The 144,179-nt window shown below is 37.5% G+C and overlaps 3 protein-coding genes and 1 pseudogene across 5 annotated transcripts in view; 1 reads left to right on the top strand and 3 right to left on the bottom strand.

Annotated features, from left to right (window-relative positions):
• LARP1B (La ribonucleoprotein 1B) overlaps nt 1-20,851 on the bottom strand; it is a 147,476-nt gene extending 126,625 nt beyond the window's left edge. The window contains 5 exon segments of the mRNA XM_081232330.1: nt 1,221-1,358; nt 3,683-3,857; nt 5,841-5,900; nt 6,289-6,347; nt 20,242-20,851. Of these exon segments, the coding sequence (XP_081088456.1) occupies nt 1,221-1,358; nt 3,683-3,857; nt 5,841-5,900; nt 6,289-6,347; nt 20,242-20,758 (949 nt within the window). The 5' untranslated portion in view covers nt 20,759-20,851.
• Nucleotides 20,852-58,406: 37,555 nt separating this feature from the next.
• On the bottom strand, nt 58,407-100,903 carry ABHD18 (abhydrolase domain containing 18). Its single transcript, XM_081237242.1, has 13 exons — nt 100,811-100,903; nt 84,024-84,132; nt 83,302-83,386; nt 79,636-79,736; nt 77,976-78,054; nt 77,520-77,614; nt 75,732-75,749; nt 71,976-72,114; nt 69,776-69,865; nt 68,994-69,095; nt 64,311-64,689; nt 63,664-63,826; nt 58,407-60,742 (listed from the first exon to the last, which is right to left on the bottom strand). Exons 2-13 carry the CDS (start codon nt 84,113-84,115, stop codon nt 60,691-60,693), a joined length of 1,395 nt encoding a protein of 464 aa, XP_081093368.1. The 5' UTR covers nt 84,116-84,132; nt 100,811-100,903; the 3' UTR covers nt 58,407-60,690.
• LOC308619662 (eukaryotic translation initiation factor 2 subunit 3-like) lies at nt 88,451-89,732 on the bottom strand (annotated as a pseudogene). The gene has a single exon. The product of its transcript is annotated as a eukaryotic translation initiation factor 2 subunit 3-like (transcript).
• A 235-nt stretch (nt 100,904-101,138) lies between the features above and the next one.
• On the top strand, nt 101,139-142,414 carry MFSD8 (major facilitator superfamily domain containing 8). 2 transcript variants are annotated; one of them, XM_081237225.1, is made up of 12 exons: nt 101,139-101,354; nt 111,150-111,241; nt 115,800-115,843; nt 121,153-121,393; nt 122,212-122,325; nt 124,440-124,584; nt 125,300-125,355; nt 127,713-127,821; nt 135,514-135,648; nt 138,782-138,885; nt 138,973-139,217; nt 140,952-142,414. In XM_081237225.1, the coding sequence occupies exons 1-12, from the start codon at nt 101,290-101,292 to the stop codon at nt 141,156-141,158; spliced, it is 1,557 nt and encodes a 518-aa protein (XP_081093351.1). In that variant the 5' UTR covers nt 101,139-101,289; the 3' UTR covers nt 141,159-142,414. The 2 variants fall into 2 exon arrangements, with proteins under 2 accessions (XP_081093351.1, XP_081093352.1); XM_081237226.1 differs by lacking the exons at nt 101,139-101,354; nt 111,150-111,241 and adding an exon at nt 114,464-114,955.
• The last annotated feature ends 1,765 nt before the right edge of the window (nt 142,415-144,179 follow it).

The following is a 144,179-nucleotide window of genomic DNA, read 5'->3' as shown; positions in this document are numbered from 1 at the left end:
GAATGGAGAAAGGAGAATATCCATTCAATAGAAAACTATTATGCAATAAAAAGGTAGAAACTACTGATATATGGAACAATACTGATGAATGTGAAAATCATTATGCTGAGCAAAAGAACACAAGAGGATATAATTTATATTTCACAGTTCAATTTATATGAAATTCTGAAAAGATAAATCAAATCTGATAGAAAGTAGACTCGTGGTTAGGGGACTTGACAGTAATTTCAGTGTACTTTAATATATATACTTATTAACTCAGTAAAGTTGACTTTTTTTAAAGAAGGATCCAGAAACCACCCAGAAGAGGCTCCCACTAGCCAACTCTGGGACAATTTGAGCATCAGATTAAACAATCATGATAACAATTCAACCACTGAAAACGTAAGAAGCCTTTAGTCCACACTGATAATAGGAAGTTGTTCTTTACACTGGAATGCCAGCTAATAAATATAGAAAGAATGAGGCAGTAAGACAAATACCAGTATAGTGAAATTCTGAAGATTACCTATTCAGCATTTGCAACCATCATGGTAATAATCAGGCAAGAATAAAAATCACCAATGGAAACTGAAGCTCATATGAAAAGTCTGATGAAAAAATGGGTATTCCCACAGTCTCAAAGTCTCTCTCCACAAATTACATGTTAATTACCAAGGGAAAAAGGGTATCTTTACAATAAAGAAACCTGGAGTACCTCATCTTAACCAAGTGCTCAAAGTTAATATCACCAATAATAAGATAAACCAATACCACATGTATTTTCAAGTTATACACTACAAAGAAAATCATTTAACTTTTGCAGTATTCCTGCCAAAAATTTATAACCCAAATCCAATCATGAGGAAACATGAGAAAACCCAAAGGTATAAGTATAGCTACCACATTACTGTCCTATAGCCTTCAGAAAAAAATCAACGTCATGAAAGACAAAAGCAGAAGAATTATTCCAGACTAACAGAGACAACTAAAAGCAATGTGTGATCACAGATGAGATCCCGGAAAAGAGGAGAAAAAAACTGTAAAGGGCATTATTGAGAAATTCTGCCTGTGGATAGTCACAGTGTATTACTGATCTTATGATACATACTCTGAAGGTATTTAGGGTTAAAGGGGCACAATGTCTGCAACTTACTCTCAAATAGTTTATACTATACATGGTTACTAAAATAGTAAGATTAAGACTAGATTAGTCATTTTTCTCTTAGAATGTTACTTACTTCGTGTGTCATTTCTCCTATTATGTGATGTTTTATTTGCTTCAGGTTGACATCTTGAGCTATTCCGGGATCCTGGTCTTTCTTGACTGTCTGGTCTTACATCATCTAAGTGGAGTGGTACCCACTTGTGCTTATTAGCTTGAAAAAAACAAAATAAAACCATTAATGACAATGCACAATTTTCATTAAAGCTTTGCAATTGTGAAAGAACTCTAAATTTTTTTTTTTTTTTTTTTTTTTTTTGTGGTACGCGGGCCTCTCACTGTTGTGGCCTCTCCCATTGCGGAGCACAGGCTCCGGACGCACAGGCTCAGTGGCCATGGCTCATGGGCCCAGCCGCTCCGTGGCATGTGGGATCTTCCCAGACCGGGGCACGAACCCATGTCCCCTGCATCAGCAGGCGGACTCTCAACCACTGTGCCACCAGGGAAGCCCAGGACTCTAAATTTTAATTAAATAAATGAAAGACTTAATTTGTCCTTAAAGGTATTAGTTGTAGAGTACCAAAATGATTTTCTTCTGCTCCCTCAGCTCTTTAATAAACTTGTTTGGGCAAATAATAAGTTTCTAAAACTCAAGTGAAAAGCCAGTGATAGAGTATCATTGGAATTCTTTTGCTTTTAAGTGAAATGCACACTCTTCTGCTTAATTCTGACAAATGAGCCATAAAAAATATTAAGTGTACACACTACTTCCATCTAATACTTGATACTTAGGCTTCAGAACAGGGTATACCTGATAACTGTTTGACCAGTGATTCAAAACACTTTTAGTTTCAAATCACTGCCTCAAATATTAATTTATCCAGCATCACTACTAATGAAAGAGCTTTTTAAAAATTAAGTATAAAATCTGTCTAACTGCATTTGATAAACCTTTGTATAGCTACTACACATTTTCCTAACTTAAGAGATACAAGCAATTTAAAGCTTCTTGTTGACTAAATGATAGTGTAATTAATTGTTATATTTAGTATAGTGAAATTCTGAAGGTTACCTCTTCATGAATTCCATAGTTAAGGTTTCAAAATGTTCAGTCTTCTGCCCACTATATATGTCAACTAAAACAAAAAGACTCATGGGCAAAGGAAAAACTATCAAAGTAATTAAGGGAATATTAGTGTACTAATTTCCTACTAATACTGCAAACTACAGACAGATAAGGAAAAGAGAATAATAAAGAATCTAAAAACTCCTTAAAGTCTATACTGTAAATTCTATCAATGAGATTCTTTGGGCATAAATAAGCACTTAAAGATAAACATGTGTGCTCTAAGGAGAGTCAATACATGACCCAATTATATAAAATTACTTTAACTAAAACACCCACATTTTAGTGTTGGCTAATCAGTTTTAATTGAAGCAACTAACAAGGAAGACAAATTTTAGAGCAGGATAGGTCTTGTTACCTGTATGACTTCTAGACAGTCAAAAAGACTACTTATGTATCAAAGGAGCATGAAAAAGGTTAAGTGATTAAGCATTCAAGAAATGGGGAAATTTTTTGTAACAACCACATGGTTGTCCTACTGCCACCACTTCTGAGCAATTACCCTTGGCATACTATATGGAGTGAGCCTCATGATTACCCTGCAGCTAAGGATAACAGTCACCAAAAAACAAAAATTCAAGTAAGTGCTCAGTATACAGTAGGCTGTTAGTTCCATTATTAAAGAAGTTGGCTGGCAACTACTTCATCATGAAATGTCCCCTCCCATGCCCCATCACCTCCAAGAATTAAAATGCTTCAATGGCTTCCCACAGCACTTAAAATGCCAATTCCAAGTTACCAAAGCCCTGAATAACATGGACCTTTCCTACGTCTCCAATAGCAACCCCGGCCCTCTCCCCAGAGTTTACTTTGCCTCAGCTACTGACCTTTGGACAGTTTAAAGAACTTTTCTGCCTAAAAACCCCTGAAGACACTTTTATTGAGACTCAGAACACTGAATGAGAATATGCTTTTACCAGTTAAATCATAATCTGTCCCTAGACACATGAGAAGTTCCTAAAAGAATATGGAAAAGGATGTAAAGACAATATTTTTTTCCTTCAAAGCGTAATGGGGGAATGCAATGAGGAAAAAGAGTTGACCAAGATTGTTCTCAATTTTGTCTCAGAAAAATATTTTCTCAAAATTTCCTGAAAAAAAGGGAGCCGTTCCAATGCAGATTTAAAAAACAATAGTTATCATACAACTTTCCAAGAATATATCTACACCCACCTCTATAGGTGGAATTTAAATCCATTCTTACATAAAATACAAGTCAAACGTAGAGAGGAAAGTCTCATAGTTCAGAAATGCTACAAAAGCAAAATCAGTTACCACTGTAGATGGTATCCTGAAGAAATCCAAACTACTAACTGGTGACTACCAGGAATCAACTGATTAAATACAATTCTTCATTACTACAACTCTCTTCAAAAACTTAAAAATCAAAATGAAGATATAAACAAACTAACCTTTCTTTCGTTGATTACTTGACTGAGTCTCATCCTCACTGACATTTTCACCAGGACCATCTAATTTTGTTTCCCGGCTTTCTTTGCTTTCACTGTTACTTGTCTTTTCAACCTTGTCTTCTCTTTCTTTTCTGTTTTGTGGCTTCTTATTTCCTAGGCTGATGACACTCTGACACTGCAAAAAGGTTTTCTGAATGAAATAATTTTCATGAACATTTTCACCAACATATCCAAAAATCTGTGGTAACACCTTACCTAAATATCGCAAAAAGAATGACAACTTTTATCAAAAATAAAAAACGACTTTACAAAAGACACTGTTAAAAGTCATTTGAAAAACTGGAAGAAAATATTTGCTAAGTATTTGATAAAAGGACTTGTATCTAAAATATATAATGAACTCTATAATGCAGTAACAAGAAAACAATTGAAATGTGGGCTAGAGTTGAACAGACACTTCATCAAAAAGATATACTGATGACAAATGTACATGAAAATGTGCTTGACATCATTAGAAAAATGCAAATTAAAAACTATAGTGTGATACCACTATACACCTACTAGACTGACTAAAATTAAAAGGCTGACCACACTGAGTATTAGTGAGGCTACAGAATAACTAGAATTCTCATACACTGCTGGTGGAATAAAAAGTTTGGTAGTTTTAAAAGTTAAATAAATAGCTACCATAAAATCCAACCATTCTACTCCCAAGAAAAACAAAAGCATTATTCCATGCAAATTTTTGTACACAAATGTTTATATAGCAGCTTTATTTATTTTTTTTATATAAATTTATTTATTTTTGACTGCGTTGTATCTTCGTTGCTTCACGCGGGCTTTCTCTAGTTGTGGCGAGCAGGGGCTACTCTTTGTTGTGGCGCGCAGGTTTCTCATTGCGGTGGCTTCTCTTGCTGTGGAGCATGGGCTCTAGGCGTGCGGGCTTCAGTAGTTGTGGCACGCGGGCTCTAGAGCGCAGGCTCAGTTGTTGTGGCGCACGGGCTTAGTTGCTCCACAGCATGTGGGATCTTCCCGGACCAGGGCTCGAGCCCTTGTCCCCTGCGTTGGCAGGCGGATTCTTTAACCACTGTGCCACCAGGGAAGTCCTGATATAGCAGCTTTATTCTTAATAGCCAAAAACTGGAATCAACACAAATGTCCACCAATAGGTGACTGGACAGCGTTATATCCATACAGTGGAGTACTACCCAGAAAATAAGAAGGAATGAACTACTAATACGTATAACATAAATAAATCTCAAAATAATTAAGCTAAATGAAAGCCAGAAAAAAAAAGAATGCATCCTGTATGACTCCACTTACATAAAATTGTAGAAAATGCATTGTAAATCAACTATATTCCAATTAAAAAAAACTGTAGAAAATGCAAATTAACTAAGTGACAGAAAGCTTATCAGTGGTTGTCTGGGATGATGGGGTGAGGGGGTGGAATGTGACAGGAAGAATTACAAATTAAGTTCATTATCTTGTTTGTGGCAAAGGTTTCATAGGTCAAAGTATATCAAACTGTACACTTTATATATGTGCAGTTTATTATGTCATTTATACAACAACTAAGCTGCTTTATATGTTGTTTAAACTACACACCAATAATTCTGCACAAATTACAAATAGCAAGATGTACAGTGTCAAATGAAACCATGTAACCAAATACCATATATGCTACTTCTCTAAAAAGACTTTTGATAGAATATCCCAGAACATCTTTTAGAACTTCTTTCATAGACAAATTAAAAATCCATTTACTGAACATCTCTTGATATGATATATATGCATATATATGCATGTGTATATATAGAGTTAGGACTTCACACATTGAAAAGACTGTAACTCAAAGAAAACATATATAGAATACATTCTGAAACACAAAATGGGCTTCACTTAGACACATTAAAAAGTAATCTACTGTAGGCATTACGTGAAGCTGACAGCATGGTACCCCATCCTTTCCAAATGTATGGTCCTGAGAATACAACCAGATGAAGGCAATGTGATGAATGAAATCAAGGTATCTGAAAAATGGGTATTTTATTAATGCAATTCTCTAAATTTGAAGTAAAATAAATTCAGCATGTTAAAATGAGAATACCTTCCCTTTATTTTTTTTAAAAAAAAGAAGTCTTAAAACAATACTCACTTCAGTGTTCACTAATTCACTTGGTGTTGGCCAGTTCACCATATCGCTGAAATCACTAGCCTAAGAGGTAAATAAAAGAAGTGTTATGTCTGCAATTTAGAAATTTTAAGTAGAAAAAAATATTTTCTAAAAGTGAAAGCAATTTTTAAAATCACCCTCATTCAATTATATGCAGGCATTTGAAAAAATAATGCAAAACCTTCTCCAAACAACAGAACACAGCAAGAGTAATGTCTTATGATCCAACATGTGTCATGAATAATGACCTTGACTAAACTGATAGAGACAGGATAACAGAGGCGTATGGGGATTTGGATAAAGGCTACAATTTTCTAGTATATTAACTTTAAACTAACTATCAATGATAGACTTAGAAGAGAAAAATACACAATAATCTAAGAGGAGTTCCTTTCAAAATAGTTAAAAACTATTTCTTGTCATGACATACCTTGTTGGATTTCTTTGTCTTGAGTTTTCCTGCTTTTATAATTTGGGGGGAACTGGGCTCTAAAACAAAACAAAAAACATAGAATTGTTTTTACAACCACATCATGCAAAATATTTAACAAAATAACAATTAAACCAATTTCAGTTAAGTCAGTGGAATAATTATTTTCAACAAAATCCAAAGTTCTGAGACTCAAATTCCTAACAAGAAATCAACTACATTTCAAATGTAGATTCAAAGTGGTCTTCAGTGTTCAAATCAAGAAGTAGAAAATATTAAGTTTATTTACACTGAACTGATAGACCAATCCGTTCACTTACAGAATGTAACACGGAAAAATTAGCAATATAACATGTTTTAATACAGTAAAGTTAGTGAATCAACTCCCAATGGAATACATTTTTCTATATATACTATATATACATATAAATACATTCACATGCATCAAGGAGCATGCAGAAAATAAATCAGAAGACTTCAAACTATTTGTTGTCAGAAAACAAAGTTTGGCAACTGTAATACGCTGCATCTAGATCCAAGCCATAAAAAAATAGAAGCGATCTCTGTAAAAGTTTGTACAAGACTATCATGGTATCATCACTTGTCCCTCTTGAATAAGAACACAAAGATTGACAAATATAGTCTTCATTGTAATGAAGCTTTACAGTGTCTTGTATCTTGATTCATTATCTACCATGATGATCATCTAGCTAAACATGACCTAAATATTAAAAAGCAGAATAAACGTGGGATCTGCAGCTACAGAAAACACAGTAATTCGGCAAAACATGAATCCCATAAATCATGGCAATGACCAATTCATAGACTAAAATAAAGCAATCTTTGAGTTAAAACCCAGAAACATTCAAATAAGATTTCATGAAAGGAAGATTGATGAAGGATGAAGACATCACCAGGGATGGGCACACAGGGATCTTGAATATTGTAGTAATTCTATTTCTAAAGCAGAATAGTGAGTACATGGGTATTTGCTTTATACTTCTTTATACTTTAGGGACACATATATAAGTGTATACATATGTGTTAATGTGCATAAGGATAAATACTTCACTAACAAAAATGAGATACAGAAAAAAATATGGACAGATAGGGAAAAAAGGGAAGCAGGAAAAAACCTAATTTAACAAAAACAATATTTGAACATTAGAATTTGACTGAGGTATATTTTGTAAATACCACGTATATTGTATGGAAGTTACACAGTGTAGAACATCTGAAAGACCTTTCCCTCAACAAAGTAGAAAACATGTCCCAAAACATTGCTAAGTCAAGTAAATTAAGTGCCTGGTGGTTACAAAACAGCCTTATACAAACTACCTGATGTACTGAAAAGTATTTAGGGATAGGCCACACAAGCGAGTTTTATTACAAATGAATTAGACATTAATAATCACAAAATTAAGGTCAGAAATTAAAAAAATTATTCTGACCACATAAAAATAAAACTTTTTAACTTCAATATTAAATGTTATTTACAAACCAAAAAATATTTGAGCATGAGTTAATAATCTTTCTATTGCTTTAAAGTCAGGGGACTTCCCTTGCGGTCCAGTGATTAAGAATCTGCCCTCCAATGCAGGGGTCATGGGTTCGATCCCTGGTCAGGGAGCTAAGATTCCACATGCCTCCTGGCTGAAAAACCAAAACATAAAAACTGAAGCAATATTGTAACAAATTCAATAAAGACTTTAAAAATGGCCCACATAAAGAAAAAATCTTTAAAAAAACAAATATTAAACAAATTTAAAAAATAACAAAAGGGAGAGAGATTTTGATTTCAATAAATTCTTTTGAACTCAAAAATTTTGGATTTTTGTTTAAATTTTACTCTCTCAACTTTAACTCCTCCTCAGGAAATACAATGGGGAAAAAGTGCACATTTAACTCTGTGGCCTCTATAATTCTGACATTTTATCGATGGAGTATCATTAAGTACACAATCAATACTGTAATTTATTCTCATTAAAAGGTATTTGACAAATTATGCTGGCCAATGTGGTTGGATACGCTGGGACAGGAAAGTGATTTCTTTTTTTTTTTAATGAATTTATTTATTTATTTATTTGTTTGTTTGTTTAGTTATTCTTGGCTGCATTGGGTCTTTGTTGCTGCACGCGGGCTTCCTCTAGTTGTGGCGAGAGGGCGTTACTCTTTGTTGTGGTGCGTGGGCTTCTCATTGCAGTGGCTTCCCTTGTTGTGGAGCACGGGCTCTAGGCGAGCAGGCTCAGTAACTGTGGCGCACAGGCTTAGTTGCTCCACGGCATGTGGGATCTTCCTGGACCAGAGATTGAACCCGTGTCCCCTGCATTGACAGGCGTATTCTTAACCACTGTGCCACCAGGGAAACCCCTAATTTACTTTTTTAAAAGGAAGACTTTCTTGGAACATTCCTGTTCCCAAGTCCCAATTCCTCCCACAGAAACAGTTTATTTCCTGATTAATGAGTTTAGGAAAAGAAATGACTTGCAAAGCCAACACCTTTCCGCCCTTTTCTTTGGGAGCTAGCTGTCCACAAAAAGCAAGCATTCTGGTCTGCTCCTTCATGCTGTCAACTTCACAGGGCAGACTCCCTAACAGAGGGAGAAAGGGAACATGCAGATGTGCAATGCCAACTGTGAACACATTTGTCTAATTCCAAGTTCCACATAAGGAAGTCCTTTGTGCTGCTCTTAGACCACCTCATCAACCCACTCCTTTTCTGTTGAAAGAATGACACTGAGCTTTTTAAAAAAATAAATAAATCTGAGTAAAAAATAAAGAGATGATTCAAAAATGAAATACCAGTGGCCAAATATGAAATGTTAACTTAATTGTACTAAGAAATGTAAAGTAAAACAGAACAGTTTTCACCTATCATTCTGACAAAACAGAGAATGCCAAGCATTGACCCACCTATATAAATGGACATTTCTCTCATGCTGTTGGAATGAGTATTAAGTAGTAGAACCTTTCAAAGGTAATCTGTCATTTAAAATGTATATAATTTTGGGGGAATTTCCTGGCGGTCCAGTGGTTAGGCCTCCATGTTCCCACTGCCAAGGGCCCAGGTTCATTACCTGGTCAGGAAACTAAAATCCTGCAAGCCGCATGGCCAAAATAATAATAATAATAATAATAATAATAATAATAATAATAATAATAATAATAATAATAATATATATACTTTCTTATAAGATAGATAACCAATAAGGACCTACTGTATAGTACAGGGAACTCTACTCAATCTTCTGTGATAACCTATATGAGAAAATAATCTGAAAAAGAATGCATATATGTGTATATATATAACTGAATCACTCTGCTGTACACCTGAAACTAACACACACTGTAAATAAAATAACCCAATACAATTTTTAAAAATAAATAAAATAAAATAAAATGTATATACTTTTTAATGAAACAATTCCATTTCTGAGATATTATCTGGTAATCAAGACAAGGTACAATGATGTCAGTATGAGATGTTCACTGCAGGGACTTCCCTGGAGGTCCAGTGGTTAAGACTCCATGCTTCCACTGCAGTAGGCACAGGTGCAATCCCTGGTTGGGGAGCTAAGATACTGCAGGCTGAGCGGCACGCCCCCCCACACCAAAAAAAATAAAAAATGTTCACTGTAGGTTTACGGATAACTGTATGTACATAAATGACCTCAGGACTTCCCTGGTAGTGCAGTAGTTAAGAATCCACCTGCCAGTGCAGGGGACACGGGTTCGAGCCCTAGTCCGCGAATATCCCACAGACCGCAGAGCAAATAAGCCCATGCACTGCAACTACTGAGCCTGGGCTCTAGAGCCTGCTAGCCACAACTACTGAAGCCCACAGGCCTAAGAGCCCATGCTCCACAACAAGAGAAGCTACCACAATAAGAAGCCTGCGCACCGAAATGAAGAGTAGCCCCCACTTGCTGCAACTGGATAAAGCCCGTGCACAGCAATGAACACCCAACGCAGCCAAAAATAAAATAAACTTGTTTTAAAATAAGAAAACAAGGGCTTCCCTGGTGGCGCAGTGGTTGAGAGTCTGCCCGCCGATGCAGGGGACATGGGTTCGTGCCCCGGTCTGGGAAGATCCCACATGCCGTGGAGTGGCTGGGCCCGTGAGCCATGGCCGCTGAGCCTGCACATCTGGAGCCTATGCTCCGAAATGGGAGAGGCCACAACAGTGAGAGGCCCGCGTACCGCAAAAAAAATAAAAAAATAAAAAAATAAAATAAAATAAAACAATATTTTCATTTTCCCATGTTCCAGCCAAAATGGAGGAAACTGCCCTCCTAGCATATCATTAGAAAAAACCTAAGACTGAAAAAGAAAGCCAACCTAAAAATTAAAAAATAAAGAAATTTTAATTAAAAAAATTTTTTTCAGGCAGATGAAACCTAAGAAATATAAGCTACCAGTGGCTCCAAGTATATATAAACATACATGAACAAGTGTGTGATCTTCACATATCCATTTTTCAAACATCACTAGTGAGCCACTATACAACTTCTTTGAATATTATTCTAATATCTTAATCTATAAGGAAACAATTCCTAATAGATGAGGAATTCATTTTAAGAGCTTGGATACTGAAAACAAAAACTGCAGTATGATGGGCGATTTTACTCATGACCATAATCTTTAGCAAAGCTTTAATTAAGAAAACTCATTGACAGTTATGAATCACATGTTTTATTACATTTAAGGGAAAAATGTCATAAAATAGCATATTGCTACAGTAAATGAGTGCCTTAAAAAAATGTAAAAAAAAGTGAGATAACCTCATCCACCAGGGGGCAGAGAGCAGAGGCAAGAAGACCTACAATTCTGCAGCCTGTGGAAGGAAAACCATTCACAGAAAGATAGACAAAATGAAAAGGCAGAGGACTTTGTACCAGATGAAGGAACAAGATAAAACCCCAGAAAAACAACTAAATGAAGTGGAGATACGTAACCTTCCAGAAAAAAAGATTCAGAATAATGATAGTAAAGATGATCCAGGACCTCGGAAAAAGAATGGAAGCAAAGACAGAGAAGATGCAAGAAATGTTTAACAAAGACCTAGAAGAATTAAAGAACAAACCAGCAGAGATGAACAATACAATAATTGAAATGAAAAATACACTAGAAGGAATCAATAGCAGAATAACTGAGGCAGAAGAATGGATAAGTGACCTGGAAGACAGAATGGTGGAATTCATTGCCACGAACAGAATAAACAAAAAAGAATGAAAAGAAATGAAGACAGCCTGAGACCTTTGGGACAACATTAAACGCAACAACATTCACATTACAGGGGTCCCAGAAGGAAAAGAGAGAGAGATAGGACCCGAGAAAATATGTGAAGAGATTAGAGTCAAAAACTCCCTAACATGGGAAAGGAAACAGCCACCCAAGTACAGGAAGCGCAGAGAGTCCCAGGCAGGATAAACCCAAGAAGAAACACACCGAGACACATAGTAATCAAACTGACAAAAATTAAAGACAAAGAAAAATTATTGAAAGCAACAAGGAAAAAATGACAAATAACATACAAGGGAACTCCCATTAGGTTAACAGCTGATTTCTCAGCAGAAACTCTACAAGCCAGAAGGGAGTGGCACGATATATTTAAAGTGATGAAAGAGAAGAACCTACAACCAAGATTACTCTACCCAGCAACGATCTCATTTAGGTTTGATGGAGAAATCAAAAGCTTTACAGACAAGTAAAAGCTAAGAGAATTCAGCACCACCACACCAGCTCTACAACAAATGCAAAAGGCACTTCTCTAAGTGGGAAACAGAAGAGAAGAAAAGGACCTACAAAAACAAACCCATAACAATTAAGAAAATGGTAATAGGAAAATACATATCAATAATTACCTTAAACATGAATGGATTAAATGTTCCAACAAAAAGACACGGGCTTGCTGAATGGATACAAAAACAATACCCATATATATTCTGTCTACAAGAGACCCACTTCAGACCTAGGGACACAGACAGACTGAAAGTGAAGAAATGGAAAAAGATATTCCATGCAAATGGAAATCAAAAGAAAGCGGGAGTAGCAATACTTGTATCAGATAAAATAGACTTTAAAATAAAGAATGTTACAAGAGACAAGGAAGGACACTATATAATGATCAAGGGATCAATCCAAGAAAATGTAACAATTATAAATATACATACACCCAACATAGGAGCACCTGAATACAAAAGGCAAATGTTAACAGCCATAAAAGAGGAAATCAACAGTAACACAATAATAACAGGGGACTTTAACACTTCATTTACAGCAATGGACAGGTCACCCAGACAGAAAATTAATAAGGAAACACAAGCTTTAAATGACACAACAGAGCAGATAGATTTAATTGGTATTTATAGGACATTCCATCCAAAAAACAGCTGATTACACTTTCACCTCTAGTGCACATGCAACATTCTCCAGGAGAGGACACATCCTGGGTCACAAATCAAGCCTCAGTAAACTTAAGAAAACTGAAATCATACGGAGCATCTTTTCCGACCACAGCGCTAGGAGATTAGAAATCAATTACAGGGAAAAAAACGTAAAAAACACAAATACATGGGGGCTAAATAGTACGTTACTAAATAAACAAGAGATCACTGAAGAAATCAAAAAGGAAATCAAAAAATACCTAGAGGGCTTCCCTGGTGGCGCAGTGGTTGAGAGTCCGCCTGCCGATGCAGGGGACACAGGTTCGTGCCCCGGTCCGGGAGGATCCCACGTGCCACGGAGCGGCTGGGCCCGTGAGCCATGGCCACTGAGCCTGCGCGTCCGGAGCCTGTGCCCCACGATGGGAGACACCACAGCGGTGAGAGGCCCGCGTACCGCAGGGGGAAAAAAAAAACCTAGAGACAAATGACAACGAAAACACGACGATCCAAAACCTATGGGATGCAGCAAAAGCAGTTCTAAGAGGGAAGTTTACAGCAATACAAGCCTACCTTAAGAAACAAGAAAAGTCTCAAATAAACAATCTAACCTTACACCTAAAGGAACTAGAGAAAGAAGAACAAACAAAACCCAAAGTTAGTAGAAGGAAAGAAATCATAAAGATCAGAGCAGAAATAAATGAAATAGAAACAATATCAAAGATCAATAAAACTAAAAGCTGGTTCTTTGAGAAGATAAACAAAATTGATAAACCTTTAGCCAGACTCATCAAGAAAGAGAGAGGACTCAAATCAATAAAATTAGAAATGAAAAAGGAGAAGTTACAACAGACATTGCAGAAATACAAAGCATCCTAAGAGACTACTACAAGCAACTCTATGCCAATAAAATGGACAACCTGGAAGAAATGGACAAATTCTTAGAAAGGTATAACCTTCCAAGACCAAACCAGGAAGAAATAGAAAATATGAACAGACTAATCACAAGCAATGAAATTGAAACTGTGATTAAAAATCTTCCAATAAACAAAAGTCCAGGACCAGATGGCTTCACAAGTGAATTCTATCAAACATTTAGAGAAGAGCTAACACCCATCTTTCTCAAACTCTTCCAAAAAATTGCAGAGGAAGGAACACTCCCAAACTCATTCTACGTGGCCACCATCACCCTGATACCAAACCAGGCAAAGATACTACAAAAAAAAAAGAAAATTACAAACCAATATCACTGATGAATATAGATGCAAAAATCCTCAACAAAATACTAGCAAACAGAATCCAACAACACATTAAAAGGATCATACACCACGAGCAAGTGGGATTTATCCCAGGGATGCAGGGATTCTACAGTATACGCCAATCAATCAATGTGATACATTATATTAACAACTTGAAGAAGAAAAACCACATGATCATCTCAATAGATGCAGAAAAAGCTTTTGACAAAATTCAACACCCATTTATGAAAAAAACTCTCCAGGAAGTGGGCACAGAGGGAAAATACCTCAACTTAAAAAAGCCCATATACGACAAAACGACAGCAAACATCATTCCCAATGGTGAAAAACTGAAAGCATTTCCTCTAAGATCAGGAACAAGACAAGGATGTCCACTCTTGCCACTCTTACTCAACATACTTTTGGAAGTCCTAGTCATGGCAATCAGAGGAGAAAAAGAAACAAAAGCAATAGAAATTGGAAAAGAAGAAGTAAAACTGTCACTGTTTGCAGATGACATGATACTATACATAGAGAATGCTAAAGATGCCACCAGAAAACTACTAGAGCTAATCAGTGAATTTGGTAAAGTTGCAGGATACAAAATTAATGCACAGAAATCTCTTGCATTCCTATACACTAACAACGAAAGATCAGAAAGATAAATTAAGGAAACAATCCCAGTCACCACTGTAACAAAAAGAATAAAATACCTAGGAATAAACCTACCTAAGGAGGTAAAAGACCTGTACTCAGAAAACTATAAGACACTGATGAAAGAAACCAAAGATGACACAAACAAATGGAGAGATATACTGGGTCCTTGGACTGGAAGAATCAATGTTGTGAAGATGACTATACTACCCAAAGCAATCTACAGATTCAATGCAATCCCTATCAAATTACCAGTGGCATTTTTTACAGAACTAGAACAAAAAACCTTAAAATTTGTATGGAGACACAAAAGACCCCAAATAGCCAAAGCAATCTTGAGGGAAAAAAACAGAGCTGGAGGAATCAGACTCCCTGACTACAGACTGTACTACAAAGCTACAGTAATCAAGACAATATGGTACTGGCACAAAAACAGAAATATAGATCAATGGAACAGGATAGAAAGCCCAGAGGTAAACCCACACACCTATGGTCAACTAATCTATGACAAAGGAGGCAAGCATATACAATGGAGAAAAGACAGTCTCTTCAGTAAGTGGTGCTGGGAAAACTGTACAGCTACATGTAAAAGAATGAAATTAGAACACTTCTTAACACCATAAACAAAAATAAACTCAAAAGGGATTAGAGACCTAAATGTAAGACTGGACACTATAAAACTCTTATAGGAAAACATAAGAAGCACACTCTTTGACATAAATCACAGCAAGATCTTTTTTGACCCACCTCCTAGAGTAATGGAAATAAAAACAAAAATAAAGAAATGGGACATAATGAAACTTAAAAGCTTTTGCAAAGCAAAGGAAACTACAAGCAAGACGAAAAGACAACCCTCAGAATGGGAGAAAATATTTGCAAACGAATCAACAGACAAACAGACAAAGGATTAATCTCCAAAATATATAAACAGCTCATGCAGCTCAATATTAAAAAAACAAACAACCCAATCCAAAAACGGGCAGAAGACCTAAATAGACATTTCTCCACAGAAGACATACCGATAGCCAAGAAGCACATGAAGAGCTGCTCAACATCACTAATTATTAGAGAAATGCAAATCAAAACTACCATGAGGTATCACCTCACTCCAGTTAGAATGGGCATCATCAGAAAATCTACAAACAACAAATGCTGGAGAGGGTATGGAGAAAAGCGAACACTCTTGCACTGTTGGTGGGAATGTAAATTGATACAGCCACAATGGGGAACAGTATGGAGGTTCCTTAAAAAACTAAAAATAGAGCTACCGTATGACCCAGCAATCCCTCAACTTGGCATATACCCAGAGGAAACCGTAATTCAACAACACACATGCACCCCAATGTTAACTGCAGCACTATTTACAATAGCCAGGTCATGGAAGCAACCTAAACACCCACTGACAGACGAATGGATATAGAAGATGTGGTACATATATACAAAGGATTATTACTCAGCCATGAAAAGGAACGAAATTGGGTCATTTGTAGAGACGTGAATGGATCTAGAGACTGTCATACAGAGTGAAATAAGTCAGAAAAACAAATATCGTATATTAACGCATATATGTGGAACCTAGAGGAATGGTACAGACAAACCGGTTTGCAGGGCAGAAATAGAGACACAGATGTAGAGAACAAACGTATGGACACCAGGGGGGAAAGTGGCAGGGGGTGGGGGTGGGGGGGATGAATTGGGAGATCAGGATTGATATATACACACTAACATGTGTAAAACAGATAACTAATAAAAACCTGCTGTATAAAGAATAAATAAAATTTTTTTAAAACATGTAAAAAAACCTACTTACTTCTCGTACTCTGAAAGTGGGAGTATCAATTAGTAGCCATTTTCGAGAGCAACTTGTCAACAAATACACTGTGACCTAACAATTCCACTTTTCTCTCCTAGAGAAAATCAGATATGTATTTTCTCTAGGATAGAAGGCATGCATAAAAATGTTTGTAACAACCAAGATGTTGATCAATACATAAATGTCTAAATTAACTACATCAGTTATATTTATGGACCACTTCTCAGCAATTTTTTAAAGTTTAGATTAAAAAGGATCAACTTCATCGCAAGAAAAAAAATTTTTTATGATTAAGTATGTAGATGGTAGTTAACTAAACTTATGGTGATCATTTCGCAATATGTACATACAAATCTCGAATCATTATGTTGCACACCTGAAACCAATGTTAATTATACCTAAATTTAAAGAATAAAAAACTCACTAGTTGTAAAGAAGAAAAATAAAAGATCTACCAATACTTTAAAAATATTCTAAACACATACACAAAACACTATATTTGCAAGTAATTTCACATAAAGGACTGAAAGGATATTCAGTAAACTGGTAACATGACTATCTTTTTTCTGAAGGGAACATCAAAAGTTCCTATTTTACAAGAACATATTTATGTATCATTTACATAACTTAATTAAAATGTTATTAGAGTACAGTAAGCTTATTTGAGGTTTCTGGGAAGCACACCTGGAGAAAAGAAGGTTGATGGGGTCAAGAAGACTAAGGATGAAAAAGATGAAAAAAAATCATTTTAATTTAATTTTTATTTTTAGTATTTTGGCTGCAACTCGCGGCATGCGGGATGGTTCCCTGACCAGGGATTGAACCTGGGCCTCTGAAGTGAAAGCACCAAATCCTAACCACTAAGCCACCAGGGAACTCCCAAAATCAATATTTTTATACATTGTTTTTGTGTGTAAAAGAATTAAAATTGTATTAGAAAGCTGATTTTTAATATGCAAAATGTAACCATGGGTACAGGTAAGTGATTCATAAATCCCATACTGTGATTTTCATAAAGGTCTCCAAAATAAATAAAACTACTTTAAACAAGGGTTGGGGGACAATTCTTTCCAGTCTCCTGACCGGAATTTAAAACTGCAGTGACACTATTCTAGGCCTCTCCTGTGGGCCAGGCTTTGGTTGAAAAGAGGGCCTTATCTGGATTACCAGAAACAGCAATACACAAGCCAGAATCATCCCAAAAGTGGAGGAAAGTGTGTCACAAGGTCTGAAGAATGCCTCACCTGCAGTCCAGTTACAACTGCAGGTTCTAACAGAAAATTCATGATTACAAGTCATTAAATACTTCCCTACATTTCCTATGTTTCTACCTCTGGTAATAAACTTTCTGGCGAAATTTTATGGATGGAATTCCTGTACCTCATTGAGTGAGTGACAGTAAATCCAGGTTTGGTTAGGACAAACATAGTTTAATTCTGTTATTACAGCATAATTAATATCCTCTTTCCCTCTCATGAATATCCTGGTTTATAGGATAAATCACATAGGCCTCCTACTAATAAGATTACTGTACTAATTTAACACTCCCTTAGTTTGCACCTACTCTGGTCTCTGGACCCTAAAGGTCCTCTGCTCCTATTTCATTATTCTTGAGGTTGCAAATTTGCTTAGGAAAATAGGAAGCCGGCAGACCCAGGTTATAGAAGGCAATCTGGTATTAAGAAATGAAAGAAAATATATTCACTTCATTCATTTACAAGGCCTAGAAATCTTCACAAAAGTCAACTAGCTAGGTAGTAACACTATCTGGACTAGAACCCAAGTTGTGCATTTCTACACAACAGTCTCTTATCAAAGTTACCTAAGTTATTCAATTACTAATAGAAGTTGTGTAGAAGTATAGAGTCAGTACTGCGGAGAGGCTATAAAGTTACTCTAGCACTCCACATATGAAGAACCGTATTCCTGAGGGCACAGAATAGATTCCAAGAACAGAAATGTTGCCTACAGAGAAACATCAGCAAAATTAAATTCCTCATGAACCACACCATACATAAAGCATCACCTGGTTCTTAATCTCCAACAAAGATTAAGGACACCAGTGAAGGCACCTGTAGGTTAATTGTATTAAACTGTTAAATATTTTCACAAGGTCATTTCCAATTAAAATGTCTGAGTCTCATCTTGAAAGTTTTAAAACCTGTCAAATTAACTGTACAACCAACAGGGTTTTTTTTTTTGTAGATCACTGAATATAATGTATAATGTGTGTATGTCTAGAAGTAGGAGGAAAACTCACTAGAGTTTTCTTTCTCTTTGCTAAATTTTTTTTTTTTTTTTTTTTTTTTTTTTTTTTTTTTGCGGTATGCGGGCCTCTCACCGTTGTGGCCCCTCCCGTTGCGGAGCACAGGCTCCGGACGCGCAGGCTCAGCGGCCATGGCTCACAGGCCCAGCTGCTCCGCGGCATGTGGGATCTTCCCGGACCGGGGCACGAACCCGTGTCTCCTGCATCGGCAGGCGGACTCTCAACCACTGTGCCACCAGGGAAGCCCTCCTTGCTAAATTTTATAGAGATTTTCCTTTAAGATTTTTGTTCTCTTCAGTTATTAATACTAGTAAACAAATAGATCTTTGCAGCTAGGAGAGACTGGTGGCAGTATCAAATTTAGAGCAAAATTTTAAGCAGCTTTTCCCGCAAGTGTTAAGATTTATCAAGAATGATTTAAAAACCATTTATCAGACCTCAGCTGTAAAATAACTTTTGTTTAAATAAAGTTATACTGTACCACAGCATTAAAAAAATGATTTGAGTATTACTGTGCAAATCAATTACCACTTATCTCACTCTGTTGGAGTTCCTTGGAAGAAATGTTACTATACCTCTATACCTGCAATATGTGTGTCTATAACAATCACCTTATATTTAACCATTTCCTTTATCTCTTTTGAGCCTCACAACCCTGTAAACATGCTTGAATTTTCCCTGTTCCACTGTTAACCTTTAATTTTTAAGAAGAGTGAAGACGTGTACGTAAACAGCTGTAATTTCTATATGAAAAGTTCAATTAATTTACTACAACTTAATTAGAAAGCAAAACTAGGAGATACTGGTTTCTGTCTTCGGTTTATTTCGTATTTCCACTTAAACTAAAAAAAAAAAAAAAAACCTGCAGTTGCTATAACCAAAATAAAGCACCAAGGGCCATACTGCATAGGTCAGCATTCAAATGCAGTGGCATAATCTTACCTCCCCTAGAGAGGTGAGCTAACTGAATGTCAGAAGACTACTGTTCAACTAATGAGCAATTCACTCTCTCGTCAACTATCCTATTTCATTTCAACCAGTTTCCACCACAGTCGTAAACTCAAAGCTTTTGAGTAGCAACTACAGTATAGCATCTCATTTTAAATATGACTACTTAGCACGGTTTTAAAGACACTGAAATTTTCAGCTTACCAATTATTTCACAATAAAAAATTCATAACTGCCCTTCCACTTAACATATAAACACCCTTGCTCCGACTGGCTTCACCTCTTTTTAAAAAGTCTACAGAAACTTTTCTATAGGACGAACTGCAACACCTACCTAAAGTCAGCTGTCCCATGTCACTAACACGTGGGGTAAGACATAACTGAGGCTGTGCCCGCCGAGCGGCTCAGCTCCGTGACCCCCGCCGTGTCCCACCAGCCAAGGAGAACCCGAGGTCCCACCTCTTCCTGCTGCTCCCTTCCCAGATGTCCATTTATGTAAACAGGCAGAGTGAATGACACCTTGGAACGAAACACCTCAGACTGACAGGGAACGGAGGCCTGCCCCTCCCCCAGCCCCCCGCCAGCCTCTGCCGCCACGCGAGTCGCCCCTGCACACACCCTCCCGGTGCCCACCGCAGAGGAGCCACAGACCTGCCTCCAGGGCTTCCAGTGGGGGCAGCGGCGGCGGCCCCGTCCCGGCGGGGGACAGGTGCTGGGGAGGCTTTTTGGTCCAGGGATTCTCCTTCCGCGGCAGCGGCGGCGGCGGCGGCGGCGGCAGCTTCTCCTCAGAGCCTGCCGCCGCCGCCTCGTCCTCCCGGGCGTCCTCGGCCGGCGGGTCCCGCGGCAGCGGTGGCGGCGGCTCCCAGCCGAAGGGCACCCCCGGCCCGCGCGCCTTGTGCGCCAGGTGCAGCGCCAGGGGCTTCACGGGCACGGCCGCCTGAGGCACGCTGTGTCCCAGCACGGGCGCCGGCAAAGGCTCTCCCCGCGCCCCCGTGCTGGAAGCGAGCGCGTTTCTCTCCTCCCTCGCCGCCTCCTTGCCCTCCCGTTCGGGCGGGGGCAGCTTCCCGGCTTGCCGGCTCGCCGCGGCCGACAGCGACGCCCTCTCAGCTGGTACCGCGGGCCGCTCCTCCCGAGGGTGAGCGGCGGGCACCCGGACGCGAGCAGACATCGTCCCCCTGCCCCAGCCGCCCCAGCCGGGGGCGGCCCGGGGCCAGGGAGCCCGGCTGCCCGTCTCTCCGCCGGGACACTGACTGGCTCCGGCCTGGGGAAGAGAACAGGAGAGCCCGGCCGCCCGCGTCGGCTCAGGCCGCGGAGCTCCCGGCGTCGAACGGCGCGCTAGCCGCCCGCCGGCCCGCAGCGGCGCGAGCACCGAGCCTGCCAACACGCGCCGGTCGCCGCAGCCGGGGGCCGGGAGCCCTCACTTGGCGCGGGCTGCGGCACAAACGCCGCAACGCGAAGCTGTAGCGCCTCTAGCAGAGTCAGGTAGGCTCGCGCTCCCAGAGCCAGTAACTGCTCGTGGAGTCAGAGGCGGAGGCGGGGGCGTGGAGGGGGCGGTCCGAAATGATAGAGCGGGGGCGGGGCCTCCCGGAGGAGCGTGACGTGGCCGCTCACCGGCTCCTGCCCTCGCCGGGTCGCCGCCCGCGGTGGTTGACTGACGATCCCGCCTGGGTGCCGCCCTGCTTGAGGGCTGGCTCCGCCCCAGCGGCCAGCAGAGAGGGAAGGAGAGCGAGCTGGGTGATTCCCCGGCTCGCGAGCCACGGCGGCCCCCTCTGCGGGCGCAGGGGCGAGGCACGCACCGAATCTCTGTGACTCGCGATGGGCTCGCGCCTCGCTCCGCCGGCTGCGAGCGAGGGGCGGGGCGCGCTACGCACGTGGCTCGGGGCGGGCGGTGGGGTCGGTTTTCCCCAGGCCCTGAAGTGCAGTTGACTCCAGGCGAGGTGGGTAATCTTGGCCACCGACGCTGGGCGGCCACCTTGTCCCCTGCGTCTGTCGCCTCGCCCCGTGAAAACGTTTCCCCTGGCGCTTTGGGGCACTGCGGTCATCTGTAATATTGAGCCGCGTCCAAAATAAAAACAGTGTAATCTGTAGGTAAAGTTATGAAACCTTTGCCCCGGCACTAGGATTAGTGCACTTCCCGGCCCCTATTCCCAACCACGATCCGAAGTATTTTTAAAGTCGTATGGAGTAAAACAGATTGTTAATACTTCGCCGGCTTTTTAAACAATTTTATGAGGGGTTTTTTTGTGTGGTTTTTTTTAATAATGTGATTCAGTTATACATATATATATTCTTTTTCAGATTCTTTCCCATTATAGGTTATTACAAGATACTGAATATACTTCCCTGTGCTGTACAGTAGGTCCTTGTTGTTTATTTTATACACATATGTTTTTGAATTTGTAGAGAACACTTGTTTACAAATTAACTATGCTCCAAATACTTTTTCCTGGAATGGATATATGTTAAAAAGGTACAAATATATTTTGATTTTTAAAATGCAATGAGAGCTTTCTACTTGGCACTCAAATGAGTGATATTGGTTTCATATGCGTGTATTTATGAGTTAATAATGTTTCTGTTCCCGTGCAAGGTCGCCGAAAATGGGTTCAGCTAGGTGAAAAAAATTTTCCCTGAGGGACCGTCCCCCCCAACCCCCTGAAAATATCTGTACCTGACGTTTGTATGGACTTGGCAATGGGTCCCTCCTGGCTTCCTTTAAGGGCTGCCAAATGTGTACAGGACTCCCCTCCCATGAGTCTTGCTTCAATCACATTAAACTTGAGATACTATCTTTTTTTGTTTACTCAAAAGTGGTACTAGGCATAAATTCCTTATTTTCCTAGGGCTAATAAACTATTCGCACATTACAACAACTATAAACAATAAAGCCTTTCTTGTTTTCCACTGTGCTTCCACCTCCAAGTGTATTCCCAGAGAGGCACCATCTTTTCTAGCTCTCTTATTGGTGAAGCCTTGTGTTTTTAACTATCAACTAAGTGCTCTTCCTGCTATCATCAGCCTTTTGGAGTCTCGCCAGGTAATGCTTGACTCTTTTACAAAAGCCTGTCAATAAGTTCACACTCCACATGATTCAGAGAACACTTTCTATTTTACCAACTATTTAAATACATGTGGATTAAAGACGTGGATTCAGTTGAGAAAAAGGGTATGTGGAGTGGTTCCCGAAGTTAGATTCATATGGGCTACCTAATTATGGTTGGTGGTTTTGTTTGTTGCTGTTTTGGGTTTTTTTTTTTCAAGTGAAAAGTCATAAAGATGCTTTATTGATGAAACACAGGACTTTCTTGGCAATAGGTTGTGCTTCCAAGGAGAGAAGAACTGGAGGGTAAATGTGTACTCAAAAGATCTGCAAAGAACTCGACAGTAGGTGTTTGGATATCTTCACTGTAGTGTAGTGCCACTAATGTCAGTGAAGGGAGTTGGCTATTTGTTCTCCCTTTTTAAAACACATATTACTAACTCCTGCTTCCACGTAACTGCCTCTTGGAAGCAACTTCACCTATCTTCTGTTTGCTCCTCCGTGTCTGTTCTCCACCCCTTCCCTGCTCTGTGTCAGGGAGGGCTGACCCACCCAGATTACACCTACAATAATCCCTTGTTCTGCTTGGTATCTCGATGGATTCAGGTAGTGGGAAGTATCGGCAGGAGATTCAAGGCCAGAAGATAGTGGGGTCATAGTCCCTATTCCCCAGGATGGGTCACCAAGGGTTGACTGCAGAGCCTTCTCTGTACAGTTAATCTCTAATCCTTCCCTTTGCCTCTTCAGGCCTAAGTGTAATAACCGCTAGTCCTTGGGATACTGCATTATCCTTGTTGGTTTCCCCAACTCTTACCTGCACCTCTGTAAATAATTTAATAATTCTCTTCAAATTATTCAGTTTGAGCTTTCCATCTGGTATCTGATGGGAACCTGACTGACCTAATTTGCCATTGCTGAAGCCTCGTTAGTTTGTCATCTGGCCTCTACCCTGCAAGATTCTTCCTCTGCTTCTTAGTTCAAGGTCATCGAAGAAAGACTTTATTTTTTGTAGCCCGATCACACGAATCATTATCCGTCCTATAGATTATTTGCCCTTGGGTAGGATCCCCGTCTGGCCTGGAGAAACAAGTTATTGGTTCAAAATACTGCCATCAAGGCAACGGGGATGGGAAAGCCAGTTATCAGTAGGAATGCGAGAGAGGTACATCCTTTAACCAGGTTTTGTTTTTTAAAATAAATTTATTTATTTATTTTTTGTCTGTGTTGGGTCTTCGTTGCTGTGCGTGGGCTTTCTCTAGTCGCGCAAGTGGGGACTACTCTTTGTTGCAGTGTACGGGCTTCTCATTGCGGTGGCTTCTCTTTGTTGTGGAGCACAGGCTCTAGGCACAGTGGGCTGCAGTAGTTGTGGTACACGGGCTCAATAGTTGTGGCTCACAGGCTCAATAGTTGTGGCTCGCAGGCTTAGTTGCTCCCCAGCATGTGGGATCTTCCCGGACCAGGGCTTGAACCCGTGTCCCCTGCATTGGCAGGCGCATTCTTAACCACTGCACCACCAGGGAAGTCCTCTTTAACCAGGTTTTCTTCCCTTTTCCCAATCCTAGTGAGTGGACCACCATATAACCTAGGAGTCCATATAACCCTCACCCTCCATAATCCATTCATTTACAAATATCTCAAGCATCTGCCAAGCAGTGTTCTAGACACTCACCAAGACTGATTGTACCTCCTAAGTGTCTGTCACAAAGTCCTGCTTTCTCCACTGCCACCACCCTACTCCAAACTGCCTTTATGCTTGTGTAATACTGTTTCAACCTCTTAACTGGCCAGCCTCTGCCTCCACTGAGACCTATTTGATACAATTATTGTGAGGATTGCATGAGATAATATGTGTAAAATGCTTACCAAGACCTTAGCTCAATAATACTGCCTATTTTTATTGCTTTTAAATCCATAGACTTAACCAGGATATGTGGATTTAATTTTACTGAACTACTGAGGTTAGAAGCCTGATCTTTTTTTTTTTTTAATGAAAACTGGAATCTAGAACAGAGGTATAGGGTTATCTTTTCAAAAAAGAGAAAATGGTTCTCTAGGCCTCAGAAGTTATGAAACACCTAAAGAAATTATACAAACTTGATGATCACATGTTCAAATGAGCCTCTAAAAGGTGAATCTTGTTTTTCCTGTTTAGAGTATGCTAACATGTCTTCAGGTGATTGAACCTGTTTCTCCTCCCCCTCCCCCTGGTGTCTCAGGAAATCAAAGTCCCAAGAGAACATCAAGATCTTTGTTTTTATTACCAGTGCAATTGAGGTTCAGGCTGGTAAAAACCCAATATGCAGATAGCTGTACTGCATACTAGAACGGTTTCAAAGAATGCATTAGATATAATCTATTGCAAAGTCCTACAGTTCAAGGAGAAGATAAAACTAAACCCAGAGATTTTTTTTAACTTCCTATAAACTAACTTTTTTTTTTAATATAAATTTATTTATTTATTTTTTTGGCTGTGTTGGGTCTTCGTTGCTGCCCGCGGGCTTTCTCTAGTTGCGGCGAGTGGGCTTCTTATTGCGGTGCGTGGGCTTCTCATTGCGGTGGCTTCTCTTGTTGCGGAGCACAGGCTGTAGACGCGCCGGCTTCAGTAGTTGTGGTTCACGGGCTCTGGAGCGCAGGCTCAGTAGCTGTGGCGCACGGGCTTAGTTGCTCCGCGGCAAGTGGGATCTTCCCGGACCAGGGCTCGAGCCCGTGTCTCCTGCATTGGCAGGCAGATTCTCAACCATGCGCCACCTGGGAAGCCTTAAAATAACTCTTTAAAAGACTAGATTTTTAAACTAGATACACTGAAACATCATTACCTCCAGTTGCAGAGCCTTGGGCCCTGTTTATCATAATAACTGCTTTAATTATGAGGTAATTCTCAGAGAAGTACTAACTACTTCCAATTATCTCTAACCTTCAAGGTAGGGTCAGTGCTAATGTGTGTTTGAAAGGCTTTGCTCCTTCCCTTCGATTAATACAACTGATGTATTCAATCTTAAAGTGAGAATAAAAGCACCTCTAGAAAATTTTGCTCTTTTTTTACTTATCTGTATCATACAAATAGGTAAAAACACTGTGCTTGTCATGTAAACATAGCTCCAAAACAAACCTAGGCTACCTTTCAACCAGATTTCCATTCCTAAGTAGTAGATCTCTCTACTTTTAGGTAGGTTTTAATACACCAGTTTAACGGAATAGGAGCTCTCTCGAAAGTTTGGGTCTTGCCTAAAAACTCTCAGCCAGTAATAGCTAGGATTGATACTGAACACTGCCTTTCCTGCCACACTATTTAGTCTTTTTTCTTCTACAATAACTTGAAATAACATAAATAATGAAGTAATAGTTAATCTTTTTTAAAAATAACTCTAAAAGCATAAGCTCAAGGAATTTTCTTCCACTTTTCAAAGAACAGGGATTTTCAAACAATAGGATATACAAAGGATTAATAACCTTTCTGAATTCTTCACACTATCCAGTTATATTTAATATTAGTATAGCTTTATGAATACTGGCACAACACAAATGAGATCTTTAAATTCAAGTTCAAATGAACTTCAGTGGTTGACATTAGAAAAAATAAAGTTTCTCTGACAGAGAAATTAGGGAAAAGTTTTTGTCACCTTCTCAAAACTTATTATAGCTAATTTTAATCAATTAATAAGTATTCACTGAGTGCTTACTGTGGTCCCATGACAGAACTAGACACTGGGGATACACTGGTGAACTGGTCAGTTCACAAACTTACGCAGAAAGGCAGAATGCATAGTGCAGTAGCTTTCACATCTCATGACTTGATACATATAATTGAACCAAAAGCGTCACAAACCAGTACATATCCTTACAAATGAGTACATTCTTATGTGATCTATTCCATTTTACTTTTCTAAAAAAGCACTAAATTAATTTCCTGACACAGGTACGTACAGATTGTAACCTACAGTTTAAAAAAAATGACAGTGGCACAGTGGTTAAACTGAAACTAGATTATCTGTGTTCAAATGTCAGCTCTGCCACTTCCTAACAGTAAAACTGAGGGCAAATTATTTAACCTCTCTGTGATTTAGTTTCCTTATCTGTAAAGTGTGAAGAATAATTGTACCTAGTTGTATGGTTGCTGTGAGGATTAAAAGGGTAAGTTTATTTAAAACTCATAGGGTGGGGACTTCCCTGGTGGTCCAGTGGCTAAGACTTCGCACTCCCAATGCAGGGGGCCTGGGTTCTATCCCTGGTCGGGGAACTAGATCCCAACTGGATCCCACATGCCCCAAATAAGAGTTTGCATGCCACAACTAAAGATCCTGCATGCCACAACTAAGACCCAGCACAGCCAAATAAATAATTTTTTTAAAAAATAAAACTCATAGAGTGGTACCTGGCAGATAGTAAGGGTCAATAACTAAAATCTGTCATCATTACCACTACAACTATTATTATTATTACTGTTACTATTATTAGAGGAAACTGACAAAAACCAAACTCAATAATTACAGATTGTTGATAAGTATTATGAAGAAAACAAATCAAGGAGGTAAAATTTAAACTGAGAATTAAAGGATGAGAAGGAACAGGCTATGGGACAAGTATTCTGTTAAAATGAAAGGAGCTTGGTGTAAGAAGTGGGAGTGTATTTACCAAGGCCTGTAAGAGGACTGTAGCTAGGACACAATAAACAAAGCATGGCTAGGGATGAGATTGGAGAGATAGCCTAAGGCAGACCTGCAGGGGCTTCTAGATGTGGCAGGGTTTGAATTTTATTCTCAGAGCAATAGGAAGCACCAAAAAGTTTTAACAATTAATTAACATCCCTGTTGCTGCAGTATGGAAAATGAAGGGAGATGGGCAGTGGCAAAATCCAAACTGTGAAAAAGAAGTGGTTGTGGTAGTCCAGGAATGAGTTGATGGTCTGGATTCAAGTTGTGGCAGCACATATGACAATAGAGTGACTTAAGATTAATTTTGGAAATAGGACTTGCTGATCTAATAGTTGTGAGAAGTAAGATAAAGAAGGAAATCAAGGGCTTCCCTGGTGGTGCAGTGGTTGAGAGTCTGCCTGCCAATGCAGGGGACACAGGTTCGTGCCCCGGTCCAGGAAGATCCCACATGCCGCGGAGCGGCTAGGCCCATGAGCCATGGCCACTGAGCCTGCGTGTCCGGAGCCTGTGTGCCGCAACGGGAGAGGCCACGACAGTGAGAGGCCCGCATACCGCAAAAAAAAAAAGAAGGAAATCAAGTTCTAAATTTCTCCCTAGAATAACTAATAGGGGTTGAGGTAGGAGTGTGGGATTAGGCACTTTGCCTCATTTTCTTAGTATTTTTAGCATGTAATTAAGTAGGAGAAATTATTGAGAATTAACTGTAGGTGGTACACCCTGAGTGTAACATCCGAGAGAATCAAAATGTAAGGAATAAACATACGAAAATCGTGTTCAACCTTATTAGAAATCAGGGAAATACAAATTAAAACCACAATGAGAAAACACTATAACCCACCAGAGTGACTAAAAAAAGGGTCTGACACTAGCAAAATTGTTTTTGGGGATGGGGATAAATGAGAACTCATACATTCGTAATATAAATTAGCACAACCATTTTGGAAGTCTGGCAATATTTACTATAGTTGAACAGGAACATATCTTTGACCCAGGCATTTTAGTCCTACCCAACAGTAATTTGTGCACCAAATGACATGAACCAAATGTTCACAGCAGCATTCTTTATAATAGCCCTTAACTGGAAATAACCTAACTGTTCATCAACAGTAGAATATATTAGTGGCATAGTTATATAATGAAATACCATACAGCTTTGAAAAATGAACAAAATATAGCTATAAGAAACAATGGGATTATCATAGACATAATGTTAAACTGTTAAAAAAAAAGATGGAGGACACAAACCAATCCACTGTGATTTATACAAAATTAAGTTTACATAAAGTTCAAAAAGAGCAAAATCAATCTATTAAAAGTCAGGAGGGATTTCCCTGCTGGCGCAGTGGTTAAGAATCTGCCTGCCAATGCAGGGGACACGGCTTCAAGCCATGGTCCAGGAAGAGCCCACATGCCGCAGAGCAACTAAGCCCGTGCACCACAACTACTGAGCCTGCGCTCTAGAGCCCACAAGCCACAACTACTGAGCCTGTGTGCCACAACTACTGAAGCCCGCACGCCTAGAGCCCGTGTTCCACAGCAAGAGAAGCCACCGCACTGAGAAGCCTGAGCAGTGCAAAGAAGAGTAGCCCCTGTTTGCCGCAACTAGAGAAAACCCTCGTGCAGCAACGAAGACCCAATGCAGCAAAATAAATAAATAAATAAATATAATTTTTTAAAAAAGTCAGGATAGTGGTTACCCTTGTGAAGAAGGATGGAATTAAGAAAAAAAGTTATGTGGAATATGATCGATTATTCATGTTAAATGACTCAAGTGATTGCCTGTGAATGCTCAGAGGATCATAACTGTTTGCTTATATTTGAATAATTGCTCTCTGTATGTACTCAGTTTTCTCATATATAAAATGGGGATAATAATGGTACCTACCTTATAAAGTTCTTGTGAAAATTAGAAGAGTTAAAATATGTAAAATGCTTAATACATTGCCTAGTCCATGATGTTAAAAACCATCAAAATGTTAGCTATTGTTGTTACTGCAGGTATGTGATAATAGAAAAGAGACAGTGCTGGGCTTCCCTGGTGGCACAGTGGTTAAGAGTCCGCCTGCCAATGCAGGGGAAACAGGTTCGAGCCCTGGTCCGGGAAGATCCCACATGCCATGGAGCAACTAAACCCGTGCGCCACAACTACTGAGCCTGAGCTCTAGAGCCCGTGAGCCACAACTACTGAGCCCACGTGCCACAACTACTGAAGCCTGCGTGCCTGGAGCCCGTGCTCTGCAACAAGAGAAGCCACGACACTGAGAAGCCCGCGTATCACAATGAAGAGTGGCCCCCACTCGCCGCAACTAGAGAAAGCCCACACACAGCAACAAAGACCCAAAACAGCCAATAATTAATTAATTAATTAAGAAAGAGACAGTGCTTTAAGAAATTTATTAAATAATTGGATATGATGTATATTAATATGTTGCTAGTATTTTTTGGGGGGGTCATACTGTGTGGCATGAAGGATCTTACTTCCCCCACTAGGGATCTAACCTGTGTCCCCTGCAGTGGAAGCAGGAGTCCTAACCTCTGGACAGCCAGGTAATTCCTGCTAGTATTTTCTTGAAATGAAAGTGTCCTGTCTTCTGAATTTGAACATCTCAAAGTAGTGATGGAGGGCTTCCCTGGTGGCGCAGTGGTTGACAGTCCGCCTGCCGATGCAGGGGACACAGGTTCGTGCCCCGGTCCGGGAAGATCCCACATGCCGCAGAGCGGCTGGGCCCATGAGCCATGGCCACTGAGCCTGTGCATCCGGAGCCTGTGCTCCGCAACGGGAGAGCCCACAATAGTGAGAGACCCGCGTACCACAAAAACAAAAAACGTAGTGATGGACATATCTGTCCATCATAAAGTACACAGGCATGAAGATAGCTACTAACTCTTCTTGCTCCCCATTGCTCTTGATTCTGTGATGGCCAAACGTGGCTTCCCATGAAGATTTGCCTATTAGAGAAGGGATATATAGATCAGTGAAGATCAGAGTCTAATTCATTTAATAGTAACATTATTCACTGAAAAATAATAACTTATATTTGTTTTTTGTTTTTTCTATTCTTTAGCCATGAGGCACAGCATGCAGGACCTTAGTTCCCCACCAAGGATGGAACCCATGCCCCCCTGCAGTGGAAGCATGATGTCTTAGCCACTGGACCGCCAGGGAAGTCCCTATATTTGGTATTTAATACATCAACTTCTCCAAGTGCATCAAAGCAGATCTCTTTTATTATTTCTTTTCATTTTGAAATATAAACAGAAATAGAAAGAATAATATAGGGAACTCTCATTTACCCATCATCCAACTTTAACAATTAACCACATTTTGCCACTTTTGTTTCATTTATATATACCCCTGCATTAGTTTTCTATTGCTGTCATAACAAATTACCAAAAATTTAGTGGCTTTAAACAACAAAAATTTATTATCTTGCGGTTCGTAGATTAGAAGTCCAACTGAGGTCTCACCAGGATAAAATCAAGGTGTTGTCAGAGCTTTGTTCCTTTATGTAGATGCTAGTTTTTTCTAGCTTCTAGAGGCTGGCTACACATTCCTTGGCTCAGGGGTCCCTTTCTCCATCTTCAAAGCCAGCAGTTATTGGTTGAGTCCTTCTCACATCACATCTCTCCAACCTCCTCTGTAATGTAGTCAAATCTCCCTTTGCGCCTCTGTTCTGCCTCCCTCTTCTACTTTTAAGGATTCATAATATTAGATTGGGGCTTCCCTAGTGGCGCAGTAGTTCAGAATCCACCTACCAATGCAGGGGACATGGGTTCGAGCCCTGGTCCAGGAGGATCCCACATGCCGCAGAGCAACTAAGCCCACACACCACAACTACTGAGCCTGAAGTCTAACGCCTGCGAGCCACAACTGCTGAGCCCGCATGCCTAGAGCCCGTGCTCCACAACAAGAGAAGCCACCGCAATGAGAAGCCCACGCACCACAATGTAGAGTAGCCCCTGCTCAAACAAAGACCCAACGCAGCCAAAAATAAATAAATAAATAAATAAATAAAATTTATTTAAAAAAAAAGATTAGATTGGGCCCATCTATATAATCCAGGATAATCTCCCCATCTCAAGATCCTTAATGTAATCACATCTGCAAAAGCCCTTTTGCCAGATAAGGTAACCTGTTCACAGGTTCCAAGGATTAGAACATCTGTACAGGATCATTATTCTGCCTGCTACAACTTACACACACACACACACACACACACACACACACAGTCATTTTCTCCTGCAGTATTTTAAAATAAATCTGAGACAATTTTGCCTATAGACACTTCAGTATGTATCTCTATTTCTTTTCTGCTTTATCTTCAGTCCAGTTTCTGACTCCACACTTAATCATCATTAAAATCATCAATGACCTATATGTTAATAAGCCCACTGACTAATTTTCAGCCTTTATCTTTCATTTATTAGAATTAAATACTCAATGATAGCTAATAATTAACACACATATACTAAACACTATTCTAAGTGCTTTGCATGTGTTAATCCTCAAAACAACCATATAAAATAGGAATGATTATTGCCTCCATTTGCAGACAAGGAAACCAAGTGGATAAATGGCTTGCCCAGGATCATACAGTTAAGAAAATGCCAAGGCAAAGATTTGAGCCCAAGACATCTGGCCCCAATTTTCTCCATAATTCATATGCTTAACAATATACTACACTATATTGCCTTTCTTTTTCCTTAAGCTTGTTCAGAAATATTTTTTAAAAAAATAGCTTGGGGTGATTTATTTTGTTTCTTAAATCCAATTACTCTATCATATGGTAAAACCAAATGGTACAATATTGTTTATAGTGTTCATAATGGGAAAAAATATTCTACCTCACTGAGTCCTAGTCCCCAAAGTCACCATCTTTCAAATTTTGACTTGCCACTATAAAACATGAGGATTTAGCACACTTACATTAGCCCATCCTCCCTTTCCTCCCTATTTTTGATATTTATCATTTATCTGTTTACTTTAAAGAACATATTTGAATGTTTACTTACTACTCCATCAATTTTATTTTTTAAATTTTAAAAAAAATTTTATTATTTTTTAACATTTATTTTATTTTTGGCTGCGTTGGGTCTTAGTTGCTGCACGCCGGCTTTTCTCTAGTTGCGGCAAGCGGGGGCTACTCTTTGTTGCAGTGTGCGGGCTTCTCATTGCGGTGGCTTCTCTTGTTGCAGAGCACAGGCTGTAGACATGTGGTCTTCAGTAGTTGTGGCTCGCGGGCTCTGGAGCAGATTCTTAACCACTGTGCCACCAGGGAAGACCCTGTGTCATCTTTCATTCAATATTGTTTTTAAGATTCCTACAAGTTGTTTAAAGCAGCTGTAAGTCATTCATTTTGTTATAGTTTGTATAGTCCATTATATGACTATACCACAGTTTTTTATTTATTCTATTGTTCATGGACATTTGGGTTGTTTTCAGTTTGGGGCTATTATTATAAATATTGCTATGGTAAAAATTTTCTTTTCTGGTGCACATGTGCCAATTTCTCTAGGGCATAATTTTAAGAATAGAATTTCTGAGTCATAGGGTATGCATAGCTCATCTGTTGTGGATATTGCTAAACCATTTTCCATACTCTGGTACCAATTTATACTCCCACTGGCAGTGCTTGAGAATTTGCCACATCCTGGACAACATTTCTTCCTTTCATTTACATTATCAAGCTTAATTGTTTATATTCTATTGTGTAGCCATAATGCACTTCTTTATGCTTTATTCATAGATTGATCCTAAAATTTAAGAATCCATAAACAGATTTATATTTTCTTATGAGTATGTAGATATTCCTCACTGCAGAACAATGTAGTGTGCCAAGATTGCATTTCCTTCTCTGTGGTGTCAATGTCAGGATCCCCTAGAAACAAGATCAAATGGATTCATAACTTATATTCCATCAGTATAAGATAATCAACAAATTTTTACTACATTTCATTTTTCTAAAATAAATTTATTTATTTATTTAATTCATTTATTTGGCTGCGTTGGGTCTTTGTTGCTATGCGTGGGCTTTCTCTAGTTGCGGCAAGCGAGGACTACTCTTCATTGCGGTGCGCGGGCTTCTCATTGCAGTGGCTTCTCTTGTTGCGGAGCATGGGCTCTAGGCATGCAGGCTCAGTAGTTGTGGAGCACGGGCTTAGTTGCTCCACGGCATGTGGGATCTTCCCAGACCAGGACTCAAACCCATTTCCCCTGCAATGGCAGGCAGATTCTTAACCACTGCGCCACCAGGGAAGCCCTTTACTACATCTTAGTTAAAGTCATATGTATATGGTTATTGATTTTTCTGGTACAGTTTTTGTTTTTCCATGAGTTCCTAATTGTTCCTCTTTTCCATACTTCCACAATACCACGTTCTCATTGTTTTCCTTCTGCCTTTCTAGCTACATCTCAGTCTACCGTTTTAATCTTTCTTTGCCTAAACGTTAATTGTTGGTATAGGTGTCCAAGGCTACGTCCTAGGATAACAGATCTTCAAAATGTGCTCCCTAAAACCCTAGGCCTTGGACACCCTTTCAGGGAGTCTATGAGGTCAAAACTATTTCCATAACAATATTAAGACATTATTTGCCTTTTTCCCTGTGTTGACACTTGCACTGATGGCACAAAAGCAATGGTAGATAAATCTATGCCTACTTAGCATATGAATCGAGGCAGTGGCACCAAACTGTACTAGCAGTCATTGTATTCTTCACTGTCACACATTCACAGTTTTTTTTTTTTTAATTGTAAGCTTCCCCTTAGAATGTCCTTGATGGAGCACTAAAAATTATTAATTTGATTAAAACTTAACCGTGCATGTGTTTTTAATATTCCATGTGATGAAATACGAAGTATATAAAAATCATTTCTGCTGTATATCAAAGTATGGTGATTGTCTTGAGGATGAGTGCTGAGATTGTTTGAGTTTTAAGTGGACTAGCTACATTTCTCATGGAATTCATTTGTACTGGAAAGAACACCTGACAAGAAACTAGGTTTGTTCATATTTAGGTAATTTGGCAGACATTTTCTCAAAAATCAAGTGAGCCTTTCAAGTCAATGGAAACAACTGACGATATTCATTACCAGTGATAAAATTCAGGCTATCAAGAGAAAATTAGAAGTTTGAAAAACTTGTAACTATCACCATGAGTTCAATAGCTTCCCAATGCTTAAAGATTATTTCTGGTGAAATCAGTAGTGATTTTAATGTAATTTTTTTACCATTATAAACACTTTCTTTATTTTTTAATGCTTAATTTTGAAATAATTTCAGACTTACAAAATGTTGCAAGAATAGTACAATGAATTTTCATATCCTCTTCACCCAGATTTCTCAAATGTTAACATTTCACATAGCCACAGTAAAATTATAGAAGACAGAAAATTGACATTGATGCCATACTGTTGTGTAATCTAGAGACCATATTCACATTAATGAATGTAATTTTTTAACTGTTGTGTAATCAAGTGTGTCAACGTTTGGAAGGTCTGCATAACTCAGTGAGCCAATATTTTTCAAATGACTAAAAATATTACAAAATCATACATTGGTAGGATAAAACGTAAGACCATTGGCTTTCTTTTTCTGACTTAAAATGTTGTTATTATTACATCTTCCTTAAATAAGAAAAACATATTTATTACTCCCAAACTTCTTGTTTCCAAGGCAATCATAAGCATTAGTGGAAATATATTACTTAGAAAATCGGGACTTCCCTGGTGTTCCAGTGGTTAAGAATCCACCCTCCAATGCAGGGGACACAGGTTCCATCCCTAGTTGGCGAGCTAATATCACACATGCCGAGGGGCAACTAAGCCCCCGTGCTGCAACTACAGAGCCCACACACTCTGCAGCCCACGCACAACTAGAGAGCCCACGAACTGCAACTACAGATCCTGCACGCTCTGGAGCCCAGTGCCACAACAAAAGATCCCACGTGCCGCTAAGACCCGATGCAGCCAAAAATAAATAAATAAATATTTTTAAAAAAGAGACCCCACCTTCCATTAAAAAAAAGAAAATGATTCAGGGTTATATGGATTATCTCGATCAGGACTTGGCAAACTATAGCGCATCAGTCAAATCCTGTCCACCACTTATTTTATACAGGTGCAAGCTAAGAATATTTTTTACATTTTTTAAATTTAATTTAATTTTTATTTTATATTGGAGTATAGTTGTTTAACAATGTTATGTTAGTTTCAGGTGAGCACCAAAGCTACTCAGTTATATTTTATACATATATATATATATATATATATATATATATATATCTCCATTCTTTTTCAGATTCTTTTCCCATATAGGTTATTACAGAATATTCAGTGGTTTTTACACTTTTTAGCTTTGTTATTTATTTTTGGGTCTTTGATAAACATAAAAATTTCACATATTTAAGGTGTACAAGATGACGGTTTGCTATAGCAAAATGACACTGTAGTCAAGCTAATTAACATATCTTTTCTTCACATAGTTACCATATATTTTTTGTGATGACAGCACCTGCCTAACTTTTGTTTTGTTTTGTTTTTGTTTTTTGCGGTACGCGGTCCTCTCACTGTTGTAGCCTCTCTCGTTGCGGAGCACAGGCTCCGAACGCGCAGGCTCAGCGGCCATGGCTCACGGGCCCAGCCACTCTGCGGCATGTGGGATCTTCCCAGACTGGGGCACGAACCCATGTCCCCTGCATCGACAGGCGGACTCTCAACCACTTCGCCACCAGGGCAGCCCCAAGCCTAACTCTTAAAACACTTTTCTCCATTCACTTTTTCTTTTTTTTAATATTTATTTATTTATTTGGCTGCATCGAGTCTTCTTTGCGGCATGCAGCATCTTTTTTAGTTGCAGTATGAATATGATAATGGCAGAGGTCAATAGCTATTAGCTTAAAATTTGACCTCCATCAACTTGATAATAGCATATTGCACAAAAATTTAGAAGTCTAGAATATATTTGATACAAGCTTTAAAAATGGTGGACCCGGGCTTCCCTGGTGGCGCAGTGGTTGAGAGTCCGCCTGCCGATGCAGGGGACACGGGTTCGTGCCCCGGTCTGGGAAGATCCCACATGCCGCGGAGCGGCTGGGCCCGTGAGCCATGGCCGCTGAGCCTGCGCGTTTGGAGTCTGTGCTCCGCAACGCGAGAGGCCACAACAGTGAGAGGCCCGCGTACTGCAAAAAAAAAAAAAAATGGTGGACCCTAGACATCTTTTCAAATTTCCCCTCCAAGAAAACCAAAACCATAAAGCCAATTGTATAATTGAGCAGCTTTTCAGAATAAAAGTACAATTCCCTCTGGCCTATACATCTTTTCTAACCAGATCTTCCAGCCCAAAGGCCTGAATCTTAATTTTCCTCTTAACTTGGTTATTACATCTTTTAATGGTTAAAAGGAAAAGGAAAAGAGTATTTTGTGATACATGAAAACTATATGAAATTTAAAATCCAGTTCCATAAATAAATTTTACTGGAACACAGCATAATAATTTGTTTATGTATTTTCTGTGGCTGTTTTCGCACTACAATGGCAGAGTTGAGTAGTTGTGACAGAGACCATATGTGGTGTTGTCATCACTTTGTACAGATAAAAGCCAGATAGATAATAAGAGAGAAGAATCTGATAAAATGCTGTAAGTGCCTTGCAAAGGATGATAAATATGTTGAATTAAAAGCATTTGTTTTAAATCGATATTAGTTATTTGGAAGTACCTATCTACATGAAAAGTAATTTTTGAAGTTGAAATATGTAAAATTTCATTACAGATCAGAATTTACAGGTGAATATTTGGAACTGATTTTGATGATAGATCTGGAGTGTTTTCTGACACCAGCCACCAATTCTCCAGTTTTCTTATTCTCCTACACCACCTGGGTGTCCAACAGTTCGATTCAATTCTTCTTCTTTTTTTTTAACATGTATTTATGTACTTATTTGGCTGCACCGGGTCTTAGTTGCTGCATGTGGGATCTAGTTCCCTGACCAGGGATCGAACCCAGGCCCCCTGTATTGGGAGCACCGAGTCTTAACCACTGGACCAACAGGGAAGTCCCTCAATTCAATTCTGACACTACCTACCTCACAAGTTAAAATATCCAATCCCACAAATCTGACCTCATTTATTTTTTTGGTAGGGGGTGTGGCTGTGCTGGTCCCTCGTTGCGGCGTGCAGGCTTCTCCAGTTGTGGTCCATGGACTTAGTTGCCCTGCAGCATGTGGGATCTTAGTTCCCCAACCAGGGATCGAACCCATGTCCCCTGCATTGCAAGGTGGATTCTTAACCACTGGACCACCAGGGAAGTCCCTGCCCTCACTTTAGACAGCAGCAACAAACATGGTACTCAGGCCACCCACACTTTTGCCCAGCCAATTACAAATCAGAGGTTCCCACAACCCCCTCTTTAGGTTTGATAATTTGAACGAATGGCTCATAGAACTCAGGGAAACACTTTATTAACATTTACTAGTTGGTTTTAAAGGATACAAGTCAGGAACAGCCAGATGAAAGAGATGCACAGGGCAAGGTAAGGGGGAGGAGGAACTCAGAGCTTCCAGGCTGTCTCCCAGCATGTCACCGCCCCTTCCCAGCACCTTGATGTGTTCACCAACTCAGAAGCTCTCCGAATCCCACTGCTTATGGATTTTTCTGGAAGTTTCATCACTTAAGCATGATTGATTAAATCATTGGCCATTGGTGATTAATTCAACCTCCAGCCCCTCTCCCCCATTATACTGACTATACAATAAAAGCCAAAACAATGTAGATGCTGCCAAGGTAACCTGCAGGACCACCATGTATACCAGCCACAGGGGGGTCTGTGATGACTCTGCAGAGCTGTTCTTGACCTGTTCACCTATTTCAGAGAGAGAAAGGGAGATGTAGGGTGTATGTATATGTGCATGAGTACATGTAAAAACAACCATTTATGTCAACTAACATGGGATAACAGAGAGAGGCTCTCCTCTGGATGTTTTGACCCTAGGGGTCAGAAAAGGATTCAAGCAGGGGAGCAAGGGGCCAGGCCTAACAGAAAAGGCAGCTGCAGCAAAGCTTCCTCCCTTTTCCTGAGGGATCTCTCAGGGTAACAAGCAAGAGTATGACCAGGCCACCAGTGTGGCCCCAGGTCATCTGTGGAAAGGAAAAATGTGCACCCAAGCAGGGGCCACACTGCCACCTGGAGCCTTGTTTGTCCCTGCTGGCTTTGCCACTGAACCGACTCTGTCACAGGAGCTGGAAATGTGTGAGCTTTCTATCCAGGAACCTGGAGGTCCATCCCAAACCAACAGCACTCCTGCAGCCAGAGCTCAGCCTTCACAGGAAAAGTCTCAGTTGCTGCTTTAGAAGCCTGCCTCTGAGAGGATTTCTTTCCTATCTTCCATTGTAGAACAGTGACAAAACCGAGTTGCATGGGGTATAGATTACAGGGGACATGAACTTCAGTGGCACCGCTTACCCAGAGGAATTGGGACTGTGGCATGGCCGGCAAAGGGGGGTCACTGGCACACAGAGACCTGAGCCTCGGGGGGGCATGACCTGCGCCACCGGGGAACCAGTAGCAGCTTTCTCCCGGGAGGGCTAGATCACCTGGGGGCTGCCTAGGCCGGGGGCCAGCACACTGGTGGCGTTCGTCCCCTGGTCATCAATGTATCCTCTGTCCATGTGCTTCAGGGCCTTCTCGCCTCGAAATGGATTCTCAAACTCTACTATGTTTGGCCTTCAGATAGATCAGGGTGCTTCCCTTCTACAGGCGTGTCAATCGTCTTAATTTTCCCACAGGTGGAGAATATCTCCATGCCATGATCCTTGGTCACAGTCTTGGTGAGCTTTCCCATGCTTGGCGCCCTTTGGGGTGGGGACAGGGGGAACGTCTCCTCCCTTTCTTTCCTCTTCCATCTCTTTTGGGTGGTTTGACTGGGAGGAGGAACACCACCTCTTGTCATATCTGTGTGGAGAAGGACTTGACTGGCAGAGGAGCTGCTGGAGCTGGAGGTGCCTGACGTGCTGGAACTTTCCCAGCGCCCGAGCCCAGGCTGCTTCCGAGGTGGGCTGTAGAGCTGCACGAAGACCAGTGCTGCTGCTACCCTTGGAAACGCGGTGCCTATTCTGAATTTTACCCCTGTCACGGTGCTTCTCACTTTACTCCCTGGTGACTACTTTATCTTTAGAGTGATCCTTGGACGTCTCACTTCTAACTGGAACCTGCAAAAATATCCCTAGCAGATTGCAGTTTACCCCAAAGAACAGGATCTTCGACCAAGGCGACCACCTCCTGCTCTCCTCAGCTGCTGAATCTAAATAATATACAGTCATCCTTGAACAACAGGGGTTTGAACTGCTTGAGTCCAACTACACCCGGATTTTTTTTTTTTTTTAAAGAAGGGGTAGGAGTTTATTAATTTATTTATTTATCTTTGGCTGTGTTGGGTCTTCGTTTCTGTGCGAGGGCTTTCTCCAGTTGCGGCAAGCGGGGGCCACTCTTCATCGCTGTGCGTGGGCCTCTCACTATCGCGACCTCTCTTGTTGCGGAGCACAGGCTCCAGACGCGCAGGCTCAGTAGTTGTGGCTCACGGGCCTAGTTGCTCCGTGGCATGTGGGACCTTCCCAGACCAGGGCTCGAACCCTTGTCCCCTGCATTAGCAGGCAGATTCTCAACCACTGCGCCACCAGGGAAGCCCCACCTGGATTTTTTAAAATAATAAATACTACAGCAGTACAGGACCAAGCAGGGTTGGTTGAATATGGGGACGCAGAACAGGGGATACGGAGGAACCAAGTATACACAGTGCCGGGCTGACTATAAATTACAGGAGGATTTTCTACTGCACAGAGGGTCAGCGTTCTTAACCTAACCCCTGATTTTCAAGGGTCAACTGTACTTTAAAACTATAACCTGGTAGAGTGGAAAGAGCACTGCCCTTGGAATCATTCTGCAAACTTTAATGGACCATCTGGTAGTCCTTGAACTATGCATGAATAAAAAATGAATCAGACCTGCTTCTTTCACAGACCAGGTTTGGAAAGGGTGGGGCACAGATAGTTGACTATTTAAATATAATGAGGGACTTCCCTGGTGGTCCAGTGGTTAAGACTTCGCCTTCCAATGCAGGGGCGGGTGGGTTCAGTCCCTGGTCGGGGAGCTAAGATCCCACATACCTTGGGGCCAGGAAACCAACACATAAAACAGAAGCAATATTGTAATAAATTAAATAAAGACTTAAAAAAATGGTCCACATAAAAAATAAATTAATAAATAAATATAATGAGATAAGGGCTATGATAAAAGTTACAGAAATAAAAGATTAGAGTCCTTAGCCCAGGCTAAGGGGAATCTCTCTGGAAGACTGAGACAGAAGGAGGGGAAGGAGAAGAGTTCTGGCTCTACCATTCAACAGTGAGAATCTTATCAAGTATCTGAACTTCTTTCAGTTTTTTCTTTTATAAAATGGATATAGTAATTCCAGCCATTACTGCCAACCCATTTATTATGATAAAGCAAGATAAGAGGTGAAAACATTTTTTTAATTGTAAAACATTAATAAACATGTTAATATGAGCATCCATTAAAAAAACTTTTTAATGCAAAACAATCTGAAATTTATAGAATAGTTGCAAAGACAGTAGCAAGATTTCCCATATGACCTTCACTGAGCTACCCCTAAAACCTTACATAACTGTGGTAAATTTGTCAAAACTAAGAAATTAACATTGGTGCAACACTATTAACTAAACTACAGACTTTGTTCAGATTACACCACTTTTTCTACTAACATCCTCTTTCTGTTCCAGGATACAGAACAATGGTTTTTAATGAATCAAAGAATGAAAAGTTAATATGGTTTGAGATACCACACTGCAACGTTTAAGAAACTATCACTTGTAGTATTTGGGTGTAGTATCAAAGAAGAATATCCTCAATTATCTGAAAAGGAAAACACTTTTCCTTTTTCCAGCCAGATTTTCTTCATATACTTTAACCTTTCAGAACAGATTAAATGTGGGGAAGCAGATATGGCAGTCCAGCTGTCTTCCATGAAGTTAGATATTTAAAAGTTTTACAAAACTAAAGTAATGCTACACTCACTACTCACTAAAAAAATTGTGGGGGTGTATTGGAAAACAAAGTTATTTTTATTAAAAACGTTATAAATGTTAGCATTCGTGGGTTGAATTGTGTCTGCCAAAAGATACATTCAAGTCTTAACCACCAGTACCAGTGAATGTGATCTTTGGAAATAGGTCTTTGCAGATGTAATCAAGTTAAAATTAGGCCATACTGGATTAGAGTGGGCCCTAATCCAGTGACTGGTGTCCTTATAAGAAGAGAGTAATTTGATCACAGGAATGAGAATGCTATGTGAGAAAGGAGGCAGAGATTGGAATCATGCATCTATAAGCCAAAGCATGACAAAGATTGCCTTCAACCACCAGGAGCTAGGAGAGGGGCATGGAACACATCTTTCACTGGAACACCTTCAGAAGGAGCATGGTCCTGTGGACACCTTGATTTTGGCCTTCTAACATCCAGAACTGCAAGAGAATTTGTTGTTTAAGGCCAGTCTGTGTTACTTTTTCACAGCAACTGTAGAAATCTAATACAACATGTAATGAGTTTATTATTGTTATTTTAAAATTAATCAATATTTAAAAAGATTTCTTGGTCTTCTCTGGTGGCGCAGTGGTTAAGAATCCGCCTGCCAATGCAGGGGACACAGGTTCGAGCCCTGGTCCAGGAAGATCCCACATGCCACAGAGCAACTAAGCCCGTGCACCACAACTACTGAGCCTGCACTCTAGAGCCCGCGAGCCAAAATTACTGAAGCCTGCGCACCTAGAGCCCGTGCTCCACAACGAGAAACCACTGCAATGAGAAGCCCGCACGCCACAATGAAGAGTAGCCCCCACTCGCCGCAACTAGAGAAAAGCCCGAGCACAGAAACGAAGACCCAACGCAGCCAAAAATAAAATAAATAATATAAATAAAATAAATAAATTTATAATATATGTATATTTCTTAGTTTTAATTTGTAATGTAGTAATATTGATAAATGTAATCTACATAAACAAAAGCTCCTTAGGGTCTTCAAGTTTTAAGAGTATAAATGATTCCTGAGGCCAAAAAGTTTGAGAACCGTTGTCCTCTTTCTTCCCTAGGCTCCTCAAAATCCTCACCATACCTATAATATCAGTTACCCTATAAACACCAGTGATTGCAAGTTTTTTTCCTTTTACCCAAACCTCTTCACTGAGCCTCAGATTCATATATGCTACTGTCTGTTTTTAGACATCAAAAATCTGTACATGCCAGACTAGACTCTAGATCCATTCCCTCACACTGGTCTTCTTCCAGGTTTCTCTATTTCTTTGAAAAGGCACCACTCGCATATCCTCTATTCCAAGTCATCACCAATCCATCACCTGAAATCCATCTCTGGAATCCATCCAACTCTCTCTGTATCCACTGCCATCATAATTTTAGCTATCATCATCCCTCACCTGGACCACTCTGATAGCCTGCCAGTTGATTTCTTTGCATAGACTGCTGGCCCCCTACAACTAGTTCTTTTCACTACAGCCAGAGTGAATGAGCTGTTTAAAATGCATTGAATCATATTCAATCTCCCACAACTCCACATCCCACACCATCCCCACCTGCGCCACCTGAAAAAAACCCTTAATGCTTTCCTGTACTTTTGCATAAATACCAAAATCCTTAACTTAACCTTCAGGACAATGCTTGCCCTAGTCATAACATTTATAAAATATTTTCAGGAGCAAATTCCACTAAACAAAATTAACTCTTTGATCAATTTTTTCTATAGAGCAGTTAAGCTAGTCTCATTTTTATGCTAATTTTTAGCTAAAATAATGTGAGGTCAATTCTTGTCCCTCTTAATTTTATATTGTGAATGTTCTTTGAAGACTTTTTTTTTCCTTTCTTTCTCTTTCTTTTTCTTTCTGGCTATGCCAAGTGTTTGCGGGATCTCAGTTTCCCAACCAGGGATTGAACCCAGGCCGTGCCAGTGAAAGCCTGAAATCCTAACCACTAGGCCGCCAGGAAACTCCCTGAAGACCTTTGTTTTGACTGAGTTTCCTAGGTCAAATTTGCAGTTCTAAATTTCATCAAGAAATTTTGATACATTCATAAATTTTTTTCACTTTAGCTGTGTTTCACTTTAGAGTGATTAGTTATTTCTGTATAATCTGATATTTCCTTGGTTAATTTGCACTAAAAATATTATCAAGAAAATATGATTCTTCATCTATATTTGACCTGTATGACTGTACCTATCCTTAGTTTTGTTTTCTGTTGTTTATTTCTATAAGTAATTTATTTACAGATGATTAGCGTTTATTCTTTAACTAATGAGCTGTCCCCTTTATGTAGTTCAGGATTGTTCTATTATCAAACTCCTTTACCACTCTCAAAATTCTTTCAATTCCTTGAGGGTATAAAGAACATTCTCAGAGTCATAACATTTTGCTTTGTAAATATATATTCTTTTCTAAGGTTTTTCTTAATATTACATAATACTATAAAACCATATCTGCAACTTGCTTTTTTTTTTAATCTTAAGTTATAGATTGGTTTGTCATGGCTTTAAGGAAGCTTTTTAAAATGGGTACATCAGTTTATTTCTCTATTTAATGCATTTTCTAATACATCTGAGTTTCACCTGCTATAAGAAGGTAGGTGGCTGAAAATAGGGCAGATCAGCTATATTGCGAAAAAGGGCTCTGCCACTTTTTTATATGAAGAATGTTTATCAGAATTCCAGACTGTGTGCTGAAATAATAAACACTTTAAGATGTGCTGTATCTGCAACAGTTGAAGCATCTTTTCCAATCTGGCACAAGATTTGCACCATAGAAATTCTTAGGTATTTCAGCCTAATTATTCCACTCCTAGAAATTTATCATAAGCCATTAATCTCAAAGAAAATTTTAAAAATGACTGTGTTTGTTTTTTATGTTTGAAATCATACATGCAATGGTAAAATTTTTAAACAACAATGTCATTAATTGAAAAGTTTAAGTTTTCCCTTCTATTCTCACTCCCCAGAAATAGTCATAGTTCCTTGTATATTATATCCTTCCAAATTTTTCTATGCATGTTTATATATCCTTTTTCTTTGCATACTGTATATTATTTCAATAACTCTTGGATATCTTTACATATCAGTGTAAAGATAAAACTACTAATAAAAAACTAAAGATTTCTAGACCCTACTAAGTGGTTTTGAATCTGAGTTCCTCCCTCATTTTTTGTGAGGTGAATTCATATGTATCCAGATTGAAGTACCAAAACACATTCCCAGTAAGAATAATTTGTTTTATTAGTGCCATTGCTCAACTTCATTATTGTTGACCTAATATAACATCTGTGATCAAGGGAGTATGTAGATCATGCTATGGTTCCTTTTTTTTTTTTTTTTTTTGGCTGCCCCTGGTCTTAGTTACAGCACTCAGGATCTTCGTTGCTGAATGAGGACTTCTTAGTTGTGGCATGCATGCGGGATCTAGTTCCCCGACCAGGGATTGAACCTGAGCCCCCTGCATTGGGATCGTGGAGTCTTCCCTACTGGACCACCAGGGAAGTCCCCATGCTATGGTTCTTCTGTAGCAGTTTGATCATTTAGAGATAGACAAATGTCATCCATTTACAATGCTTGGTGTCAGTTTATCTCTTATAAAAATAAAATACAGTGTGTGTGTGAAAAAAAAAAATGGGCTAAAGGTTTGATAAGCTATTTCTCCAAAGAAGGTACGCAAATGATCAATAAGCACATGAAAAGATGCTCAACATCATTACTCATCAGGGAAATGCAAATTAAAGCCACACCCACTAAATTGGCTAAAATCAAAAAGACAGACCAAACCAAGTATTGTCAGAATGTAGGGCAAATGGTGGGAATGTAAAATGGTGCAGCCTCTTTGGAAAGCCGTTTGGCAGTTTCTTAACAAGCACTTTCCATATGACCCAGCCATTCTACACCTAGGTGTTTACTCAAAAGAAATGAAAACTTGTGTCCATGCAAAGACTTTTATACAAATGTTCACAACAGCTTTATTAGTAATAGTCAAAAACTGGAAACAATCCAAATGTCCATCAATAGGTAAATGGATAAACAAACTATGGTATATCTGTACAATGTAATACTATTTAGCAATAAAAAGGAATGAACCACTAAAAAAACCCCAAAAACCAAAAAAAAACAACAACAAAAAAAGAAATTGACAAATGGGTACTGTTCATAAGTCAATCAAAATTGTAAAAATTTTGTCCATTTAAAAAAAATAAAAATACTTCTTTTGGTGACTCACAAAACCATTACAAAATTGTTTTTATAATGTAATTAACATCAATCGATTATTTGCCTTGTAGCACCTGGAGTTTAATGAGAATGAATGATATTCATAGGAGTAAATATATAGGTCTCCAGACATTTTCCATTATCTCCTGTTTCTTGGTGATTTACTTACTGATATAATCTCTACCTCCTCACTTGAAATTTTCAGGTTAAATCTTTTCTCAAAAATCTTAGGAAATCTTGAGGGAAATTTTTCTTACCAATTTTGTTGAATAATAGTGTGAAAACTCATTTTTAAAAATTTCCTTTTGTTTTAAACAATTTAGATATAAAGTTTTAAGATTCCAACCGTTTGTCAGTTAAATCTAAGTAAGAAATGTGGGAAGATCAGATAAAAGTCCTTAGTCATTTTGAGAAATAAATAGGAAGTGAAATCATACTCACTATATTTTAGAGTATCTCTTTAGGTATATATGATTAGATAATGTAGTTAATTTGAGAACTTTGTCCAAGTTAATTTTAAAACCTAGGTGACGGGCTTCCCTGGTGGCACAGTGGTTGAGAGTCTGCCTGCCGATGCAGGGAACACGGGTTCGTGCCCCGGTCTGGGAAGATCCCACATGCCGCAGAGCGGCTGGGCCTGTGAGCCATGGCCGCTGAGCCTGCGCGTCCGGAGCCTGTGCTCCACAACGGGAGAGGCCACAACAGTGAGAGGCCTGCGTACCAGAAAAAAAAAAAAGGCACTGATAAAAACCTAGGTGACAGTATAAGGATTTACGATGACATATGACATTACTGTACTATAACTGGACACTTGGAAAAATATGTACTTCATAGAAGGCTATGTTTTATGTTGACATCTATGTCTTAAGAAGATAAACTGCCTAGAATATTTAATGCCTAATTTTAAAAATATAATTCCAAGACGGATAATTCAACAACAAAATAATCAAAATATTCCTGTTTTCTTGTTTAATAGTGTTCGAACAACATGCAGTTATCAATCAGACAAATTAAAGACAGTCAATTATGGAAACTTTTGGTTTTACAATATGATTTGAAATTCTTTCTTATTCAAGGAATTGGTTTGCTCATTACCCCTTTCTTGAATCAACAACAGTCTCTTCCCTCCTGGATCATTTTCATCAATATATAGACAAACTTTAGTGTTCACTATCAAACAAACAAAATCTAATTTGAAACCATTTCCCCCTCCAGTCACTGCTGGTCTTTCTAGCATACCTTTCCAAAGAGAAGCTTATAGTTGCTATCTTCACATCCTAGCCCCTCCCCCATTCACTCTTTATTTTTTTTTTAACATCTTTATTGGAGTATAATTACTTTACAATGGTGTGTTAGTTTCTGCTTTATAACAAAGTGAATCAGTTATACATATACATATATCTCTTCCCTCTTGCATTTCCCTCCCTCCCCCCATTCACTGTTGTTTTAAAAATTGTGATGAAATTTACCATTTTAACTATTTTTATTTATATATTTTTTGGCCTCACTGTGCGACACCCTCAGCAGTGAAAGCACAGAGTCCTAACCTCTGGACCACCAGGGAAATTCCCCTTTAACTATTTTTAAATGTATTGTTTAGTGGCATTAGTATATTCACAATGTGCCACCATCATCACCATCCATTTCTAGAAATTTTTAATCTTCTCAAACTGAAATTCTATACTCATCAATCAATAGTATCCCATTCCCCCCTCCTCCCAGCCCCTGGTAACCAACATTCTACTTTCTGTCTCTGAATCTGATTGCTATAGGTAGCTATAAGTGGAATAATACATTATTTGTCCTTTTCTGTCTGGCTTATTTCACTTAGCTTAATTTTTTCCAAGGTGCATCCGTGTTGTAGCATATGTCAACATTTCATTCCTTTTTAGGCCTGAAAAATACAACATTTTGTTTATCCATCTGTCAATGGACATTTGGGTTGTTTCCATCTTTTACCTATCGTGAATAATGCTGCTATGAACATTGATGTATAAGTATCAGTTTGAGTGCCTGCTTTCAATTATTTTGAGTAGATATTTAGAAGTGGAATTGTTGCAGGAAAGAGAGTGGGGCTCGAGAGGATGGTCACGTCCCAAGTCACATCCCTGGAACAGCCTCTGAGTATGGGTTCTTGGCTTCCCACTGGAAAGAATTCAAGAGCAAGCCATAGTAAAGAGAAAGAAAGCTTATTCAGGGAGAAACACACTCCACTGGCAGAGTGTGGGCCATCTCAGAAGGTGAGAGAGGCACCGGTGTATGAGGTTGTCAGTTTTTAAAGGAGTGGGTAATTTCATAGGCTAATGAGTGGGAGGAATATTCTGGCTATTTTGGGGAAGGGGTGGGGATTTCCAGGAATTGGGCCACCACCCACTTTTGACCTTTATGGTCGGCCTTGGAACTGTCATGGCACCTGTGGTTGTGTCATTTACCTTGCTGATGTGTTACAAAGAGTGTATACTGAGGCTCAATGTCTAGTGGAAGTCGACTCATCCTCCATCTTGGACCTAGTTGGTTCTAATCAGTTTATGTCGTATCCTTAGGCTATGTCATTCTTTTAAAGTTGTGCCCTGCCCACTTCCTGTCTCAGAATGGCCAGATTGTATGGTAATTCTATGTTTACTTTTTGAGGAACTACCATACTGCTTTTCACAGTGGCTGCACCATTTTACATTTATACCATCAATGCACAAATGTTCCAATTTCTCAATGTCCTTGCCAACAGTTGTTACTTTCCATTTTTGGTTAATAGCCATCCTAAGGCCTGTAAAGTAGAATCTCACTGTGGTTTTGATTTGCATTTCCCTACTGATCTTTTCATGTACTTTTTTGCATATCTTCGGAGAAATGTCTATTCCAATCCTTTGCTCATCTTTTAATTGGGTTGTTTGTCTTTTTGTTGTTGAGTTGTAGAAGTTCTTTAAATATTCTGGATATTAATCCCTTAACAGATGTATGATTTGTAAATATTTTCTCCCATTCTGTGGGTAGCCTTTTCATCCTTGGTACTGTCCTTTGATACCCCAAAGGTTTTTTTTTGTTTTTGTTTTTATTTATTTATTTTTTTGGCGGCTCCGAGCTGCTTGCGGGATCTCAGTTCTCCAAACAGGGATTGAACCAGGTCATGGTAGTGAAGGCATGGAGTCCTCACCACTAGGCCAGCAGGGAACTCCCCCAAAATTTTAAAATGTAACAAAGTTTAACTTTTCTTTTGTTGCCTGTGCTTTTGGTGTCATATCCAAGAAGTCATTGCCAAATCCAATGTCATGAAGATTTTCCTATGTGCTTTTCTCTAAGAAAATTATATTTAGGTTTTTTGTTTTTGTTTTTGTTTTTGTTTGCGGTACGCGGGCCTCTCACTGTTGTGGCCTCTCCCATTGTGTAGCACAGGCTCCGGACACGCAGGCTCAGCGGCCATGGCTCAACGGGCCCAGCGGCTCCGTGGCATGTGGGATCTTCCCGGACCAGGGCATGAACCCGAGTCCCCTGCATCAGCAGGCAGACTCTCAACCACTGCGCCACCAGGGAAGCCCTATATTTAGGTTTTTGATTCATTTTGAGTTAATTGTTTTATATATGGTGTAAAGTAAAGATCCAACTTCATTCTTTTGATTTAGATATACAGTTTTCCCAGTACCATTTGTTGAAAGATAGTCTTGGCACCCTGTCGAAAATCATTTGACTGTCTATTCAAGGGTTTATTTCTGGGCTCTCTATTCTAGTCCCCTGTTCTGTATGTCTGCTTTATTCCAGTATGTCACTGTTTTGATTGCCATAACTTTGCAGTAAAAAGGGTATTTTTATTTAAAAAAATATTTTATTGAAGTATATTTTACATGAATTGAAACACAGAGGTATTTTGTTTTTGGCCCTGCTGCACAGCATTCAGGATCTTAGTTCCTCAACCAGGGATGGAACCTGCGCCCCCTGCAGTGGAAATGCGGAGTCTCAACCACTGGACCACCAGGGAAGTCCTGGCTTTAATTTTTAAATTTTGGTTGGTTTTCTTTTTTTAACTTTATTCTATGAATTTATTTATTTGTTTATATATTTATTTATTTATGGCTGCATTGGGTCTTTGTGCTGCGCGTGGGCTTTCTCCAGTTGCAGTGAGCGGGGGCTCTTTGTTGTGTTACATGGGCTTCTCATTGCGGTGGCTTATCTTTTTGCAGAGCACATGCTCTAGGCATGTGGGCTTCAGTAGTTGTGGTATGCAGGCTCAGTAGTTGTGGCACACGGGCTTAGTTACTCTGCGGCATGTGGGATCTTCCCAGACCAGGGCTCGAACCCATGTCCCTTGCATTGGCAGGTGGATTCTTAACCACTGCGCCACCAGAGAAGTCCTGGCTTTGATTTTTAAATTTTGATTTTATTGAATGTTACAAGACAATGTTGCTTGTAATAGTTCTACTTTATGAAACATACTGGTTTTCCTTTGTGTCCTAATATATGACTTTTGGAAATGTTCCAAAACATTATACTATATTATTAGAGCATAATGCTTTATATATATCCAAAAGATCTATCTTAATGTGTCATTTAGCTTTTTTTATATTTGTGCTATCTAATACAATAGGTACAGTCCTAGCTACATGTGGCTATTTAAATTAATATTTTAAATTTAAATGTAATTAAATAATTTAAAATTCAGTTCTTCAGTTATGATAGCCTCATTTTACATGCTTACAGCCAATGTGGCTAGTAACTATTCTTTTGGATAGAGTGCTTGTAGTACCTTTCCTTCACTGTGGAAAGTTCTATTGAACAGTGCTGTTGTATACTCCTAATTTTTGTTTTCAGGACCTCTTTGGTACTAACAGTGGTTTATAAAAGTCTCCTATTATTAGTGTGTTTCTAGCTACTTCTTGAATTTCCTATAGTTTCTGTTTTATATAGGTGGTTGCTTTGTCAATTGTTGCTTATATATCTTTATCATTTTTTAAAAAAGAATATATTTGGAGGACTATGGCAAAGATTTAACACCTGCTTAATCCCAGTAGTGGGTATATAGGTTATTGTTATACTATTTTCTATATGTTTGAATTATCTCATAATTAAAAGAAGGAAGACATGAAAGCATATCACCATGAGATTTCAGGATACAAAGTTAAAAAGAAGATCTTAAAAGAGAAAAATACAAGTCAAGTCCAAAAAACAAAAAAACCCAAAAACCCCAAAAAACAAAACTGGAACTAAAATGACATTAGAGTTCTTATTTGCAACTTTGAATGCTAAAAGAAATGGAATAATGCTCAAAATTCTGATGGATATGTGTTCAGTCTAAAGGTCAATACTCCACCAAACTATCAATTAAAAGTGAGAAGAGAGGACTTCCCTGGTGGTGCAGTGGTTAAGAATCCACCTACCAATGCAGGGGACATGGGTTCTAGCCCTGGTCTGGGAAGATCCCACATGCCACAGAGCAGCTAAGCCCATGTGCCACAACTACTGAGCTGTGCTCTAGAGCCCGTGAGCCACAACTACTGAGCTCGAGTGCTGCAACTACTGAAGCCTGCGACCCTAAAGCCCATGCTCCACCACAAGAGAAGCCACTGCAATGAGAAGCCCACGCACTGCAATGAAGAGTAACCCCCGCTCAAACAAAGACCCAACACAGCCAAAAAATAGAAATAAAAATAAAAATAAAAATGAGATGAGAATAAAGAAGTTTCAGATATGCAAGCTTCAAAACCTCCCATCACTGCTTTCTCAGAAAGCTGCTGAAGGATGTGCTGCTTCCAAACTAGGAAGAAAAATAAGAAAAAGAAAATCAGAAGAACTAGCAAAAAGTGGATAAGAAGTCCTAATACTAGAGGAAAGAATTCTGGGAGAGAAATGGGAGAGGTAGGTCACCAAAGTTAAAAATGGAACTGATAAATTATTTGAAAATCTGGAAAAATTATAGCAATTGGGGGAGAAAGTGAGGTTTTAAGCACATAGGAAACCAAGAAAGCAATTAAGTGCAAGAAAACAAAGTTATTCAAGAAAGGCATTATAGTAGAGAATTTCCTGGCAGTCCAGTGGTTAAGGACTCGGCACTTTCACTGTGGTGGCCCTGGTTGGGAATCCCGCAAGCCACGCGGTGCCACCAAATATCACAATAAAGTGAGTCACGTGAATTTTTTTGTTTCCTAGTGTATATAAAAGTTATGTTTGCACTATACTGTAGTCTATTAAGTGTGCAATAGCATTATGTCTTTTAAAAGAGTACATAACGTAAAAAATACTTTATTGCTAAAAAATGCTAACCATCATCTGAGCCTTCAGTGAGTCGTAATCTTTCTGCTGTTGGAGGTCTTGCCTTAATATTGACGGTTGTTGACTGATCAGGGTGGTGGATGCTAAAGGCTGGGGTGGGCATGGCCATTTCTTAAAATAAGACAACCATGAAGTTGCCGCATTAACTGACTGCTTCCTTTCACAAACAATTTCTCTGTAGCATGCAATGCTGTTTGATAGCATTTTACCCCAGGAGAACTTCTTTCAAAATTGGAATCAATCCTCTTATTAAACCCTACCACTGCTTTACCAAATAAGTTTGTGTAATATTCTAAATCCTTTATTGTTATTTCAACAGTCTTCATGGCGTCTTCACCAGGAGTAGATTCCATCTCATGAAACCACTTTCTTTGCTTATCCATAAGAAGCAATTCCTGGACTTCCCTGGTGGTTCAGTGGTTATGACTCTGTGCTCCCAATGCAGGGGCCACGGGTTCAATCCCAGGTCGGTGAAGATCCCTGCATGCCTTGTGGTGTGGCCGGAAAAAAAAAAAAAAAAAGTAACTCCTTATCCATTCAGGTTTAATCATGAGATTGAAGCAATTCAGTCACATCTTCAGGCTCCACTTCTAATTCCAGTTCTCTTGCTATTCTACCATATCTGCAGTTCCTTCCTCCACTGAAGTCTTGAACACTTCAAAGACATCCATGAGGGTTGGAATCAACTTCTTCCAAATTCCTGTTAATGTTGATATTTTGACCTCTTCCCATGAATCACAAATTATCTTAATGGCATCTAGAATGGCGAATCCTTTCCAGAAGGTTTTCAATTGACTTTGCCTAGATCCATCAGATAAATCACTATCTATGGCAGCTACAGCCTTACAAAAGCTATTTCTTAAATAATAAGACTGAAAGTTGAAATGACTCCTTGATTCTTGGACTGCAGAATGGATGTTGTATTAGCAGGCATGAAGACAACAATCTCATTGTACATCCTCATCAGATCTCTTGGGTGACCAGGTGCATTGTCGGTAAGAATAGTATTTTGAAGAGAATCTTTTTTTCTGAGCAGTAGGTCTCAACAGTGGGTTTAAAATATTCAGTAAGCCATGTTATAAACAGATGTGCTGTCACCCAGGCTTTGTTTTTCCATCTATAACACACAGGCAGAGTAGATTTAGCATTATTCTTAAGTGCCCTAGGATTTTTTGGAATGGTAAATGAGCATTGGCTTCAACTTAAAGTCACCAGCTGCATTAGCCCCTAACAAGAGAGCCAGCCTTTCCTTTGAAGGTTTGCAGCCAGGCAATGACTTCTTCTCTCTAGCTATAGAAGTCCTAGATGGCATCTTATTCCAATGGAAGAATGTTTCATTTACATTGAAAATCTGCTGTTTAATGAAGCCACCTGCATTAATTATCTTAGCTAGGTCATCTGGATAAATTGCTGCAGCTTCTGCATGAGCACTCACTGCTTCCCCTTGCACTTTTCTGTTTTGAAGATAGCTTCTTTCCTTAAATCTCATGAACCAATTTCTGCTAGTTTCAACCTTTTCTTTTGCAGCTTCCTCACCTCTCTCAGTCTCGTAGAATTGAAGAGTCAGGAGCTTGCTCTGAATTAGGCTTTGGCTTAAGGAAATATTGTAGTTGGTTTGGTCTTCTATCCAGACCACCAAGACTTTCTCCATATCAGCAATAAGACTGTTTCAGTTTCTTATCACTTGTGTGTTCACTGGAGTTGCACTTTTAGTTTCTTTCAAGAACTTTTCCTTTGAATTCACAAGTTGGCTAACCACTGCAAGAGGCTTAGCTCTATTCTCTGGAGGAATTTGTTCCCAGAAGTGTCATGATTACTTTCTGATATAAAAAAACCCTAAAGACCTGGCAGGTATCAGGATGCAGAGCAAATTACCAGACCAGCTGCTTAGAATCTTCATCCATTTTGGAGATACCAAAGAATGAATTAAAGACATGACCCTAAAGTAGAAATAAGAGCAAACCCCAGATAGTCCTGTCAGTACAGTTTGGCAAGTGACAGCAAACCTATCTCCTCTCAAGTAGATTTTATTACTCAAAAGGTCTTCCCAATGCATCTCTCAGATTACCAATTTATTTTCTCCCACTTTACAGCCTAAGACATATAAAATGACATCTAGAAGGAAGACTATGAAATAATAAATGTACAAACATATTTATATTTCCAAGTAGAAAATATATTCATGTTCCGTTTTATCATTGTGTATCAACTAGCCAATTGGTGTTTTGTAGAGGAGTTGCAGGTTGGGGAATTAGTTCAGGACTGAATGCTTAGCAGGTGACGCTGTTGGCATAGGATTACAGTTGAGCTTGAGTAAAAACGCAGATCAGGATCAGTGATTGCCTTTTGCCTGAGTGTAAGGACTTAAAGTCAGTTGTTATCTACAGGGCAAGGGAAGTGGATCAAAGGTCTATGAGTTGGTGACAAGTGTCTCTAAAACATACAATAGCAAAGGCATCTAATTTGGTGACTGAAATGGATGGAAAAATCTTGAAGAGTAACTGCTCTAGAAGTGAAAGCAAAATTTTCTAAAGAAATGCTTTAACTTTTCAAAGAGCCAATATATCTGCATTTTTAAAAGCAATTTCATGTGGTTAAGAAGAGAAGATGTGGAACTTCCCTGGTGGTCCAGTGGTAAAGAATCCGCCTTCTAATGCAGGGGACGTGGGTTCGATCCCTGGTCAGGGAACTAGGATTCTGTATGCTTCAGGGCAGCTAAGCCCACGCGCCTCAACTAGAGAGTCCAGGTACTACAACGAAGACCCGATGCAGCCAAAAATAAATTAAATAAATAAATAATAAATTAAAAAAAAAAGAAGGGCAGATGTAATCTTTATGGTTGAAGAAAATAAAGCAAAAGGGGTAGCATTTCTTCCTTGCTCATAATTGTTTCTGCTTTATGTTTAAGGTTTACAGAAGCTTTGCTGCATGTAAGTACATAAATGCATCCTCAGCTCATTCTGTTCTAATATACATCTACCCTTAACAATATAGAAGCAAAAGGGACACGGGCCCTCTTGGCTACTTTAATATCTCTTGGGTGCTGATAACACCCAGAAATCAGGAATTCTTTTCCAAAATCTATGTTGATTTAATGACTTTACATCCTTTCCTTCAGCAGCTATTCCTCTTCCCTTGAGTCCTTTCAACCACATGGTTCTTTTTTTTTTTTAACATCTTTATTGGAGTATAATTGCTTTACAATGGTGTGTTAGTTTCTGCTTTATAACAAAGTGAATCAGCTATACATAAACATATGTCCCCATATCTCCTCCCTCTTGCGTCTCCCTGCCACCCTCCCTATCCCACCCCTCTAGGTGGACACAAAGCACCGAGCTGATCCCCCTGTGCTATGCAGCTGCTTCCCACTAGCTAGCTATTTTACATTTGGAAGTGTATATATGTCCATGCCAGTCTCTCACTTCGTCCCAACTTACCATTCCGCCTCCCTATGTCCTCAAGTCCATTCTCTACATCTGCGTCTTTATTCCTGTCCTGCCGCTAGGTTCTTCAGAACCATTTTTTTTTAAGATTCCATATATATGTGTTAGCATACAGTATTTGTTTTTCTCTTTCTGATATACTTCACTCTGTATGACAGACTCCAAGTCCATCCACCTCACTACAAATAACTCAATTTCATTTCTTTTTATGGCTGAGTAATATTCCATTGTATATATGTGCCACATCTTTATCCATTCATCTGTTGGTGGACACTTAGGTTGCTTCCATGTCCTGGCTATTGTGAATAGAGCTGCAATGAACATTGTAGTACAAGACTCTTTTTGAATTATGATTTTCTCAGGGTATATGCCCAGTAGTGGGACTGCTGGGTCGTATGGTAGTTCTATTTTTAGTTTTTTAAGGAAACTCCCTACTGTTCTCCATAGTGGCTATATCAATTTCAACAGTGCAAGAGTGTTCCCTTTTCTCCACACCCTCTCCACCATTTATTGTTTGTAGATTTTTTGATGATGGCCATTCTGACTGGTGTGAGGTGATACCTCTTTGTAGTTTTGATTTGCATTTCTCTAATGATTAGTGATGTTGAGCATCCTTTCATGTGTTTGTTGGCAATCTGTATATCTTCTTTGGAGAAATGTCTATTTAGGTCTTCTGCCCATTTTTGGATTGCGTTGTTTGTTTTTTTGATATTGAGCTGCATGAACTGCTTGTATATTTTGGAGATTAATCCTTTGTCTGTTGCTTCATCTGCAAATATTTTCTCCCATTCTGAGGGTTGATTTTTCATCTTGTTTATGTTTTCCTTTGCTGAAGCACATGGTTCTTAAACCTGGCTGCACATTAGAATTGCCCGGGGAGCTTGGGTACCTCAAGGCAACTAAATCTGAATCTTTGGGGTGAGGTCTGAGCATTCTTACCTATGTTTTTAAAACTCCCCCATGTGATTTATTTTTATTTTTTTATTTATTATTTTGGCTGTGCCGGGTCTTAGTCGCAGCATGTGGTATCTTCATTTGCGGCATGTTTTTAGTTGCAGCATGCGGACTTAGTTGTGGCATGCATGTGGGATCTAGTTCCCTGACCAGGGATCCAACCTGGGCCCTCTGCATTGGGAGCTTGGAGTCTTACCCACTGGACCACCAGAGAACTCCCCACCAGGTGATTCTAATGTGCAGCCAAGGCCTGAGATCCAATTCGAGCCATGGCTCTTAGGTTCTTCAAGTGTAACCCCTTGGATAACAGCATCAGTGTCCTAGGAAACTTGTTAGAAATACAAATTCCCCAGCCCTGCCCCAGACTCACTGAATCAGAAACTCTGGGCACTGGGGCCCAGAAAACTTTTTAACAAGGCTCCAGGTGATTCCTATGCAGGCTAAAATTTGAGAGCCACTGACGTTAGAAGTGTGTTTTTCGTTCTTTTTTTTTTTTTTATTAGTTTCTGCTTTATAACAAAGTGAATCAGTTATACATATACACCTGTTCCCATATCCCTTCCCTCTTGCATCTCCCTCCCTCCCACCCTCCCTATCCCACCCCTCCAGGCGGTCACAAAGCACCGAGCTGATCTCCCTGTGCTATGAGGCTGCTTCCCACTAGCTATCTACCTTACGTTTGGTAGTGTGTATATGTCCATGCCACTCTCTCGCTTTGTCATAGCTTACCTTTCCCCCTCCCCATATCCTCAAGTCCATTCTCAAGTAGGTCTGTGTCTTTATTCCTGTTTTACCCCTAGTTTCTTCATGACACTTTTTTTTCTTAAATTCCATATATATGTGTTAGCATGCGGTATTTGTCTTTCTCTTTCTGACTTACTTCACTCTGTATGACAGACTGTAGGTCTATGCACCTCATTACAAATAGCTCAATTTCGCTTCTTTTTATGGCTGAGTAATATTCCATTGTATATATGTGCCACATCTTCTTTACCCATTCATCCATCCATATGACCCAGCAATCCCACTCCTGGGCATATACCCTGAGAAAACCATAATTCAAAAAGAGACATGTACCAAAATGTTCACTGCAGCTCTATTTACAATAGCCTGGAGATGGAAACAACATAAGAAGCGTGTTTTTCAAAACGTAATGTGTATTTGAACCATCTGGAGATCTTATTCAAATGCAGATTCTGACTCAGTAAGTTTGGGATGGCACCTGAGATTCTGAGTTTCTGACAAGCTCCCAGAGGATGCTGCAAATCTACTGACCACACTTAGAGCAGTAAAGTGGTACGTACTTTAGGTAGGTACTTTATCCAGGTACTGTATATAGGAAAACTTTTATCCCAGCTAGTTTATACACAAATTAAACTTTTTACAGTTGTTTATACAGTTTTTCTTAATTAACACAATCTGGTGAATCTGCCTATTAGCTCTTTCAGTCCTGAGGAAAATCCTTGGGTTTTTGGTCCAACATTTTCTAGTTAAAACTGTTTTCAAAGTCCTTCACACAGTCATTGGTTTCTTAGGATTCTGCCTATAACAGTATTCCTAGAATTAGGTTACTCTGCTCCTGCAAAATGGTCCAAATGTACCTCTTTTCCCTTTGTCTAATCTGCCGTAATCTTTCTTTTATTTCCAAACCGAGTTTCTACAGCAGCCTCTGCTCAGGACCCCCATTCCCAGTCCTATATTCTTATCTCTAGATTTTCATTGTTTGCAGTACATTTACTAGTGTAAATGTAATAATGTGTAATATTACATAATAATGTAATAATATCTAATATCTAATAAATGTAATAATATCTAATATCTAGTAGTGAGTTACACAACATTTAGATTAATCCGTCAGAATGCTGGTTTCCCTGACATCACACATATTTTGGGGGGAAATTTGGCTCTTGTTGTAGATACTGAATACTGTTTTGCTAGAGACTCCTTTGCTTATATTTGTCTTATGTTGTTTGGGTCATAATATTACTAAGAAGGAACAAACATTTAGTTCAAGTTTGGCTATATTAATCAAATGTTACACGGGTTTTCTGCGTTTAGAATAATACCTCTTGAACATAACAAGTGATTAATTTTTAAGACTTTTATTGTGAAGTAAAAAATATTTGGAAATGATTTTAAAAATTTCAGTTATAGAGTCAATAATTCAATAATCTTTATAAAAGAAAGCACCACCTTAAAATTTACATTCATAAGAAACAATCTAAAATGCATATGCTAAAATGATTTAATAGTACTTACAACATTATCAAATCATGAAATTCAGAAACGTTTTTTAACCACAGATCTAAGTCGGGGTGTCAGGCTCAGACGTCTTCAGGGCTAAGTGGGAAACACAAAGTAGTGAAGTAGTCTAATACAAGAGCTCGGAGTCTGGTGGATTATGGCAAACTGGGGAATGCATACCCAGTCTAAAGACTTTTCGAATTCAAAAATTTTGGAGATATTATGCACACTGAATAAAACAACTGTGGGACAAGCTGTCCTGTACTGATTGCCAGTTTGCAACTCTGGGCTAAATGAATTTCTAGCAATTTATGTACCCAATCTTCAAAATGGCAGACAGCACTCCTTTAGGTAGTTGTGTGGATATATTCTTAGAACATCTGGATAAGAGAAGAAATTTTAAAAACACCTCTTTCACATTTATTTGGGAGAAATTAGTTATGCCTAAGAGTAATTAAGCTGAAATGAAATTTCATTCTTTTACCAATAGAAAGTTACATACCATAGTACATTATTGCTTAGTAGGAAATATTTATGTGAAAAATAAAGTACTGGTTTCACTAAAGCCATTGCTCAGAAAGCAATCACCTCATTAAATACATAAGAAAATACTTGTAATTCAGTTAACAACAAGGTTTACTTTATCTTTAAAGGGTATTTTGTTGGAGAACTTTAGTAGATTTCATACTTTCAGTGAAAAGTAAAGGTTCTAATCTGAACATGTAAAATTGCTATAGCTCAAATGGCTGTAACCATGTTTGTTTGTTATGTCAAAGTAGTTTTTACAGAATTTACAACACTGTATGCCATCAGTGACTTCACATTAATCATTTAAAAATAGTTTTTAAAAATTAAGGTGATGGAGGCATTAGAGGGACAAATAAAATCTCCTTTAAAAAGCTACAAAGGCATCTTATAATTCAAATATCCTTACTAGACTAGGAATACATATTTTAAAATAACCCACAGGCACCACACCACATATTTCAAAAAAATAAAACTCAAATATATTTTTTCTAAATCCCAAATATTTTCTACTTTTAAAAACATTTTAGTTCTTGGCTTGAGAAGTTTAACATAAAAAGAAAGCACCAGGAATTCCCTGGCGGTCCAGTGGTTAGGTCTCTGCACTCTTGCTGAGGGCCCAGGTTCAATCCCTGGTCGGGGAACTAATATCCCACAGGCCGTGCAGTGCAGCCAAAAAAGTTTAAAAGTAAAATAAAATAAAAAGAAAGCACCAAGTGTAGCCATATAATATTCCATTTTAAAAAGTTACTAGTTATTATACCTTTTCCGTAAAATAAAGTTTATACAGACAGATCAATTTTATATGTGGCCATTAATTTCTGAAATTAAAAAACCAAAGTTGTTAAGTACTTGGCCTAAAGTTAGATGTTTAGCAAATTCAGAGTTTGTATACAAGAAAATGTTAAGAAACAGTTATTAATTAATGCAATAGGTCTTTCATTATTTCAGTGTTCATGAATTGAATCTTTTCAAGTAGGGGAAAAATGTTTGGCATTTTTTTCTAACCTAATATTTGGCAAAGTTTTAAAGTTTAGCCAAGTCTTATGCATCTTATCTGCATTCTCACATTCAATTTAATTATTAAAAGTACTTAAGTAGAAGCAAAAAGGATTTTTTAGTATTAAAAGTTAAAACTGATTTTACACATGATAAGTATCCATGGCAGAAAATTAAAGTTGAAAATAAGATTATAAATTCACTGTGGATCCATAAAAGAAATAAACATGTTTCTCGAATCAAGTCAATAATAGAAATGTCATGTAAGGGCATATATACAATACAGGGTGACATATTACAAACTAAGTTTGATTTAGCATTTCTTTAAAAACCAATAGGGTTTCTATGAATACATTTGTTTTAAATTAATAAATTATTCATAATTAAAAATTTAAAGTTTACATAAATAGTAACAACAGACTAGATATTGATTTTATGGGATTCCCACAAATAGTACAAAACAGTTCAGCATTATTTCATCCAAATATTGGTTTACAATTATTCAAATGTATTTAAAGATTATAGTTGACTGATCTGTAACACTGAATTCCAGACTAAATTGACAGCAGTTAGATATATAGTGCTATCTGCTTGTTCTTCACATCATCAAAGGATCAAACTCCTTCCGTAAGAAACGTGATGGCTGCACTGGTTACATATGTGATCCCATTAGTTAGCGTATTTACGGAGGAAGCGTTCAAATGCATCATAGATGGCGCGCCTAAAATTAAATATGAAAGAAAAACTACAAGTAATTAGCAAAAAAGGGGGACAGACAGTGTTTTTACTATAAGTTATTTCCAAGTAACCTGTGTCTTGCAAGCTGACCTCCTCTCCAAATATCAATAGCTGTGGAAGAGGCAGGTATGTGAGGCTGAGTGTTTGGATCCATGTAACTTCACCAGTACTGGAAAACTTCAAATGTACTTCCAGCCGATGGTTCATAAATGCCATCTTTTCCTATGAAGCACTTTTTTGTGCCTTTAAATTTATATATGTATACATTTATGAATAAAATATGAAATGATAAAATGAAAAGGAACTGGTTTCTTTTTATTCTGTTACTTGTTGAAAATTAACTGGCTATAGAACTTTTTAAATGTAATATTATTCAATCTACTGCATAGATTATGAAATAGCAACTGAACTTAAAAGCCTTAGTTTCCTACATTAACACCACTAGGTATTGTAGTATTTTAATTGGAAAGGAAGAGTCAAACTGATCTGGCCCAGGTTCATAAGATATTATTTTTAAGGCTTATTTTTTTTCCTATTGTCAAATACATTTTCATTGCAGAAAATTCAGAAAAAGGGAAAAAAGTCATAATCCCATCACTCTAAGATATCTACATTTAATCTTTTCCTACAAGCTTTTTTTTTTAATGCTTATGTCTGTATTTTCACCCAGTTTAAATGATAACTGAGATCATATTAATCCTGTGTTATACTTGTTTGACTAAGCATTTCCCCACATCCTTAAAAAGATATTAAGATTGGTCTTCCCTGGTGGTGCAGTGGTTGAGAGTCTGCCTGCCGATGCAGGGGACACGGGTTCGTGCCCCGGCCAGGGAGGATCCCACATGCCGCGGAGCGGCTGGGCCCCTGAGCCATGGCCGCTGAGCCTGCGCGTCCGGAGCCTGTGCTCCGCAACAGGAGAGGCCGCAACAGTTAGAGGCCCGCATACCGGAAAAAAAAAAAAAAGATATTAAGATTAACTTTAAAATTGGCACCTGCTACAGACTGTGATTTCCAATTTGTTGGAAAGACAAAGCTTTGTATAATGTTTGTGTGTATTTGGCTCAAAAATCTATAAAATGAGGTCTAAGGTTACATACAATATGGCCTTGTGTACATGGTATGAGGAGGGTAAGTAAAGATATACGTATGTATTTTAAATTATTTGAATAGTGTCTTATTCATTTGTATTATCAATCAGTTCTAAATAACTTAACCCAAATTATTAGAGCATATAAAGGATTGGCTTGTTTTATTTTTAAATCTGGGGAATGAATAGCCTGAATTTGTAAAATTCTACTACTCCAATGTCATCTAAACTTTTTTTTTTTTTTCCGGTACGTGGACCTCTCACTGTTGTGGCCTCTCCTGTTGCGGAACACAGGCTCCGGACGCGCAGGCTCAGCAGCCATGGCTCACGGGCCCAGCCGCTCCACAGCATGTGGGATCTTCCAGGACCGGGGCACGAACCCACGTCCCCTGCATTGGCAGGCAGACTCTCAACCACTGCGGCACTAGGGAAGCCCTAAACTTCATTAGTTTTGAAGTGACTAGTGGGGAGTAGGAGAGGCTAAATGGCTTAGCAGTTATTCTACCAGAGCATGTTATTTAATCTTTTTAATTTCCTGTGTTTCTGTGTAAAGGTGATATTAAAAATAACATATGAAACAATTGCTCTAGTACCTGGCACATGTTGCTAGCTAACATTTATCTCTTTTTCAAATGAAGCCTTCAGATTAGCACTTATGAGTTTTTACTGCTGACTTCTATTCTTCCTAATGCCTCTCAGCCACACTCCCACGTAGATACATAAAATAGTAAAAGAAATTTGACAACGATTTACTAAAACAAGCATGTGCGTTCCCTGCATTCACATGTGTAACAGAACTTTAGACTCTTGAGCAACCCTAGCAACACTAAGTACTCACAATTTTCGTTTGTTTTTGTCTTAGTTTTGCTGTGCCAGAGGGTCACTTGAGTACTGGATAAGTAGTCTGCTAACTCACCAACTAACAGGGACTCAAATGCTTGATACATGAGTATTTTTTTTAAAGATCATACTATAAAAAGAAAGGGTTACTATATTCCTGAGGACATTACAGACTTGGAGAATTAGACTGTACCTCAAAAAGGTGATATCTATAAACTGAACTACATAAGCAACAACATACAAAGAATTATTTCTTAGGTTAAAAAGAACTAAAACATGTCAAACATACAGCACACGCAGTCTTCTATTATACCACTATCCAGCTGGCAGTTTTGGAACACTGCACAGGGCACTAGTCTAAGCACTTTATGTGAACTAATTTAACCATTAATGATAAATATTCCAATGATACCTGTTACAATCAAATCTGAATAGAAGTAGAAATAAAACAGCATTATCAAAAAACTAGAATAATAGCAAAAAGACTTTATAAATTTTAGCAAATACCAGAGTCATATAAGGTTATTAACAATAAAACCAGTATTTCACTTCTCTTTTAGGGTTCAATATTCACCTGCTACTGAAAAACATTGCTAGATTATTCCACAGATACTCAGGTCATTCTGAGAGAAGAACATTAGAGTGGAGTGAAAAATTCATGATGAGCCAAAGTGAGTTTTGCAAACCCTAATGTTCCTCCTTACACCCTAAAACACCTGGCTATTAATATTTGAAGAGGGTAAAACCACACAACAAAGCATGCCTATCATATGCTATTTCCTATTTCTCTAGAAGGAAAAGAAAATAAGAAGACAAGATAGGAAAGAGTATCACAATGGGAGAATTGAGAGAGGCAGGAAGGAAATAAGAGGGCTAAAATGTATAATAAAAATACCCAATCTTTATATTTGTTGAGCCAAAAAAGTCCCCAAAACAAACAACAAATAAAGGGACACCTGTTAGACCAATCATCTTACCTGAAGAGTCCTTGTTTAAAAAGATAAGCACTAATATGACCCCCTTCTAGATATCGGATTTCACAACCAGGCCAAATTTCTTGTAGACTTCGAACTCCTGTTCGTGGAATATAGGCATCTTCTTTGGCTTGAACCACTATGATGAGGCTTGGGTCAACTGGAACTAGGTACAGGATTTTTTTAAGATGCAACATATATACTTTTAAGAAGCTCTAAGAATTTTATATAAATACTAGTAATCATATTGGAAAATAAAATACACCATACAATGCAGTAAGTAAAACATTTGCTGAACTAAAACTTTTGCTTATTAAGTTAAAAAATCAACTATACTATACCATAACATTATAATATTCATCTCTAATACAAAATTGAGATGAATATTCTAAAGAAGACACAAAACCCAATGTTTTTAAAGAACTAATAAAATGGTCTTAGATTTTCATGGATAAAATTTAAATATGATACATTTACATAACCAACTTATCTTAGAAAACACATTGTGGAGCCAACAATAAATATATTCTTGAAAATATTAAATTATCTTGTAAAGCATCCTTAAAAATATTTCACATATTTTACATATCATCAGCATGATTATCACATATCATCAGCAAATATTCTCAATTTCACATAAAAATTAATACCTGAGAAATTTGCTACATGAGTACATTCATCCATAACTCCTTTCATAAATATTAAAGATTCTTTCTGAAGAGTGTTTCTTCTTCGTTCTTTACTGAGTAGGTGGTGTGACTGAGGATTACAACGCGTATAACTACTTTTGTTGGTTGAAAGTGTTTGATTGAAGCACCCCATCCTAGAGGTATCTTGCAACAAGAGTCCTTCTGATGTGGCACTGATAGATGTTTTACTAGATTTATGGCACTCAGCAGCTTTTTGGGACACAACTTTGTCCGCCATATCTAAATTTAAAGTTCTAGAAACCAGGTTAAGGTTAGTTAGCTTGTCTGCACTGCTAGGGAAGTGTTTCAGGAACTCTTGTCCCATTTTGAAAGAATCTGTCTGATTATATGAAAGAAAAGAAAATGTCATTTAATATAAAATAGGATTTTATTTAACAACCTTGTTAAAACAGAGAAAACACAAATGTCCATCAATGAATAAATGGATAAACAAAATGTAGTATATACATACAATAGATTATTATTCAATCTTAAAAGGGAATGAAATTCTGACACATGCTACAACATGGATGAACTTTGAAGACATTATGCAAAATGAATAAGCCAGACACAAAAGGACAATATTGTATGATTCCAATTTTATGAGGTACCTAGAGTTCTCAAATTCATACAGACAGAAAGTAGAATGGTAGCTGCCAGGGGGTGGGAAGAGGGGTGAATAGAGTTTTGTTTAATGGGTACAGAGTTTCAGTTTAGGAAGATGAAAAAATTCTGGAGATGGATGGTGGTGATGGTTGCACAACAATGTAAATGTACTTAATACTACTGAACTGTACACTTAAAAATGGTTAAAATGGTAAATTTTATATTGTGTATATTTTACCATAATAAAAACAAAAAGAGAAAAGAGATGTCAAAATTTAACTGAGAATGAAGATAAATGATACTTTATTGCTGAATGTTTCTTACTAAATAGTAAAGAGTATCATTTAGCCTGTGACATGTGTTTTGTTTTGTTTTGGCTTGCAGGATCTCAATTCCCTGACCAGGGATTGAACCTGGGTCCCCAGCAGTGGAAGCATGGAGTCCTAACCACTGGACCTCCAGGGAATTCCCACCTGTGTCATGATTTTTATTGCCAAAGTTTTGAAATCCATGATTTGCTTTAACCTCAGAACTTCTAAAATTCTTATGAGTGCATCCTGGCAGTAATACACCAGCCACCCCAAATCCCTTTCTCAGGCTGAACTAAGAAACATTAAAAATTATCAAGGCTGGACGTCCCTGGTGGTGCGGTGGTTAAGAATCCACCTGCCAATGCAGGGGACACGGTTTTGAGCCCTGGTCCGGGAAGACTCCACATGCCACAGAGCAACTAAGCCCGTGCGCTACAACTATTGAGACTGTGCTCTAGAGCCGGAGAGCCACAACTACTGAGCCCGTGTGTTACAACTACTGAAGCCCATGTACCTAGAGCCCAAGCTCCCCAAAAGAGAAGCCACTGCAATGAGAAGCCCGTGCACCACAGCAAAGAGTAGCCTCCACTCGCCACAACTAGAGAAAGCCCGCATGCAGCAACGAAGACCCAATGCAGCCAAAAAAAAAAAAACTTATAAACACGTTCAATTTCACTTATCCTTAAGTAAATTTTTTTTTTGCTGAGGGATGCAGGATCTTAGTTCCGTGACCAGGGATTGAACCCATGCCCCCTGCAGTAGAAGCGTGGAGTCCTAACTACTGGACGGCACCACCAGGGAAGTCCCTACTTAAGTAAATTAAATAAAAACTATACCAAATTTCCCTGTCTGGTTGGCCAAAAAACCATGTAAGTCTGATAACACACTGAATTTGTGAACTTATGGGGAAACAGACACACATGTTCCTGCTGGTAGTGTAAACTCACACAACTATAATTAGACAAAATCTAAGATTACAACTGCTTATACCCTTCTACTCAGCAACAACATTTCTAGGAATTTGCACTTGTGAACTGATGTATGTACAATGTTACTCATTGCAGAACTGTTTGTTAATAGTGAAGGATGAGAAGCAACATAAATGCCCATCAACAGGATACTGGTTAATAAATCATGGTACATCCGTCCATATAATAGGCTGTTATGCAGCAGTGAAAAAGAAAAAGGAAACATTTGTGTATTGTCCATAAGAAAAGGGAAGAGAGAAAAGTTGAGATTTCTTTCGGTTTGAAAAAGTCCTTGAAATACTAAATAATATAGTGGGTTATTTGTTGACAGAGATAGGACCTAGGCAAACTGGGAACAAGGGTAGGAATCGTTTTACTATATTTCTTTTTATGCTTTTTGATGCTTGAACTATATGACCATACAACCTATTTAAAAAATAAAAGAACGGGGCTTCCCTGGTGGCGCAGTGGTTGAGAATCTGCCTGCCAATGCAGGGGATGCAGGTTCGAGCCGTGGTCTGGGAGGATTCCACATGCCGTGGAGCGGCTAGGCCCGTGAGCCACAACTACTGAGCCTGCGCATCTGGAGCCTGTGCTCTGCAACAAGAGAGTCCACGACAGTGAGAGGCCCACGCACCGTGATGAAGAGTGGCCCCCGCTTGCCACAACTAGAGATAGCCCTCGCACAGAAACGAAGACCCAACACAGCAAAAATTAATTAATTAATTAATAAACTCCTACCCCCAACATCTAAAATAAATAAATAAATAAATAAAAGAACGAAAAATGGATTGAAGGCAAGGGAAAACAAACAAACCACAACAACCTGGTTAGCAGAACAAATCACTAAAGCTATCCAGCTCACAGAAATATAAAAAGGAAGGAAAGGAAGTTTAGTAACATCGGGAAATGGAAGATCAAAGCATCCTAGAATTATTCAGAGCAGTACATCAACAAATTTAATTTCTTTTGATTGGGAATACACAGTTTTTAAAATAAAAAAAGGAAGCTGGCTTGATATTTCTTGAATATTCATAACTGTGAAATAGTTCTAACTAAGACAAAAGGACTCTTGTATACAATCACCAAGAGTCTCAGAGAAAAAGGTCTGGAGAAGAATACACTGTCATTTCAGACAGCCAAAATTTATGAACCTCCCTTAAAAAATGCATGTTAGGTTTTCTCATAAGCTCTCAAATATAAGTATCTTTCTGATTATATGTATAGTGGGACACAGGAACTAGCTAACAGGGAGAGTTATTTTGTAATAAAGTTCTTAGGCAAGTAGTAACTGCCCTTTGAGACTCCGCAAAATAGACCTATTTTACAAGAGTGAGCCCCCCTCCCCCTGCCTCCCTTCCCCCCTCCCCCGCCTTCCCCTTCCCCCACCCCTCCCCCACCCCCACCCCCTCCCCCCACCCTGCCGCCTCCCTCTCCCCCTTCCCCGACCAAGCTGCGCAGCACGCTGGATCTTCTTCCCGACCAGGGGTCAAACCCGTGCCCCTGCAGTAGGCGTGCAGAGTCCTAACCGCTGGACTGCCAGAGAAGTCCCCTAAAAGAGTGAGTTTTATTTTGATGTAATTACAAATAAAAAGTCCTCGTTGATAGTAGAAAGATTCCTTTTTTTCCCTGAGGTTTCTTGAGGTTCTCAGTAACCTTTAAACTGAATGTGCAAAATTTTTAAATTCATGAAAAGAAAAAAACATTTCTGAAAAGAATTGGTCACCTTAGGAGAATAATAGAGAACCAACTAATTTCCCTGATAATTGGTAAATTAAGGTATATGAAATGAACTATGAGGTAACCAAATAATTGATAAGGGAAGTGGCTTTTTTTTAAATCAAAGTATTCCAATTAATAAATGAAAAAAGAGGTTAGAATTAGAGTATCAGCATTTTGCAACACTCAATATAATAGACACAGACATTAAGCATCAACGGCTGCTTACACCACAAAAAAGAGCAGCCACACATTATCTGCTTCCTATACTCCTACCAAAGAATGATAAACTGAGTTTAATCAAGCCTCTAGACCTAGTTGCCAATTTGCAGGCAATAGAGAGCACGGAGGAATATGCTAAAGTGTACCATGAGAATGCAAACAAAAATCTAGACTGTGAGAAACTCTACAGATAAATAGCCCAAATTCTTCAATAGGTAAATTATAAGGAAAAGAAAAGTATGAAAGGGAACTTATAGATAAAAGACACTTAAAAGACCCATAAAATAAAAGAACTGAAGTGTCCAGGGATGCATATTTGACAGAAGGAAGTCATCACTGTAAAAATCAGGATAATGATAACTAAATAGTAGGGGGAGAAAGGTCTTCTGATTAGGACACGTGAAAGTGGTTTGTGGGTTGGGTGCTAAGTTCTGAGCTGGGTGGTCAAGTTCTATTCAAATGTGTTAGCTATTTAATAAATGTAATAAGCTATGCACTTGCTTTGCATGATTTTCTATATTTTATTTTAAAATGAAGAATTTTATTAAGTAAAAAATAGTACTGTTTTTTAAAAATCTGCAATTCAGGGAATTCCCTGGCAGTCCAGTGGTTAGGACTCCGCGCTCTCATTGCTGAGGGCTGGGTTCAATCCCTGGCTGGGGAACTAAAATCTCACAAGTCACGTGGAGCGGTCACACACAAAAAAGTTATATATGTTAAAAAAACAAAACAAAACTGCAATTCTTTTTAAAAATCTGAATCATTAAACATGATCAACATTTCCCCCACAATGTTCTGCAGAAGTTAAAAATACTTACTCCACAATATTCAAGCATGTGAATAATTTCTTCTTCATAAACTGTCTGTGTATAATACTGCTTTTCTAGCTCCCTCCAGTTAATCGATTTACTTAGCACGCCCTGCAATAACAAACTAAATTAAGATCAAATCACACGTATAAAGCATGTTGTCCAATAGTTTTTATTATTATTACTGTGCAGAAAAAACTTAACAAAACAGACTTGAGATTTCCTATCTTTAAACAAGCCTGCTTGTGAGGTTGGCCCTTGACTAGAGTCTGGTAACTTGACTAGTAAACAGTTCTTTACCCTGATATAAAACTTCCAAAATGATAAAGTGAGTCACTGTGCCTAAACTGCTTATACAAACAATGTAGTTTCTACTGAACACCTGATTTCCTTCTGGAATTTAGTACATGCTAGGCAGAGGGTGCCTAAGCGACTGATATAAAGCGACTGATATAAACCCTGGACTCCTAGGCTCAAATGAGCTTCACTGATGGACAACACTTTGCACATATTGTCATAACTCATTGCTGAGGGAATTAAACACAACCTGAGAGACTCTACTGGAAGTTTATGCCTGGTTTCCTCTGGACTTTGCCCTGTGTGCCTTTTCCCTTGATTGATTTTGTAGTGTATCCTTTTGCTGCAATAAGTTTTAATTGTGAGTACGGCTATATACTGAGTCCTGTGATTCCTTCCAGTGAATCAGCAAGCCTGGGGGTGATTGTGGAACCCTGCAAGCAATTACCGTTAATTGTATATAATTATCTAAACATTAATTGCAATTAAATTACCGTAGTGAAGACCCCAGATGCTGTGGACCAAGACAGACATGGAATCAGTGGCATGGGCTTAGGCCAGCTGGATACTGCTAAGGAAGCCATCTGTAACATGATAACAGAGAGATTCAGTTTAAAGTTTACATTCACTAAAATGAAAAATATTTAATATTAAGAAGTACTTTGTATAGTAGTTGATGAGATAAGACATGAACACAAAGTCTCTTAAACACTCATGAGAATGTCTAGCAAACTCTCCAAATTCCCCAAACCATAAAACTCAACAATGACATATAACTGCTCCCTAAAAAAGCAATAAAATGTATTAGGAAATTTTAAATACCTTAAGACCCATCACAGAAAGCTACTTTCTACTGATAAATATAGAGCAAACATGCTGGGATGTAGATCCTGGGCAGTAGGCTAAGCACACTCATTATGTAAGTGACCTGCTCAGATAGAGCAAAATCTCAACCATAAAATCTCAGGCTTTCGACTGAAAGATGTCAAGAATTTGGTGAACTACAAAGCAGATTATAACTGATATAAACTGATATAAAATGATGTAATACGTTTAGAGAAGGGAAATGTTATTTTTGGCTAGAGGAATCAGAGAAAGCTTCATGAAATGGTTGAGTCTTTTAGGGGAAATGAAAGATGGGGTGTGGTCTTCCATATAAAGGAGACAGTATAATCAAAGGCAAGATGGTGAGAAACACAGGGTCTGGTAGGGAAACAGGCAATATACTTCAGTTATGCTGGTCAGTAGGGCACATGTGGCCAATGGGGTAGGGGAGATAGGTAGGGCTAGAAAGACTGATCAGGATCAGATTAGAGGTCGCTTTGTTCTGTAGATAATGGGGAATTAATAAAGAGACCTGAGCAAAGGAGTGTTATTGTCAAGTGATTCAATGAAGCTAAATAGTATTTTATAACATTGATTAGAGAGGGTGAGATTTGAGGTAGGGAAACCAGTTTATGTAGTAGTCCAGCTGACAGTTATAACACTCCAACCTAGGTCATAACAATGGAAACACTACGAGTTAGGAAAAGAAATCCTTTCCCACTCTTCAGTTTCACTGTCTTTAGTTGTTTTGAATTTGAGTTTTTGAAGCTAATTTTATCAGTTTCACTCTTTGGTAGTTGTTTTGAATTTGAGTAAGGTTTTACACTTAATTTTATAATTCAAATGACTTACACAATATATTTTAAGGTACTGTATGACTAATATGTCCAAAAAATGAACCAGAGCATGTTCCTGGCCCTCAATGAATCAATTGCTTTATAGAGAAAACAGACTGCTAGACAAGTAATCACAGTAAAATGAAATAAGTACGTGTTATTGAGAAACGAAGTATAGTCTGGGATAAGGCTGGGAATCCGGAAGAGTTTCTCACAGGAAGTAAGCTCTAATCTGGAAGCGGAAGGACAAGTTCTTACTCGGCCAGGTGAAAGGGAATGAGGGAGCACTAGATGGGTGCCAGCACCTGGCATAGCTAGTGCCCAGTTCAATAGCAAAACCTGTGGAAGGTTTTAAGCAGGAGAGAGCAGAGCAGATTTAGGAAGACCACTCTAGTTAACAGTGTGGAGAAAAAGCCTTAAGAAAAAGGTTAAGGAGTGAAAAGACTAGACAGAGAAACCAGTTAGGAGGCCGTTTTAGTACACTCTAGAAAGCAAAGGTAAAACAGCTTGATGGAGAGAAGAGATAAAGGAAAAGTGTCTTCCAAATTAGCTATCTTCACCAATTTAACAGCAAAATAAGGCATTTATAGTTGACACTTGAAGTTAAGTTTATAATCAACTTTTAATAAAATATTAAATCTAACACCTGAGATATAGCTGTGGAGTAAGTAGTATAATCAGTGTCTACATAAATCATACAAAAAATATCATTACTTCATAATTGGAATGAAAGTTTAGAATCTGTTTCTGCTTTCACCAAAACTAAAATTAATTCTACACCTAAAGTGAATTTTTAAATAAATAGATTCCCTAGATCTTCCCCCCACCTCCCACACTGTACAGCCCCTTTCAGTGCTCACAGCCCACAGGTAAGGAGACTGGGCAATGGTTCAAGGCTGCAATTTTCTCTGGCATGTGTACACTATGAGAGGCTCACAGAGGAGGATGTGCCATAAATCCATTAATTTGTTTGATTCCCTAGATTTTATAAACATAACCACAATTAAATATCAATTAAAATGAAAATGCTTACGTGTCCTCCCATGGATATTCCGGTCATTCCTAGAGGTCCATAACCCTCCCTCTCCAGCCAGTGCAAGAGAGCTGCAGATTCTAAAACAAGAGCTCCTCCCATCACAAAAAGATCAGACACGTTTTTTAAGCTGGACCTTCTAGCCTCACAAAACAAAAGAGAAAATTATTTATTTTATGTATTTACATTATAATATATGCAAACTTACAACAGGCAGACAGAATACATGTTTTTCCTTTAAAGGACCAGATAGCTAAGTAAAACAATGGAATAAATGGATGGAATTGGAATGCTGCTAACATTGTTCTGCATATTAATCACCTAAAACTTATTTTTTTAAAAAGCTGTATCTAGGGACTTCTCTGGTGGTACAGTGGTTAAGGATCTGCCTGCCAATGCAGGGGACATGGGTTCAAGCCCTGGTCCAGGAAGATCCCACATGCTGCGGAGCAACTAAGCCCATGCGCCACAACTACTGAGCCTGCGCTCTAGAGCCCGTGAGCCACAATTGCTGAAGCCTGCATGCCTAGAGCCTGTGCTCCACAACAAGAGAAGCCACCACAATGAGAAGCCCACACACCACAACAAAGAGTAGCCCCCACTCGCTGCAACTAGAGGAAGCCTGTGCACAGCAAGGAAGACCCAACGCAGCCAAAAATAAATTAAAAAAAAAAAAAAAAGCTGTGTCTGCTCTACAACATATAATTTTCATTGAGTTTCAACTACCAAACTATTTTAAAGTCCAGAAAAGAATGTCTTATTTACTTGATATAACTTAAAACTGTTAAAATATGTATGAGAAAATAATATTTCTATACTGTCAATTTTTCATTAAATTACCACTATTGATATAAGGAAAAACAAATTTATAGTTGTCCCTTCTAAGAAAAAAATAATTACAATAGAACATAAAGCACATTTTTTTAAAGCAGTGTAAAATAATTCACCTAATACTAGGCATTTTTCACAGAACTAGAGCAAAAAATTTTTTAATTTATATGGAAACACAAAAGACCCCGAATAGCTAAAGCAATCTTCAGAAAGAAAAATGGAGCTGGAGGAAGTAGACTCCAGCTGATCAAAACAGTATGGTACCGGCACGAAAACAGAAATACAGATCAATGGAATATGATAGAAAGCCCAGAAATAAACTCATGCACCTATGGTCATTTAATCTATGACAAGGGAGGCAAGAATATACAATGGAGAAAAGACAGTCTCTTCAATAAGTGGTGCTGGAAAAACTGGACAGCTACATGTAAAAGAATGAAATTAGAATATTCTCTAACACCATACACAAAAATAAACTCAAAATGGATTAAAGACCTAAATGTAAGACCAGGTACTATAAAACTCTTGGAGGAAAACATAGGCAGAACACCCTGACATAAATCGCAGCAATATCTTTTTCTATCCATCTCCTAGAGTAATGGAAATAAAAACAAAAATAAACAAATGGGACCTAATTAAACTCAAAAGCTTTTCCACAGCAAAGGAAACCATAAACAAAACAAAAAGACAACCCACAGAATGGGAGATAATATTTGCAAAGAAAGCAACTGACAAGGGATTAATCTCCAGAATACACAAACAGCTCTTACAGCTCTGTGTCAAAAAAACAAACAATCCAATCAAAAAATAGGCAAAAGATCTAAATAGACATTCCTCCAAAGAAGACATACAGATGGCCAAAAAGCACATGATAAGATGCTCAACATCACTAATAATTAGAAAAATGCAAATCAAATCCGCAGTGAGGTATCACCTCACACCAGTCAGAATGGCCATCAGCAAAAAGTCTACAAACAATAAATGCTGGAGAGGGTGTGGAGAAAAGGGAACCCACTTATACTGTTGGTGGGAATGTAAATTGGTACAACCTCTATGGAGAACAGTATGGAGGTTCCTTAAAAAACTTAAAATATAACTACCATATGATCCAGCGATCCCACTCCTGGGCATATCCAGAGAAAACCATAATCTGAAAGGATACATGCACCCCAATGTTCATTGCAGCACTATTTACAATAGCTAAGACATGGACGCAACCTAAATGTCCATCAACAGAGGAGTGGATAAAGAAGATGTGGTATATATATATATATATATATATATATATATAATGGAATATTACTCAGCCATAAAAATGAAATAATGCCATTTGCAGCAACATGGATGGACCTCAAGATTATCAAATTAAGTGAAGCAAGTCATACCGAGAAAGACAAATAGCATATGATATCAGTCATATGTGGAATCTAATTTAAAAGAAGATACAAATAAACTTATTTACAAAACAGAAACAGACTTACAGATATCAAAAACACACTTACAGTTACCAAAGGGGAAATGTGGCGGGGGAGGGATAAATCAGGAGCTTGGGATGAACATACACACACTATTATACATAAGATAGATAACCGGGACTTCCCTGGTGGTGCAGTGGTTAAGAATCCGCCTGCCAGGGCTTCCCTGGTGGCGCAGAGGTTAAGAATCCACCTGCCAATGCAGGGGACACGCGTTTGAGCTCTGGTCTGGGAAGATCCCACATGCCACGGAGCAACTAGGCCCGTGTGCCACAACTACTGAGCCTGCACTCTAGAGCCTGTGAGCCTAGAGCACGTGCTCTGCAACAAGAGAAGCCACCGCAATGAGAAGCCCGTGCACTGCAACGAAGAGCAGCCCCTGCTTGCCACAACTAGAGAAAGCCTGCGTGCAGCAACAAAGACCCAACGCAGCCAAAAATAAAAAAATAAATAAATTTAAATTAAGAAGAAAAAGATAGATAACCAACAAGGACTTACTGTATAGCACAGGGAACTCTACTCAATATTCTGTGATAACCTATGTGAGAAAAGAATCTAAAAAATAGTGAATAGATGTATTTGTATAACTGACTCACTTTGCTGTACAGCAGAAACTAACACAACGTTGTAAATCAATTATACTCAAATAAAATTAAAATCTTAAAAAAAGAAACAAGGCAACAACAACAAAAAATAAAATAAATAGCAATGTAAAAGAATTCAAATACTAGGCTCATGTATTACCGAAATCTTAAATGTTGCTTATTTTCACAAAATACATGATTTATGAATATAATGTTAGAAAATTTTTATAATACATGTTTTGATTAATTTAAATACACACCAATTCAATTGAAACTTTCTGTTTTAGAAACTGATTTTACATAAGTGCATTTCTTTATAAGAAGCACTTAAATATATATTTTTAGAATCCAGAACTATTCTTATATAATTATAAAAAATATGATTTTATTACTAAAGTGACCAAGTTACAATCTATCTTTTTAAGTCTTTATTGAATTTGTTACAATATTGCTTCTGTTTTATGTTTTGTTTTGTTTTGTTTTGTTTTTTTGCTGCGAGGCATGTGGGATCTTAGCTCCTTGACCAGGGATCGAACCCACACCCCCTGCATTGGAAGGTGAAGTTTTAACCACTGAACTGCCAGGGAAGTCCCTATAATCTATTTTTTAAAATTTAATTCATATAAAGACATACTCACATAATTAGCTCCTATATGAAACCTTGCCAAAGTGTACAAAAATTCATTTTCTTAATGGTTATTTATTATACGCCCATGTAGAATAATTATGTGCAAAGATCCAGGTACCACAAGAATGCAAGGGGGCCAGAATTCTGTTTTTCAGAAAAGATGGTTAGGCTACCAAAAATTTTAAGATGGCTGAAAATTCAGCATAAAGAATGGAAAATGAAGATAACACATACTTACATTTGGTCCTTGGGTTTCCTGCAGCCATTTAAGAATGTGGGTCAAAGAGAAAGTTTTTAAATAATTAAACACACTCTGTGTCTCGAAACACATTAACTTAAGCAAAATGGTTAAACCTGAAGGCAATTTAATGCTGAAATAACTATTTTCCAAATAGGCTGTTTAGGAGTTCTCAGGTTTTTCAACTTAATTATTTTTCTTTTTTTAAAAAGCTTCATTGAGACATAATCACATACCATACAATTCACCCATCTAAAGTGTACAATTCAATATTTTTAGTAATTCAACAGGGTTGTGTAATCCCCAACTTAATTTTAAAATAAAGTTTATTGGTTTCTTTTTTTCACTTATAAAAAAATCTAGAAAAGCCAGAAAATCATGTTAGAAGAAAAACTATTTTATCTACAGACAACCATATTAATATTTTGTTGTATTTCTTTCCAAAATTTTCCCTTAGGCACAGTTTCCAAATAGAAAATAATGGATTTTCTATTTTAGGTTTTTTGCATACCTATGCCATACCATAGAGTTTTATATCTTTTTGCATTATAAATACTTTTCATTCATTACTGTAAACTTTTTAATAATAACTGTTAAAATTTACTGCATCCTTATTATTTACCAGTATTAACTATTCTAATACTCTGAATTATTCCCATTTACCAAGGAAAAGTTGAGGTACTAAGAGGTTAACTAACAGGTTCAAGGTCATACAAGTAGTCAGTGGTAAAGTAATAAACATAACACAACCAACTGTACAACATTCCAATGCTATGAACCACAATTTACGTAACCATTTTTCTATTGTTATACATTTAAGCTATTTCTAACGTTTTACTTTTATAAGTTATAAGCTATTAAATATCTTTCCTCTTTTCTATCATTTTCTCTTTTCTTAATATTTTATCCTTAGAATAAACTTCCCAGAATCAAAATGTCAAGGGATGTGAGATTTTTTTTTTTTTTTTTTTTTTTTTTTTTGCGGTACGCGGGCCTCTCACTGTTGTGGGCTCTCCCGTTGCGGAGCACAGGCTCCGGACGCGCAGGCTCAGCGGCCATGGCTCACGGGCCCAGCCGCACCGCGGCATGTGGGATCTTCCCGGACCGGGGCACGAGCCCGTGTCCCCTGCATCGGCAGGCGGACTCTCAACCACTGCGCCACCAGGGAAGCCCGGGATGTGAGATTTTTAAAGGTTCCTGATGCATATAGTAAAAATGCTTTCCCAAAGGGTTGAACTGATTTTCACAGTCATCAGTAACAAGAGTGCCCATTTCACAATAGCCTTATGACTACTGTGTTTTATTTTTTAAATCTTTTGTAACTGTTCTTTTAACTTTACATTTCTCTTATTACCAGCAACGCTGAACATTTCTTTATATCTGTGCATCAGTTTCATTTCTTCTTCTGGGAATAGTCTGACATAATCTTGAAAATTAAGTAAAGAACTGTTCTAAACCTCAACTGATATTTAAATGTAAATGTGTTTAAAACATGAGGGTTTCCTTAATAAGTCAAACACTTGACTTATTAATATTAAAATCCAGTATAAATCTCAAAAGAAACAGAAGAGCAGTTTATCTTCATTATACAACAGAAGCAAAATCCTTAAATTGCCTTTTAAAAAGGTGTGAAACAATTTTTCACTTCTTTTCATTCTTGCTTCTTAATTCTTAAGCATTTTCTGAACTGACTAAATTTAACTGGTTTAGAAAAGCTGGTTACTATCATTCCTTTTGATGACTAAATCTATAAATAAATAAATAAGAGAAAAGATTTCTAGGTATCACAAAAGGATATAATAAGGGTTTTCTAACAGCAAAGAAGCCATTCGGGCTTCTTTAATCATAGGACGAGCCATTAGTGTTCGTCGTCTCCAGTAATGCTGAGGAAAGAAAAGATGATGTACTTAGAGAATATAATAGATAAATTAGGAGTGTGGGATTAACATATACACACTACTATATATAAAATAGATAAACAACAAGGACCTGCTGTATAGCATCAGGAACTCTACTCAATATTCTGTAATAACCTGTATGGGAAAAGAATCTACAAAAGAATGGATATATGTACATGTATAACTGACTCACTTTGCTGTACACCTGAAACTAACACAATATTGTAAATCAACTGTACTCTAATATAAAATTAAAATTAAATTAAATTAAAAAATATAATAACCACATCTGTTAAGGAGAGCAACTTAACAAATTAGGGATTAAGATGTTATAATAAAGTCTTACATGATCTCCTGTTCCAGCAAGATGAATGCATACAGGTCTATATTTGCTGTTCCATTCTTTAGGCACAATAAATTGGAACCTATTTAAAATAAAACACATCAGTGAAACTAAAAGCCTTTTAATACAAACTTTGAATTCTTAAAAGTGTCATAATTAAATTATTTGGGAGAAAAGGTCATTCAGAATTTTGACATTCAAACTGTAATTGACTTGCTGTTTTCCATGTCCTGTTGGATGAAAGTACAGGTGCTTTATGGCATGATTATTCATCTATAAATTCTATTTCAATAGATATTAGCAATGTAGAATTGTGTATTTAAAATATCATGATCATTTAGTAGTTTAAAAAATCTGAGTTTTCAGGCACTGATGAATTTTCATTATCATTTATTTATTTATTAAAATGCATTAAAATTCTGTTATAATGGTTATGGGAATGTAATAAAAATAAACATATGTTTTGGTAGAAAAACAAAACAAAACTGTAATTGACTGATTAAACTAATGTTTGCCCAACTGGCAACAAAGATACTGTAAATTTGCTTGGTGTTACGGTATTAAAAATTCAATTACAATATAAGAACAGAATTTATTGCAATCATTTTTACCTTATTCAATATCACAACTTTATATATGCATAATGAAATTTTCTTATTTTTAAAGACATCAATATATATGATTAAGTCCTAGAAAAACAATTCTTTAGATAGTTCCACTTTTTCTCCTTGCAGGAATAATGCTTGGCTGTACAAGCTGTTGATATCAATAACATAGTTCATGTTATCTTTTTTCAACTTGGAGTGTATAACAGGATCTGATTTATTAAAACTTTTATGTTTGGAGGTAAAAGCAAACCACACCAGAAAAAATATAGTCTTCTCTATTTGTAATCTTCTTATCGTAGTATCTTAGTCCTCTCATTCAATGTTTTTTCCTATATGACTTCTTTTTTTTATCATTGTAGTAAAATATATATAACATAAAATTTACCATTTTTACCATTTTTAAGTGTACAGTTCAGTGACATTAAGTACACTTACATTGTTATGCAATCACTACCACCATCCATCTTCAGAACTTTTTTATCTTCCCAAACTGAGTTACTTCTCCTTTCAATTTCCTTAGCAGTTGACATTTTGGAATTATTATCACAGTAGAACACTGCACTCTGTCAGCTCAAGGTTTGACCTTAGGCGGTTGTGTTCTCAGGCAACATAAACCTGAATTCTGAGCTTACTTTGCCTGGGCAAGGGAAAATATCACTACTTATCTATTGTCAATAAATTGTTGAATAGAACATAGACAAGAAAATTTAGGATGGTTTAATGATTATATCTGTTTTGTGCTCATGAAAACTAACTCTTAATTTTCAGTTTCATAATCAAAACTACCAACGTTAACAACTCTGCTTCATTTAGCATTCCCAGCACTGTCCTGCTTCTTGAAATTTTGAAGATTAAGCTGATAACAACTTAAGTTCAAATGTATACTAAAGTTCTGTATTTTTATTCCATCCCACCCCACATTTAATGGAAAAATGCTAAATAATTATTGCAATTAATAATAAATAATTTGAAATAATATGGCATTGATATTATTGTAATTGTATAAATGAACGTAAACAACCTACTACTTTAACTTTCTGAATAAAAATACTTACCTTGCAATAACAGATTCAACTGGCATGATATCAGGCACATAGTGGGCCATGGGGGAAACAAAGTGTCCATCTAGGATCTTACAGTCTGACTGCTCTTCAATCTAAAAAAAAGCAAAACCAAGATGTATACACAATGACAGTGGTATCTAGGTCTATCATAGATGTTTTCTGTTAAAAAGTTCTATTCAATTGTAACTTTTTTTTTAGTGCCTACTAAGTACCCTTTTGCTCCATTCTGCTTTCTAAAGGCTCCTACACACATTTCATTTCCTTCTACGTTCTCTACTTGAGTCTACTTGGGAAGACAAACTATAAGTAAACCTTATTTGTACAATGACATACAATAACAAAATAAAATATTTGTTACAAGAATTCAACAATATAAAGATAAATATAAAAACAATTTACAAACAAATTATAATTTACCACAATCAAATAAGGGTTGACATTTTATATGTTAGAATGGCTTGTTTTCAGGTAACCTATTGATGAAATGAGTCATGTCAACACATTAAATAAGGAGAAATGTGATAGTTACATATGTAGCAAAGGCATTTCCTAATATTCAACACCTAAGTTTTTTTTTCCACCTCAAATAGTTATTTTTTTTAAATAATAAAATCTTTATCAGGCCAATAGTCAAAATTAAATTAGCAGTAAAGCATCACATATTTTCATTCAAACCAGAAACAAAAAACTGTATTTTTAGAAGCTAAATATATCAACCTCTTTAAAAAACACAAATACGAACCAGTTGTTTCAACATCATTTATTAAATAATCCACATTTTCTTTGCAAATGACTTAAAATACTACTTTATCATGAAGTAAGTTTCCATAAATTTTTTTGTAAAATTATTTTTTGGAAAATAATTTGTAAAATTATTTTCAATCATTTATCAGGTCTCATTAGCATATCTTTTATTTCTAAACCAGTGTCAGGCTGTGCTGATCATACTGTGCCTTACAATACCCATTGATGTATGACTGAGATAGTTTTTACTTACCACTCTTCCTTTTCTAGTATTCCTGATCTGACTATACTTCCCAAATATATATTTGAGTTCTTCCCAAAATAATTTTAGGATCTTTTTATGGACCTTAGCTCTAAACTGAATATTTTAATTGGGATTGCATTGCATTTTTTGAAAATGGTAAGGAGACCTAACGTGTATAATACAAAATTTTTAATCCAGGAAGTGTTTACATTTTAGTCATCTTTGTGCCTCCTACAGTTTTAAAGTTTTCTTTTATCCATTTTAGAAGAATTATTTGACAAAAGAGGCAGCACAAACTAATGTGAAAGGGAATAATAATTCAACAAATAGTGTTGGGATAAATGGCAATTTGGTAAGAAAAAAACACTTTCAGAGCCATATATAAGACAGATTTAAAAATTAAGCAAGCTACAACTCAACACTAAAAAGAGGAATAACCCAATTAAAAATGGGCAAGGGTTTCATAGATATTTTTCGCAAGAAGATATACAAATGGCCAATAAGTACATGAAAGGATGCTCAACATCACAGTCATTAGGGAAAGACATATCAAAATCACAATAAAATATACTTCACACCCACTAGGAAGGCTAGGGCAAGTAGAAATATTGGTAAGAACGTGGAGAAATTGAAAGCATTATACACTGCTTGTGGAAAAGTAAAATGGTGCACTTTGGAAAACAGTTGACAGTTTGTTAAAAATTTAAGCATACAATTACCATGTGACTGAGCAATTCCACTCCTAGATATATACCCAAGGGAACTGAAAAAAATATATCCACAAGAACACTAGTACATGAATATTCATAGCATTATTATTCATAACAGTTAAAAAGTAGAAACAACTCGGGACTTCCCTAGTGGTCCAGTGGTAAAGAATCCGCCTTCCAATGCAGGGGACGCAGATTTGATCCCTGGTCAGGGAATTAAGATCCCACAAGCCACGGGGCAACTAAGCCTGCGCGCCACAACTACTGAGCTTGCACACCTCAACTAGAGAGAAGCCCGGGTGCCTCAAACGACAGAGCCCACGCACTCTGGAGCCACAACTACAGAGCCCACGCACCCTGGAGCCTGAATGCCACAAGTAGAGAAGAGAAACCCCTGCATGCCACAACTAGAGAGAAGCCCTCATGCCACAACAAAAGATCCCACATGCCTCAACGAAGATCCCATGTGCCGCAACTAGACCCGATGGAGCCAAAAAAAAAAAAAAAAAAAAAAAAAGTAGAAACTCAAATGCCCATCAACTGAATAACGGATAAACAAAATGTTGTACATATACACAATGGGATATTATTTAGCCATAAAAAAAATGAAGCAGTGGTACATGGTACAACATGGATGAACCTTAAAAATTTGCTAAGTGAAATAAGCCAGAAACAAAAGGCCACATGTTGGATGATTCCATTTATATGAAATGTCCAGAATGGGTGAATCCACAGAGACAACAGATGAGTGATTATCAGCAGGTGGGAGGCTGGGGAAGTGGGAGGTGACAGCTAATGGGTACAGGGTTTCTTTTGGGGGCAATAAAAATGCTCTGGAATTAGATAGTGATAGTTGCACATCTTGAGAATGTAATAATAAAAAACAACAACACTGAATTGTACATTTTAAAAGGCTAATTTTTCTGTATTTGAATTATATCTCAATCTTTAAAAACCAAGAGTGAGAAAGCAAGAGAGAGAAGGTGGGGGAGAGGAAGGATATCTGTAAGAAAGCATTCTAAAATCCTAACAGTAATTCCTCCTTGGGAGGAAAATGGAATTAGGAGGTGGAAAGTGGCATAAATTAGAGTTTTGATCTTTACTTGGTATGTTTTAAATTTGTTCAAGCCTATGACTTTTTAATAGGAAAAAAACAGAGAAAATGGAAATATTTAGCAAAATTTGAGGGAGAAATGTTCTAAATCCAGAAGATACAAAAGGAACAGCTATGTGGTATAGAGGAGGGATTTCCAATTTATAAGATCCTGTTTTTAGCAGTGAAAGTCTTTTGAAAAATGAAATCTGCTAAAGACATCCAATATATAAAAGCAACGAAAGTAGTTACTGTGGTTGAAGGCCGTGAGGGATGTGAAGCCTTCCCAGCTGCAGGCCCTCCCCTACAGCGCTTCAAGTATCCAATTACATAAGCCTAGAAGTGTTTTACAGGAAAACATGGCTGCTTAAAAACAAAACTATTTCAAATATATTTTTTCATATTGTCTAATTTTATATCATTTTCTTTCTACCCTTCTCTCAGCAATTAACTATATCCCATAACATTTCCCTGATGTTATTTAACAGTTGTTTTGCTAGTAACTTCTCATGTGCTGATTCTCTCAATAGAGCACTTCCCTGTATTACTTGTAATTCTTCTGAATGTTGAATAATTTAACTCTCTTGAGCCTAAAGATAAAAGATGAGGCTCAAAAAGATCCATCCCTAAATATTTTCTTGTATTTAGTTAAGTATTAAATATATGCTCCCATATAAACATGCATATAGTTATTATAAGCATTCAGTTAGGGTACATGATAGCATTTAAAAAATATTAAATGAAAAATCTATATTGTACTCATGTTTTAGAGTTTATTGTTATTATACTCCAACATTCAGCCCACTCTTGCCACACAGTTATATAAAACCTGAATTTCTATAATTGCATTTCTTTCATCTGAATACCTTATCGATGTATATTGGATAATCACTTGAAACCAGATTCTGACATCTTTCTCGATTTCCAATAATCTTTCTGAATTCAAAGAGTCTATTATGGGAAGGGAGGGAAAAAAGGGAAAACTTCAGTATTCCCATTATATTGAGACTGATGAAAAGTAATTAAAAATTAGCAAGTCCAGTTCATAAACCATGTTAAAATTTAATTTTAATAATTAAAGAAAAAATTAGGCTTTGGTTTTTTTCAAGCTTGACATTTTGTCTCAGAAAAAACATGAGAAATATCATTGCTCCAAAAGTAATTAACATATTCAAGACTCAAAATTAAAGGCACAAATCCCTAAAATTATTTTTCACAAGTTCAAGTACTTCCATGAGCTACAGTATATCACAGTTTTATAGTCATTACAAATTCAAGTTACCCAAGAAAGTTTAGTCCCTGAAATCTGTAATCGATAAAAAAATTACCAAAGTTAAAAATCTATGTCTGAGAGCTCTTTATTTTTAAGTCTGAATTACTTTTAAAACAGTTCAATTTATGATTATATGGGTTAAAACTTAAGAGTAATAATTAGATAAAAGAGAAAAGGAAATAATTTCTTTCTTATAGAGTAGTTAATGCTTAATTTACCAATCAATTTATAGTAAAGGACTTTATAACTGAAATGAAGTTTCAAATGTTCACTAAAACAACAAATTTAGAAGAGGCATTCAGAAAAAATGCTTACCTTTTGAGATCCTCTGGCCTTCCCCATCCTCTGATAAAAAGTTTTGTAAGGAGAAGTCTTCGATATAGAATATCTAACTTGCTCACACCCATTAGTAGCAAACAAACATCTATAAAACAAAAATTTAAATGACTTTAAAACATTTTATTTTACTTGGCAGGTCAACTTTCTAACCACCTCTACAAATATCAGGTAAAAATTAAACATCGATCTACTCTCTTGGCAACTTTTAAATACACAACACAGTATTGTTAACTATAGTTACCATGCTGTACATTATATCCCCACAACTTATTTATCTTAGAGACCTTAAAAGTACTCATTACAAGAAAAAGAACTGTAACTATGTGAGGTGATGGATGTTAACTAAACTTATTGTGGTAAACACATCACAGTATATACATATATCAGGTCATTATGTGGTATACTTTAAATAATACAACATTATCAATTATATCTCAATAAAACTGGGAGGAAATTTAAAAATGAGATTAAACTAGAACTTTGAATGTATTCTCTTGGAAATAAGATACAAGATACAGGAAAAAAGAACTTGGTTGAAAGTAGAGAAGATGAAGTAGAGCCCTGAGCTACAGTAAACTCTGAATTCCTCTAGGGCAGGACCTTCCCATCCTCAGTACAGTGACTGACAGTAAATATTCAATATTTGTTGAATAACAATAGGAGTGGTTAATACCTATGTAGTACTAATTTATCTGCCAGGCACCATTTAAAAACTACACACACACACACACACACACACACACACACACACACACACGTACGTTCTTGCTTAAACCTCCCAACAATCTTATGAAGATATAGTACCCCAAGACAAGGAAACCGAGGCACAGAGAGGATATGATTTACTTAAGGCCACACAACAAGTGGGAGGCAGACCTAAGACTGAATCTCAGGCACATGGCTGAAGATCTGCTATACTATACTGCCTGTCTTCTACTCTACAGTGCATGAAAAGTAGTAATTAATCAGTGCTACTACTTATGTACCACTTATCTGTCTTTCCCAAACATTTCTGAAGTTTTAAAAAAATATTTGCCTCCGTCTTTTCAAACTGAATGGTGTAGTTTTGATTTCCAGGCAAAATCTGATTCAGGTTCAGGGTTTATTCTACTTAGAAAAGTGGAAAATGGAAATTTGCAGCTCCATCAGTGAGCTTTAATAAGGGCTTATCTATTACTTTGAATGCTTTTTGGGGAACCACCATTTATGTCATATTTTTACTCTTTGATTTGTAACAAACTACAACTTTAACTTAATGCTCTTCTTTGTTTGCATAAGTGTACAATCTAACCCACCATCAGTCGGACTGGCACTTTATTATTTTTATGACTGGACCAGCAAAACCAAATCATTCATACTGCCCCATACAATTCTCAGGACCAAGAATAAACATTTACTAGATAATATACTTGTTGGCGGTCCCCAACCTTTTTGGCACCAGCGACCGGGTTCGTGGAAGAGAGCTTCTCCACGGATGGACAGTGGGAGAAATGGTTCAGGCGGTACTGTGAGCGATGGGGAGTGGCAGAGGAAGCTTTGCTCGCTGGCCTGCCTCTCACCTCCTGCTGTGAGGCCTGGTTCCTAACAGGCTTCAGACCAGTACCGGTTCACGGCCCAGGGATTGGGGACCCCTGTGTTAGGTAATAAATCAATAGCCAGAGTATAGTATCTAGTATTTTTTAAAACTGCCCACCTCTCTTTTTCCCAATTTCCATGTGTTATTCATTTTTTATTCTTGATTAAATTTGCTTTTGCATAATAATGCTAGGAAAAAACCCATAATGCATATCCAGCTCTGTTTATTACACTATTCATATCTACTACTATAAATAAACAAACTGGTATTCTAATTACTAGATTCCTATGAATTATCATTAATCAGTTCACCATAGCTCAGCCATTATTGGATGGCCTAAATGTAAGTTTCTGAATTTTTAAGAATGAGTATTACTTTTTTCATTCATGCAACAGTATTTATTAAGTGCTTACTCTATGCCAAGAATTATTTTAGGTCCTGTGCTACAAGATGATCAAGGCACGTTCTTCCTCTCATGGATCTTATACTTCAGGGAAAGAAAACAAATTATTTTTAGGAAAAAAAGTAAGCAAGACTAGATGATGACAACATTATTATCATAATATAACAAGACAACATGATAAAGACCAGAGGGCTCCTTTGATGGTCAAAAAAAGCCTCACTTAACCAAAGAGGTAACATTTAAACCAAGACCTACATGACAAAAAAGAGCTGCCAAATCTTTAAACTGCAAATCTCATTAAAATCATATAAGTTCTGAAGTCTATTCATGTACTATGTTCCAATGAAATTTGTTAAAAACTATCTAGTCAGTGAATAAAGCACAGGAACAGATAATTTATACAAGAAGAAAGGCAAGTGAGAGTGATCACATATTCTCTTCTTCATTTTCTAGTTAAAAAATGTTCACTGTAACATATTAAAATTCAAATAATACAGAAGTATGTATAGTAAATTAGGGAAAAATAATCTTCCTGTTACCTCTAATTCTACTTTTCAGAGATATTGACTGCTAACAGTTTAAATTCTGTCCTTCCTGACCTTTTTCTTGTTGACATTATTTATTTACATATACACACTTTAAAAAAAATTTTGCTTGGGCTTCCCTGGTGGCGCAGTGGTTGGGAGTCCACCTGCTGATGCAGGGGACACGGGTTCGAGTCCTGGTCTGGGAGGACCCCATATGCCACGGAGCAGCTGGGCCCGTGAGCCATGGTCGTTGAGCCTACGCGTCCGGAGCCTGTGCTCCGCAAAGGGAGAGACCACAGCAGTGAGAGGCCCGCGTACCTCAAAAAAAAAAAAAAAAAAAATTTTGCTTGAGTTATGTAACACATTTTTGGCAGAATTCAAACAACATAAAAATATACAGAGTAGGGGCTTCCCAGGTGGCGCAGTGGTTGAGAGTCCGCCTGCCGATGCGGGGAACGCGGGTACGTGCCCCGGTCCGGGAAGATCCCAGGCCCACATGCCGCGGAGCGGCTGGGCCCGTGAGCCATGGCCGCTGAGCCTGCCCGTCCGGAGCCTGTGCTCCGCAACGGGAGAGGCCACAACAGTGAGAGGCCTGCGTACTGAAAAAGAAAAAAAAAAAAAAATACAGAGTAAAGCTAAGAAGTCTCTCTTCATTTCTGCTAAGCTTCCTCTCCTCCCAAAAGGTGCTATTAATGCTGTACTCTTGTGACTCCTTGTTCTATCCATTTATATACATACACATATTTTAGGGATTTTGGGGTGTGTGTGTGTGTGTGTTTAGCTATTTTATTTTATTTTTAAAAAGATTTATTTATTATTTATTTAATTTATTTTTGGCTGTGTCGAGTCTTATTTGCGGCACGTGGGATCTTTGTTGCAGCGTGCAGGGTCTTCATTGTGGTGTGCGGGTTTCTCTCTAGTTGTGGCATGCGGGTTTGGGGTTTTGTCTTCTCTAGTTGTGGCATGCAGGTTCCAGGGCACGTGGGTTCTGTAGTTTGCAGCACGCAGGCTCTAGTTGAGGCGCGCGAGCTCAGTAGTTGTGGCACCAGGGCATAGTTGCCCTGAGGCATGTGGGATCTTAGTTCCCTGACCAGGGATCGAACCCACGGCCCCTGCATTGCAAGGCGGATTCTTTACCACTGGACCACCAGGGAAGTCCTGGTGTGTTTCTTTAAACAACTACAGTATTTGTATTTTTTGACATTTCTTCCTCACCCTGATTATTTATAAATATCTGCAAAGCTCTTTCAATTTCAGGATATACAGGCCTACCTCATTTTTTCTATTAATGGGTGTTTAACCTATTTATATTTTATTATTATGATAATTTTTCTATTTTTTTGTTTTATTGACTTCAGTTTTTTTATCATTCATATTTGTTTTACATTTGAGTGTATGTAAATTTGAAAGTGATACATTTAAGATGCAATATATCATAACAGCTAAAAGCATATACTCTAGAGGCAAACTCCCTTGGTTGAATCCTTTACTATGTGACTTTGAGCAAGTCACTTATCCTTTCCCATCTGTAAAACAGGGACAATGACAGTACTTACCTCAGATTGGTATGAGAAATAAATGAGTTACTATACTTGAAGCACTTTAACAGCACTTTGCAAATTTAAGTGCTATACTTACTAATAATAGCAACATTATTATTGATTATCCTTATAACTCTATTTAATACTCAAACCTGTATTTCCATGTTCTATATAATATTTATTAACTCCTGATGATAACTAATGAAAGATATATTTGCTCCCTTCTCCCTACCACCCAATTTTAGTTGATATTTTTTTACTGCTTATCTTTATAACTTTAAGTATACTAATATCTCTAATCCTTAAATGATAGCTCTATAACTGATTGTGAAAGCTGAGGAAATCTGTGTACTTTCTTTTTTTTTTTTTTAAGAAGAAAAATTTTTTTTCAAACAGGTTCAGTGGTATGTGTGCTACAGCAAAGGCTGATTGTAGCAGTTTCCTTTCAAACCTGCATTGATGTATAAATTAGACGTTTTTTGGGAATGATTAATTTCTGGTAAAATGTAGATTCAATCCAACATTACACCAATTTTTACATTTATTGTAGACCCTATTTTAGTACTAGAGGCTAAATTTTCATCACCAAAAAATGAGAATATCCTTACAGCTACTCCTAAGGTAATGAGCTGTGAAATTAATTCCTCGCTATTGCTTTGAAAATATACCCCTAGGTTGTTAAGAGAAATTCCGACTTCATCCAAATCTGTTATTTAATTCTTCAGTCATCATCTACTGTTGGCTTGATTGTCACTCTTCTTATTTGACCCCAACCAATTAAACGCCAGTGTTTCTCAACTCTTTGGCTAAGGGCAATTTTTTCTCCTACTTCTGTGTACACAGGATTAGTCAGAATGATTTTGCCCAAATCAGCCTTGACTGCACTAACTCTTCCCCCTGTCAACAGGGATCCTATGTTCACCATAAGTACTTCATTCTTAGACAGCTTTTGCTGCTTTCTTGTCTCCTTCAGTGAGTACACCTAGAAGCCATCTAAGCAGGAAATAGGAAATTTCCAATTCTGTGAAGACCTCAGGTAAAGCTCCAAGTGCACCAAGTACCTGCTCCACCATTCCGTCAGCCTGGCACAAAGTGTGATCAATTTCTGTTCCAACTCCAATAAGACCTGGAGCAGCATACTGAAGATCATTATGCTGTGTGAAAAGTGATACAATTTTGGAAAAGATGGGTTTACACATGAGTTTTCCTTCACTATCTTTGGAAACAATACCAGGTCTGACTACTATCTCCTGGCCCACCTTTAATACTCCTTTTAGAATACTACCACCAGCTACACTCCCCTTAAGGTCATCAACTTCACAGCCAGATTTGTTGACATCAAAGGATCTAATAACAATAAGTTGGTGTTCTGAAGTATAGTCTCTTGGGGGTACTGGAATTTTCTTTACTATGTACTCACAGACAACTTCAATATTGTATTTTAGCTGAGCAGAAATTGGAATAGGAGCTCCTTCTGCTACTGTACCTTGTACAAATTCAAGGATCTGTTCATACTGTTCTTTAGCCTGTCTTTCTTTTACCATTTCAATTTTATTTTGTAGAATCAAAATATGCTTCAGTTTCATGATTTCTATCACAGCCAGGTGTTCACAGGTCTGAGGCTGAGGACAAGACTAGTTACCAGCTATCAAGAGAAGAGCTGCATCCATCACTGCGGCACTGGTCAGCATAGTAGCCATCAAAATATCATGGCCAGGAGAGTCAACAAAGGAAACATGTCTGACTAACTTGAAGTTCCCTTTGGTCCCTGGAATGTCTGTAGGAAACTCATCGGGTGTACTACTTCCACAGGATCTATAAAATTCTGGCCGAGGACAATTAGGGTCGTCAAGTTTATAAATCTTAGCATTGGCATAGCCAAGTTTGATTGTAATATTTCTTTCTAGTTCATTTTTGAACCTGACAGAGTGAACTCCAGAAATAGCTTTTACAACAGTAGATTTCCCATGAGCTACATGACCAATTGTACCTATATTAATTGTGGCCTGTCTGCTGATAACTTCATGTGAAAGTGGCGTCAACTTGGTAACACCGAAGTGTTGAGATCTTGCTGAGAAAGGTGCGACTGTCCTAAAGTCACACCAGCCTCACCCCCCCGCCATCTTGCCTGGAGAGAATCTGTGTACTTTCTACCTTCTCTTTCTTTTCTGCCTCTAACTCTTGTAAATTATATCAATTCTACATTGTCAGACTTTACATTCATATTCTTAGTCTTAGAGAGAGTTGTATTCAATGATCATTACCATTCCTTTTGCAGCAATTAATAAAATAGAAAATTAAAAAAAAATCAGTGAGAACCCAAATAATTCTTTGAGAACACTAATAGATACTTCAGATGGGTTTATGGTAAGAATGTAAGAATATTTTAGAGTAACTTACTACATTAACTAAACAGAAAAAAAAAACATGTCTTAGCGATATAAAGAAAACAAGCAAAAAAAAACCCTCCTAGCATCTGATTCAATTCAGCATCCAGACATAATTATAAAGAAAAAAAAATCTAGGAATATAAGAAAGCATCATTAACTTGATGTAACATATCAAACAAAAATGTACAGTAAACATCATATTTAATGATGAAATTTTAGAAGTATTCCCTTAAAAGTGAGGGACAAGAATTTCCACTATTATCACTTCCATTCTAAAATGGTACAGGATATCCTAAGCTGAAAAAAGAATAATAAAAAGTTTGAAAAATTAGAAAAGGGGGAGAAAACCTGCCATTACACACAAAGGGTATGACTATTATTGAGAAAATCCAAGTGAGTCAACAAAGTATTAGAACTTATTAGTTATTACTAAGTTCAATAAAAGGTGCCAGGGCAATTGGTTATCCATGTGGGAAAAAATTAAATTAAATCCCAACACATCATACTAAGTACACAAACAAAAAATCCATGTGGATTAGGATTAGAGACCTAAGCATAAAAAGTGAAACTGTAAACTTTCAGAAGAGTACACGAGAGACCATAATCAGATAAAATAGAGCAAATATTCCAAGACTTTAAAGAAAATGGTTGATTCTACAAACGCTCATTGAAAATGAGCTCCATTAAGAAATGAAAAGACAAGCCAAAGACTGTGAGACAATATTTGCAAAACATCTATTTGATAAAGGACATGTATTCAAAATATACAAAGAACTCTTAAAACTCAGCAATAAGAAAAGAAACAACCCAATTAAAAAATGGACAGGGCTTCCCTGGTGGCGCAGTGGTTGGGGGTCCGCCTGCCGATGCAGGGGACACGGGTTCGTGCCCCGGTCTGGGAGGATCCCGCATGCCGCGGAGCGGCTGGGCCCGTGAGCCATGGCTGCTGAGCCTGCGCGTCCGGAGCCTGTGCTCTGCAGGGGGAGAGGCCACAACAGTGAGAGGCCCGCCTACCGCAAAAAAAAAAAAAAAAAAAATGGACAAAAGAGCAGAGAGGACTTTTAGGGAAACTACTTTGTATGATACTGTAATGGTAAATACAGGATATTATATATTTGTCAAAACCCACAGAACTGTATAACACAGAGTATATTCTAAGGTAAACTATGGACTTCAGTTAATAATAATGTATCAATATTGAGTTCATCAAGTGCAACAAATGTACCACACTAATGCAAGATGTGAATAGGGAAATTGTGGGGTAGGGGAAGAATGGATATGGGAACTCTCTGTACTATCTTGATCAAGTTTTCTGTAAACCTAAAACTGTTATAAATAATAAAGTCTATTAATTTAAATTTAAAAGTCCAAAAGATGATTTCTCATAAGGTTTTTAAGAGTAGTTCTACATACCTTTAAATGTGAAGAAATTCCATTAGGATTCCACACAGAGCTTCTGTCACCATTATTGTATCAAGATATTATCATATCACTGTAGCAGTTTTAGTATATCAATGTGTTGAATGAATCTATCAAATATCAATCATATAGGATTTCTGTAGACTTTATTCATTATAGTTTATAGGAGGAAAAACAATTCCATTTAAAGAAGAGGACAAAAGCAAAAATCAATTTGACAAACCCTTATGTACTCATTTATTTGCCACTTCCTCTGAAAAAATATATTTTTAAAAACTTCCTAAAACATTCTAAAAATTTTCAAGTCACCTTGAAAGTTTATCCAGAACTGAATGACATAAGCTTCCAAGTAGCTTATACTTACAAATGATGATAAAATACATTTTCTGGCTTTCTTTAACCACTTTACAAAAATATAGTCAATATTGTATTATAAATATAGTCAAAATTTAATGTTAAAGGAAAAATGTCAATAATCTTCAAAAACTGATTTCTATAATTTTTCTACTCAATTGATTTGCATTGCTAATCAGAGAGGGGAACTCCTGTTATTAATTTTTATGGCAATGGTTAAAGCCTTTATGTGTTATTACTTAAACTTACCAACTTTTGTTTTCAACTTAATCTTATAGGGTTCTTATAAGAATCCCTTTACCTTAAGGCACCAACCTCTTAAATGGCTTTTTCTGACTGAACGATTTTAAAGATTTGTTATGAAATTATACACTATTTTCAAGCTTTCCTTAATTACACATCTCTACATATTTTACAACTCTGTGGTATTCTAACATTAATATAGTTTGCTGAAAAATCCTTTGCTGTTGCCTAGTGAAGTCCAAGTACAATAAGAATTATCCTGTGAAGTATGAATATCCAGACCCAAACTACCAGCAAAGAGCTATGATGAAAGGCTACCATCACTTGAACATGTAGAGAGGCTGCAGAGATAGTGCAGAAAGGTAAAGTTTGGAAACATTTTCCCAAGTAAAGATTTAGGAGTTCACTACAGTTTGTTATTGTTGCTGTTTGTGTAAATTTTTTATAACCTGAAGTATAACTTAAGAGTAGAAATCATAAGTATAACTTGATTTAGTTTCATAAAATGAACAACCTACATTTTATCTGTGATGATTATAGTTAAAGGTGGTAGCAAAAGAGCAGGAAAGGTTGTATAGAAAAATCGAAGTTTTAACTGAGTCTTCAGAGATTCGTTTATATAATCAAACCAGCCCATTGCACCACATCCAAGAGAACTCCCTAACACACTGCAGTTAAGTGGAAAATTCAGGTTTTTTAAATGTTAACTTCCTCTTTCTCATTGGAGGTCACTTGGGATTTTGCTTAATGGGGGTTCATAGTTGGTACCTCTATCATCAAACTGAGTACTAATGCATCTGTGAAAACTATTCTTAGCTTGCAAGCCATACGAAAAACAGGCAGGTTGGCTCATAGGTCATAGTTTGCTTACCCCTGAGCTAGAAAATCAAATAAATCATAGGTATGTCACAAACGTCACAATGCAAAGATACAACTATAAAACCCTATATTTATTACAATTATAAATTATCCAAATCCTATAAAATAGCATAAGTACAATGCAGGTATTGATTTTAAGAGAATTCATTATGTCACAGTGTAGACCTAAAATTTGTATTCGATCTAAAATAAACACTAGCTTTTTAATTAGCCATGTTCTCTCTGTCTTCTTAAAATTTAGAATTTGGTAGCTAAAAAGTGGAAGCAACCCAAGTGTCTATCAATGAATAGGCAAAATGTGGTATATATATATATATACCTACAATGGCACATTATTCAGCCTTAAAAAGGAATGAAATTCTAACAAATGCTACAACACTGATGAACCTTGAGGACATTAGCCTAAGTGAAACAAGCCAGTCACAAAAAGACAAATACTGTATGATTCTACTTTTATGAGGTACCTAGAGCAGCCAGATTCATAAACAGAAAGCAGAATGGTGGTTACCAGGGGCTGAGGGGAAGGGGGATGGAGGCGGGTAATGGGTATACAGTTTCAGTTTTGCAAGTCGAAAAGAGTTCTGTAGATGGATGGTGATGACAGTTGCACAACAGTATGATTGAACCTAATACCACTGAACTGTACACTTAAAAATGGTTAAGATGGTAAATTTTATGTGATGTGTATATTACCACAAAAAATATGAAAAAATTTTAGAAACTGGAGTTAATTTGATAGCTTCTCAACAAAATTTTTCAGAGGAAGTAAATTGACACTTTCCCTCTTAACAACTTCCTCAGTAAGCAGTTCATTATTCTATTGACCCTAGAACAGAATTCAAGGCTCTTACTATTCTCTTCAAAAAACACCACTGCATAATTTAAATATTTGAAGGTTTCACTGAGACCTTTAAATAAAAGAATTTGAAAAACAAATTTTGAATCTAGTTGGTTCTCCCCCCACTCCCCCAATCTTCTCACTTTCTTGAGGATTAGTTCCAAGAACACAGGCTACTTGCATTTCTGCTTCAGGGTGTCATCTAGCTTCAATCAAGGTGTTTGCTGGGCTGCATTCTCATTTGGAAGCTTGAATGGAGAAGAACTCGCTTCCAGACTCACTCAGGTTGTTAGCAAAATTCATTTCCTTGCAGCTATGTGACTGAGAGCTTCAACATTTTGCTGTTTATCAGCCAGAGGCCATCCTCAGCTCCTAGGGGCTATTAACATTTCCCTACCACATGGCTCTCTTCATAGGAAGTTCACAACACGGCAGCTTACTTCTTTAAGGCCATCAGGAGAGTGAGAGTGAGTGTGATAACAAGACAAAGTCTTAATGTAACCATGGGAGTGTTATCCCATCAACTTTGCCATATAACATAACATAATCATGGAAGTGACATCCAATCACCTTTTCCGTATTCTATTGGTTAGAAGGCAAATCAGAGGTCCTGTCCACACTCAGAGGGAGGGGATTACACAAAGGAGTACACATCAGAGGATAGGATCATGAGGGCCACCTTAGAGACTGTCTGTCACGCTGGGAGAAACCAATTGTACACCTCAGCCTTTGAGTTAGATGTCTGGGCTGACACCCTCAGGGCTTTCAATGGCAGAGGTGACAATTACCATCCTCTTATTTTCCTACCAATAGGAAAACTAAATAAATTCCTTAGACCTTAATAAACATTTGTTTACAAGCAAGTGAGCTGTTGAAAGTTTGCCTAAATCATGTTTATATATTTCCACTCACTCAAAAACACTTGCCCAGAAAAACAAACAAAAACCCCCCAAACAAAATAGAAACCCTTGCATCTTAGTATTTTTTTGGTAGCATTTTGTTTTTTACTCACTAAACAAAGGATAAAAGGCAAATTGACTTCTGAATTGCTGTCCTCATTATGTACATTTTCTAATTTAGTACAATTATTTTTTTTTAATTAATTATTTATTTATTTGGCTGCACCAGGTCTTAGCTGTGGCATGCGGGATCTTCGTTGCGGCATGTGGGATCTTTAGTTGAGGCATGCAGGATCTTTAGTTGTGGCATGAGAACTCCTAGTTGTGGCATGTGGGATCTAGTTCCCTGACCAGGGATCGAACCTGGGCACCCTGCACTAGGAGTGCGGAGTCTTAGCCACTGGACCACCAGGGAAGTCCCTAGTGCAATAATTAAAATCAAGTAAGTATATATAGTATATGTTTAAATTGTTTGACCAGCTTTTTCATTTTCTTTTTTTTTCTTTGAAGGGTAAATGTCAGTATGGTATAATAAAGAATGTACCTGGTCCTTGACCCCAGTTCCTGGGGTGGAGCTCCTAAAACTCTTGGAATTTTCTGAGTGATAGGAGTGTCTTTATGCTAATGAAATGACTCATGGTGGGACCCTAGATAGATTCAGGATAATTTCTGGCTGGCCACTAGAAAGACCAACCATCTGATTAGAGGGCTGACTTTGGGCCAGCCTGACCTCTAGGAGGGGAAAAGAGCTGGAGATTGAGTTGAATCACATGGCTAAGGATCCAATCAATCATGAACACCCCAATAAAAACCCTATAGACACTGAGGCATGGTAGAGCTTCTTGGTTAATGAACATATGTTAGAGGGTGATGTGCACTGACTCCAGGGTAAAAGGGAATGGAAGCTTCACATTCCCTCTCATAACTTGCCTTATTTGTCTCTTCATGTGACTGTTGCGAAATTACATCCTTTATAACGAAGTTAGCAGAAGTATAGTATAGTGGTTTACTTAGTTCTTTTGAGTTGTTCTAGCAAATTATTGATCCAAGGGGGTTACAGGAACCTCCAAATCTGTAGCCAAGTCAGTCAAAAGTCTGGCTGGCATCAGAAGCAATGGCATCTGGAGAACTGAACCTTTAACTGGTGGGACCTGCACTGACTCCTGTAGTGTTAATCTATGGGTGATTAATATCAGAGTTGAATTGAGTATACCCAGCTGTGGTAGAAATGGAAGAGTTTATTCTTTACCCAAATAGCAAAATTCTGAATTAGTGTTCTGTATGTCAAATAAGAGACCAACGCTTTATATATTAAGATATGCAACTCTATTCAGGGGGGTTCTAGAGCATAAGGAAAAAATTCCAAGTGATGAATGATGATTTTAATTATTTTACTCTTTGTGAAACTGTGCAACTCAGATTGATACTTGAACCCATGGGCCAGGGCTTGCACCCAGCCAAAACCCAGACTGGGACTCGAACCCACAGTCTTTTAACTGAAATCACACACCTGGTCTCAGGACTTAATGAAGCTCAGGTTCTTGATGTCTCACTGCAGAAAGAATTCAGGGAGAGACAAAGTGAAAGGTAAGAAGTGTGTGATTTTTTCTAAATTTTTTTATTTAGAGAGAAAATTTTTTCTAAATTTTTTTATTTAGAGAGAAACACAATCCACAGAGTGTGGGCCATCTCAGAAGTCGAGAGCAGCACCAGGGTATGGGATTGTCAGTTTTTATAGGGGTGGGTAATTTCGTAGGCTAATGAGTAGGAGGAGTATTCCAGCTATTTTGGGGAAGGGGTGGGGATTTCCAGAAAGTGGGCCACTGCCTACTTTTTGACCTTTATGGTCAGCCTTGGAACTGTCATGGCGCCTGTGGGTGTGTCATTTAGCTTGCTGATGTGTTAAAATGAGCATATCCTGAGGCTTCAGGTCTAGTGGCAGTCGACTAGTCTGCCATCTTGGACCTATTTGGTTCTAATCAGTTTATGTCATGTCCTCAGGCTTTGCCATTCTTTTAAAGGTTGTGCCCTGCCCCCTTCCCTCCTGTTTCACTTGGGTCTTTCTGGAATTGTTCAAAAAATAGCACTGATACATTTTCATGTACATTTATTAAACTGCAGGAGAACAATGGCATGTCATTACAACACAGGACTTCATTATCTTTTGCAAGTATTATAGACTACTTATTTTCTCTACAGTGGCAGGAAAAGAATGGGGGGGGGCAATATCTTCCTTTGTAACATCCATGGCTTCAAAAGCAATATGCATATTCCATGTTAGTGTAAAAAAGAACAAAATTCCAACACTCATGTTTTACAGTAAGAAGAAAAGTACTAAACTATTCATGAGACAATCCATTTTTCTACACAGTATTCTTCTGGGGTGGTAACAGATAAACAAGCTAAGACAAACATGCAAAAGTATAAAGTTGCCAGAGAATAGGAAAAGACCTGAGAAAAATGAACTCTTCAAGTATTTTGTAAAGTTCTATATTTATTAGGTGCCTAAATTGTTTAGGCTTTCTAATTTTCAACCCTATACTAGGAAAGCTGCTGAACCACTTTAATTTTATGTAATATAGGCCATAAGAGTCAGCACTCCAAATCTAGAGCCAGCATTTTCCTTGCTACATTTACCTGACAGTAAACAACTGACCAATCATGAACAGAAAGCAAATCAAACACACACATAGCTTATGATAATCTTCGTTCTGGGAGTCTGGGGTTACACAGATCTTCTTAAATCCCATTTCAGCCCCAAGAACGATATAAAATACCGGGTTTTCTGGGATGCTCTAAACATGTAGGTCTTTCTAGGCAGGGCTAACTGCTATCCAGTGCCACCATGAACAGATCATAATCCAAGCCCAGGGTAAAGATAACTCTAATATACCAAGAGGAGGCCCCATCTGGAGCCACATCAGATACTTTTTAAAGTCCCCACATTAAGCTGAACTGACACCAGTGAGCTTCTGCAGAAACAGGACCCACTTTTGCAGTGGGTATCAAGCCAAACTGACACAATTGTCATCTATACTTTTATATAGACAATGAAAAAAAGAAAAACAAAGTGAAACAAATATAGAAGTTCTAGTACAGCGCCAAGGAATGAAAAGTCTTTCTTAGAAATGAGCTCTATTGCTAAAATGACACTCAACGTCTATTTATGCCATCCAGTACTTTTATCGCCTATCACTCAAGTACTTAAGCATTTAAATGCCACACTAATTGTTCTGGACTTTTATCATCATATAGTTGATACATATATCAAAGGCATATATGAAATAAAAAAAATACCACCATGTACGACAACTTTACTCCACAAAAAAGGAAAAAAACCTTTACTCCTAATTTTTATCTTATAACTTCACTTTTAAATCACTTATTTTCAATGCAAGTTTAAGTAGCAACTTACAGTAGGGTTTAGATACACTGATATCCACTATTAAAATCTATTACCCTACCTCAACAAATTTAATTCCTTTTCATCTTAATTTGGAGAAGAATAAGAAAACAGGAACTTTGTTTATTTGTTTGGAGAGGTATCTATTCTAGCTGTCTATCTATCTATTCTATTCTAAGCAGTCATCTACGGAAATACAACAGGTGGACTGTCTCATATGCTTATGTGAAACATTTAGCAAATAATCAAATCTCTTTTCAAATTTAGTTCTTCTTTTCCATGGGCCTTAAAAGAAATAATTAGGTTTTTAAACAAATTTTTTAAATGTTTACTGTGGATGTTGTATGTTTCTAAGAAATTATTTGTTCTTTTTTTTTATTGATACAATACACAGAGCTTATTTAGATTTCACCAGTTGTACATGCATTCATCCCATGTACTTCTGCCGTCTAAAGTCATCACTTGGAGGCAACAATGGAAAATAGCAGTGTCAGAAGACCTGGGTTCTTCACTAGCAGTGTGACCTTGAATAAGCCACCTTTAACTATAAAAGGGGAATAATAGCTGGCCTAATACATAATAGCAAATTATTTCATTTATATAAAAATTGATTACTTGTTTTGAAATATTTTAAGAGATATGGGAAAAGAATCTTGACATTCTTTTCATAGGAAGGCTGGTGGTGAAAAGCACAGGCTTTATAGTCAGGAGTCCTGTGTTTCTTGGATTCTAGCTCTGTTGCTAATTGGAGGTGTGACCCTAGGCAAATTATTAATCTCCATACTTTCAATTTCCTTGTATGCTTGAGACAATCCCACCTCAGAGGATTGTTGTAGGGATGAAATGAGGTAATTCAATAAGTGTTCATTCAACATATATTTATTTAGTAATCATTCTGCTTGGTGCAATACTGGTTAAAAGTTCCTTTATCAAATACACACACACACACACACACACACACACACACACACACACATGCCATACTCTGTGCTAGACGCCAGAGATTAAAAAAGAAGCTGAAGATACAGTAAAGCAACATTATGACAAAAAATACTAATTTTACCCATGTACCTTCTTGGAAACAATCACAGGAATCTGATTTTTTTTTTTTTTTTGCGGTATGCGGGCCTCTCACTGTTGTGGCCTCTTCCGTTGCGGAGCACAGGCTCCAGACGCGCAGGCTCAGCGGCCATGGCTCACGGACCCAGCCGCTCCGCGGCATGTGGGATCTTCCCGGACCAGGGCACGAACCCGTGTCCCCTGAATCGGCAGGCGGACCGTCAAGCACTGCGCCACCAGGGAAGCCCTCTGATATGTTTTTGAGAGCTGTTACAAACAAATTTGCAAGACTGAATCCAAGTATACAATGTCAGGTCTGGATTCAGAAGATAATTCTGAACTAGTAGAAAACACATTTCAAGTTTAGCTGTTCACCAGTGGAATGTGTCTAACAGGATACACACAAGGTCACAAACAAGACAAAGATCAGAGTCATGGCATATACCATACAACACATAACCAGTATAGTGCCTGGCATAGGATAAGTGCTCCTAAATATTGACCGAAAACAACTGAATTTGGGTGTCAACTCTGACACTTTCACACTGAGTGATTCTGGGTAAGTTATTAACTTTTCTAAACCTTAGTTCTCTGTAAAATAGAAACGTGTCTGCTTTACCTGTCATAGGACAGTTGTGATCAAATGAAATCACATAAGAATGTATCTAATGCTTAATAAAACAGTAATTGTGACACACATGACTACTGCTACCAATTAGCTTACAAGCCTGCTTGTAGGGGTAAGACGTTAATATGTAAGCACCAGGAAAGGAGCAGCACTAAGATCTACTGAAAACAAACAAAAACAACCCAGAACTTATTTTCTAAAAATGTCATTTTCCTTGTGATGAAAAGATCTGGTCATTGTCAAACTGGTACTGTGGCTTTTCTAACCCCCAGGTTACAGCAGCAGGCTCTGCTAAGTGGCATCTTGCAAGGCGGAAGCTCTCAGTCCACGCAGGCGGCGGTGGGTTCGAATTTGACGATCATCTTCATCCCAGGTCCTAATAAGGCACTACGGGTAAGGTGCCTTTGTAGTTAGCCGAGCAAGAAAACCACAGCGCGTAGCCACCTCCACCTTCCACAGGGAGAAGGGACAGCCCGCCTGCCCACCTCACTCGGCCCGGGACCCCCGCATCTCCCGCCAAGCCTTGCGCTCTCAGTCCTGCCTACTGGCACGTAGGCAAGCGCGGCAAGAGGCTTGGGAAGCGCGGCCGGGACCGTCTACTTACTCAATGGCCGCTTGGTGGGCGCCTGCTGGCCGAGACTCTGAACACCGCGGCTCTCTAGCCTCTCGGGACTCGCCTTCCTTCTGAGCCCTAACCGCAGCTACAGCAGCCTCTCCAGGAACTGAGAAGCGTCGAGGAGCTGACAGGGAAGCTGGGGAGGAGGACGAACCCTGGGCGGGGTGGCTGTTTGGACACGCCCCCGAACCCTCCCCGGCTCTTCCGCGCGTTGTCCCTGGAGGCGGAGAGGCGCGTACCCTGGAGGAGGATAAGGACTTAGGGACCCGCCCTTAACCTTCATCATCCTCTCGGCACCGCCCCTCCTCCTGCGGGCCCCCGCCTCTGACCTGGGCTGCTCCGCCCACTCTGGTCGTTGGGCGTGCACGCGCACTTGCTGGCCTGTTTGACAGCTTCAGGCCGCCTGGAATGGGAGGGAGCAGGAGGTATCGCGAGAGTTGGCCCCAAGCCTTGTGGGAGCTGTAATTATGGCGAGCTTGGGGGTAGAGGCTGAGCAGGAGCCGCTCTTAGGCCACAGCATATCCGGAAGCAGGTGAGCGGATGTTGGGGGAAGGCCTTCTGACCCTCCTGCGCTATTGGGACTGGTCCCTTTCCCTGCGTCAGGCTTTGTGGGCCGAAGGAGGGGTGCCAGGGTCGCGGGAGCCGGCGGCACGTTGCGCGAGACTTGGAGATGCGCTCTCACTTCCGCGGGGCGCCTTGAGCCGGCGGGTTCTGGTGAAGGTGTTGAAGAAACGCAAACTGCCTATTGTACCTTTACTCCAACTCTGATGAAGCAACCAAGCCTCTGCATTTGGCCCTTTACAGAACTGATTATACGTTTCACACAGTTTTATTTGAGACTTGAAGATACCGGTCTCAGTATTCACTTAACTAATTGCCTGATAAATTCTTGATACTTTTTTGCAAGTAAACCTAAGATGAGCTCCCCTTTGTCCTATGTCAAATGTATAAATGAAGACTATTTTTTAAGCATTTAAGGGATGAAGTGTATTTTGACCCTTATTATTCTGGTTATTTTGACCCTGGAATTGTTAGAGTTTGTTTCTTACTCTGCAGTTATGTATTTAAACCTTTAGGAAAACGAAGTTGGGTATTATTTTAAACATATATAATTATTACAGTAAATTAACTAAATTCACAGGTAAACTTCAGCTGTCTATGACAGCTGTATATATGTGGAGATATGTCAGTCCCAATATCCCAATTCATCGCACTGCCCCGCCAACCATAAGTTTGTTCTCTGCATCTGAGACTCTATTTCTGCTTTGCAAATAGGTTCATCGCTACCATTTTTCTAGATTCCACATATAAGTGATATCATGATATTTGTTTTTCTGACTTACTTCACTCTGTATGACAATCTCTAGATCTGTCCACGTCTCTGCAAGTGGTACTGTTTCCTTCTTTTTTATGGCTGAGTAATATTCCATTATATATATGTTCCACATCTTCTTTATCCATTTCTCTGTCGATGAACATTGAGGTTGCTTCCATGTCCTGGCTGTTGTAAATAGTGCTGCAGTGAACATTGGGGTGCATACATCCTTTCAAATTATGTTTTTCTCTGGAGGTATGCCTAGGAGTGGGATTGCTGGATCATGTGGTAGCTCTATTTTTAGTTTTTTAAGGAACCTCCATACTGTTCTCCGTAGTGGCTGTACCAATTTACATTCCCACCAACCGTGTAGGAGGGTTCTCTCTTCTCCACACTCTCTCCAGCATTTATCGTTTGTAGAATTTTTGTTGATGGCCATTCTGACCAGTGTGAGGTGATACCTCATTGTAGTTTTGATTTGCATTTCTCTAATAATTAATGATGTTGAGCATCTTTTCATGTGTTTGTTGGCCATCTGTATGTTTTCTTTGGAGAAATGTCTGTTTAGGTCTTCTGCCCAGGTTTTGATTGGGTTGTTTGTGGGTTTTTTTGATATTGAGCTGCATGTGCAGTTGGTATATTTTGAAGACTATTCCCTTGTCAGTTGCTTCGTTTGCAAATATTTTCTCCCATTCTGAGGGCTGTCTTTTTGTTTTGTTTACGGTTTCTTTTGTTGTGCAAAAGCTTTTAAGTTTAATTAGGTCTCATTTGTTTATTTTTGTTTTTATTTTCATTACTCTAGGAGGTGGTCAGAAAAGATCATTCTGTGATTTACGTCAGAGAGTATTCTGCCTATATTTTCCTCTAAGAGTTTTATACAATAGTATCCAGCCTTACATTTAAGTCTTTAATTCTTTGAGTTTATTTCTGTGTATGAGCACCAAACCTTTTTTAAAAATCACTTTGTTTGAAACCCTTTGGAAAATCTATTTGTCAGGTCCCCGATTTACTAAATGGAATATATGGAATGTAATTTTGTTTACATTTTATCTTGAGATCATTAGAATGAATGTCACTACTGAAATATATTGTGATAGAGTGACAACCTCCGGGCCTAATAAGGCATTTGGGACTATGTGCTGCTATACTGATTTGTTCTACAGTGCTATACTTTTCACATCTATTTTTCATTTTTCAGCCTATTCTGTTTCTGGCAGACTGTTCCTCATCGTTTTTGTTATCTGTTGGCAACCTCTGTTTTTGTTGCTGTCTGCAGACTTCTCTTCTCCCAACTTTTCTTTGGGACTTCTAGTTTGCTGTGGCTTTGAAAATCATGTATCTAAGCTTAATAGAATTGTAGGGAGTTAGAACATGGAAGCTCTGACTGAAAGCTAAAGACCTCTCGTATTAATCAAGTGCATGAGCTTGAGTACATGGACTTTGTGATTTTTGGATTTCTCAGCATTGTTTTTGCTTCTTCCTAATTCTTGGTTGTTTTCCAGATAGATTTCAGGATCCTTGAGTTATGGTTAGATGTATTCTTATGGTACATTCTGTCACTTTGTCCAAATAAACCTACTTTATTATTATTTTTTTTTATTATTATTTTTTTTTTGCGGTACGCGGGCCTCTCACTGTTGTGGCCTCTCCCGTTGCGGGGCACAGGCTCCGGATGCGCAGGCTCAGCGGCCATGGCTCACGGGCCCAGCTGCTCCGCGGCATATGGGATCCTCCCAGACCGGGGCACGAACCCGTATCCCCTGCATCGGCAGGCGGACTCTCAACCACTGTGCCACCAGGGAGGCCCTAAACCTACTTTAAAAGGGGATTTTTTTTTTCTTTCTCTTATGTTCAAGTAATTGATGCTCATTAGGGTCCATTTAAATTCAGATGTTCTGCCTATCTGAATTTAATTTCTAGATTTAGCATTTTTAAAATAAAAAGGGAGTATTTTGAGAATAATTCAATAAGTGTACTGTCTTTAAAAACGTAGATTCCCTAGTAAAGAGAACATATGTAAAACTAACTGGCAAGCCCTGTTCACTTTGAGTAAATTGCAAAAACATGAGTGTAGTTCACCACCAACCTCAGCCTTTCATCAAGTCCTCAGGAATCCCCACTGACCCTATCCATAGAATTTAAGAGACCAGGGTTGGCAGACTTTTCCTATAAAGGCCCATATGGTAAATATTTTACGCTTTGCAGACCAGGAGGCAAAATCAAAGTTATTATATAGGTACTTAGATAACAAGAAAGAAAATAAATTTCCACAAAATTTTGTAGTAATGAAATTTAAAATGTAATAATAAATGAGTACAATTTTTTGTAATACAAGACTAATGATGAGAGGAATAGCATTCTTGTTGTGGGGGGAGTTGGCATTTTGTTTAATTGGAGCTCAAAGTTAATGTTTTCTGTCATGAAATTGATCACAAATATTCATCTGTAAAAACCATTCTTATCTCATGGGCTACACAAAAACAGGTGGTAGGCCAGATTTGGCCTATTAGACTGTAGTTTGCTGATCCCTCTCTTAGAATATCCTAAAGTATTATAGGTGCTTAAAATTTTTCTTTGCAACGTTAGCCTAGTCTCTGTAAAACAAATATTACTAGAACTTACGATTGTATACAAGATACTTTTATAGAACATTCTCAATTTATTTGTCTTTTAATTTCTATAACTTTTACACCGTTACACTATTTTGTCAGTGACCACACACTGCTTTCTCTTATCCTCTTTCAATATGTGTTCTTTTTTGCTGTTCAGTATTTCACAGATGCTCTCTCTGGTAAAAGTACAATTTTATTTTTCCCCTCAGTAAATCCATGTGTATTCCTCATAGTTTTTGAGTCGCCACTTTGATAAACATGCTATCATTTTATTTATTTATTTTATTTTTGGCTGTGTTGGGTCTTCGTTTCTGTGTGAGGGCTTTCTCTAGTTGTGGCAAACGGGGGCCACTCTTCATCGCGGTGCGCGGGCCTCTCACTATCGCGGCCTCTCTTGTTGTGGAGCACAGGCTCCAGACGCGCAGGCTCAGTAGTTGTGGCTCACGGGCCTAGTTGTTCCACGGCATGTGGGATCTTCCCAGACCAGGGCTCGAACCCTTGTCCCCTGCATTAGTAGGCAGATTCTCAACCACTGTGACACCAGGGAAGCCCCATGCTATCATTTGAGGTATAGTTTGTAATGAAAATTTTGGACAGGACAAAACCCTTTAGCATTGCAACTTTACTTGAAGGAGAATCTCAAATGGAGAACTAATTTGAGAACTAATACCAGAATACAGCAATGATAATATAAAGGAATCAAAATATTAAACAAATCACATTGGAATGTAATAAAAATGGTAACTTGATTGAAGGACAGTTATATTCTCCTATGTTCCTACTATCTCCAACAAGGAAGAAAGATGCATTTCTTCACCAAAGTTATACTTTTTAAAAAAATTTTTATTTATTTTTTGGCTGCGTTGGATCTTCATTGCTGCGCATGGGCTTTCTCTAGTTGTGGAGAGCATGGGCTACTCTTCATTGCAGTGTGCAGGCTTCTTATTGCAGTGGCTTCTCTTGTTGCAGAGCATGGGCTCTAGGCACGTGGGCTTCAGTAGTTGCAGCATGCAGGCTCAGTAGTTGTGGCACACGGGCTTAGTTGCTCCATGGCATGTGGGATCTTCCCCGGCCAGGGATCGAACCTGTGTCCCCTTCATTGGCAGGCGGATTCTTAACCACTGCACCACCAGGGAAGTCCCAGTTATACTTTTTGAGTTAAAAAGAAGGAAAAGTAGGCTTCCCTAGTGGTGCAGTGGTTAAGAATCCACCTGCCAATGCAGGGGACACAAGTTCGATCCCTGGCCTGGGAAGATCCCACATGCCGTGTAGCAACTAAGCCCGTGTGCCACAACTACTGAGCCTGAACTCTAGAGCCCGCAAGTCACAACTACTGAGCCCATGTGCCACAACTACTGAAGCCTGTGCGCCTAGAGCTCGTGCTCCGCAACGAGAGAAGCCACGACAATGAGAAGCCTGCGCACCGCAACAAAGAGTAGCCCCCCCCACCGCAACTAGAGAAAGCCCGCACACAGCAACGAAGATCCAACACAGCCAAAAATAAATAAATACATAAATAGATAAATTTATTTTAAAAAAAGAAGGAAAAGTAAAATTTTTATTTTGAAACATTTTAAATCCGTACAAAAATTGAAAAAACAGTTCAATAAATACCTGATTACCCTGTCATTGTTAGCCTTTTCCACACTGCTCAAATCTTTCTACACACACACACACATACACACACACAACCACCCCTCTTTTGCCAGACTACCCAAAAGTAGGTTGCAGACATTATGGCACCTTATCCTAAATATTTGAGTCTGCAGCCTACATCTCCCCAAAACATAGACATTCTTTTACACAGCTATGTCACTGTTACCACAGCTAGAAAGACACTACTAATTCAAAATATCATGTACTATACAGTCTATACTCATATTTTTCCAGTTGTTCCAAAAATGTTCTCTACAGCTATTCTTTTTTTTTTTTTTCTGGTATGCGGGCCTCTCACTGTTGTGGCCTCTCCCGTTGTGGAGCACAGGCTCCAGACGCGCAGGCTCAGCGGCCATGGCTCACGGGCCCAGCCGCTCCGTGGCATGTGGGATCTTCCCGGACCGGGGCATGAACCCATGTCCCCTGCATCGGCAGGCGGACTCTCAACCATTGCACCACCAGGGGAGCCCTCTACAGCTATTCTTTTTTAAACAGGACCTGATTAATGTTCAAGCATTGATCTTTATGTCTTTTTAGACTCCTCCAACCTAAAACTGTCCCCTGACCTTCTCTTTTGTTCTTACTAACATTGAATCCTCTGATAAATCTAGATTAGTTTTCTGTTTTCTTTGGAACATCTCATGTTCTGAATTTGTGGACCATTTCTGGGTAGATCCTGGTCAAACATTTCTGGCAAGAAAATCCCATGGCTTATGTTGAGAACATCCCAGTGTATTCTGTCAGGAGGCATTGGATGCCAGGCCATCCCACTGTCGGGGATGCCACGTTTGACTACTTGGTTAAGAGGATGACTGTTATATCTCTCAATTATAAAGGCTCATTTTCCATTTTCTGATTAGTGATCAACAAAAGAGTGATACTTTGAGTACTTTTGACCTTCCAACCAGTTATTTTAGGATTCACTGATGATCTTTGCTTTCATCCATTATTACATGGAAGGTAAATGGTGATTTTCTATCATCCCTTCAATATTTAATAGCTGTCATTAAAAGAAGAAAGATTTTTGACTGACCTTCAAGTCAAAGTCACTCAAACAATATTATTACATTTTTTTCAGAATCGGATTATTTACTTCTCTTAGTTCCATAACTTAGATAAGATATGAACAAATTGGTTATTTGAAAATGTTCAGGCTTATTTTAGTGATAGTTCTTATTCGTGATTATCAGATAGATTTCTGATCTCCAGAAAATAAGAATGAGTTCATTAAAACTATAATAGTAACCCAGTACTTTAAAGTGATACCAGAATTCAGTGCTGTGGGATTGAATGGTGTATACCTTTTGCTGATATGTAGTAATAGCAAGTCCCCTACATACGAACAAGTTCCATTCTGAGAGCGCATTCGTAAGTCCCTAGGTACCCAATAACACAATTGGCTATGTAGTACTATACTGTAATGGGTTTATAATACTTTTCACACAAATAATACATTAAAAAAACAAACACAAAAAATAAAGAAAACACTTTAATCTTACAGTGCAGTACCTTGAAAAGTACAGTAGTAGAGTACAACAGCTGGCATACAGGGGCTGGCACTGAGTGAACAGGCAAGAAGAGTTACTGACTGGAGGAGGGAGAGGAGGTGGGAGATGGTAGAGCTGAAGGATCGTTAGCAATAGGAGACGGAGGGCAAGCTGCAATTTCACTCACACGTGATATTGATGGCACAGGTTCTGGTTCCTTGCTGGATTCAATTCTATCTACCCCCTTGAAAAAAACGATCCAATGATTGGGTAGTAACTCTTTTTTTCTCATCATGGATGACACGGTAGCACTGGATTGCATTCTGAATGGCTGCTGCAACCTTCATATAATGTTCTACATTCAGGTCCTGTGCCTCACAAACTAACAGTGCCTCCTCAAATAAAGAGAATCCCCTTGCCATTTCCTGCTACGTGAATCTCTTCGGTTCTTCAGTTACTTCTCCTTCATCTTGTCTCTCTTCGTCCTTTCTCTGGGTCTCCAGTTTCATCAGGTCTTCCTTAGTAAGCTCCTTGGGTTGTACAGCAAGGAGTTCAATGAAGTCGTCCTCTTGCAGATCTAGCTCCGGCTTCTCGCTGAGGGTCACTAAGTTGCTGAAGACCTCTTTGGATTCCTCATCCAACTTCTCAAATCCATGAAAATCGTGAACAAACTGCAGGCAAAGTTTCTTCCAAACCCCATTCATGGTGACGGCCGTAACCTCACGCCTTGTAGATGTTATAGTCCTTCCAAAACTGTCGCAAGGTTGTTCCTGATTCGTCAGTCGCCTTTACTGCCTGACTAAAAGTGTAACGTGAATAATATTACTTGAAAGTGGCTGTAACTCCCTGGTCCATAAGTTGGATGTGGGACATAGTACTTGGTGGCAGATGCGCTACTTTGATGTTGGGATGAAAGTCGTTCATGAATGGGGGGTGGTCTGGAGCATTATCGAGCAGCAAAAGAACATTGAATGGGACGTCCTTCTCCAAGCAATATTTCTCTACCTCCGGGATAAAGTGGTGGAAAAACCAATCCTGGAAAATGGCCTGTGTAACCCAGGCTTTGGGGTTACTCTTCCACACAACAGGAAGAGAGCCCTTGGCTATATTTTTAAGGGCTCTTGGGTCCTCTGAATGACAAACTAAGAGAGGCTTCAGCTTCATATCGCCGGAAGCATTGCCACCAGACAACAGAGTTAGCTTATCCTTTATTGCTCTATAGCCTGCCATTGAATTTTCCTCCTTACTGATGTAACTTTGGTCTGGCATCCTCTTCCAGTACAGTCCTGTCTCATCCACAATAAGAACCTGCTTGGGTGAGTACATGCCTTCATCAATAGTTTCTCAAAGCGTTTCAGGAAATTCCCAGGCAGCTACTGTATCTGCACTCGCTGCCTCGCCACTTACTTTTACATTGTGAAGGTTGGCTGTAGCATTGAACTGATGAAACCAGCCATGGCTGGCATTAAAAGATGCGCCCTTTGATTCTTCACCGTGTTTCTTCTTCAAGTCTTCATAAAGTCTTTTGGCTTCCACTTGAATCAGCATTAAGCTGAGTGGGACTCAACACTGATACTGATCCTGCATCTATACCCTGAGAACTTTCTCCATCTCCATCATTTTTCCACACTTCTTTGATATTATTGTCGACATCATTGGCACATCAGACTTCATGTATTCCATGATCTCGTCCATGTTCTTAGAATCGTGCTGATGGTTGAACGATTCATGTTATAAGAATGAGCGACGTCAACCATCTTTTTGCCTCGCTCCACTCTCTCAATTATTTTCACTTCTGTTTCTATCGTTACCACTTGACACTTCTTAGCGGTACCAGACACATCACCGCTGATTTTACGCTTGCTTCTGGACATCCTGGGCTTGAAATAAAGATACTGTACTACTGTACTCTATACAGTACTGTACAGTAAAGTACACAAAAGCACAACCACTTTTAGAGGATGCACACATGTGACACTGTTTGCCAGACATGTGAACTAACTTACGTGTTTGGACATGCGAACGCATGTTCGCATCTTTGAAAGTTTGCAACTTGAAGGTTCGTGTGTAGGGGACTTCCTGTATCTGCATTATGTATTCCAAATTTCAATATATTGATTTGCAAATACGAGCATCTGGGGTTCTGCTATTTTTCAGGTATGCGACATTACAGTCTATTTTTGTGGAACAGCGTATACAGTGTTAAGCACTTCATATATATTATACCAGGAACTGATATATCTGGCACGTAATAGATCTAATAAATGTTATTTCTTTTCTTCATTCCCTCTCTAACATTCCCAGTCATGTCACATTTAAAAAAAACATAGTTTCTTTTTTGAAGACTAACAGTTCTAAGTCTATTTTAGAAAATAATGTTGGAACATAAGATGGCATTTTGTCTGTTGTGCTTGTTTTAATTATTTGAAAACATAATGCTTATATTACGGTAAATTTGTTAACTCTTTTTGTGTGCATATGTGAAAATGTAATGGGTACACATGCTAATGTTATCACCTGACAGAGGTAGGCTACGTGGTTAACATACTTGCCCTTAATCCAGGTCAAGGGTGATAATGAAAGGTCAACCCAGTCTGGAGGGGCCTTGGTCTCTCTTTAGTCCACTAACAGAGCTTGTCTGGTAACCTGTGTTGGAGCAAAGGCAAATGTTTCAGGAAGTCCCAGGGTTATGAATGTCTTAGGTCACATCAAACCTTCCTGGTGTCACCTTTATATTAATTTTGCTGAAAGTACCCAACTAAAATAGCTTCCTACAGCAAAGTTAATTTGCTGTCATCAAGTAGAGCATGTCATAATGATGACAGTTATTATCATTTAATAGTTACTAGTTGTATATCCCACCTGTAGGAGATCTAATGGTTGTAGCTATTTTATTTTATTTATTTTGATATGCTTTGTTCATTTTGTCAGTTTAGCAAATTTAAACATGCTTGATTCATAAGTTTATAGCATGCCAACAATAGCAAAATAATTGGTTCACAAAATGTTTTGCCATTTTAAGCTGCCTCATGTCTCCCAAGTTTCTATGCACAGTGATCCATAAATATAATCCATGGAAATTAAAAGATATAATAATTATTTACAGATGAATTAGTATAGTAAAAACCAATATTAGTAAATTATACCTCTATCATATAATTTTCATGACTTTAGGAGAGAGAAAATAAAATTGTGCCACAGAAAGATTTGCATGTACTGAGATAACTTTATACTACTTTTTTCTTCTTTATACCTAGAGAATGGGATATTATAGAAACTGAGGAGCATTATAAGAGCCGATGGAGATCTATTAGGATTCTGTATCTTACTATGTTTCTTAGTAGTGTAGGTAAGTATTAGAAATTATACATAATTTTTAAACTTTAGATAAAAAATATTTTAATGTCATTTAATTAAAAATTATTTTTTTATTATGGTAAAAACCACATAACATAAAATGTACCATCTTAACCATTTCTAAGATCAGAGGTGTTAAATATCTCTACATGGTTGTATAACCAATCTCCAGAACTTTTTTATCTTGCAAAATTGAAACTCTATACCCATTAAACAACAACTCATCTCCCCTTCCCTCAGCCACCATTGACCATCATTTTGCTTTCTGTTTCTATGAACTTGACTACTCTAGATAGTTCATATAAATGAAATCATACAGTATTTTTAATTTTGTGATTAGTTTATTTCATTTAGCGTAATGTCCTCAAGGTTCATCCATGTTGTAGCATGTGTCAGAATTTCCTTCCTTTTTAAGGCTGAATAATAGTCTGCTGTATAAATTCTAGGAAAGGGAAAACTTTTCCTTTACTTTGTTAGGTTTTATAGCTAAGAAAGTAAAGGAAAGGTTTTTAATTTGGGGCCTGCAAATTAAACTGACAAAAGGCAGATCAACAGGAGAAAAGCATAAAAATTTATTTGATGTTAATGTTTTTATGTGAGATATGGGGCTTCATAGAAAAGTGAAAACCCCAAAGAAAGGGTTAGACTCAGGGACTTATATACTATTTTAACAAGGGTCTCTAATTATGGAGAGGTGACTAGACAAAGAAAAGGGGCTGGCTTTCTAGGGATGGTAAATTGTGGGAAAGTGACTAGGAAATACATGGGGTAACTAATGGAGGATGAGGGTTATTTGAGTAAGGTTTGTTTGTGCAGACTCATCTCAGCATTGATGCTCCATCTGTAGTGATAAGAATGTTTTCTTCTTCCTGGTACTAGAGGAGCACATTTCTCAGGGGAAATTTATGCCCAGTTTTTAGGCAGAAAGGGGGAAGACAGAAAGCCCTTCTGTGTCTGCTGTTTGTTAGTTGCCTTCAGCTCAAAATAATCAATATGCCAAAGCAGCATATTTTGGGGTAGCATGTTCTGATCCCCTTCAGTATATACCACATTTTGTTTATCCATTTATCTGTTGATGAACATTTGGGTTGATTCCATATTTTGTTTCTTACAAATAGCTGCTGTGAACATGGGTGTGCAAATACCTCTTTCACATCCTGCTTTCAGTTCTTCTGGGTATATATCCAGAAGTGGAATTGCTATATCATATGATAATTCTATTTTTAATTTTTTGAGGAACTGCTATACTTTTTTCCATAGCTGCTGCTGCATTTTACATTCCAATCAACAGTCAGGGTTCAGATTTTTCCACATCCTCACCAACTCTTATTTTATGTTTATTTGACATTAGTCATTCTAATGGGGTAGTAGCTTATTGTGGCTTTGACTTGTATCTCCTTGATGATTACTCACGTTAGGCATCTTTTCACGTGCATATTGACTATCTGTATATCTTCTTTGGAGAAATGTCTGTTCAAGTCCTTTGCCCATTTTTTAAATAAGGTTTTATGTTGTTGAGTTGTAGGAGTTCTTTATATATTCTGAATATTAATCCCTGATCAGATATATGATTTGCAAATATTTTCAACCATTCCGTGACTCTTTTTTTCACTCTGCTGATTGTGCCCTTTGATTCACAGAAGTTTTAAATTTTGATGTAGTTTAATGTATTTGCTTTTTACTTTTGTTGCCTGTGAACCTCATTTAACTTTTATATCGACACATACCAATAGTAAAGTCCAAGAATATTGATCTGTATAGCTTGATTATTTTAACCTATTAACATTATTTCTGAAAACATATTTACTGAAAAAGTTAACCTCTATGAGGAAAAAAATTTAATATTAAGAACTGTAATTATGTTAAAAATGGTAAGGAATGAAAATATATAGGAATTCTCAATACTGTGATAGTTTATAAAGGAATGTTTTAGGGAATCAATTTTTTTTCCAAGCATGGACTCTAAGTCCATAGGCAATAATTTTACAAATGGTTTCTTTCCCTGAGATGGATTTAGTGAAGGTCATTTGACTAAGTTGTTTTCCATATCCTTTCCATTTATCCCAGGTCACCCTCTTATTCTCTCTCTCTTGCCAGTCTTCTTTATGATTCAACACTGAGTAAAAATAGATTTTAAATAAAGCTAAAACTAAAGAAAAGTACAAAATAAAGTTTTTTGGATTGTATATCTATTATTATGCTTTCCACAAATATCAGGAAAAAATGTTGATTCAGATTGGCTTGAACAGTAATTTGTATTTTCTTATAAGATATCCATAGTGGGACAACTCCAGGTGAAGTTCACTCGCTCTGCTTCTGAATAAGTTTTTTGGTTTTGCTCTCTTCTGCATATTGCCATCATTCTTAGGCTATAGGAGGGATGCAGCAGCAGTTCCACGTGTCACATCCTTCCACAGTAATTTTTATTGATTGAAAGGGACTTATTTTTTAAACCTCCAAAGATATGAGGAGTCCTTTCTTGGAGGTCCCAAAGTAGACCTTCCCTTATTTTTCACTGGTCAGAATTGGGTTACCTGTTAATTTCTAAACCCATCATCAGCTGGGATAGTGAGATCTAATCAGGATCTAACCTCTGGATTTTGGGGTGGACACAGTGTCCTCTAAAGCCTGTGGCTTTGTGGAGGAATGATGTATGATGTATACCTCAATACAACCAGGATTCTATCAGAGAGGAGGAAGGGGGCAAATGAATGTGGTTTAGGTAACAATCTCTGCAACAGATTGTTGTTTTGTTTTTTTTTTAGCGGTACGCGGGCCTCTCACTGTTGTGGCTTCTCCCGTTGCGGAGCACAGGCTCCGGATGCACAGGCTCAGCGGCCATGGCTCACAGGCCCAGCCGCTCCACGGCATGTGGGATCTTCCCGGACCGACCGGTGCACGAACCCGTGTCCCCTGCATCGGCAGGCAGACTCTCAACCACTGCACCACCAGGGAAGCCCCAGATTGTTTTTTTATTTAAAGCACTTCTAATTTTTGTACTCATTTATCTAAAATATAAGTAATAATTTCAAATTTAACAGAAATAAGTTTTTTAACTTTAGATTTTAATTGGCATGTGAAACATTTTACCTGTTTACAAGTTACTTGATTGAGATAGTAGTCTTATTTTCAAACATTAGTTGATTCTTTTCATCAAGTCAATGTGTTAATTCAAAATACACTAAGATGAAACTAATAATTAAATTATTTTTTAAAACAGACTTTTAAAAAGGAATGTAGTACTGATACTGCTACAACATAGATGAACCTTGAAAGCATTATGCAAAGAAAGAAGCCAGACACAAAAGACCACATATTGTGTGGTTCTATTCATATGAAAGTCCAAAATAGGAAAATCTATAGAGACAGAAAGTAGATTAGTGGTTGCTTAGGGCTTTTGGGGAAATGATAGAGGATAGAAGAGTATAGCTAAAGGGTCCAGCGTTTCTTTTTGAGGTGACTAAAATATTGTAAAATTGACTGTAGTCATGGTTGCACATATCTGGCACACTAAGAGCCATGGAATTGTACACTTTAAATGGGTGAATTCATTGTGAATTATATCTTAATAGAGCTGTTTTTTTTTAAAACAGCCTTGATAGAATTGTGATTGGATGTGCCTAATATTTAAAATTGACAAAAAAATTGGAGTTTATCATTACAGTTCTCAAGCAATAAAAGCTAGCAGAGATAATTTTCTTTTAAGGTATGCCCATCTTGAGAAATTCTGGTTCTTTATAGCCACTGCCCCCTTTAAAGATCATTTTCCTTCTTCTTAGTCCTCCCTGCAGTGAATTATCTCTCCCAAACAACACAGATTAGAAGTCTAGCAATTCGTCTATAACAAAGTAGCCTTATCTCCATTCATTTCTGCTATAAAAACTTAACAAAGCTGTCAGTAATTTTCTTTTCTTTTTTTAAAAAAATAAATTTATTTATTTTTGGCTGCATTGGTTCTTCATTGCTGTGCGTGGGCTTTCTCTAGTTGTGGTGAGCAGGGGCTGCTCTTCGTTGCAGTGTGCGGGCTTCTCATTGCGGTGGCTTCTCTTGCTGCAGAGCACGGGCTCTAGGTGCACGGCTTAAGTAGTTGTGGCATGCGGGCTCAGTAGTTGTGGCTCGTGGGCTCTAGAGCGCAGGCTCAGTAGTTGTGGCGCATGGGCTTAGTTGCTCCACGGCATGTGGGATCCTTCCAGATCAGGACTCGAACCCATGTCCCCTGCATTGGCAGGCAAATTCTTAACCACTCTGCCACCAAGGAAGTTCCAGTAATTTTCATTTACAGTAAAGACACGTGAATAAGGAGAAATAGGTCCTCTGCTTTTATTATGTTAATTGTGGTGAGGGACTGTCATTATATATATGTTTTCTAGCCTTTAATATTTATTTTCCTTTTGATAAATAAAACCCCATTGCTTAATAAATTAGACATTTGTGGTCATAAGTTTGTAAATTCAGAATGATGTTTTAAAATCCATGCTATAGTTCAAAAATTTGTATCTATAGTGATGAAATTATTATAAGCATAAATAACAGAATTTGTCTCTTCACAGGATTTTCTATTGTGATAATGTCAATATGGCCATATCTCCAAAAGGTTTGGGCACTTTATTCGTCTCTTATGTAGCTGTAGTAGTAATAACTCTTATGTAGTTAAGAGTTTTCTAGAGAGTCTCTTTGGTATTCTGAGTTAATCTTTATTAAAATAACTTGAGATAATAATTCTTCAAAAGAGGCTTATAAGTAAGGTAACTGTATGCTTTATTGTGCAAACCAGAGCACTCTTGAAGTGAAAAGAGTGCTTTAGCAGGAAAATAGGATTATATCCAGACAATTGCAGGCAAATGTAGATGTATGGTCACCTACTTATTAGCCACTTTCCCATCCCATCCACACCCCTTCCCGAATAAAAAGGAAACTAAGCTAGACATAGTCTGAATTCCTATAATGTGTAAGTGATATTGCTATCGAATAACTTGATGCTTTCTGATAGAATTAATTTGGGATGTCAGGTGACAGTGTGAAAAGAATAGACAATATATGTATTTTGATGCTGTGGTTACTACATGGGAAGGAGGGAGTGACAAGAAGATGCAAGTTTGGTGGGTACTCTGACATCAGTTGATCATCAGTTGATGATCAAGTCCTGTCAATTCTACCTTTTTAAAAAATATATTTGACATATAACTGTCAGTTCTATCTGAAAATTCCAGTAAAGAATTTATTAAAAATCAGTATTTAAGTTGAAGACATAATTAATCTATAATAATATTTCAGTTAAGGTTCTTGAAGGAGTTCCTCTGTGCTTCCTAACTCTTCTTCACTCCTTATCCTGCTACAGTCTGATTAACTCCTCTGCTACCCTACAACTGCTCTTGATGAGGTCTCCAATGACTTAATCGCTCACCAAATAGTAGATACTTTTCAGTCCTTACTTTAGGTGACATTGGGGTAGTGTTTGACATTGTTGTCCTCTCTTTGCTTTTTGAAACTGTCTCTTAGCTTCCATGACATTACTCTTAACTCTTTATTCTTAAATTATTTTGTGTATTTTTCTTTATCAACTTGCCCCTTATATTTTGGTTTTCTCCAGAGGAGAGAGAGAGAGAGAGAGAGAGTGTGTGTGTGTGTGTGTTTCAGCCTAGATCCTGAGCCTTGGCCAATATTAGATCTATAGCCAGTAATTTATTATATCATGTACTTTGATGAACCTAAGGTCCTCAGATCTTTACACTTTTTCCTCCTTTTTTTTTCTGGAGTGTTTTCCTTCCCTCCATCTCTCCTTTCCTCTGCCATTCCCTTCCTCCCTTCTTCTCCACTATTTTTTATTAATTCTTCAAGGTTTTGCTCCAATGTCACCTCCTCTGAAAAGCCTTTTCGTACTGTCCCTCACCCCAGTTGGCATTAGAAGGTTTTCCTATGTGCTTCCATATCCCTTTATCATTAATACTTATCATTGAGTGTTGTAACAGCATGTTACAGAGAGTTTACCTAACTTCTCTACAAGATTGTTAGAATGGTTGGATGGCTTCAATAAAAATAGTAGACACATTTGATGAATATTTAGGGTTTAAAAATTATACCTATTATATAAGAAATTTATTGACATATTTCATTTTAGATTTTTAGGTTTTATAATTTTTAACTTAAAAATACTATTTTCTTATGCTATCTTTTAAAAGAAATATAGGAAAAAAATACACATTTTACTTTTTAGTGATTTAATGCCACATTTTCACTGCCATTTTGAAAATTAATTTAAACTAATTAAAAATTTATTTTACATGAAATCATTACTCATGACACTAAAAATTCTTTCCATACTGGCAGAATTATTAGAATTGGAACAGAATATTTAACAATTCTGGAGCAATATCTTCTGTGCTAAAATATGTATTTCCATGTATCAAAACTCTTGATTTCTATGGTCCCTGTATCTAGTTTGTTTAACCTCAAAATTCTCAAAAGAAAGGTATTTACAAAATTGGGTCTACTCAGCATAATAAGTTGAATTTTGAAAAGGTACACTCCTTTCTCCAGATATTTGTAATCTCTTCAAAGGTAAATTTATTGAGAGCACATGAACATATCCCTAGTTCTTCGGCAAGACAAGCATAACATTTTCACCAAAAACCTTGTGAGTTAATTTTCTCAAGTTATTTCATAATAATATTGATAGCTCATTGTGTGCCAGGCACAATACTAAATCTTTCATCTAAATCATCTTTTGATCTTTATAACAACTCTGTGAGATGGTCATTATCCCTCCTGTTTAACAGATAAAGAAACTCAGACTAGAGAAGTTAGGTAGCTTGCCCAAGATCACACAGCTAGAAAATGGTAGAATCAAGCCTATCTGAAACCAAAATCTGACTCTACAGTGCTATGTTACCTACTGTCTTAAGATTTTTCATTCTTTTTTAAAAATGTTATTTGTTTATTTATTTTATTGAAGTATAGTTGATTTACAATGTTTCAGGTGTAAAGCAAAGTGATTCAGTTATACACACACACACACACGCACATATACACATTCTTTTTCCGATTCATTTCCATTATAGGTTTTTATAAGCTACTGAATATAGTTCCCTGTGCTATACAGTAGGTCATTGCTATTTATCAAAATTTTCATTTTTAATTTAAGGCTACTATCTCTTTTACGATAATATGTTACCAAATATTACTTAGCTTAAAAGTCATCTGTGAGAAAGATAAAAAGCTAGGCCAAAACCACCCCTCTAAAACCCCCAAACAGTAAGTTATCTGTCTGAAAGGAATTTGGCACTGCTGTGAATCTCTGATTTGTTCTTCTGGCCCTGGCTGATAGACAGCTATCAGCCCAGTGATTCCGTAGCCTGTGTTGCCCAGAGTTGTGATTGATTTCCAGGAAAACTCATATTCTTAAACCCAGATTTTAAATTGGAATGATAGGTTATCTATAGGCCCAGGGACATAGTGGGACTACTCATGCATGTTACAATAAAATATAATAATAAAACCGACATATCAGTAAAAACAAAATACCAAGAAATACTAATTTTTTATGTATAGGTAACATTCATTTAGTGCATACTATAGGCAGACATGACCCTAGGCACTATACATGTCTTGACTTAAATAATTCTCATAACAACTCTGTGAAGTTACCCCCATAAAGAATTAAAGCATGCTGGTGTTTTTCCTCAGCTACTCAAAAATGTAGGATTTTTCAGAATCAGATAAGTAGAACCTGGTTTGGAAACTCCTTGATGGCAAGAACTGTGTTTATTCAATTTGTGTTCATATTGCCTCACACAGGTTTTGTCGCAGAGAAGGCCTTAGTGACTGTTAATTGGATGAATATGCAATAATCTATAAGTAAATAGTTGAGGAGGCTTGGAACACATCTCAGCTTCCATAGCGAAGCATTAAGAGTTCTAGAACTTTGACTTTGTCAATATTATTAACATGTTTAGAGAAGAATATTTTGAAATTCAGTACTACGCACTGTGGACTTTTTTTTTTTTAAGAGAAGAGACGGATCTAACTTTCACTGAAGTGTGCAAAACCAAACAAGTTTACAGATTATTACCATACAATATGAGTGGGTAAAAGCCTAAGAGCATGATGTGTGAGTGTGTGTACGTGTTCACAGGGGAGAGAGAGCCAGAGGGAGAGGGAGAGAGGCAGAGAGAGACAGAAGGAGTGGGGGCTGGGGGAGAGAGAGACATACACACAGACTGACACAGACAGACAGACATGGGGGTTAGGGAGATGTTGCTGATCCAGACTAAAGAGATCCTGGAAGATTTCCCAAAAGCAGTTATATCTGAGCTGAGTTTGGAAGGCCTACAGAAACTGGTCACCAGAAGGGGCAGTCTGGGCCATGGAGTAGGAGTTTGGAAAGGCATTCCTGATGGAAGGGGCAGTAGAGGATCCTGTGCAAAGGCCTGGAAGCAAAGAGCTTGACTCAATTTGGAAACTTCAAAAAGTTCTGTGTGGCTGGAAGTTAGAACTGGGGGGAGGGAGCATGCAGAGAGATGAAGTTCGAGAGGAGAGACAGTGACCAGCTTGTGAGCTAGTTTTACATAATAAGTAGTTTAGACTTTATCCTGAAAACAATATGATAGAGATCACTAGAGGTGGCCAGAGGATTGGAAACAACATGCTGTTATTACTATAAGAGAGAGAGAAACACACAGGAGCACAGATAACAGTTCAATTACTGAACTGATACCTTCTGTTGTAGTATAGAACCTGTATCTTCCGAACCATTTTACTTTCCTGTTACAATTCTAGCAGAATTCTAGCAGATTCCAGTTTTCCAGTCATTGTAAAGAATAGTATCCAATAAAAATAGCAAATGTTGTTAAAATTGTTAGAGCCGTCTTCAAGAGTCAGCTCACTTCTGTCAATGAAACGGACACTTGACTATTATGATCAATTGATATCCTGAGAAGACACTTTTATCCTCTTGCTTTCAAACCACTAGACATTTAATATTAAAATTGTTTTCATTGCTTTTTTGAAAATTAATTTTTAAATTTATATGACATGAAGTCATTATACTTATTCACTCTTATTTCTCATCCCACACAAACAGAAATGTACCTAAATATCTTCATTTTAAGCTTTTTAAAAATATCTTTGGAAAAGAAAAGGCCATGGTTTTCCTTATTAAGTTGTTCTACCACTTAACCTATATATGTTTAAACTTATGTCCTAAAATTTAATGGCTCTTATTTTTCCAAATTATTATATAACCTACCATATTTTAAAAAACCCAATCTGTTGATTTATTCCATAGTCCCTTTTGTAAGCTAAAATTTTCTGTTTTCTGAAAGTATTTTCTGAGTTGTAATCATTTGGTTTTAACCTCAGTATTAATGATATATAAATCCTCTTTGGTAGAATCCTGGATTGTCTATGCTGAAAGGAAGAATTAGTAGTAGGTTTAATGAGAGAAATTTTATTATTGTCTTTAAGTATTTGATTATTGTGCCCAGTTAAAAAAATAGATTCACAGTGCTAATGGTTGTTTAGTTTATAGAGTAGCATAAGGTAAATAATTGTATTTACTTTACAAGAATTAAAGAATGGCATATTATTTTTATGATGTTATTGTTAGGTATATAATGTGATTTTTTTTAAACAAGATTTTTATGGCAGAATTTCTATAATTGTTCTAAAAGATGAAGTTTCCTAAACATTTTTCCTTGTGTATAGTGAATTGTTAACACATTTAATTGTAATGTCAGAAGTTTGAATTCCTTACTGTAAGTAATGGTGTTATAAAACTTATGTGTTAGCATTATTGTTTTTATTTTTTGAATAAGAAATGTTACACGGTCAGAAAAAATGTATTTAGATTTTTAACTTTACTTTTCTCGGATAACAATTCTTAAAGCATTGTACTTTTTTCCGCAGATTGATCAGACTGCCGATGCAAGTTTTTTGGGCTGGGTTATTGCTTCTTTTAGCCTTGGCCAAATGGTAGCTTCACCTATATTTGGTTTGTGGTCTAACTATCGACCAAGAAAAGAACCTCTTACTGTTTCCATTTTCATTTCGGTGGCAGCCAACTGCCTGTATGCATATGTCCAGGTTCCAGCTTCTCATAATAAATACTACATGTTGGTTGCTCGTGGATTGGTGGGATTTGGAGCAGGTAATATGCATGGATGTATATTTTTGGTTGTGTTGGACTCACATTCATCCTGACATTTATGGCCTTCTCTCATCTAGGGTCACCTCTTCTCAATGTCCTATACGACAGTCAACATACAGATGTCTCATTGCAAATATTTTTCCTATCATTTTGCCTTTGCTTATGATGTTCCCATTACCTATAGTTTCTCTCTTCTGTTCCCATGATTCTTCATCCTTCAAGATTCAGTTCAAGTTCCACCTCTTCCATGAAGCTTTCTTAGGCTACACTACTGTTTCTCCAACATGTCTCTGGCATTTGCTTATATACTGTTTTGCACTGTTTTCATCCCTTATCACCAACTAGCTAGTAAACTTAGTGTAATTAGAGACAATCTATGACTTTTGAAAATATTCTCTAGCCCCTAGCAGAGTCTCTTCAACATAAAAGCTCAGCAAATTTTTTTGACTCAAATTTTTAGGATTTGTTTTTATAAACATGCAGAGTGGGTAGCATATTTCTTTTAAAACAGTGTAGCAATTAGTAGTACTCCATTCACTCAATGCTTTCTCGGTATTTAATGATGAAAAAAAGTTTCTTCCCTGTATGCCATTTTTTCATTCATTCACATCTTTAACTGTGTTTTCATATTAGTAAAAGCAATATTTTCCATTAATTGATACATTTGTTCACTATACATGCCTTGTATAATCATAAAGAGGAAGCAGTAACTATGTTGTAGGTTAATATTTCTTCTTCTGTATAGAGCCAAATTAAGTTGAATTTTTATAAACTGGAGAATATTTTCTTTTACTTTGCATTATTGTGTCTTTTCTTAGGAAATGTAGCTGTTATTAGATCATATATTGCTGGTGCTACCTCTCTTCAGGAAAGAACAAGTTCCATGGCAAACACAAGTGCATGTCAAGCATTAGGTTTTATTCTAGGTCCAGGTAGGTGTTGTTCACTTATCATTACTTGGATTTGAATTGGGAAAACTTTTGAGGTTCAAATGTTAGATGCAATTCAATTATAAAACCTCATAGCTGAATGCAAAGGGAAGGAAACTGATATATTTTGATCTAGCAGTGAGGCTAGGCTCTTTATATGTGTTAACTCATGTTCCCTAAATTAAATGTTATTAGTCCCACTGTACAGATTAGGACACCAAGGCATAGAGAATCTAAGTAAATTATCCAGGCTCACCCTGACAGTAAATGGGAAATATGATATTCAAACCTCACTGTCTGATTCCAAAGTATACGTTCTGTCAGATAATCATTTACCTTGACATCTCAGCAAGAGTTTGCTTTTTTTTTCCTGTTTATGAGAAACAAAATTCTTTTAATTGAAGGATTTGAGGAAAGTTATAGGAGGTTTTTTCCCCTTTTGCCCATACCTTTAAGACTTTTCTAAGGTTGAAGAAAATGAAAGAGTTTAAAAAAGATTTACTGATCTCTTCTTCTTTCCAGGCTTTCATACTTTAATGAATATAAAAATATATTAATGAGATTTAATATTTCCCTAAGGCCAATTAATTTTCTGCTAAATGAGTAGAGAAATTAATTTTTTATGCCTAGCATAACTTTGAAAAGCCATATAATTGGCCCATGCTTTTAATATTGCAGTTATAAATAGCATCAATTTGAATCCAACTCAGTTTACTTCATCATTAACACCCCAACCTCCAGTTTCCATTACTTCCATTACTTTGCTTCAACAGAAGAAAGCCTAATTCCTAATTCACCAAAATCTAGTATTTTAGTTCAGTGTTCTGGAATAAAATATAAGCAGAAATCTAGAACAGTTGAACCTATTGCCTTACTATATACATGAGGGCATAGTCTGGGTCTTTTTAAATTTACCATTCTACCCTCAGTTTCTAGCACAGTACATGGTATAGGCTTAGGTTCTCAGTAAATATTTTGGCAATCTAAAAAGCATTTTAAAGATTATTCACGGGGCTTTCCTGGTGGTGCAGTGGTTAAGAATCTGCCTGCCAATGCAGGGGACACGGGTTTGAGCCCTGGTCTGGGAAGATCCCACATGCTGCAGAGCAACTAAGCCCGTGTGCTACAACTACTGAAACCCGCGCTCCTGGAGCCCGTGCTCCTCAACAAGAGAAGCCACTGCAATGAGAAGCCCGCGCTCGCCTCAACTAGAGAAAGCCCACGTGCAGCAATGAGGACCCAACACAGCCCAAAATAAATAAATAAGTAAATAAAAATTAAAAAAAAAGATTTTTCACTAAAACATTTTGTATTAAAAATGAGTAAATGTAGGCCTGAAAAGATTAGATGACTTTTCCAATAATAACCACATCAATAAGCACAAACATTTATTGACTGCTTACCATATGCTAGATGCTGTTCTAAGTGCTTTAGGTGCAGTATTTTACTTAATCCTCACCCTAAGGTTACATGTAAAGTCCTGGCAGAACGAGATATAGAATCTAAATCAGGAGAGCAAACCAGTACTTACCCAATCTGATTTTTACCACAGATCCAAATTGAAAATGATATTAAATATGTATAATTTAAGTACCATATACACAGTAATATTTTAAAATATTGAGTTAAAATGTCACAGTTTCTTATAATGAAATTGATTAAACTTTAATAATTTACTTATGGAAGAAATTGTATAACTTAAATTTCATACAGAGATGTATTTTAAAAAAAGAAAATACTGACAAGTTATGTTAGGTATAATCCCTTGTGAATGCCTGTACATCAGTGCTTCTCACCCATTTTTTATGTTATTGTCTCCCTAAGGAGGCTTTTTAGACATTTCTTTCCTAATCACTCCATCCCATGAAATTTTAATACCACAGACCTATATTGTATGTGTTTTATGTACTGTATGCATATCTGTGCTTTATACAGAAAAAGAGTAAATGTTTTGCCTCTCCCCACCAAGAACCAATTTTCTTGCCCCTGTTGGGATGTCTGATGCAGATGGATGATTCCATATATTACTTCCAATTCTCTGGTAAATATTTCTCACATTTATTTTAGCCTGTGCCTCCCATATAATAATTAATCTGTATACATTTTATTTTAATAAGTTTTTCAGACTTGTTTTGCACTCATTGGAGAAAAGGGCGTGACATGGGATACCATTAAGCTGCAGATAAACATGTACACAGCACCAGTTTTACTTGGCGCCTTCCTGGGAATTTTAAATATTATTCTGATTCTTGCTGTATTAAGGTAATTAGATAGAAATGATAAAACTACTCTTATAGATTGTGAAATTAAATAAACATTATCATTGTTGGAGAATTATTTCTATGATGTCTTTAATTGGTTTTTAATGTCTAGTTGTGTTCATATTTTCTGATCAGCTAACGCATGTGGTACTGATAACTAAAATAATAGATGATGAATAAGAACAGATTATAAGGTCTTTAAAGATTCAAGGTTTGGTCTTGGTTTACTAATGATAGATTTCTAAGTAGGGGAAATGGCATGAAAGCAACATTTTAAGTAGATTAATGATTAGGTTCAACCTTAGATACAAAAGTTACTCATAATGTGTATCTCTTATCTTTTATATATTAGAAAAAAATTTATAAAACTACAGAAGTTTTGTTACTTTATATTTCTTTGGAGTGTTTTATCCAAGAGTCCAAAATGTTTATAAATCATGTTAAAAATCATTGGAAAACTTCAAATACTGATTAAGGCAGCTCATGTGTGCTTTTGGATGAATTGAGTTTTTTTTTCATTTTATATGATAATATAATAATTGTAACTTGTATTTTAAAAATTTTATCGGTTATATATCATAATAATTTCATTACTCAGAAGACAGTAAAAGAAACTATACCAGAATGTGAAAAAATAGAAAGCTAGTAATAAATTTAAACTATTATCTATTATACTAAGCCTTTCATGGATACAATATTTATGTTTTTCTTTTAAGAGAACATCGTGTGGATGACTCAGGACGACAGTGTAAAAATATTAATTTTGAAGAAGGTACTATTAACCTGTTTGACTAAATTACTATAATATTACAAAGTGTTTCTAATGATTCTGTCTCTTTGATATTCACTTGAATTTTGTCTCTGAGGACAATACAATGGGTAATTGGGGAAGATCTTCAAAGTTGAAAGTTAGCTAAGTTGATTTTTTTTAAAGGCATGCCTATATCAGTGACTTGGTGTGCACAATTGGTAAGGTTAAAACCATTGCTAAAAATCACTTCATCTTGTTTTCAAAAAGCCAGTATCCTAAAATCCTTGAGATCTTTGGAATGATTTCAGTATTATTGCTACCAAATGTATCTTTCTGTTTCAAGTATTTCTTTATTCACTTAATCATGGGAATAAGTATGGTTTCTCTTTTGTATTTTTATTCTTTTGGTATACTCTACAAATACACATTTTCATCCTTCATATCTTTCTCTGACTCATAAATAGGTACCCAGTCTGGTAAGTAGGTATATTTTACTAAGTAAACCATTATTTAAGTACTCCTTGTTATGTCCTCCTTGGCGATTGTCCCCCCATGCAAAAGAATGCAATTTAGTCCTTGTCCTCAAGGAGTTTATAAAGTTTTGGAAAAGACAACTGTTAATTTTACCAAGTTCTTTGATAGACATTTTATTTAATTTTTACAACAAAACTTGTGGAAGGCAAAGTTAAAAGTAGTCGGGTGGGGCTTCCCTGGTGGCGCAGTGGTTGAGAGTCCGCCTGCCGATGCAGGGGACGCGGGTTCGTGCCCCGGTCTGGGAAGATCCCACATGCCGCAGAGTGGCTGGGCCCGTGAGCCATGGCCGCTGAGCCTGCGCATCTGGAGCCTGTGCTCCGCAACGGGATAGGCCACAACAGTGAGAGGCCCGCATACCACAAAAAAAAAAAAAAAAAATTCTAAGTCCTTCAAAATAATTTTTTTAAAACAAAGATCATTTTTAAATTTCAAAAATGTTTAGATAAAACATATCAAGTTGTTCCTATTATTAAAGATGTTATCATGGGATAGATTTAATTTCCAATTACACAGTTTTTTAATCAATATGTAGTGTTTTCTTAAAATTCTTATAATTAGGATACCTAGTCAGTTCCCACAGTTTAGGATGCAACATTTCTGAGTCTCCCCACTAAAGCTAGCACTGGTTGGAGGCTGCAGAAAACTAAACACATATGAAGTAAACTCCAGTCTAACTTGGGGCAATGTTGATATTTGATTCAAAGGAGTAAAGACTGGCTTCTAGGTGGTGATTGAGAATCAGGGAGGTCTATCCAAAATAATTCAAGGCCCACAGGGACCAGAGTCTACCCCAGAAAAGGAACTGGACAAAGGTGTGACTGGTTTTCTTTGTGTGAAAGGGAGGTCATAGCCCTATGTCGAGTGTCCAGGGTGCTTAATTGCCCCCAAGTATAGCAGGCTATTTTCAAATCTCACTTATTATTGGAGGAATAACTCCTCCTCAGGAATCCTGAGATATAAAGGCAGGCACTATTATGAAAAAATTATAGAAATTTATTGTGTCTTAGGAAAATCACCCCACTTCTGCTACACATACACTTAAAGATAACATAAATACATTCTTGTATTACTTACCTGGTTTACTCTGAATAAGTGGGTAAATTATAAAATAGCATGATGGATGTGTATACATACATGTATCAATACATGGCTTCACATTTCTCAATTACATCAGATATAGCTTATATTGAGTGTGTTACTTAACCATGTAGTTCAAGATAAGTGAATATCTTAACTCATTTGCCTTCCTAATTTATAAAACCACCATCAAATCTTGGTAGTTCTTTGCAAAAAATATAAATGATAACATAAGGACTTAAAAAATTGTGGTTAAAAATAAGGATATTTACTAATAGTAATTCCACATACTGTTAAAATTCAAACTATATATCCATTGAGGTGAATCATAGAACTGAGAACTTATTTAATAAACTCTTTGAGGTCTTCATGAAATCCGTGTAACTTTAAAATTTAGGTAAGGTAGAAAAAAATCTGCAACTGAAATTTAAAGCAAATGTAGTATTTAGTATGAGATCATTTTATAGAATTCTATGGACATACATTTCTGTTTTTGCTTGAGAGACGCCAAATAGAAAATAGGAGCATTTCCTGTAGGTAACAGAATTGAAGTGTATGTCCTGGGAAGAAAATTCACTTTAATTTTAAATGCCATTTAAAAGTTATTTCTGTTATGTAGATTGTTAACTTTTAAATTGCTTTGAAAGCCTAAAAAATGATTTTAAATGTTTAGTCATTGAATTTGCTACGTATAATTTTACAGTATTTTAGTGTCATAAGAAAAATTAGCTGTGTAGGTAATATAATTTTTCTTCTGTTTACTACAGCAAGTACAGATGAAGTTCAGGTCCCCCAAGGAAATATTGATCAAGTTGCTGTTATGGCCACCAATGTTCTGTTTTTTGTGATTCTGTTTATCTTTGCCCTTTTTGAAACGTAAGTTTTTTTCTGTTTTCATCTAAATCTGATTGTGTAAATAACCTGTATTTCTTAATGCAATATTAATCAGGAATATAGATGTTCTCAAAACCTTATGTAAGGCATATTTTTCTTATCATGATGTAAAAAGCATATATAAATTTTTTGCCTTTAACTTGAATGTAGTTAATTCTCTGTAATCTTACTGCCTTATCTTCCTTCCTTATAAGGGAGTCTGTTTCACTAGTCTTTCTCCCTTTCCTCTGAGTTTTATGATAAATATACTTATAAAACTTTGTGTATTAATTTAATTTACTTTAAGCTATATAGCTCCCTACATATGTATGTTGGGTTCAGTCTAGAGATTTTAACTCTGTTTAAGCCCTGATCCTGAAAATACCTAGTATATTGCAGAATCTCTGCCTTGTGTAGGCTTTGTTGACCATTAGTTATCATATGGCTTTTTTTGTTTTTTAATTGGAGTATAGTTGCTTTACAGTATTGTGTTAGTTTTTGCTGCACAATGAAGTGAATCAGCTATATGTATACATACATCCCCTCCCTCTGGGGCGTGCCTCCCACTTTCCCCATGAAACCACCCACCTAGGTCATCACAGAGCATCGAGCTGAGCTCCCTGTGCTCTATACAGCAGGCTCCATTAGCTATCTGTTTTACACATGGTAGCGTATATAAGTCAATCCTAATCTCCCAGTTCATCCCACCCTCCCCTTCCCCACCGTGTCCACATATCCGTTCTCTACATCTGCGTCTCAATTCCTGCCCGAAAATAAGTTCATCTGTACCATTTTTCTAGATTCCACATATATGCGTTAATATACGATATTGTTTTTTTCTTTCTGACTTACTTTACTCTGTATGACATACTCTAGGTCCATCAACATCTCTACAAATGACCCAATTTTTTATGGCTGAGTAATTTTCCTTTGTATATATGTACCACATCTTCTTTATCCTTTCATCTGTTGATGGACATTTAGGTTGTTTCCATGTCCTGGCTATTGTAAATAGTGCTGCAGTGAACACTGGGGTACATGTGTCTCTTTGAATTATGGTCTTCTCCAGATATATGCCCAGGAGTGGGACTTCAGTGTCATATGGTAGCTCTATTTTTAGTTTTTTAATGAACGTCCATACTGTTCTCCATAGTGGCTGTATCAATTTACATTCCCACCAACAGTGCAAAAGGGTTCCCTTTTCTCCACACCCTCTCCAGCATTTATTGTTTGTAGATTTTTTGATGATGGCCATTCTGACCAGTGTGAGGTGATACCTCACTGTAGTTTTGATATGTATTTCTCTAATGATTAGTGATGTTGAGCGTCTTTTCAAGTGCCTCTTGGCCATCTGTATGTCTTCTTTGGAGAAGTGTCTATTTAGATCTTCTGCCCATTTTTTGATTGGGTTGTTTTTTTTTTTTGATATTGAGCTGCATGAGCTGTTGATATATTTTGGAGATTAATCCCTTGTTGGTCATCACTTCATTTACAAATATTTTCTCCCATTCCGTGGGTTGTCTTTTCATTTTGTTTATGGTTTCCTTTGCTGTGCAAAACCTTTTAAATTTAATTAGGTCTCATTTGTTTATTTTTGTTTTTATTTTCATTACTCTAGGAGGTGGATCCAAAAAGACATTGCTGTGATTTATGTCAGAGAGTGTTCTATGTTTTCCTCTAAGAATTTTGTAGTGTCTGGTCTTATATTTAGGTATTTAATCCATTTTTAGTTTATTTTTGTGTATAGTGTCAGAGAATGTTCTAATTTCGTTCTTTTACATGTAGAGGTCCCATCACCCAGCACCAGTTATTGAAGAGACTGTCTTTTCGCCCTTGTATATTCTTGCCTCATTTGTCATTGATTAGGTGACCATAGGTGTGTGGGTTTATCTCTGGGCTTTCTCTCCTGTTGCATTGATCTATATTTCTGTTCTTGTGCCAGTACCATACTGTCTTGATTACTACAGCGTTGTAGTATAGTCTGAAGTCAGGGAGCCTGATTCCTCCAGCCCCATTTTTCTTTCTCAAGATTGCTTTGGGTATTCGGGGTCTTTTATGTTTCCATACAAATTGTGAAATATTTTGTTTTAATTCTGTGAAAAATGCCATTGGTAATTTGATAGGGAATGCGTTGAATCTGTAGATTGCTTTGGGTAGTATAGTCATTTTTACAGTATTGATTCTTCACATCCAAGAACATGGTATATCTCTCCATCTGTTTGTGTCATCTTTGATTTCTTTCATCAGTGTTTTTTAGTTTTCTGAGTACAGGTCTTTTGCCTCCTTAGGTAGGTTGATTCCTAGGTATCTTATTCTTTTTTGTTGCAATGGTAAATGAGATTGTTTCCTTAATCTCTCTTTCTGATTTTTCGTTCTTAGTGTATAGGAATGTAAGAGATTTCTCTGCTTTAATTTTTATCCTGCAACTTTACCAAATTCATTGATGAGCCCTAGTAGTTTTCTGGTGGAATCTTTAGGATTACCTATGCATAGTATCATGTCATCTGCAAACAGTGACAGTTTTACTTCTTTTCCAATTTGTATTGCTTTTATTTCTTTTTCTTCTCTGATTGCCATGGCTAGGACTTCCAAAACTATGATGAATAACAGTGGTGAGAGTGGACATCCTTGTCTTGTTCCTGATCTTAGAGGAAATGCTTTGTTTTTCACCATTGAGAATGATGTTTGCTGTGGGTTTGTTGTATATGGCCTTTATTATGTTGAGGTAGGTTCCCTCTATGCCCACTTTCTGGAGAGTTTTTATCATAAGTGAGTGTTGAATTTTGTCAAAAGCTTTTTCTGCATCTATTGAGATATGATCATATGGTTTTTATTCTTTAATTTGTTAATGTGGTGTATCACATTGATTGATTTCATATATTGAAGAATCCTTGCATCCCTGGGATAAATCCCACTTGATCATGGTGTGTGATCCTTTTAATGTGTTGTTGGTTTCTGTTTGCTAGAATTTTGTTTAGGATTTTTGCGTCTGTGTTTATCAGTGATACTGGTCTGTAATTTTCTTTTTTTGTGATATCTTTGTCTGGTTTTGGTATCAGGGTGATTGTGGCCTTATAGAACGAGTTTGGGAGTGTTCCTTCCTCTACAATTTTTTGGAAGAGTTTGAGAAGGACAGGTGTTAGCTCTTCTCTAAATGTTTGATAGAATTTGCCTGTGAAGCCATCTGGTCCTGGACTTTTATTTGCTGCAAGCTTTATAATTACAGTTTGAATTTCATTACTTGTGATTCGTCTGTTTATATTTTTTAATTCTTCCTGAATCAGTCTTGGAATGTTGTACCTTTCTATGAATTTGTCCATTTCTTCCAGGTTGTCCATTTTATTGGCATATAGTTGCTTGAAGTAGTCTCTTCTGAGCCATTGTATTTCTGTGGTGTCAGCTGTAATTTCTCCTTTTTTCATTTCTAATGTTACTGATTTGAATACTCTCCCTTTTTTCTTGATGAGTCTGGCTAATGTTTTATCAATTTTGTTTCTGTTCTCAAGGAACCAACTTTTAGTTTTATTGATCTTTGCTATTGTTTTCTTCATTTCTATTTCATTTATTTCTATTCTGATCTTTATGATTTCTTCCTTTCTACTAACTTTGGTGTTTTTTGTTCTTTCTCTAGTTGCTTTAGGTGTAAATTTAGATTGTTTATTTGAGATTTTTCTTGTTTCCTGAGGTGAGATTGAATTACTATAAACTTCCCTCTTAGAACTGCATTTGCTGCATCCCATGAGTTTTGGGTTGTCATGTTTTCATTGTCATTTGTTTCTATGTATTTTCTTAAATTTCCTCTTTGATTTCTTCAGTGATCTCTTGGTTATTCAGTAGTGTATTGTTTAGCCTCTATGTGTTTGTGTTTTTTACAGTTTTTTTTCCTGTAATTGATTTCTAATCACATAGCGTTGTGGTTGGAAAAGATGCTTGATATGATTTCAGTTTTCTTAAATTTTCCGAGGTTTGATTTGTGATCCAGGATGTGATCTATCCTGGAGAATGTTCCATGTGCGCTTGAGAAGAAAGTGTATTCTGCCGCTTTTGGGTGGACTGTCCTATAGATATCAATTACATCTATCTGGTCTGTTGTGTCATTTAAAGCTTGTATTTCCTTATTTATTTTCTGTCTGGATGATCTGTCCATTGGTGTAAGTGGGGTGTTAAAGTCCCCCACTATTACTGTGTTACTGTCGATTTCCCCTTTTATGGCTGTTAGCATTTGCCTTATGTATTGAGGTGCTCCTATGCTGGGTGCATAAATATTTATAATTGTTATATCCTCTTCTTGGGTTGATCCATTGATTATTATGTAGTGTCCTTCCTTATCTCTTGTAACAGTCTTTATTTTAAAGTCCATTTTATCTGATATGAGTATTGCTACTCCAGCTTTCTTTTTTTTTGCGGTACGTGGGCCTCTCACTGTTGTGGCCCCTCCTATTGTGGAGCACAGGCTCTGGACGCGCAGGCTCAGTGGCCATGGCTCATGGGCCTAGCAGCTCCGCGGCATGTGGGATCCTCCCACACCGGGGCACGAACCCATGTCCCCTGCATCGGCAGGCAGACTCTCAACCACTGCACCACCAGGGAAGCCCTCCAGCTTTCTTTTGATTTCCATTTGCATGGCACATCTTTTTCTATCTCCTCACTTTCAGTCTGTATGTGTCCCTAGGTCTGAAGTGGGTCTCTTCTTTTTTATTATTTTAATTAATTAATTTATTTTTGGCTGTGTTGGGTCTTTGTTGCTGCGTGGGCTTTCTCTAGTTGTGGCGAGGGGGGGCTATTCTTTCTTATGGTGCATGGGCTTCTCATTGCAGTGGCTTCTCTTGTTATGGAGCACAGGCTCTAGGCACACGGACCTCAGTAGTTGTGGCATGAGGGCTCAGTAGTTGTGGCTTGCAGACTCTAGAGTGCAGGCTCAGTAGTTGTGGCTCACGGGCTTAGTTGCTTAGCAGCATGTGGGATCTTCCCAGACCAGGGATCGAACCCCTGTCCCCTGCGTCGGCAGGCAAATTCTTAACCATTGTGCCACCAGGAAAATCCCTGGAGTGGGCCTCTTGTAGACAGCTTATATATGGGTCTTGTTTTTGTATCCATTCAGCCAGTCTTTGTCTTTTGGTTGGAGCATTTAATCCATTTACATTCAAGGTAATTATCGATATGTGTGCTCCTATTACCATTTTCTTAATTGTTTTGGGTTTGTTTTTGTGGGTCTTTTTCTTCTCTTGTATTTCCCTCCTAGAGAAGTTTCTTTAGAATTTGTTGTAGAGCTGGTTTGGTGGTGCTGAATTCTCTTAGCTTTTGCTTGTCTGTAAAGCTTTTGATTTCTCTGTTGAATCTGAATGAGATCCTTGCTGGGTAGAGTAATCTTGGTTGTAAGTTCTTCTCTTTCATTACTTTAAATATATCCTGCCACTCCCTTCTGTCCTGCAGCACCCTACTTATATATGTTGGGTTCAGTCTAGAAATTTTAGCTCTGTTTAAGCCCTGATCCTGAAGAAAGCTAGTATATTACAAAATCTCTGCCTTGTGTAGGCTTTGTTGACCGTTAGTTACCATATGGCTTTTTAAAAAATATATTTATTTATTTTTTAAAATATTTATTTATTTATTTATTTTGGCTTTGCTGGGTCTTAGTTGCAGCACGTGGGATCTTTTTAGATGCAGCACGCGGACTTCTCAGTTGCGACATGTGCACTCTTAGTTGCAGCATGCGAACTCTTAAAAGTTGCAGCATACATGCGGGATCTAGTTCCCTAACCAGGGATTGAACCCAGGCCCCCTGCGATGGGTATGCAGAGTTCTACCCACTGGACCACCAGGGACGTCCCTTGTCATATGGCTTTTTAATTTTTAAAATACCTTTCCATTATATTATTAAAATAGTATATTCTTGTAAATATTCCAAACACTACAACTGTATTTCCACATCCACTTCTTTCCCTGGAGGTAACCACTGCTAATACTTCAGTGTGTGTTGTATTGAAACATTTTTTTCTATACAACTGTAAGTATTAAGGGGTGTGTGTGTGTGTGTGTGTGTGTGTGTCCCCATCCTTTAAACCAACAAGAATATGTGATATTATCATTTGACAACTTGGTTTTTTCACTTTTTGATATACTGTAACATTTTTATGCCAGTACATTTTATGCCAGATATACTTGATTTTTTTTTAAATTATTGAGATACATGGAATTTTTAGCTCATCTGATTTTGGGGGTATTTATTGTATTATGGTAAATATACATAACATAAACTTACCGTTTTAACTTCTTTTTTCAATTTAAAGGATATAATTTATTCTCTTATATATTTATTTCCCATTTTTGAACCATGTTATTGGACATGTATTAAACTTGTAGTCTGCTATGATTCTTAGAGCTTTTCTGCCATATTTTCTTTTGTTTTTATTGAGGCCAGATTTGTATATAATAATGTGTTTGTTTCAGGTGTACCATTTTAATTACTTTTAATTGCACAATTCAGTGGCATTAAATACATTCACAGTATTGTGCAACCATCACCATCATCCATTTCTAGAACCTTTTTATCATCCCAAACAGAAGTGCTACACCCATTTATCACTAAGTCCCATTCCCCCTCACCCAGCCCCTGGTTTCCTCTATTTGCCTTTCTTTGTTTATGATTTGTCTATTTTAGGTACTTCATATGAGTGGAATCATGCATCCTTTGTCGTTTTTTGTCTTGTATGTTTCACTTGGCATGATGTTTTCAAGGTTCATCCATGTTGTAGCATGTGTCAGAATTTTATACCTTTTTATGGCTGAATAATATTCCACTGTTATTTATATACCAATTTTGTTTATCCATTCATCCATCAGTGGAAATGTGGGTTATTTCCATCTTTTGGCTATTGTAAGTAATGCTACTATGAACATTAGTGTACAAGTATCTGAGTCCCTGCTTTCAGTTCTTTTGGGTATATACCAGGAAGTGGATCATATGATAATTCTATGTTTCACTTACTGAGAAACGAGTGAACTATCTTCCAAAGCAGCTCATCTGATTTTAAAATTTAAAATGGTGATTTTTTTTAAAAAGAATGAATATTTTGAGTATTTTAAAATTCCTTTTTGTAGCCAGTTAACAGAAGGAGACAGAAAGTAGGAAAAGAAGCTTGGCAAGGAAGGAGACAGATAGTCATATAAAGGAAGAGCAGCAATTGGAGGTAGGGAGAAAAATATGTACATTCAAAGATAGGTATGAAAGAGACAGAGGAAGAGAAAAAAAAATCCCAGAAGTTTCTAATAACTTAATCATAGTAAGTTAATAACTTAATCATAGTAACATTATTTCATTGAAAAGAGACCAGTTTAAATCAAAATACAACCATGATCTTTTAATTATATTAGAATGTTAGGAATTATGGTTGGTATGTTTCCTTTTCCTGTTTTTCAAACTTTTTGCAGTGTTGGACATGTTACTTATATAATTACAGTAAATATTAAAAAATAAAAATGCAAACAGCCAAACTTAGTAGCTTGTGCATGTTACAACAAAATGTACTTAAAATGTCTTAAAATTTTTGTTTATGTAGATCTGGTGTCATTGTTAAAAGGGATGCAGATTCTTGAATGTGTTGGTATCATTATTAAATCTTTCTATTTCAACTTTAAGTAACAATGCCTATGATTGAAATAAAATAAGAATAATTTCTTTTTTATTTTTCTTAGCATTGTTACTCCATTAACAATGGATATGTATGCCTGGACCAGAGAACAAGCTGTGTTATATGATGGCATAATACTTGCTGCTCTTGGAGTGGAGGCAGTTATTATTTTCATGGGGATAAAATTACTTTCCAAAAAGTAGGTTATTTGTCTTTGGTTTTATTTCAAGTCTTTTTTTTTTTTAAAGTGAAACATGAAACAGAGCTAACGACGTAAATGAATATATTAGTAAAATAATATAAAGCTTTTCTGTCTTTATGCATGAGTTTTAGTCCTTGAATGTTTGCAAACAGATTTAAAATTTATTAAGGGAGCATATTTCTGTACCATGTAGTATATTCTTTGGTAAAGCAAGACATTTTACAAAGTGAATAATTGTCTTCTAATGTATCTATTGTATATTATGTTTTATTTAAAGTGTATTTCATAAAACATTGTTCTGCTGTGAAAGATTAATGGTTAAGTGTGGAAAATTCTGGTTAAAATCACCAAACTTCTTTACTCTAAAACTTCTAAATCTTCAGTATATATACTATATCACCTTCATGACAAGAGTACGTAGCATTTCTCAAAGTTATTTGTAACTTTGATCACAGAACACTTTTTTAAAGAAGCATTTTGTAAAAATATAACTGTAAAGAACACACTAAGGAAAATACTTGTATAAAATTAAGTTCATTCATATAATCTGGAGTGGAACATTAGTTGATAAATTTAGACAGTTCTAATGATTTAATTATTCCTAAAATATTTTAACAATACTTTAGAACTTTAATAAAGTTCTAAAATCAATTAACAGATATTGAGTCAGTGTATAGGGTTAGGTGTTATGGGGAATACTACAAAGATTCCTATCCTTATAGAGCCAAGTAAAGGGGTCAAGATACAGATATAGACATAGACATAAATTCATATTCAAAGTTAAATAATAGTACATGCATTACATCTTGCTACAGAAGTAGAGTGGTCCTGCTGATAGGCATTCTTACAGATTATCCAATTTCATATCCTTCAAAGAGCTTGTATTCTACTGGGGGGAAAGCTAATAAACACAAATGTGAAATCAGGTCATGGGAAGTACTATGAAGAATAGAGCAGAGGAAGAGAATAAAAAGTGGCAAGGCAGGGTTGGGAGAGAGGGTAAGTGTTGTTTTGACTGACTGCTCATGGAGGGCAGCTCAAACAGAAGTTACATCCAAGCAGAGACCTCAGTGAAGTCAGCGAACAGCCATGCAGTGGCCTGGAACTCTCTTGCCCCAGAAGACTGAGCTTTGTACATTTAAGAAACAAGCAGGAAGGCCATTTTGGCCAGAGCAGAATGAGAGAAATGGCAAATGGGAGAAGATCAGGTTGGAAAGATGTGAAGCCTTGTAGGTATTCTGAGGGTAATGGGAGGTGTTGTGTTTGTTTTGTTTTAGGAATCTTTGATCTTGCTTGTATATTTCATTTTAAAAATTAATTAATTAATTAATCAATCCGTTCATTCTTGGCTGCGTTGGGTCCTCGTCACTGTGCGCAGGCTCTCTCCAGTTGCGGCGAGTGGGGGCCACTCCTTGCCGCGGTGTGCGGGCCTCTCATTGCAGTGGCCTCTCCTGTTGCGGAGCAAGGGCTCCAGGTGTGTGGGTTTCAGTAGTTGTGGCACACAGGCTCAGTAGTTGTGGCTCACGGGCTCAGCTGCTCCACAGCATGTGGGATCCTCCCAGACCAGGGATTGAACCCGTGTCCCCTGCATTGGCAGGCGGATTCCCAACTACTGTGCCACCAGGGAAGTCCCTGTATATTTCATTTTTTGTTATGGAAAATTTCAAACATATACAAAGGTATAGAGAGAATCATGTACTGAATGTTTAATATCTATTGCCTAGCTTCAACAATTATAACCTTGGACAATCTTGATTCATCTATACCTCCACCTACTCCACACTGCCTATCCCCTACACCTGGATTATTTTGAAGCTGATGTTAGACATCATTTCATGTCTTCATAAATATTTCAGTATGTATCTCTAAAAGTTAATGATGACAGCATTATCACATCTTAAAAAATTAACAGTGATTTCTAAATATCATCAAATATCCAGGGAGTATTCACATTTTCTCCACTGTCTCAAATTTTTAAAAAAATTTGTTTTGTTTTATATTGTTTTATTTCACAGCTTACTCACTTGACTCAGGCTCTTACATTTCGTAAGTCTCTTTTAATCTATAAGTTTCTTTTACATCTCTTCCATCTCTCTCTTTTTCTCCCTTACAAATTGAAGCAACCAAGATGTTTGCCCTATAGTTTCCCACATTTTGGATCTTGCTGAATAAATCCCTGTGGTGTCTTTGTTTGTTTTTTAATATTTTCCTGTGTTTACTATATTTCTTGAAAATTGGTACTTAGATCTAGAAGCTTGATGAGATTTGAGTTCAATTTTTTGGCAAGAATGTTTTATAGGTGGTGGTATGTGCTTACATCAGGAGAAATGTAAAGTTTTGTTTATCTCTTTTTATGATGTAAGTGGCCATTGACCATTCCTTAGATCCATTAATTTATTAATAGATCAATGCAAAATGCTGGTATTTTAATTCTATCATTCCTTTATTTATTTTCCATCACTACCTATTTGGTTATCCTGAGGTACAGTTTTTGTAGGAGAGACAGGGTGATCCTTTCCTTTTATTAACTGATTTTTAAAATAGTGAGTGGGTTCCCTAACATCCTCTAAAAATGACCAAGAGTATTTTATTTTAATATAGTATGAATTTATAAATAACATTTTTATGTGTTTCAAGCCATTGTCATTACTATTCTTTTTGGTGTTCACGTTGTCATATTTTTAGCCAGCTTCCTCAAATTGCCTCTGAGTCCATTTTTTTGGTGGGGGGCCATGCCATGAGGTCTGCAGGATCTTAGTTCCCTGACCAGGGATCGAACCCGTGCCCCCTGCAGTAGAAGCTCACAGCCCTAACCACTGGACCTCCAGGGAATTCCCTCTGAGTTCTTCTAATCATGACGTAGTAGTCACTGGTAATTTCTGTTCTGTCTGGTATGATAAGATGTCCAGGCTCATCTTATATATTTTCTGTCCCAGACCTGATATCAGCCAGTTTTCAGAGGAGCCCTGGTTCCTTTTAGTGGGAAATTATATTTTGCATTCGTTTTAATTAGTATATCACAAAAAGTATCAAGATATTATTTTATTTATAGTTTTAAAAATTCTAAAAGTAATGAAACTGTTATAATACAATGTTTCATTTTTTAATTACAGTTTCTGTCCTTTAACAGGGTTGGCGAGCGTGCTATTCTACTGGGAGGACTCATTGTTGTATGGGTTGGCTTCTTTATCTTGTTACCTTGGGGACATCAGTTTCCCAAAATACAGTGGGAAGGTATAGCTATACATAATTCTATAATGTTAGCCCCTGTTATTCATTTAAATTAACAAGTAATACACTGTACTGATTTTGTTCTTACAGATTTACATAATAATTCAATCCCTAATACCACATTTGGAGAAATAATTGTTACTCTTTGGAAGATTCCAAGAGATCACAATGAAGGACCAACTGGTTGCCCAGTTGAACAAGCCTGGTGCCTCTACACCCCCATGATCCATCTGGCCCAGTTCCTCACATCAGCTGTGCTAATTGGAATAGGCTATCCATCCTGCAATGTTATGTCATATACATTATATTCAAAAATTCTGGGGCCAAAACCTCAGGTGAGTCAGCTAGCATGACACTGCAATTGTGTGAGGTATACTTGTAAGCACTCACATTTTTTGCTACCATTCTGTGTTTTTTTGTTTTGTTTTTGGCTGTGTTGGGTCTTTGTTGCGTGGGCTTTCTCTAGTTGCTGCGAGTGGGGGCTACTCTTCGTTGTGGTGCGTGGGCTTCTCACTGGTGGCTTCTCCTGCTGTGGAGCAAGGGCTCTAGGCGCGCAGGCTCAGTACTTGCGGCGCACGGGCTTAGTTGCTCCACGGCACGTGGGATCTTCCAGGACCAGGGCTCAAACCTGTGTCCCCTGCATTGGCAGGCAGATTCTTAACCACTGTGCCACCAGGGAAGTCCCTGTCATCTGCTTTTTTAAAGAAATATAACAATACTCTGTAAATATTCTCCCATGACATTTAATTTTCTTTTAGGGAATTATTTTTAATAGAGACATATTCCATCTTATGTATGTACCATCACTTATTCAGTCATTTTCCTATTATTATATATTTAGCTTATTTCCAGGTTTTACTTCTGACTTTTCTCTTTAGTAGCAATTATTTAAATGGCAACAAAATGAAAATAGTATCTTGCTCTTTATAAAAATTAAATTGATAGTTTTACATTTTCAAGGTAGAAATTAGTGTTTATTGAAATAAAGCAAAGAGAAAAAAAATTAACATCGGTGTTTTAAAGCTATAACAATAGGTAAAACATTTTGGTAATTTCTGGGTTTTTTAATCTATAAAGTTATATTTTCACATTTTCAAAATCAAGAATAAAAGCATATTAATTACAAAAACAATACATGATGGTTGTAACAAAATTCAAGTAATTTGAAATGTATATAGCAGAAAAGGAAGGCTCTCCTTACCTGCATCACACTAAAGTCAACCACTGTTTACTTCATTTGTACACTTCACAATATTTTTTATGCCTTTTCAAACATATCCACCCTCATGTCTTTTTAAAAAAAAGATAAAATGAATTATATCTCATGTATATAAACCTTTTTTACATCTTGGATTTTTTTTCCCCTTAACACACCATGGCCTTCTTTCCATGTCAATGTGTATAGAGATGTTATTCTTGTTATAAGGTCGTATTCTGTATAAGCAACTGTTTAGCATTCCATTTATTAAATGTACCATAGTTTATTTACTTAATCCACGCTTGACAGGTTATTTTCAATTGGAGCATATTAAAAGTAATGCTGCATTGCACATTCTTGGGTATATTGTATGGGCTATAGTTTTGGATACAGTAGTTGGAGCAGTGACATTGTGGTATAGTGGAAATTAATACAGTGGAGTCAGCCAAACAGGGCTTCATATCTCTTGGATAAGTTACTTGAATTTTCTGAGCTTTAGCTTCCACATTTGTTAAGTGGGGATAATACCAATCATAGAAATTTGTGAACGTTGGGAACAATATATGTAAAGCACCTGACACAGTGTCTGGAAAATAGCAAGTACAGAATAAATGGTAGCCTTAAAAAGTAAATTTATGAATCATTTCAGCAGACAGTGTTTGTTCTTTTACACTTTTATTTTCCTAAACAGTATATCAAATAAGTTTATTGCTCATTATTTGCTGTATTTATAGAGAGGTACTTTATGTTTAATTTAAAAATAACATATGGAGGAAGTGATTCTCGTGTTTGTCATAGTTTGGTAATATTAGCATCATCCTTGCTTTTAAAATAACTACACCTGAGTATCAGTCTGCTTCTCCCCCAACAGGGTATATACATGGGCTGGTTAACAGCGTCTGGAAGTGCAGCACGGATTCTTGGACCCGTCTTCATCAGCCAAGTGTACGCTGCCTGGGGTCCACGATGGGCTTTCAGCCTTGTGTGTGGAATGGTGGTGCTCACCATCACACTCCTGGGTGTGGTTTACAGAAGACTCATTGCTTTTTCTGTAAGGCATGGAAGGATTCAAGAATAACCTAGCTAAGGCTGTGGTGGAAAGTACTTGCTGTGTGGAGCTTTCTCTTTTAAGGCTCTGCTAGACGATTGCTAAGAGTCAGTTTCCTAAAGTCAGGTTGTAGATATTGCATATGTTGAATAACAAGAACATATATTGAATAAAATGGGGAATTCTATGTGTAATTATGAATAGCAAGATAATATATAAATTCTGGATCATAGTTTCCTTATCTCAAAAAAGAAATAGTCTTCATATGACATTTTTTTGGGGGTGGCATAAAGTCATGAGTGAATAGACAGTGGTCTATAAATGTGAAGTTATACTCTTAAGTCAAACTGCAGAGGCGTCATTAAAATAACAAGAGAATATCTATGCAGTGAAATCATAAGGAGAGTTCTATATGAATTACCTGTAATAGAATGAAATTATAGAAATTTTTTACCTAACAGAGGTACCTTTATTCATAGCTATCTCCTTCTTATTTATTAAAAATGCATTTTTCTGTTATTATAAAGTTTTCCTTATGAAATAAAATCATGACTTAAATTTTATACTTACCATGCCTGCCATCCTCCCTTAGCTTCTATAAGTCATGATTTTTAATACTACACTTTCCGTCTTATTTTAGTTCAGGATCTTACTAATTAACCCCTAAGTTAATGGATGTGTATGAATAATGCTCATATTTGAGCAGTAAAGAGGATTAAGAGATTAAGATGGATTTTTCTACCTGTAGTACAGATAACTACTTTTTTCTTTCAAGTCCTAATAAATAATTCACTTTAGAAACATAAGCCAGATATGTGTTATTATATACATATACTGAACAGAAAACTGTTAAAATTATTGGCATTTTCTAATTCCCTTAAATTCTAGAGAAAAACTATTACCTTATTTATTTTTTCTCTCTCAGTAGTGGTAGGGAAGACCCAACGGTTTTCAATCTGTGTCTGCATAGCTACTCAGAACTGCAGAATTTTAAATTTGGATAGGCCCGACAGCCCCAATATAGGCAGGCTAATAAATCTGAGGTAAAATAGCTGTAATCTAACAGTTTACCAAGTTTACTAGAAATTGGCTAAATCACACTATGTATACTTTACTACCTCACATAAGTTGAATGCTGCTAAAAGGGACTAGTATAGAACTATCTATATGGATAATCAGTATTACCCAAAAATGCAAAAATATTTCTAAATACTTTTCCAAATGTTTCCTACTCTAAGTTATAAATATTTTCAAATCTAAGAGTAAACACTATAATTTGCACTTTATATTGTTTGTTGTACTTTTTGGGGGGGGTGGCTTGAATAAGAAAAATTTATTTTTCATAGTTCTGGAAGCTAGAAGGCTTGAGATCAAGGTGTCAGCAGGGTTGGTTTTTTCTGAGGCCTCTCCTTGGTTTGTAGATGCTTATCTTTTCCCTTTGTCATTTGTTTTTTTCCAGCTTTATCGAGATATAATTGACATATGACATTGTATACGTTTAAGGTGTACAACATATTGATTTGATACTTACATATTGCAAAATGATTACCACCATAGCATTAGCTAACACCTCCATCATATCACATAATTACCATTTCTTTTTTTGTGGTGAGAACATTTAAGATCTACTCTCTTAGCAACTTTCAAGTATATAATACAGTGTTATTAACTATAATCACCATGCTGTACAATAGATCCCTAGAACTTATTCATCTTATAACAGGAAGTTTGTACTCTTTGACCAACAACTCCCCATTTCCTTCATGGCCTAGCCCCTGGCAACTGTTTTTCCACTCTCTGCCTCTAATAGTTTGTCTCTTTTAGATTCCACATACAAGTCATATCATATAGTATTTGTCCCTCTCTTTCTGACTTACTTCACTTAGCGTAATGCCCTCAGGGTCCATCCATCTTGTCACAAATGGCAGGGTCTCCTTTCTTATGGCCGAATAATATTCATACACACACACTTACTTACATTTTCCTTATCCATTCATCTGTTGATGGACACCTAGGTTGTCCATCGTATCTTGGCTGTTGTGAATAATGCTGCAATGAACACGAAAGTGCAGATATCTCTTTGACATCCTGCCTTCATCTTCTTTGGATATACACCCAGAAGTGGAATTGCTGGATACATGGTAGTTCTTAATTTTTTGAGGGCCCTCCATACTGTTTTCCATGGTGGCTACACCAATTTACATTCCTATCAGCAGGGCATGAGGATCCTGTTTCTCTACATACTTGCAAACAGTTGTTATATTTATCTTTTTGATAGCCATTTTAACAGGCATGAGGTGATATATTTCATTGTGTACCTCTGTTTGACTTTATTTTTAGGCATTCTCCATTTTGTGGCTTGTCTTGCCAAAAGGACCCAGGAATCAAATAAAGGGACTTATACTAGCCAAAAATGGGACAATTAAAGCATTGAGAAGAATAATATCTACAGCCAATTTAAACACATCGAATGTGTGAAAATTTATGAGTTCATAATGATATTAAAAGTAAGAAACACACTGGTCACCTTTGGAGGTTGCTAGGGCTTTAACTCTTTACTCTAAAAACCAGGAAATAAAGACTTAAGCTTCTCTTCTGCCTTTCCTGTATCTAAACTTCAGGGTAATAAAATATTGATGAGGGAAAGTTATTTCCTATAGAATAATCCAAGCTAATAAATACAAGGGAATAATAGAATTAGAAAACCCCCCATCTAGCATCCTTTAGTGAAATAATATTATAGATATGGGCACCATTCATCAGTGAATGATAAAACTACTGAGGTGGAAGATTATTGAGGAACCTTCCAAAGGATGGATGAAGCCGACAACACCTGAACGCACTGATCACTCTTAACATCATTAAAAGTGGGTAAGCGTTACGTGCCTCCTGATTTGATGCAGCAGGTACTCAGCACCACCTATGAAAGTGTTCCTGCCAAAAAACATTGAGTCAGAATCTAATCAAGCCTGTAGATATAAACTACCAGTTTACAGGAAATACGAAAGATACAACTAAAAGCCACCTCTAGGAAGTAATCATCTAAGCCCA

Source organism: Mesoplodon bidens (assembly GCF_964165515.1).
Source record: "Mesoplodon bidens genome assembly, chromosome: 1".
In the NCBI taxonomy this organism is placed as follows: Eukaryota; Metazoa; Chordata; class Mammalia; order Artiodactyla; family Ziphiidae; genus Mesoplodon; species Mesoplodon bidens.
The sequence above is the reverse complement of the archived record's forward strand: the minus strand, read 5'-3'. Positions and strand labels throughout refer to the sequence as shown.

What these genes read in the sequence shown, in the direction of transcription:
- MFSD8 (XM_081237225.1), top strand. Translation starts at nt 101,290, where the DNA reads ATGGCGAGCTTGGGGGTAGAGGCTGAGCAGGAGCCGCTCTTAGGCCAC. An exon ending in CACAGCATATCCGGAAGCAG is followed by an intron (nt 101,355 to 111,149) that starts GTGAGCGGATGT and finishes CTTTATACCTAG; the next exon opens with AGAATGGGATATTATAGAAA. An exon ending in AGGTTTTATTCTAGGTCCAG is followed by an intron (nt 122,326 to 124,439) that starts GTAGGTGTTGTT and finishes TATTTTAATAAG; the next exon opens with TTTTTCAGACTTGTTTTGCA.
- ABHD18 (XM_081237242.1), bottom strand. Translation starts at nt 84,115, where the DNA reads ATGGGTGTGAGCAAGTTAGATATTCTATATCGAAGACTTCTCCTTACA. An exon ending in TTGCTGGAACAGGAGATCAT is followed by an intron (nt 77,615 to 77,975) that starts GTAAGACTTTAT and finishes TTCTTTCCTCAG; the next exon opens with CATTACTGGAGACGACGAAC. An exon ending in TTTAAACAAGGACTCTTCAG is followed by an intron (nt 60,743 to 63,663) that starts GTAAGATGATTG and finishes ATTTAATTTTAG; the next exon opens with GCGCGCCATCTATGATGCAT.